The following is a 135,310-nucleotide window of genomic DNA, read 5'->3' as shown; positions in this document are numbered from 1 at the left end:
AAGTGACTCCCTTTGGGGAGTAGATTCAAGAGTGCCAGCAAGGCCCCTTCACTCCCAGCCCCCTCATTTGTAATTCCACCCTGATTCTCCCATTAGAACTACATGGCCCACTTTTAGGTAGAGATGGCAGGGATTGTTATCTCATGCCCATTTGCCAGATGAGAAGACTGAGGCTCAGAGAGGTTAAGGAATACGACACATCTTCATAGCCAGGTAGCTTTGGGAGAGAGGAGGACAGAAGCAGGCAAGGTCTCCTGAGACCTCAAGTCAGAACTGGCCCCTGAGGGGCCACTTCTGCTGCACTCTATTAGAAAAGGAAGCCCCAAGGCAACCTAGACTGAGAGTTTAGGAAAACAGACTCCAGCCATAGGTGTAAGAGGTGTGGACACATGGAAGGGGAGAGAACTAGTGCCATTTTGCAACCAACCTGCCACGCTGTTCTATCCCTGGTTTAGCTGAGAGGGGTCCCAGGCCATTCCTGACCATCTCCCATGCCACCCTGCACCCACAGATCTTGTGAGATCTTCCTGACTTTGCACAGAGGCCTCGGCGTTGGGAGCCGCTCTGCCTGGTTTCAGGAGTTGTGGCTGCCCGCCATGGCTAGGGCTGAGTGAGCGACCTCCGGAATGCGAGCCACTAAGGAGACAGAGCTTGTCCCCTGCCCTCAGTGCTTGGTCGGTTGGTCTGTGACAGGTACGACCCCTCGGAGGGGGGCAACCTAAGCCAGACACGATCACTTGGGAGGCCTTCATGGAAGGACTCGGGGAGGGGGCTGCAACAAAGAGGGAGCAATGGACCCTTGCCCCCCAGCTATTGTGACATAGCCCTGAGTCCCCATTTCTGTCTGGGAGAAGCACTTCCTGGCTCTAATCCACTTAAGCCTGAAAACCTATGTTGGGGAACGTGGTGCAGCCCTGTGCTGGAAGGGGCAGGTTCCCTGGGTGATCAGGCCTAAGAAAGAACGTGTAAAATCTTGTGAAATATGCTTTATTTAGAATACTCTCATTTAAATAATAAGGGTCCAAACAAGAAGTTTGTTTCTCAAAATTTTATGGCTCTTTAGCTATCTGACCCTGACTGAGAATAAGCCCTCATGGTTCTTTGAATGCTATCTGTTGTTTAATACTTACCTGTGTTCTTGTGCAAATACACCCAATAAAAGCCCCTTGAGGAAGGGGATCTTGGTCCTTCTTCTTTGAGGAATCAGCCACCTTCCCTCCCCAAGCAGATCATGTCTTGGTAGTTTCACTTTCATCTGTGGTGGATGGGGGGACTTTTCGGGCAAAGTTGCCCCCACACCTCAAGGGATATTTTGGTGAGAACCTGAATCCAGAAATGGTGCACAAGTTCTCTGTGCATATGCCACTCCAATACTACTCTGTGCGCAACACACACACTCAGACACGCTCACACACTCAAACATACCCACACATGCCCACATACACTCACATGTTCACATCACACACATAGACCCACATTCACATCCACAGCCACACATTCTCACATACTTGCAAATACCCACGCTCACACATGCGCTCATGTGTGTTCAGGCATGTTCACATGCACATACTCACACACATGTTTCACAAGCTCGTATTCCCTCACGCATGTTCACCTGCACATGCATATCCTCACCAACTCTCCCTCACACACATTCTCACACTGACTCACATGCATGCTCACACCCACACACCCTCACTCTGCCCCTGCCCGTGGAGAGCTGTGCACTGCCTGGCTCCTCTTATCCAATGCTGGACAAGTTCAAGGGAACAAAAGTCAGGCACCCTCCTGGTTACCCTCAGAATTTCAACCACAAGAAGGTGAGAGCTCATGTGGATCCCACTCCTGGTGCTGACACTAACAGTGGGACCCAGACAGACCACTTGCTTCCTTGGGCCTCAGTTTCCCCTTCTGCAGCTTGAAGGAAGGAACCAGACTGTCTCTCAGGAGGCCTTTGTGCCTGGAGGTCTGCAGTTCCACCAGCAGCGTCCTGCGCCCCCTCCACAGGGCCTGGTGCGTGAAGGACTCAGCCCCAGGAGGGACTGAACTTCCCAGAGGCAGCAGCTCCCGGCAGAGCGGACTCCCAAGCCCCACATGAACAGCGAACAGTGAGGCTTTCACAGGAAAATATGTGTGAATTCGGGAGAGGCAGCTGGGGCAGAGCAGAGGCAGCGCCGATCGAGCAGAGCGGCCGGTGCAGCGGAGGTGACGGCCCGGTGAGTACCCGCTGCCCCGGCAGGAGCTGAGGCCCAGGCCGGACGGTCCCTGGGTTGGAACAGGGGAAACTGGGCAAGGGCGTATCAGGTCTCCCATGAAGGGAAAGAAAGACACAGAGTCAGAGGAGGTTGTGACCCATGGGTCTTACCCCACTTGTCACTAAGAGGGGGCAGGACAGCTCCCAGGGTGGTCTGAACTGACTAGACTTCCACTGTCAGGGACTTGCCAGCTTAGGACCCCTGGGCCCCACCACACAGGTGGCATGGTCGGGGAGAGCATCTGTCTTCTGTCCTCAAAGCTGGCCACTGAGACAACTCAGGTATCCCCTAGAGACCCTAGGGGCCTAACCGTTCTGCCAGGGAAGTGGAGTCTTCCTCTCCACTCACCCCTGTCCCCCACCCCAGGTGGGGCAGAACGGTGGTTCCAACCCAGACGCAGGTGCTTCAAGGGAAAGAGAAGGACCTGGCTGGGATCCTGAGCCAGAAAGGGGCTTAGAGGCAGATACTGTCTCGGCCCTCATTTATAGACGGGGAAACGGAGGCCCGGAGAAGAGACGCAGCTGTCCCCTCCAGGCGCTCAGTGGGGGTTGGGCCGCAGAGTGCAGTGGATGGAGCCCGCCGAGCCCAGGAGGTGGATGTGGTCCAGTCCAGTGGGCGTGGCAGGGGAGGCCTGCCCGCCTCCATCCTGTGTCTGCATCGGTCGGCATCCTTCCCAGGCCAGTGGAGCAAGCTGGACCATCCTAGAAGGGCTGGGGTTGGAGCAGCCGATGCCACAGGGTCAGACTTAGACAGGCGGAGCAAATCCCTGCCTGGTCCACAATGTGACATGGCCGGGATACAGGGCTATAGCCTGGGAGGTAGACGGGCGTCCTCGGAGGCTCCACCAGCCTCACAGCCAGCCCTTTGATGGATGGGGAAACTGAGACCCAGAGGAGGTTCAGCAACTTGCCCGAGGTCATGCGGCTGATTAAGCTCTCGGATTGGTGGGGTAGATTCCTCCCAAGTTAGCCCAGGGCCATGGCCTCACCCACTAGACAAAGCTGCGTCCTCCCAGATGTGCAGATGTGCAGCTCTCCCTCCCCCTCCCCCCATGTGCTCCTGCACTTTCATCAGAGACGGAGCTTCTGTCCTCCAGCTGGCAGTGCCCCCTCACGCTGCTCCAACTGGGCATAAACCAAGCTGCTCCTGGGTCCTCGGGAATTAAGATGATGCCCAGAGACGCTCACGGGACCAGTCCTGGCTGCTCAGGGCTGGCTCAGCCTGTGACTCCAGGTGGCCCGTGATGTGGCTCAGCCCAACTAAAGGCAGTATGTTCATGGGTCAGTGCAGGACCAGGAAACGTCGAATTAAGTCCACGGAAGCCAGTGGGGTTCGTGTCCCAGGGCTCACAGAGGCCGTCTGGTGCAGCCCCCGGGTCCAACTGTGTGACCAAGAGATCGAAGGGGCTGCCGGGAGCTGGGGAAGAGCAGGGGTTGGAGTCAAAGGACCCAGGTGTGCTGGTCTTCAGAGTGACAGGTGCGCTGGCTGGTGTGGCTGGAGCATCATCCACGTATCAGAAGGTTGGGTTTCAATTCCCGGTCAGGGCAAAGTGACGAGCAATGAGCCCTCCCCTGCCTGCCCAGGAGAAGCTTCCAGAAAGAGCACAGTTCACCTCACCTCAAGTTCCAGAGGAGCCAGGAGCAGCTGGAGGAGATTTTAGGGACCCACCAGGACCGCCCCACCCCACCCCCTGCTCCATCTCACAGATAAGGAAACTGAGGCACATGGAAACTAAGTGACTGGCATGTGGAGAATAGGCGACTGGCCCGAGATCAGCCACCTTACTTAATGTCTCTCAGCTCAGTTTCCTCATCAACAAAATGGGAGGGATAATAGTGCCTCCCTCCTAAGGTTGTGAACTGCAGTAGAAGCTAAAAAGCACTGAATACCTCCTGCACACCAGGCTTGTGCTGGGCACTAGATGAGCATTCTGTCTTTTAAAACGCACAGCGGTTACGTCAGGGTGACATCCGGGCAGGCAGGTGCCTTTTCCGGCTGCCCTCGGGGGAGGACAACAGCCCAGCGTTGGCCATCGGAGTGTCCAACTTCCTGTCTTGTCACAACATGAACCAGGGCACCGGCTCCTCAGCCCAGTACAAGGCAGGTCCGAAGGGGCCCTGGTTGGCTCCCCCTCCCTTTCCCACCAGCTTCTCCTCCTGCCCCCCAACCCCAGCTGGCTAACTGTGTCTCTGCCCTCCACAGGGCTGGAGAATGGGAAGGAAGAGGGGAAGGTGACAGGGAAACGGGTCACCAGCCTCGAGACCGGCAGTATTTAAGCAGACTTCTCTGCAGAGGTGTTTCGATGGGGGGCTCTCTCCTGTGCACTTCCCCCAACAGGGCTTCCCCAAAACGCAGGGGACACGTGTCCAGTTCTCCAAATCCCCCTCAGAGCCAGCCCCTCGGTCTGGTCTGAGGGTGAACAGGATGCAGCCCCTCGCCAACACCCAACACCCTGCTCGATCTTTTCTAAAATCTCTGTCGGTCTCCACTCCCAACCCTGTGGGTGAGGGTGTCAAAGTCATGTAGCAGGTTCTCAGCCACCTGCCACCAGAGCCTGCCCCCGGATGCTGTTGTCTTCGCTGAAACTTCCGGTTTAACATTTCTGACAAATACGCCCAGCCAACCTCCAGGCTCACGGCCTACCCCACCCACCACGCTGCTGCTCCTGATCACCGGGTTCTGGTCCTCTAGGTGGGCTAGACGAGACCTGCCGCACGGGGTGGGGACCCAGGGTCTCATTCAGAGGACCGCTCTGCAGACTGCCGAGTGGGGCCGATGAGCCTCCCCCCGCCCATCCAGCTGTCAACAACACACCTACTGTGCGTGTCAGGGTGTTTCTGGTGCCTCTGCCACAGGGAACTGTCCCTCCTCCCTGTCTCTGGTGCGCAAGCATCAGTATTTAACTTCGTCCCTGGCTGGTTGGTTAGTGAGGAAAAGTTTTCTTCCTGGTGGCACATAGCCAGGGGCATGGGCCAGGTGGCTTCTTAGACAGACAGAGGGCTGGTCCCCGGACTGAGGGTGCAGCGATGACAGCGGTGGTGGCTGGCGAGGGGTGGGGTGGTAGAGAGAGGAGCCTGCAAGCCTCCTCTGTGCCCCTTTCTTGCTCAAGATTCGCCATTTACTGCCACTTAACCCACTTTATCAGCAGACGGCCTATTTTTGAAAGTGTTTTCTCCACTCCTAAGGAGGGCGAGGTCTCGGTTTTAACACGTTTCTCACCGCCTGCCAGGAGAGATGTCGTTAATGACGCACATGCTCCCCTGGGGCCTCTCGCCCCGTCAGAGAGCACGGGAGTGGCCTAGTCATGGTGCCCTCGGAGACCCCAGAAAATGTTCGTACACATGTCACAAGTCGCCACGGGTCTCCAGCAGTTCTTACCTGTCCCTGGTGAAATGACAAGTATTCAGGCAAAAAACAGGGAGGTTTTCACCAAGTTAAGTTGCTTCCACTTAAAGGTTTTGTCCTTTTTGAAACCAGAAAAGCCGGCATTAGGGCTGCTTGTCACCTACCAGACCCAAAAGCAGAGACAGGGATCGAATCTTTATGGGGGCTTTATTCAGATGACAGGCGCCCCCGAGTGGACAGGGGGTTCCCACCCTAACGGTCTGACGTTCCCTTTTAAGCCAGACTTTTTCCTACAGAGAACAAACTGCGGTGACCGGTTTTGAAATTCCGGGAAAATCAGATCTAAAACATGGCAGCAGCAGGCAGCCTGCCTCTCCCAGGAACACAGTGGCTGCTGCCCCGGGTTGTGGTCTTCAGCGGCGCCCCAGGAGGTCGGGCCAGGGTGGGCCGCATCTGCAGTTCCTGAAACAATTGCTTCAACAGGTGCCTTCCCCGCTAGGCTCATTAACTATCTACCTTAAGCTAAAATTGTCCAATTCTTGAGTCCCCTGTCACTTTCATCCTACAAGTGCGTTCTTTCTCCCTCTCTAGTGTTAAATGTCCCCTCTAGAGGGTGGTGAGAACATGGACGGTTTCCCTAAAAGAACTTGAGGAAGTGGGAAGGCGGCCGACTCACTCGGCCCCCACTGGTTTTGATTTACTGGTCTGTGACCTCTGGGGGCTTCAGATCTGTTACTCCAAGGAACGAAGCGCAAGTCTTGATCCCTGGCTCTGACAAAGGGGGGATTCAGACCCAGGAGTGAATGAGTTCCACAAAAGTCGGCAGTTCTTCTACTGGGAGATGGGTGTCCAGGGCCTACCCCGGTTCCTCCACTGAGGTGCTGTGTGCCCATAGAAGATACCATCGCCCTCTCTGAACCTCTGTTGTTAGGGCGGTGACACGGGCTGTGAAAGAGAGAAGGAAGTGCAGAGAGTAACGGTTTTACTTCACTTTCCCAGCGGAGGGACGGGGCGGGTGGGGGGCAGGACGTTTGGGCTGCGCTGCAGCTTGTCTCGATTTTCGAAACAGGACACTCGGGACCATGCAAGGCAGGACCCCGCACCCAAAGCCACCATCTGCTTTGCATGGTCCCGAATGTCCTGTTTCGAAAGTCCCAGGAGCCTCTGAGGCTTCAGGGCGCTCCTGGTAATTTTCTGGTCCCGAGGAGAAAGGCTCCTGAAACAATTCGGGTCACTCATGCTTCACTCAGGGGCCCAGCCCGCTCTGGGAAGAGGGCCTGAGAAAGGGGCTTTTCTCCTATTGCCCATTTCCTCGTCGCTAAGCACAACCAATAGCCCACGCCTGTCTCTCCCTTAGAAAGACTCCAGGGCCTAAACGTTCATTGTCCACACCTCAAGAAGCAAAGACCTGGGGGCAGGGGGGTCCTCCTCAGTGCAGACCCTCCATCTGCAGGCCCTCTCCCTCTCCACTCCCTCCCACTCCCTCGGGAGGTGCCTGTCAGCACCCGGCCAGAAAGCAGAGGCAGGGATTGGATGATAACTGGGCTAATATCAGAGGCCCGCAGCCTGAGGAGGTGGCGGGTAGAAACCCTCACATCCACCTCACTTTGAACTTTCAGAAGCAAATTTACGGGGGGGGGGGGGGGACTCGGGAATTCCGAGGGGAAATTCCTAGGGGGGAGGACGCAGTCTTGCTGTTTCTCTGGGAGGAGGAGCCGGCAGGGCAGTTGTGCAGCTCAGTCCGGAGCTGGCTCCCTTTGCTTCGCGTTGTCTCTCTGTCGGCATCAGCTTGCCCCGCCCCCTGCACACGTGTGGTTGATGGCCGGGGAGGCTGTGTGCTCTCTGCTTAGGGAGGAGGAGTTGAAACCATTTGCCCTCGAGTGTCCTCGATTGGGGCAGATAACATCTTGCGATTCACAGCTGGCTGTAAGGTGCTCAAACTGTTCGGCCTTGTTTCAATTTCTTGTCTCAGTTTCCCCATTCCACTTGCCCAGGAATTTTCCTAGCTTCTTACTATCCTGTCTCCCTGGGCAACTCTCTACGCATCCCCAGCATGCCTGGCAGGGAGGGAAACCAAGATGAAAAAGAGAGAAAAGGAAAAGCAAAGGAATGTGGGGTGAGGGAGGTGAGAGAGGAGCAGCTGGTGCAGGTCCGTGTGCTCCCTGGAGTCTCCTCAGTTCCACAGTCGGGGTGGCAGTGGCCGTCCCTCCCTCCACCGGCCCCTCCCCCGAGCAGTGACCCTAGGGGCTGTGGCCCTGGCTAGCCAGACCCTGTGAGAACAGGACATTCAGTCTTAATTCATCTTTTTCTCCTAGCCCTTAAGTTTAAATGCTCAATAATTATGTGTTCAGCTGGACTGCAGATTTCTCTTGTTCTTCCTCCTAAGCAATAGGCTTCCTGAGGGCTGGGATTCTGTATCTGACCTTGGTTTACATTCGCTCTCTTTAAAAAAATGGCTTTTTATAAGGTTTGTATGTGTTATTTCTATCTAACTCACAGCAAACCCTGTGAGATTCCTACCAGTGTTATTATCCCCACTTTACAGGGAAGGAAACTGAGGCAAGGGGAGGCAGCCATCTTTTCTTCTGTCTCATGGTAACCACAGGGCCCAGGGTTCAAATCCTGGCCTCTATTTCCAGAGACAAGTGCTGAACCACTTAATGCCATTGGAAAGAATGACTGTCTTTGGTTTTATTGCAGTCAGGCCGGGTCCTCACTCTGCTGTTTCCTGGAAAACTCATCTCCTGACAGCTGAGTGGTTTGCTCAGGCCAGACACACATACATGAAGCTTCCATAACCCATGATCTCTGCTACATTCATGGCGACGGCTCGGGCGGCCAAAGAGAACCCTTCCCATAGCAGGTGACTAGTTATACAAGCTCATTAGCCACGGCTGAGGGACGGGAACTGGCAGTTCCAGTCCCGGGTGAAGAAGCCCCTGCTGGCTGAGCTCTGCCTCGCAGGAGCTCTGTGTTCCTGAGCAAGTCTCGCATCCTCTCTGGGAAAACGAGGAGGTTTAAACACGCGCTCCCCCTAAAGGCCTTTCCAGGTAGTAGAGCAGACATTAAACAGGTGGCTTCTAGGGATGGAGAGACTGGAATTCAAGTCTCGGCCTTGCCTCACCCCTTGACCCAGGACACCCATTCACTTCCCCAAGTGAAGCCCCCACACCGACAATCAGAAAATGTGGCGCCCGCCACAGCGGGTTGCTGTGGACGGGGGTAGGTCGCACATTGTTTATAAAGTACAAAGGTCGATGCAGATGTGTAGCCATCATGTTCCCGTGAGCATCTCCCAAGCCTTTGTCTCCCAGGAGCTCTGAGCAAGATGTCCGCAGCACCCGCCAGCAATGGGGTGTTTGTCGTCATCCCGCCCAGCAACGCCAGCGGCCTCCGCCCACCACCAGCCATTCTGCCCGCCTCCACGTGCCAGCCTCCGGGGATCCTGCACTTGGAGGAGCCACCGCTGGGGGCACAGACTCCAAGAACCACCCAGCCTCCGGACTTGCGGCCCACGGAGACCTTCCTGACAGGAGAGCCCAAAGCTTTAGGGGTAAGATCGGCCTCTCCGGTAATGACCGGAGGCAATGACCTGAGGCGTAGACCCGGAGCAGGGAGGCGTAGGCGCCTAGCACAGGGGCGCACACCTTGGAGAGGGGGCAAGCAGTGGTAAGTACTTAGTGAGCGCTGGAGGTCTCAGCTATGCACTAGACCAACAAGGACCCCTCCTTGTGGAGCTCACAGAGAGTAGCAGTAAACTGATGATGAAGATAACTCCAAATAAGGCAATGAGGTCCAAAATGCAGGAGCGGGGAGGGCAACACTAGCTCGGGTGAACAGAAATGTCTCTCTGGAAAGACGACATTTAAGCTAAAACCCAGCTGCCAAGCTGAAGCCGACCAAGGGAAGAAGGTCTGGAGGCAGAGAGAACAGCAAGTGCAAAGGCCCTGAGGTGGGAAAGCGTGTGGCTTGTTCAAGGACAGAAGACAAGGCTGACATGACTGGGACGTAAGGAGCAAAGGAAGGAGGGGGAGGGAAGGAAGTGGTGGCTGAGGGCCAGCTCCTGCCGAGCTGACGGTCCATGAAAGGCAGTCCCTCTGGCCTTTCCCAGTCTCGGATGGCCTTGTGATACTGGTCCCTGGGAGGGAATAAAACATTAGATAGGAGGTAGGTGGATGGATGGATAGATAAATAGATACACATATTCATCTTTATATACACACACAGTGTCTTCAGTTTGTCCCTTGGCCTTTGTTTCTCCAAGTGGAAGATGAAAACATAGTTTAGTAATGGTGATGACGATGATGATGATCATAGCTCTTATTTATTGGGCACCCCCAAGAGGTGCACACACTATGCCAAGGAAGTTGCAGACACTGTCCCCTTCCGTTCTCATCACCACTTTGTGAGACAAGACGCATGGTCCCCACAGGACAGATCAGGAAATCGAGGCCCGCCAAGACAAGGTCACTGGCCCAAGGCCACACGGTTGTTAAGTGGCATCCTGTGCCCTGGGACGGCCCAGCTGTCAAGTTCTACTTTCAACCCCAATGCCCTATGACACCCAGAAACTCTGGCCTGAACACGCTGGGCCCCAAGACTGCGATTCCTGATGTTCACAGGCAGACCCGCCCATACGTGGGCCACGCTGGTTTGGGTGGTGGTGAGTGCCATGTCGTGAGGGGGTCCATCTGGAAGTCAGGAGCTGGAAAGGGCTCCTAGACCAGGCAGAGGTTGGATCCAAGCACCTCCAGTGTCCTTGCACTCAGTCCTAGAACTTAGTCATTAAAACATTTGGAAAGAAATGTGGCAGAAATTACAAGAAGCCCACATGTCCCCACCTTTGGGAAAACCATTCCACTCCTGGGAAGGGATCAGTGGGGTGCTGGTAAGCCACCTCTTTAAAATAAAAATAAACATTTAAAGACATTTCAGCTGGGTAGGGAGGGTCGGCTCCAAGCCACAGGCGAATGGAGTGATGATAGACACCGAAAGGGGCAAGATTCCCCAGAAGATACACGGTACGGGATGAGGAGGGAGGGGAAGGAAAGGGTGAGGCACTGTGTGCAGGAAATGAAATCAGGTCAAAGAAAACCAGGGAACCACACAGAGCGAAGCTGGAGAGCCAAGGGGTCACGGCGCAAAGCAGGATGCAGACCCGTAGAGACATGGAAACAAGCAGGTGGGTCCCGAAGGCTGTGGGGAACTGCCTTTCCTTCTTAAAACTGTCTTTTACGGTTGTTATAAACCGTAAGGAATCTCAAAAGCACGGAATGTGAGTTTATTTCCCAGTCCCTTGGGGAGCACGGGGCTCTGGCGCGCTGTCCTCCGCGGCCGGCAGGGGGCGGTGTGGAGCGCGGCCGCCCGCCAGGCTGAGCTGCCCACCGCTCCCCGCAGACGGTGCAGATCCTCATCGGCCTCATCCACCTGGGCTTCGGCAGCGTGCTGCTCATGGTGCGCCGTGGCCGCGTGGGGATGCTCTTCATCGAAGGCGGCGTCCCCTTCTGGGGAGGAGCTTGCGTAAGTGCGGAGTCATTTGGGGGCCATGCCCAGAGTCACCTCTGCCCCCCCGTGCACACCCCATCGCGTTCTCCTGAGCACAGCCTTGAGCCTCAGTCTAACTCCTAATCGCAAACCCAACCCTAAACCCGAGCCAGCGCCCACTCCTCTGCGTGCCAAGCCTCCAGCAAAGAGCCCGGCACGGAGAAGGCTCCCAGAAAGGATGGGGTGAAGGGGTGGCTGCAGAGGATAGGGATACCATCTGTGTTACCTGGATCCTCAGCCTCACCCCGCGTCCGAACCTGCCATCTGCCCTCCTGAGTCCCAGCCCCCCACGAGCTCCCTCGCCTGGGAGTCTGACCAGCTCTGAAGGCCCTGAGCCTATTCCTCCACCCACACCCGGCCAACCCGGCAGCGACCCCTGCTGGGCAACCTCCGACTTGCAGAGAGCACGTTTGCATTTGCCGTGCTCCCAGGCAGAGCACAAGCTTTGCAGTGAAGACACAGGAGTGAAGGCGTTGGTCTGAGTCACAGGCCTCAGCCTCCTCATCTAAAAGTCGGATCCATAGTTCTGGGCCTGCCTACCCCATAGTTGGGGGAAGTCAAGAGCTAATGCACGTGGGAGCCAATTACCAAGCATTGATTCTGCACCAAACGGGGATTGTCGTTTGCAACGCTCCCCCCTTTGCAGAGAGTCAGAGACTGACAGGAGAAGGACATCCCTCCAGTAAGTGGTGGTTCCCGAACCCGGGCACAGTAGCCCTTCAAATAGTCCATCGCTACCCAACGTTGAGGGAAACATCGCTAATGGGACTTCTTGATCGTTTATCTAATTGCCAGTCTTCCCCAGTTAGACTAGAAGCCCCGTGAGAGCAGGGGTCTTGTCCATATTACTCAACTTTGTTCTGTTCTCGGCACATACCTGCTGCTCGGTAAATGTCTGGAGGCATAATGCCTTCCCTACCAGGCTCTGGTGATAGGACATCAATGAAAATGTCTTGCAAGCTTCAGCTGGTTCACTGGACAGGGGCCCCTAGTAACCGGAGAGGTAGTAAGGTGCCTGGCCAGGAGGCAGAGGAGGTGGCAGCCGAGAGGTGCCCATGGCCTCGAAAGAGCCAAGCATATGTGTTCTGCTCAGAGTCCTGGCCAAAGCCCCACAGGAGTCCCCTCTCCCCCACACAGTTCGTCATCTCTGGGTCCCTTTCGGTGGCAGCTGAGAAGAGCCACACCAGCTGCCTGGTAAGTCTGGTCAGGGGACCCGGGACAAGGGTGGGGCCATGGTGGGACTCGGCTCCACTAGGACCCCAAATACACTCACCCACTCAGCTCCTTCCACAAGCACTTCCTGGGGGCTCGCTGAGGGCCAGGCCCAGGACGGCGCCCAGACAAGACAGACCCTGCCCTTCGAAATACACTGTGGGGCGGAAAGTGATGGGTGGTCCTCAGATAGAGCGCCTGTGGTTGTTCAGAGAAAAGGCAGGTGCAAGAAGCCCTCCTGGAGGAGGAGGCAGCTAAGCTGGGCCCTGGTGGGCAGACGGGACTGAGAAACACAAAGGGAAAGCATGAGGCTGCAGAAGGGGCCGTGGGCAGGGCTGCTGCAGAAACCGCGTGTGGTTCCATTCGAGATCAAGGAATGGAAGTGGGGAGAATTTAGATGCAGATGTCGAGGTCCAGATGGTCGTGGAAGGCTCGGTGTGGACAACGGGGAGGCGATCCTGGCTTTGGACCCGGGGACTGCTGAACAGAGCCATTCCCAGGGGGCCCTGGTGGGGGGGGGGGGACAGGAGGAAAGGAGAGGGGTCAACGAGAACTGGAGTCAGTGGCCACTGCCCCCAGGCCGTGGAGGGCTGGGCGTGGGAGGCTCGGGCTCTTCCTCCCCTCTCCTCCGCTCCCTCCGGTCTCTCTCATGCAGGTGAGGAGCAGCCTGGGGACAAACATTCTCAGTGCCATGGCGGCCTTTGCCGGGACAGCCATTCTGCTCATGGATTTTGGTGTCACTAACTGGGTGTGTTCCAAGATGCCTTCAGCAGCGGGGGGGGGGGGGGGGGGGGACATGGAGAGTGGTAGAGCCCTATGCAGGGGGTGGGGAAGGCAGGAGTGTTCAGCACCAGGGGGCCAGAGCCCTGGGCATTGGCTGGGCCTGCCAGTCCCACTAGACCCGTGAGTATATTGACCCCATGACCCTGCCCCAAGTATGGGCTTTGGGGGGGCGGAGAGACAGCCTGGTGGAGTGAGGAGAGGACACAGGACAGGCAGAAGCAGGACTGGCTGCAGCTACGGCTCTGCCACCAACTGGCTGTGCGGCCATGGACCAGTTATTCTCGCTCTGGACCTCTTTCCCTCCTCAATTCTACAACTCTCAGCTTGTCTTAACTATGGGTTTTTGGCCCCCAGGATGTGGGCAGGGGCTATCTGGCTGTGCTTACCATCTTCACCATCCTGGAGTTCTTCATCGCCATCATTGCCACCCACTTTGGGTGCCAAGCCTCCCGCGCCCAAGCCAATGCGGTGAGTATTTCCATCCCAACCTGGGCCCGAGGAAGGCTGTGCGCTGCAAAGGGTCTCTGCTTCCAGACCCTCCCTGCTTCCCTCTCAGGAGCAACCCGGAAGGACTGGGCTTCGATGAACTCCACTCCTAAATGAAGGAACCCCAAAAAAAGTCTTTGCCAGAAGATGGGACTATTATCTTTATGGCCACAGGAGGGCGCCAGCACCAATGGGCCCCACAGCTCTGTGAGCCACGACGCAGAGCAGAGTAATGGCCCTGGACGCAGGGGAGAGGTTGGAGGGCTGCACACCTTTGAGTAGAACTCTCTAGAAGTTCACTGGCCATGAGAGAGACAGGGGCCAACAGAAAGGCCAGCATGCCTCACTGGAAACTGAGCTTAGGTTCCCAAACCCTCTGAAGCCAGAAGAGGGGTGGAGGCGGGTGTTGGTGGCAGGCGAACCAGTTGGAGTGAAGGCTGCCTCGGGCAGGAAAATGCAGATCTCGGCGTGGGGGTGCAGCTGGGGAGGTGGCTACCTGCAAAATGGGAGGTGAGGCTATTGAAAGCCTTTGAGGAGACACGTATACCCCGAGCAGGGCTCGGGGAAATCAATCCAGAGGGTTTGTCTAATGCAGGGGGCGGAGAGAAAAGGCAGAGGCCAGCCAGCAACGAGGAGGCTGGTGCTATGTATGGCCAACTTGACCCAGTGCAGGGCCAACCAGAGAGATCTCTAGCTTCTAGAGAGATGAGACTCTTGTCTGTTTTGTTCACTGCTGTATTCCCATCGTTGGCTCTGGTAGATATTCTTTGAAGTATGACTTGAACGAAGGAGAGTTTCTGAGTTGACCTATTCAGGCTCCCCGAATTCGTTACGAGGGTGCTATTCTCAGAATTGCCACAAGGAGGCATTGTTGTAACACCTCCCTGCGGGGCTGGACCTCTCCTAACATTGTCATTGGGTTTTCTTTCTCTTTGCAGCCTGTGATTTTCCTGCCAAACGCTTTCAGCACAGACTTCAGCATCCCCAGCCCCGCAGCCTCTCCACCCCCTGCCTATGACAATGTGGCGTATGTGCCCAAGGATTTGTCGGAGTAGATGGTCACTCTGGCCTGTGGGTGTCCAGCCTTTCCCTTCCAAGCCCCGCCTTCCCCACCCCCACCTCGTTAATCTGAGGCAGACCCCCTCCCCACTCCTCACATTCTGTGGCCCTCGAGTGCAGTCTTCCCCGAGGACGTCTGTCCCACAGACACTTGTCCCACAGTGATTTCTTTCCGAGAAGTGCTGGTTGATGCCCAGGGCGTGTCCCTGGGCCCCGCCCCCTTTCTGTGCCGCTCTGTATTTCCCTCTGCTCATTGGGGAAACCCTGCCTCTTCGGAGACAGGTTCAGGGGCTGCCCCGGCCCTCAGACCTGGGGAAGGTTACTAAGCTCAGAGAGCCCCGAATCCTCCAGAGGGGAGTAATGTGCCCAGCTCCCGAGCCCACAGAGCCGGCAGTGGCCCGGCCTTGTGACTCGGGGCCCCAGGACCAGCTCTGTCCTTGTAATCTGCTGCCCCACCTCATCAGGCCTGTTTCCTAATGAAAAGAAACCACTGAACCAGATGGCACCTGCGGCCCCCCAGCTCCACCGGGCTCCCCAAAAGCTTGGTCTGAGCCAAGCGCTGTCACCCCACTGCTCCGAAACGCTCGTTTCCCGTCCCTGTAAAATGGAGTCGGTACTGACTCTGGCCACCCACCCCCAAGGGCCCGGGACTTTGCCGGGGAAGGTCGGAGCCAGCCCACCAGACCCCATCATCATCCCCGGGTGCACAGTGATGGTGAGGCTCAGGACCTCCCTGTGCCCCCCACCTCCCTCCGGCCCAAAGGGCACCACGAGCTGGGCTGCCCGGGGCTGAGGCGACCCCTCAAGCTGGTACAGAGGCCCTGGCGGTGGCTCATCCCACCCACATCACAGACGGAAATAAACAGTGCGGCTTACACTTTGCACTGGTCTCTTGCAATGGCTTTTTCTTTTTCACTCTTGGTGGCTTCAAAAGGCTGTCCTGTGTTTGTCAGAAGACCTGGGTCACTGTCCCACTGTCACAGCAAAAGGGTGTCTCTGGGGTGGGAGCTCCATGTGGTGTGATCCTCACACTTGTTCTGTCCGCCCCTGAGCCCAGAAAGGCAGGCATTCATATGCCCCCTCTGCAGCTGAGGGCGCGGAAGCTTAAAGGGGTTAAATCAGGTACCCAAGGCCACCAATCTGTTAAGGGGCAGAGCTGGGGTTTGAACCCAGCTCCATCTGATGCCATGGCTGGTGACCACAGGACTCCCTACAGTCCAGACCCAGTGCTTCCCATCAGCCCTTCCCGTCCGGCTCCAGTTTCTTCGTCCCGAAGACTGGGGTAGGGCTGTGTTCCTGAGCAAGCCCACTTTGTCACCTGACAAACTCCAGCTCCTCCCGAAGAACCTGATTTTAATGGTGCTCCTTCTGTGAGGTCTTCCCAAAGGAGGGGTAGCCAGCTAGGTGGCTAAGTGCTACCCAGCCACGGGGCTGGGACGAGTGGGACCATCGAGGACCCACTTAAGAAGGTGCTCGCTCCCAGGGCCACACAAGGGCAGAGCTGGAGCGGGGGTCACAGCAAGCTGTGGCTTTCAAAATCGAGAGAAGAGGCTTGAGGACTTGGAGCTGGAACTGAAGTCCACTTAGCAAAGTATACAGTTGGGGGGATGCGTTTGCCGGTTGAAGACCAGCTTTCCTCATACACATCAGATGTTTTTAAAGTGAGGGGAGGAGTTTGGAGAGAGGGAGGGAGGGAGGGGGGAAAAGGAGGAAGAGAGGACTTCCTCAGGCCGGGCTGGTCACATCCGTGCCCTGTCGAGATGTGGGAACCAAAACCACAGGAATTAAAGAGCTGATGCTTCTTCACATCCCAGGTTGTAACCTGAGGCGGCCGCAGGGCCTTTAGAGACGTCTGCCCACCCGTCTAGACAGCTCGGAGCCAGAGCTGGAGCCGGAAGAGGAGCGGAGGAGCTGCGGGCTGTGCCTGGGGACAGGACCCGGGCCCTGCCCTCCCCTGCGGATCTAAGTAAAACCCCAGAAAGCTTCCTGTGTCCCCAAGAGGGAGCCAAAGGGACTGAGGGCTGCCGTGCTTTGTGGATGGGAGGACATCGCACCATTCATAAAACTTAATTCAAGATGAGTCACAGACCTAAATTTAAAAGCTAAAATAATCTTCTTAAGGAATGGGAACATGTCTTACATACTTTGGGATAAGCAAAGATTCCTCAAACTGGACCCCAAAAAAGAGTACTAATCATAAAAGAAAAAAAGTGGTAAATGAAAGTTTATTAAAATTAAGGCTTTCTGTTCATAAAAATGAAAAAAAAAACCACCATAAGTGTGAAAATGCTTCACAGTCCGGGAGAGGGTTTTGAAACACATAATATATGACTGACAGCCACCTGAAAATATATAAATCACTCCTGAGCACAAATAAGGAAAAGTGAGAAAACACCACTGAAAATGAGCACAGGACTCAACAGGCACTTCACCAAAAAGGCTACCGAAATGGCTAATAAGCGTGCTCAACAGCATTAGTCACTAGCGAAATACAAATTAAAGCCACAGTGAGATACCACGCCACGCCAAAACGGCTAAAATTAAAAAGGCCGCCCGTACACGTGTTGACGCGTTTCGGGAGCTCATCTTCTTAAACGTTGCTGGAGGGAGTGTAGTTGTGATGCAGCCACCTCGGAAAAAAAGTTTGGCAGGACCGGCCGAAGCGTGCGGTGTAGCCAACCGTTCTATTCCTGGCACACGCCCAGCAGAAATGAGTGGCTCTGTCCAGAAGAGGACAGCTACGGGGTTTTAAACGGCATCTTCGTTCCTAATAGGCAACCACTTGAAGCACCTCCCGGTTCATCAATAACAGAAGAGGTCAACAAATTGTGGTGTATCCCTAAAACGCGAATAAGTAAAAAACAAACTCCTGACCAGCTAACGCGCAGATGCCGCCTCTGAGCGCAAGAGGAGTGAGCGTCCTGTGTCATTCTGCTCAGATGGACGTCAAGGACAGGCAACGTAGGTGGATGGTGGAGAAGCCCGCAGGGTGGGTTTGCCCCGAGCTGGGGTGTCCGACCCTGTGGCATCTCTGGGCCATATTGAAAGAAGGAGGGTTGGCTTGGGCCACACGTTCAATACATTGCAACACGTAATCACACACACGCGGGCGCGCACACACACATCTCCTAATGTTTTAAGTAAATTTGCGATTTTGTGTGGGGCCACATTCCCAGCCACCCCGGGCTGCACGCCCAGGCCGGACACCCAGCAGGAGTGGCAGTTCTGAGCCAGCAGGGCATGAGGCAGCTTTGGGGGCCCAGGAAACGCTCTATATCTTGATCCGGGTGACGGTTACACGGGTGCAGACACAGATAAAAATTCATCGGGCTGTATGTATTTGTTGTGTAATTAGTTTTTTTTTAAGTAGGAAAACAAGAACAGAAAAATGTTACTACATTTGTTATCTGTTTCTATGTAACAAATTATCACAAACTTAACGGTTCCACATGCTTCTTGTCTCACAGTCCTGTGCTGAGGACCAGGGGCAGCTTGGTCCTCTGCTCCTGGCCTCACAAGGCCACGGTCAAGGTGGCGGCCGGGCTGTTTGCTCATGGTGGGGGGGCTCAGCTGGCGAAGAACCCACTTCAAGCTCATGCGCGTTGATAGCAGAACGAATTTCCTTGCAGCTATGGGACTTCCCGGCTGCCGCGTGGGCCCCAGCACAGCCAGCGAGGGAGAATGGAGCGAGTCTGCTGGGAAGATGGAGTCTTGCATGGAACTCTAATCGTAGGAGTGGCCTCTCATTGCCTTTGCAGCATCTGCCTAGCAATCAGAAGCACATCAGGTCCAGAGGGGAAGGATTCTTCGGGGGGCCACCTTAGAATCTGCCCGCCACAGTTACACTTTCAACTATTTAAATTCAGCAAATGTGAAAATGCGACTTGCTTCGTCTCTGCCAGCTTAACCAGCCCTGTCTTGACCCCCTCACACCCTTCAGCCCTTGGTTTATTTTTTTTCTCCCCCTCAACACAGTCCGCTTTCTCACTCCCGTTCTCCCCACTGAAATGCATTCTCTGAGGCTGTTGTCATTCACCTCGTGGCCACCGAAATCAATGGGCTTTTTAAAACCCATATTGTGATCATAATAACTCCATTCATTACTTAAGCGTTGCCTACCCTGGTCTCTCCTCTGTGCACTCTATATGTCCCCCAGGGGACCTCATCTGCTGCTGTGGTTTCAATTAACGTTTTATTCAGCAGGTGCTTTGAATACATCCTCCACATCCAAGCTCTGGGGACACTGGACATTAGCCAAAGTCCCCTCTTCTCTTGGAGCTCACATGAGCTGTCTGTCCCCTCCTGACTGTCCCCAGTCTCCCACCCCATCTCTTCTTCAGTGTCTACTTTCAGGTGCCACTGAAAAGAAATACACATCTTCTGCTCCAGCTCCAGCCGGCCATCTGTCCATCAATGTCACTGCAGACCTGGCTGTTGCCCAGGCCAGAATCCAAGCACCATTCTTGGTCCCCCACCTCCCCCAGCCCTATGTACAGTCAGTCGCCTCCTTGCTGTCCTTTCTCAGCTCACTCCGCCCTCCCCATCCTCCTTTCCAGCCCCTGGGGACCACAGACATCTTTCCCCTGCACATGGAGCAGCTCCCAGGCCCCCTAATCTGTGTCCCCAGCTCCGAGCCAGCCCAACCCTTCTCTGGGCTTGAAAACAGCCAGAGGGAATTTCCTGAAGCACGAAAGCAAATGGTATCGCTCTTCCTAAAGTCACCTGGGGCTCTCCTTTGCCCTCAGGCTGAAGTCCAAATTGCCTGGCAAGTTTCCAAGGGCCTGGAGACGGCTCAGGCTCACACCTCTGCAGCCGTCTCTCCTTACACTGGAACTGGCGGCCGTGCTGAACCCCTGAGGCTCTTCTGCCTGGGATGCTGCCCCCTGCTTGCCCCAGCCCACGTACTTCACTATGTGTCCCTTTTCATTCCCAACCCTCCTTCAGAGCTTGGTGTAGATGCCACTTCCTCCAGGAAGCCTCCCCGGCTCATCTCTCACAGTAAGGCTGCCCAGCCCCAGGTCTGGGAGAAGGTGAGGGACGTCTCAGCAGGCTCTCTGCCTTTGTGCGACGTGTCTGACACAAAGCCTGCGTGACAGCTGAGCGTGAGCGGCTCCTGAGAGTGTGCGGTAACTACAGTGCTTATTACACACGGCACCCGATGCAGGCCAGGCCCTGCTTTTAGGCCTTCTGTGTATTCTAAGTCACTGAATGCGTCAGCAACCCGATAGGTATTCTTATCCCCATTTTGCAGAGAGGAAATCCGAGGCCCAGAGAGGTCAAATAAATTACCCTAGGTCTCACAGCTATGAAGCGGTAGAATGAAGGTTTGAACTCAGGCAGCCCAGAATGGGCTCTGACAGTCTCTGCTGGGTTCAGCCAGCTGAAGTCATGTTCGGGCTGGGGGGGGCCCCTGTGATGCGCCCCTCCTGCCATAGCAGTATGGAGGACAGAAAGGAGGCGCCCAGTGCGGGAGCCGAGGGTGGTCACAGCACACCCACGCCTCTCCCACCGGAACCACCGCGCCAGGCGCCATCCTCAGGGGCCGCGTGGGGACAGGGGACAGGGGCCAGGGCAGAACAAGACGGCTCGCGGATCAGCCAAGTGCAACTTGTGGGCGGGGCCCGGATCCCGATTCAAGCCCCTGGAAGGTCACAGGTGCTAAGAAGACAATGAGAGACACCTGATTACTGAGTAGATGTCTGAGCTCTAGCTTGTCACAGGAACTAGGCAGAAGAGGTTTTTCTGACTCCTGGAGCTGAGCCTGTCCCGGACCAGGCTGCGGGGCCGCAGGATGATGACGTCGCCCATCCGGGTGCCTCCGTGGGCACCAGAACTTAGCTCGCTTTAATTCTCAGTCATGACCTGCGGTCGTACTTACTGTTAAAGTCCTCATCTTTGAGACATGAATAGTAGACAGGATGTCTGAGTTTCGCTCACCAACAGAGGAGGAGAGTGGGGTTCAGGGAGCAAGATCGGCGCAGAGCTGAGGTCCGCTGAGCTGGGGGTGGTAGGTGGGGTTCGCTGGGCCATTCTCCCCACTTTTGTGAATGATTGAGGCTTTCCAAAAGTAGCAAGGCTTGACCTCTGGCTCCATGAAGATTGTACAGTCATCCACACTCCCTCTGTCCTGCTGTGCAAACGGGTTAACCCCGTCAACTTTGACTCGCCAAAGGAAATGTCCCACTCTGAAGGAGGGTGCTACCCCACCTGCTGGGTTTGGGGGTAACCGCAACATCGGCGGCTCCCCTGCAGCTGGGCAGGAGGCAGGAGGTGGGGCCAGCGGGAGAAGATCCAAAGTCTGATGTTTCAAAGAAGTTCTGATCTCCCCGCGCTCGCTCTCTCCGTGGCGCTGAGGTGAGTCCAGAGGGCAGAGCGCGGCTGGGAGCTCGGAGCGGAGGCCTGGGGCCAGGTGAGTGGTCCCCCACCCTCTCCAGCAGAATCGAGGTCGCCATCAGATTTCTAGAAGCAGAGCCTGAGACAAGGACTCCGCGCCACTGGTTGGCGAAGGAGCGCCCTCGGGAGGAGCGGACGGGGGGAGCAGGACAGGGCAGAGGCGATGAGCCAAGGACGGATGTGGCCTGAGCTGCCCAGTCACTTCAGCCTGATCCCACGTGGGGCGCAGCAGGTGGGGTAGGGGGGGGCTCAGAAGCACAGACTTGGTCCCACCCTGAGGCAAGGAGGCCGGGCTTTCCGGTGCAGCCTTGGGGGGAGGGCGCGACTCAAACTCCCAAAAGGGAGAGGCCGTGGGGCCTTAGCGGGTCAGTTACTGTGGCCGGAAATGGGTGTCCACCCCATGGAGAGGCTCTGGGAAGTGGGGGGACACCCACACATCTGCGCGACGGAGGAATTCACTCCCTGGAGCCCTGTTCTGCCTGCAGTCCCTGACCGGTACAGGTGAGGCAGGGAGGGGCTGTTTCCACTCCGATCCCGGAAACTCATACGCACAGAACGGCAGGTTCGAGGGGGCAGAGAGGGAACAGGGCTTTCCCAGGGCCACTCGGAGCCAGGTCTGGAGTCCAGGCCTCCTGACACCCCAGTGCGGAGGCCTCTCTTTCCCGCAGGCCTCACCCCTTTGTGCAGGTGAACCTCTCTCCACACTGGTACTGCGTCCTGAAGCGCAGGGGGGTGGGGGCTGGCTTTGGCACGTTTACAGCTATTTTCTAACCAGCATCTACCCAACCCCAACCCTCTACGTGGGTCCCTGGTGCCCCTCCAGTCTCTCTGTCATATGACGTGACTTGATACCTCTCAACTGCTGCATTTCTCTGCTTGACATGCATGCATACACACATGCACACATGTGTACACACACACCCCAGGAAGCCCTCGCTGTCCTCCAGACCTGTGCAGCAGGGTCTGACTAGGGTCGCAGGTTCCTCAGTCTGCAGAACTCCAGAGACAAACGCAGACCACTAATTCAATACACCCGGTGCTCTCCTTCCCTCCTTGCACCCTTCCCCAGAGCCCTCAGCCCCACCCCTGCCCCACAGCCACCCCTCCAGATGACTCAGACAGGACTCATCAGGTCTTAAATGAGAACCAGACGTGGGCCAGATGGAGCCGGGATGGCAGGATTCCAGGCACGTGGCGGGCTGCTGGCAGCAGTGGCGAACTCGCAGCACACGGAGCAAGCCCGAGACTGCCTCCGCCAGGCCCCCCAGGGCGCAGACCTCATCCTGCATAATCCCCACAGCCTCTCCCCAGCCCAGTTTAGCCACTAGCGCTTCCCAAGTGACAGGAGAGGAGACTCTCGGGCTGAGATGTAATCAGCCCGCCCAAGGTCAAAGTTCCAAAGAGCAAAGCCGGGTGTCTGGCCCAGGCTCATCCACCTCCAGTGCTCATGACCTAGTTCGCTCCTGGGGAACTGGAGGGTCCTAGCTCTTTCCCTGCCCAGAACCCGGGGAACACCCAGGCCCTGGCTGGTGTCCTTGGGGATGCAAGGCTAGCTGGCCCTGTGGGCCGTGAGCTGACTGCAGGAACTAGGGAGGGGTCAAGGCTAAAATAGTTTCCCCCCACTGTTCTCCAGGGTCTGCATCACAGGCAAAAGCCTTCTGAGGACTCAGAGTTCACGACCTTCTTCACAAACGAGCAGCCATTTTCCTCTGGCTACCCAAGCCCTGCCTTCTCCAACTCCATCCCTCTTAGTCGTACAAAAGTCCCTTGTAGCAGTTTTCTGTCGTGTGAGAGAATTATGTGGAACTGGCAGTGACCCTGTAGGTCACAGTCCAGTCCCTAACCTCGCTGTGATAGGCACACGAGAAAACCAAAAGGAGGGAAAAGAAACCACCCCCCCAAAAAAAAACCCACAACCACACATCTCTAAGTTTAAGGCCAAAAGCGTTCTCCACAGCCCACCCAGTGGGTAGAACTAGTGGACAGTGAGACCGAGTTCCCACGGCCGATGAAGTCCGGGCAGGGCCCTCGCCGTTGGAACAGAGCACTCCGTTGCAGGAGTTCTCGGTCTTTAATGCTCGGAGCACGGGAAGGTGATATCCAGGGTTCCCAGACTTGTTGGACCACGGAAGCCTTTTGCTGCTGATCTGTCAGGGCCTGCGTTCCATGAAACACGCTTTGAGGAAGGTTACTCTGGCTTCTTGAATCTAATTCCCTAACGGGTAATTGGACCATTCCCACTGCCACCACTCGGGAAGCAAAAGCCAGGCGGAGGCACCCCTCCCGGGACCAGGAACACACTACCCCCCCGGAAAGCCTCTCCCATCCAAGACCCCTTGGCCAAGAAGTCTTCCTTCCTTTGTGCTTCCCAGTGTTGGTGCTTCCTCTGTCTTCCCAAGCGCAGGGGACTCTCGTTGCAGCCCGGGCCTAATCGATATAGGTCTCTGCCACCAGCTACATGCCTCGGTCCAGCTGGCGACACCAGCAGAGCCTGGATGGCTGGGAATTGAGAGAGGGACAAGTTCCCAAGCATAGCTGAGTCACGTCACAGAAAAGAATCCTGTGTCTCTGGGTTCAGCTTCTGGAGCCCAGGAAGGAGAAAGGCCCAGCCTCCCCGCAGCCCTCCCGCTAATCAGGACCTGTTTACCACGGGCCACTGGAGACACAGATCAGGGGTCGCCGCTGTCTGGGATGAGAGCGCTGGCATCAGACCACACAGAGTCCCAGGCCCAGGCACCTCTTTGCTGTGTGACTTTGGCCAGGACACCTGACCTCCCTGAACCTCGGTTCTCTTTCTAGGGAATGGAGACAACTTCCCAGGAACTGACAGGGGTCAGCGGGCGCAGTGCCTAGCACAACTCTGGCGCTCGCCAGCCCTGTGGCCCCATGTGGCCCTTTGGCTCTCCCAACACTGTCCTTTCCTTTCCTCGCTGCTCAGGAGCCAGTCGTCCTGGCTGCTGTCCCTCCTGCCCCCTCCCAGGCCGCTCCCCCACCTCATCATCACCACCACGACAGCAAAACCGCAAAGTACGGATGCTCCCACAGGACCCGCTCCATTCACACCGTAGGAATCAAAACCTTGGAGGATGTGCCCCCCACTCTTTCTTTTTACTAGAAAGAGTACAAGAGTCCACTTCCTTTAAAGGTTTTCTCATGAGTCCCATGGAGAATCTCCTCCTACCAACAAACATCACTACAGCCAACCTCTCCCTTCCCCTCCCAGCCCCCAACCACTCCATTCTCCGGGCAAAGACTTCAGCTTTTCTTACCAAATCACCAGGCAGCCCCCAAGTTCTGATGTGCCATGCGGCATCAGCACACCACAGGCAGGTCTCAACAAGTGATGCTTCGAGTCTCCTGCAGAGTTTTCCCCCATTGAAACACCCAGAATGTGCGTTTGCATTCACTGAGGCAACTGTGCGTGGAGGATTTAAGCCCACAAGCTCTGGAGCCAGTCTGCCAGGCTTTAAGCCCCAGCCCAGCCATTGGCTAGCTGTGTGACCTCAGACAAGTGGCTTAGCCTCTCTGAGCATCAGATGCAAATGGGCACAGGGATGAGGATAAAATCAGACGATGAAGGTAAAATGCTTATGGTACTTCGAGAAACAGAGAAAGTGCTTCTAAATGTTGACTTACTGTCTTGGTTAAAAATTGACTTCCCAGCTCGGTGTTGGCTCATAGCAGGTCCTCAGCAGGAGTTCCCTTCCCTTCTGTCCCCCATCGCCCCAAACCCAGGAGGCACCCCCATAGCCACAGGTGGTGGGACAATTATTCGATCCCCACCCACCCTCATTTGCCTCATCTGGGGCCAGTAGGTTCACCATACCTGCCCAGCCCTGCAGCACCGGGGCTCTTGCCAAACTACACTTGCCAGAGTGGTGAGTTCTGGCTTTGGATAATTGAAAGTCTGTCCGCTCCTTGATTTTCTGCCCCAGAAGGAGCTGCGTCCTGCCAATTGCACAGAGGCTATGTATGAGTGGCAGCTCAGTTTCTCCCCATCCCTGGGGGCCAGTTTATTCCAGGTCAAATCAAGTTCAGGGGCTGCAGGGCAGAGCAGCCACTGTTCTGGAAGGCCCTGGTCCAAAGGGCGGAGGTGGCAGTCACAGAGCCTCACCCAGGCAGAAGCCCAGGAACAAGACTGGTTCTCACTCGGCCTGTCTCCTTGGCCGGCCTCCAGGATCCCTGTGCCAAATCATGGCAGCAGAAGCCACCGGAGCCGCCGCCATTGCCCCCAGATCTGGAGCTTGGGGGCTCCAGCCATGGCAGGCCCTCAGTCCACCCCAGCCCAGCCAGACAAGTCTCCCCCAGCCTCCGGTCTGGCATCAGGAGAGGACCCGCAAGAGGACCATCCTTCTCCAGGGCCTGGGCGTGAGTATCCACTTCCGGGGGGTCTAAGGGTGGAGAGGAGCAGACAGGGATACGTGGGGAGGGTGCTGGGGAGCCCTGAGGATGGAGGAGCACGAGAAAGCCTCCAGTTTCCCTACTTAATGCTCATCCTGACATTGAAAACGCCATGAGAGGCTGCCCGCACCCACACCAGCACTGGCTCCGTGCTGGCTCCTAGGAAGTCTTCAACAGAAGTTGCTCCTGCTCTGCCCTTCTCACCCCCCAAACCCCGGAGTGGGGGGCAGCGCTCTGGCTGGTCGTGGGTGGTAGGACAGCTACTTGATCCCCATCTGCCTTCCCGAGGTGTGACCCTGCCTTGCGGACCCACCAGGAACCCTGAGACGGTGGGAACCAGACTCGTTCCAGCCAGTTGGTCCAGGGCTCCAGGCACCTGTTTCAGGGCTGGGCCCCTCACCGTGGCCCCCTGTCCCCTGCCCAGGCCTTCCACGTTGTCATCGCCACGCTGCACATGGTCCTCGGGACTAGCCTGGTCTCTGCAGCCGACGGCCTTCACCTGGTGGTGCTGAAGTGTTGGTACCCATTCTGGGGAGCCGCCTCTGTGAGTAGGAGCCAAGCCTGGGCTGGGTGTGGGGCCGCGGCATCTGGGACCGGACGTGGGGTGGGACTGAGAGAGCTCGTAAAAGGGAGGCAGTGGCCAGTGCCTTCTCCGGTGTCCCTCTCCTCATCTGTCCTCTGGTCATGCTGGAAACAGCTCCTTCGCAGGAGACACTCCCGGCTTCCTGCATGCTCCCCTCATTTAACACTCGCCTCAGGCAGAGAAGGGGGTGAGCAACCACAGGGGGTGGCTGGAGCTCCATCGGGCCTCAAGGCGGCCAGGCTGCCTTTGGAGGCAGCAAACATCCCTCTGTCCTGGCCGCAGGCCTGGGTGTGAGCTGCGGCTCCTGTCCTCCCAAGACCAGAGGAGAGCGGTGCACGCACAGTTCCCTGAGGTCCCCCAGGGCGCCCTCCCGACTCTGGACCCTGGTGGAGTCCCGCTCACACAGTGCCCAGCTCCTCTCAGATGAGAGTCCCAGCGCCCCGCTGTCACTCAGGTCCACTGTGCTGGGTCTGAGCTTCCAGTGCACGGAGATGGGACTACGTCCATGCACAGCACCCACTCATCCATTTGCCCCCTTCCCCCCGTCCCGTGGGCAAGGAGAAGGAGCTCAACAAACTTGTGAAAGTATAATTGCAGGAATGCACCAGAGACCTTAGCACAGAGCTAATCTCCTCCCTGCAGCAGGATTCAGGAAGGACAAAGGATCCCCGTGGAGGGGATAGTTCAGCTGATCCAAGAGGAAGGGTTTGGGCTAATAAAATGGGGGAAGCGGGACAGACTGGGAGGGCATCGGGAGCTCAGGGCACAGCTGGACCCGGGTGCGGAGGTCTGTGAGCGGAGAGCAGCTGCTGTCTGGAGCGGGCCTGGGATGGGCCATGTGGCGGGCAGGCTGAGCTCCCTTGGTTGGAGAAATGGTGTTTTCAACCCCACTGGCCGCCACAGGTGGGTTTTCTTAGCAAGTACTGGGAAGGGAAGGGATTTGTGGGTTTCCAGGAACCCCAGCTTCTTTCTTATGACTGTTTCAAACCTGGCCCGCAGTTCCTCTTTACAGGGCTCTCCATGATAGCAATGGAAGTGGTTCTGAAAATCTCTCTGGTAAGTTGGAGCATTGAGATCATTTCCTTCCATTCCCAGCCCGGAGTCCCTTGTGCAGGGCGTCTCGGGGTGTGCAGCAGAGACTCGGGGGGCTGTGGGGAGCAGGCCCGAGTCTTCAAAACAGCAGGGCGCCGCGTCCTGGAGGTCTGCCCCCCACACACGTCCCTGACTCCACACGTTTCCTCCCACCCACCGCCCTTCCTGCACCCCAGTTCTGTCCACCATCCTGTCTGGGCTGGAGGCGCCGTCCAGCCTGTTCTCCACACAGCAGCCAAGCGACTGTTCTCACACGCTGGTCTGCCCACATCACCCCACGGCTGTCAGCCCTCCTCGGTTCCCCGGTGCCCTCGGCTTGCCTCCCACGTCAGCACGTCTGCAAGCCCCAGGCTGCAGCTGGGTTTCTATCTGTTCCCACCCCCGAGCAGCAGCCTGACGCAACTGTGGCCCTGCCCGGTGCTGGGCCGCCCCTGCCCGGCACCTCACCTGTCCCTGCGCACACTCTCTCCCAGCCGGACTTACTGCTGATCACACTTCACATGCAGCATCTTCCCTAACCTGCCATGGCTGGCTTCCGTGTCCGCCTGGCCCCTGGCCCGCTCCCATACTCTGGGTGTCTGAGCACCTTTCTAGCCCAGGCGAGGGGGTGGGGGGGGAATAGGGGGCAGGCACAGGGTAGACACTGACACAGGACTGGCTGATGGACATCAGTGACAGAAGGACTGGCCCTACCACCCCTACTTGTGGCCTCAGTCCACCCCCTGCCCCAGAAGCCCTGGGTGGTCCACCTTGTACCCTAGGCCAGGTCTGGGCTGTGGCTGCCCCCACCCTCCCAGAGGGCCTAGAGAACAGAAGGGCGTTATGCAGTTTAACTGGCGGAGGCAGGAGGTGCCTAGCAAAGACCCTCCTGTCCCTCCTGGGCGGGGGACTCCAGAGCCAGCAGCCTCCCCCTTCCCGCAGCGGAGCACAGGGCACTCTTCCTGCAGAGAAGTGCGTCCCAGCCCAAGAGGCTGGAAGTTCCCTGTGTTTATGTGCTTCCTCACTACAGGGCCTGGCACTTGGTAAAAGGCCCCTGGAATGATGCTTAACCCAAGATGATGAGGACCAGAGACATTACAGGGGCCGTGGAGGGTGGGGAGGGAGGCAGACCTGGGGTGTATGAGGGAGGGCAGGGCACCTTCAGGGCTCCTCCGGCCCTTTCCTGTGGGGCAGACGCTGGGGGAGTGGCCAACTGGGTGTCCAGCGGACACCAGGATGCTGGGGGCCGGCTTTGAGAGGAGATGCAGTGGAAGTATCTTTCTTTATTACAAAGCCCGGGGGCCACCCAATCCTGTCCCTGTCGGAGACGAGAGCCATGGGGGCCTCTCGGGGGCCAGCTACCTAAGGAAGTCATGTTTGGATAAGAGCCTTCAGCCCAGAGGTGGGCAGAGTCTTTCCTGAGGCCCCAGAGCAAGCTCTGGCAGGCCCGAACAAGGTCTGCCAGGGTCTCTCACCTTCGGACAACAGTTGTCCCTTTTATTTTTTGCTCGTAGAAGGTGTCGTGCCTGATAACACACTCCATCAGCATCCTCTGCGTGCCGGCCGGCCTCTATGTCATCACCAAGGACCTCTTTCTGGAGAACCCCTTTGAGTCCCTGGTCCGGAGACTGCTGGACCCCAACGTCACGGTGAGTGGCCAGGCCCCCAGGGTCCCCTGACTCCCAGGAAGGCGCTGCCGGGGGGGCTTGGCCAAGGGCAAGTTTCTGGCTCTCAGGACACTTCCATCGGGACCCAGGCACAGGTGGCGTCGCTCACAGCACTGAGTCCGGCCCCGCTGCTACCGATGGGGTCACTGGGGCCAGAGTGGGCAGGTCTGCGGTCGGGCAGCAAGCTGGCAGCAGACAGCCTGGGACTGTCGACTTCCTGTCCCAGGCTCCTTGAATAGCAGACGCCCAGGGGCCCTGATGTCAGTATCTGTGGGCCTCACAGCAGCCTCGCGGTGCTGCCGAGCCCACTTTGTCACCCCATTTCACCGGTGTGAACGCCGAGGTCCAGAGAGGCCAAATTAATGGGCTTCGGCCACACGGCAAGGCCGCGGTGCCGTGGGGACTCGGAGCTGGGTCTGCGACCCCGTGCCCAGTGAGTGCTCTTGCCACCACAGCTGCCTCTGAAGCAGGAGGTGGACCGGCCGCCCCACGTGTGTGGCCGAGGGCCTCTGGGTCAGGTGCCAGAGGTTCTGGCCGTGCGGGCTCCCTCTTCCTCATCACCTTCCACAAGCACACACGTGGGAGCACACCCATGCTCGCACACACACACTTCCCCCACCAAATGTTCTGGCCCCGTGAGATGTCCCAGCTGCATGGTGGCCCTCAGCCCATCTCCTCCCTCCCCAGCTGTAAGAGACACTCCTTCTCTCTGAGCCCAGACCTAGGCTCCCCATCCAAGTGGGGTTGAATGAACTAATGCCTAAGGCCGCCTGCAGTTCCAAGTTCCACCAGGGACCTGTGAGGTTCTCCAGCCCTCAAATGTTAGACAAATTGCACCGAGGACCCATGGGTGCCAGGCATTAGGCACAGAGCAGTGACGGAGCCAGACCCCCTCCCCGCCCCACACAGCACACCTGGGAGCTGAAGCGCCAGTGCCCTCTGCTGGCGGGGCCTGACCCCTGCGGTGTGGCGTGAGGGGCGCAGGCTCCCAGTGAGGCCTCACTCTGCCCCTGCCTCCCCCAGCTCCACATCCAGAGGCTGGAGCTGGCCCTGCTCTGCCTCACCTGCTTGGAGCTCTTCCTGCTGGGGGTCACGGCCGTCGTAGCCTGCAGGGAGTACCGCCTGTCTACGGAGGTGAGGCCCCCAAGGGACTGGGACAGGAGGAAACACAAGGCTCGGTCGGGCAGGGGACACTGCGGGGGTACACGAGGACTGTGTCTCTCCCTCATTGCCGAGCATTCAACAGCGAGGCCACAGAGGCAGCCCACAGCGCAGTGGGGGAGAGAGGGCACAGGGCACAGAACGCCAGCTGAGGTGGCAAATGCGGGGCCACCAAAGGGAAAAAGCCACGAGCTCTCCGTGCCATAGGCCACTGTGCTCCTAGCTCCGAAGGCTGGGAGACCTCGTCCGGAGGTGCGTGGAGGGCAGGATTCGGGCCGTGATGAGAGAAGCCACCTCGAGCATGGGGACAGCACGTAGGATGGCTTCACAACAGGACAGGGAGGGTCTGGGAGAGCTGGAGCGTGTGGCGGGGGGCAGGGCAGGGCAGGCAAGAGGGGTCCCCTGGCGGAGGGGTCCCCAGGCGGAGCCCTGCAGGCATGCTCGCTCTGGGAAGCCCTTCAGGTAAGCGCGACTTAGCTGAATCTTCCCAGCAGCCCTTTGAGGGAGGTTGCCAGGGTCCAGCCTCAGGGTCCCCGAAGGATGGACTGCGCAGGTGACGAATGAAGAGTCAGACACCTGGTTGGGTGCCAGAGAACAGCCAGCCTCTGTGGGTCTGACCGAACTCCCAGAGTTTGATTTAGGCTTTATTTTTATAGAGATTGTTACATAACATCAAAGGAACAGGTGCGTGGCGTGATCAGTTAAGCAGAAAAAAACAATACAGAGGTAACTAGGAAAAGTACAGGAAATTCCATAGATTCAGTTATGTTAAACAAAGGTTAGTTTGATCAGGAGAGCCATTAATCAGACAATTAGAAATAGCTGTATGTACAGAGTTTTAAATGTCTTATTGTTTATTAAAGTTCTTAGAATTTGGTATGGGTCAAAAAGATATGCTAGACTGAGCAGAGGTTATAGAAAATTTATTACAAGGCCCTTGTGTCTAACTTAGCCATCTATCTTTCTGTCTAAAATGTTTCTTTATGTACTTTGGACTCTAACTCCTTGGTAATTGTGTCTACGTGCTCAGTTTGTAATAGTTAACCAGCTTCTCCTGCTTCTTTATCTGTCTAATTCCATTAATATATATTCCTGTTCCAGGTATAGGAAGGGCTGTTACTGCATCAACTTTTAGATGTTCAGGGGCTACTTCATTAGGGGGGACTTTTGTTCTATCATTGGGATTCTGTGGATCACTGACCCTGAAATACAGGCGTCTAAAAATCCCACCACCTATTAATCACAAAAACAAACATGCAAGGAGAGATAGACAGGAAATCCAGCCACAGCTGCCTCTGCTGGGCGGATGCATCTCATCCGTCCCGACTGTGTCAGGGAATGGCTGCTGGTCAGCTCCCGACAGGAGGTGCTTACCTCCCCATTCCACAGGTAAGTGAGCAGAGGCTTAGAGAGGTCCCACGGCAGCTGGTAAGGAAATCCAGGCCTCAGCCCAAGGTCTGTGTAACCAGCGCCGAGCCCCGTCCACACGAGGGAGCTACAGGACAGAAGGCCAGGAAACAGAATCCTATCCTCGCCCCAGAGGTAGTTTCCCAGGCTCATTTCATTAAAGAAAAATGCATGAGCTCAACTTTAGCACACTATAAAAATGCATGCTGTAAATGCCCCCATAATCCTGCAAATTTCACACTCCGGTTGCCGTCCACCAACTGTTCACGGAACACAGATGTGAGGTGGGGGCCCCGAGTTTTATGTGACCGAGCAGACAAGCTGTCCTACTCACAGCCTGGCCACAGCAAGTCTTCTCGTCAGGACATCAGAGAGCTGGCCGGGGGCCTGAAGCCACTGAGGCCACCCCCACTCTCAGGGGCGGGGGGATGCCCCGAGGCCCCTCACCTGGCTGCGGGAATGAACAGTGACTGCTCCTGCTCGGGGCGCTCGTTGTGCCAGGCACTGCGCTAAGCGCTGCAGACAGCTGAGCCAGTCTCCCGTTGCCGCCCTGACCAAGAATCGCCAACACAGCTGTTGTGTCCTGCAGTCCTGGCAGCCGGCGATTTGCGATGGGTCTCCCTGGGCTGAAGACAAGGCGTCCCGGGGACGCCCCCTGCTGGAGGGCCTGCGGGAGAGCCTGTTTCCTTGCCTGCCCCGGCTTCTAGAGGCTGCCCCTCCGTCCAGCATCCTCAAACATCGCCCTTCTGTCCCCCCTTCCTCTGTGGAGAGCACTCGTGACTACACTGGGCCTGCCCGGGAAATTCGGGGTCACCTCCCCATCTCAAGGGGTCCTGATGAGCGGTGTTAACTCCCCTTCGCTGCGTAACCTAAGACGGTCACGGGTCCGGGGATGACAAGACGGTCACAGGTCCGGGGATGACGACGCGGTCGTCCTTGGCGGCCCTCCCTCTGCCAGCCACCGGGAGGCTCAGGCCTCCCCGAACCTCACAGCCACTCAGGGGGGCAGGCTCTGCTTTCTTATGTTCAGGGGGAGGAACGAGGCTCAGAAAGGTTGAGTGATTTCCCCAGGTCACAGAGCCTGCGGCCTCCCCCATCTGAGAGGACCGTGCCAGGGACAGGCTCTGCGGCACTGGGTGGTGCCACCCCCATCACAGATCAGGGACGAGGACGGTGCAGCAGTGGCTGGGGACACTGTGAGCATCAGACGTGCTCCCAGAATGCCCTGCAGCTAAGAGGAACTGGGGGGTGTCACCTGGCCCAGCCAACAGGGTGACCTGCACATAGACACCTGCGCCCTGGTGGACGGCCGGGAACGAGGCCCAGTTGGCTGCTCGCCCAGTGAGCCCCTCCCTGCTCCTTCTCAAGAACAAGGAGGCGGAGAGAGCCGTGCGCCCCCGGCAGGGAAGTCCCTTGGTCTCTCGGGCCCCCATTGCCCCACCTTCGCAGGGGCCTCTTGACGTCAACACGTGAGCCGGCGGGAAGGTGCTTTGTCAAAGGCCACTCCCCCACACACGTGAGCACTGTGGACAGTGGCTTCTTTTTTGCAGAAGGACAACTTGCCCCTTGTTCCTGACATGTCCCTGGGGTTCAGCGGGCCCCCGCCATCCTACGAGGACGTGATTCAGAACGACGCACAGGAGGAGCAGAGGCAGCCGTGAAGAGGCGCTGGCCCCGGTGTCCCTTCCCCAGGGGCCGTTACCTGATAGGGGCAAACGATGCTGTTTCGACAACTGTCTGACCTGTGCTGGTGGCCTAGGTGGGGCGGTCCCCATCTCCTCAGGCACAGAAGGGGCCTCCAGGCCCCCAGCCCCCATAAGGCCCCTGTGCCTGGTGGGCCAGAGCTGCCTCAGTTGGTCCACAGCACAACCAGCCCCCCCCACCCTGCCAGCCCAGCCACAGAGCCCGCTCCCACTCCCCACCTGCCCTGTCTGCTCTCCCAGCCCATGTGGGTGCCCGGGCGGCCTGGCCCTTCCCAGGCTCAGGCTCCTCAAGAGTCTCTGGGGGGACGGAGTCCCTGGGTTCAGGGTGAAGGCAGCAGGGGCGTTGAGTCAGGCAGAAACCACAACCAGCTCTTCCCCCCAAAGTGCAGGCGGGACTCTCGCCGCCCTGGACCTCAGGGTCTCCAAATGCACAGTGAGGGCCAGTGGACACAGTGACCAGCGCCCCCCACTGCACGGCTCTGATGCCAGGCGTCCGTGCCAGCTGAGGTTGCCCGTGAAACTTTGGCCTCAAAACCCCACACCTACTCGTGCTGAGAAAGCGGGGGGAGGGGGGAGATCCACCTCCCTCGGTCCCCAAACCTCAGGCATCGAGGACAGTCTTCGCAGTCTGTGTTTATTTGTGCACGGTATTATAGTCCCTCTCTGTTTCCTTACAAGGATTTTTTCCTCACATAATAAAGTTTTAGAGGGACACTTTGTATCAGGAACAAAGAAAGTCAATATCTTTCCATAAAAAGAAGCTAACAGCAAAAATAATGTAAACAGGATGAAAATAAAGTGACTTGCCACCCACCTCTGATCTCGCCTCTGATTCTCTGCCTCCTGGCTCCCTGCTGGCTTTTTTTTGGGGGGGGGCCACAGACTCCCCAGGCACGTGCCTGCCTCGGAGCCATCCTCCTGCCCTTCCCCTGCCCCGGCTCCTCCCCCAGTTTTCTGCAGAGCCCGCTCTTTGAATCTTTATGAAGCCACCAACTGGGGGCCAAGGCTGAAGTCTCTTCATCCCCCATCAACCCGTGAGGCAGGTCCTGTGAGTAAAACAGATAAAGGAGGCGGTCATTTGTTATAAATGTATCTCACGAGCTGAATTTCGTGGCATGCACCTGCTACGAAGCGAGTCCCTGCGAGCAACGAGGCAATCGCGACGAGCTCGAGGAGTATATCAGGCTGCGTCCACGTCATTTCTGACCTTGACTTGATTGCACAGAGTCGGGAAAGGCAGGAAGTGAACCAACCAGCTCTTGGAAATGATCACCCTGTGTAGCAACCGGCCTGATGACGCCAGGGTGCTGTTCAGTGAACCGGAGCAGGCGGCAACGAGTGCAAGTCAGAGTCCACACGGAGATGGGCCGGCTTCCAGGGACAGCAGCTGCATCCGCAACGGGCTCGTGACCACCAGCTGGGGCTCTGGAGGCCGGCAGAGGGCAGAGGGCTGGGGACACTGGCCTGACCGTCGTCCACCTGGGAGGACCTGAGGCTGGCAGGCAGTTGCCACACACACACTCATGAAAGGAAATTCACGGGCTACCACGGGGGCTGCAGCTACTTCTGCAGAGGGCAGGTGGGCACCTGGGAAGGGCGGCCATTTGGGACAGGTCACAGGGCCCGTGAGAGCCCTGCGCGCCAGGCCTGCAGGGTTTCCACCTGTCAGGTTAGAAGCTCACACGTATGCAGTCAGGAACCGTTAGGCCCTTCACCTGTAGCATCCCATCTAATCCCACAAGATCCCCTGGGACAGATGTTGCGCCTTGCCCCCCACCTCGGAGATGAGGAAACAGAGGCTCAGAAATGCCTGCTGACTTGGTCAGGCGTGGGAGTGGAGACGCTGGTGCAGTGTGGGGGGCTACAGTCAGGAGGAGACCTCATTCCTACAACAGAAGCACTGCGGGGCTACGGGGACAGGGGTGGGACGCGCCGGGCACTGCAAACCGGCCGGGGCAGAAGGGCCACCTGGGGTATGCCACGGCAGAGCTTCCCACAGACCTCTCCCGATGGCCACAGCCAGGAGAGAGGCCTCGCTGTCCATGCTTATCAAGCACCCAGATGATTCTTCTGATCAAGCAAGACCGGAGAACACCTGGCGAGGAAAGGGGTCAAGGGCGCAGCCTCCAGGCTGGAGGTGCGGCTTGTGAAGCTCGGCGGCAGGACCCAGTGGGGCTCATTAGGGGCAGCAGCACAGGGCAGGTTAAGGAAGAGAAGGAGCGACCAGGCTGCTGGGCAGAGGGCCCCACGGTCTGGTGGAGGGTCAAAAGCCACAGGTCTCGGACGCTGGGGCGTCCCTGCTCTCTGCTCGTGTGTTCACTTGTAATTTGAGATGGGGGGGTGGTTATAGATGTCTCCCGTTTTTGCTCAGGGAGACAGCGTAAGGCCGTGCACTGAACACTGGGTGTGGGGATCAGAAGGAGCCGTTCACAGGCAGGTCCACCTCCTCTTGCCTCACGGTGACCTGAGCAAACAGGGGCTGAGCCCCTGGCCCTGCCCGTCTCGGAGAGAGAGCACAGTAATCCGGCGGGGCAGCGAACCTGCAGACACAAGGTGAGTGGTTAGGAAGCTACGCAGACAGGTGTATGCTGGGCAGTTGGCGGTGTTACTAACTAGCCTGCAGGGCAGCAAGAGAAGGGGAGGCGTCCAAAGCAGGGAAAACCCAGGTGTGCAGCCAGCTGCCCTGGATCCAGGCCCCAGTCCCCTCCTGAACAACTGTGTGGTCCAGGCAAGTTTCATAACCTCTCTGAGTGAAATGAAAGTTGGGCCTCTCGAATCATGAATGCGTGAGGGTCAGCGCGAGCCTGGGGCGGCTGGGACCCCGTCCGAACCCCTTCCCCACCTGTCTCCCTGCACTCCCCAGACTCGCCCTCCCCGCCCAGGCGGCGACCGCTTTAGCGTGTGTGGCTTTGTTCTGAACGGTTCGGTGTGCGCGCGTTTAATTTACACGAAGGGTACTGTGCAGTCTAGTTCTGTTTCTCATCTTTCTGTCCCACCCAGACCCATGTTTAAGGTCCATCCATGTGGCCCTGGGGTCATCCTGTCCTTTGCTTTAACTGCTACAGATTACAGACACGTACACCATGTTTTACCATCTACCTCTCCTGCTGGTGAAGCTTTACTTTTCAGACAGGGAAATGGAGACCCAGGGATTGGGGACCCACCTGGGAACACTCCACCCCACCCTTGGATCACGTACCCTGACCCCTTATGACCTCGTCTTAACCCGTTACATGTGCCCAGAGCCTCCTTCCAAACGGGTCTCATTCACAGGCACCAGGGGTTAGGACTTCAACGTCTTTCAGGAGACTGGGGAGACACAGTTCAACCCCAACCGATGGCAGGGGGCATTGCTATCCGTGCCTCCTCTGGTGCATGGTGAGGACTGATTAATGCCGCCTGTCGCGGCCGCGGGCACAAGAGGAGGAAGTGGCCTTGCGAGCCCTGCCCATGCCACCAGCAACAGAACCGTCCGCGGCTGTTCGGACTGAGTCAGCTCCAGCGAGTCGAAGCCGAGGTGTCTTCCTAGTCTCCGGTAGCGGGTTCCTAGTGCCCCAGGGCAGGTCAGAGGTTCTTCCCGGATCCAGGCCCGTGAAAGACGCGGGTGACTCCTATGGCACAGGAGGCCAGCGCCCTCCCCTGCTGGCTGGGTAAGGACAGGCGCTCTGCTCTCCGCTGCAGGTGAAGGTCAGCACGGGGCTGAACCTGGTCAGCTCTCTGTGTGCTGGCCTCGCCTCGGGAAGGGCGCCTTTGTGGTGCAGCTGGCTGCCAGCAGCGGGGGTACCCAGGTGAGCACCTCGGGCCCCAAAGATGGGGAAGCATAAGGCACCGGAGCCCAGCACCTGCCTTGGAAAAAAGTCGCTCTCAGCAGAAAGCCCCAGGGACATACGATGAGAGGCCACCGGGTGGCGGTGTGGCATCAAGCGCAGAAGTTGGGTACCTGTTGAGGCCGCTGGTCCCAGTGGAGTCTGTTCAAGGCTGCACCCAGAAAGATATTATTTCCAGAATGCAGAACTGGTCAAGGAGGGAAGGGCCAGGAAAGCCACGGGACGGAGACCCCAAGCTGGGGGTTTCCGGGGCATTTCCACGGACACCCATCCCTCCAGGTGTGGTCGCCCTGATCAGCAGCATTTATCATGGCTTCTGGCGGTTTCTAAAATTATTCTGCACGTGTTATTCGTCTTCTCTCCCCAACAGAACCATGCGGCCCAGCAGAAATCGTCCTGCCTGCCGGGCGGGCCAGAAGCACTTGGACACCCAGAGAAGGCTGGAAGCCTGCCACCCTTGGAATGAATCATCTTCCCTTGTTTGTTTAATGTTAACCTATGAGGATGAGAAGTCATTTTCCCATTAATAAAAACCTCTTTCCTTACGTTCACTGTGGAGGAGAGCCTCGGGCATGGTTGACTCTGCTATTCTCTCTGTAGTTTTCCAAAACCCCGTTCAGGAAACATTCTAAAGGCTCCCAGACACATTCTTGGGAAACAACCCTTGCTGGGGATTATTTGTTTTCAGGATCTGGGCTGCCAGGGGGCCGGTCTCAGGGCCGCTGGCCAGTGGGCACAGCAACCAGCAGTGTGCATCACAAAAACACCCCATGAACGTTTTCTTTCTTCTTAAGGGTATAACCTGCTTCAGTATTTTGGCAAAAGAGCCACGAATTTCCTTCCCACCCACCGGCTGCGTGAGAAACACGCAACAGATTTCCGATGAACCCCTGTGAAGTTTCAGTGTGCTACTGGGTCAGTGCCTGCAGAAGCTGCCCACCTGGCCAGTCTCTCAATCACCTGGGCCTGCCTCCTCCAGGAAGTCCTCCTTGATATCCCCTCGCCCTCAGGAGCCTCAGCTGGTGAAACCCTCTCAGTTTTACCACTGGGCCTACCTTGTCTTAGTGGGCTGGCTTCTCACAGACTTCAGCCTTCTCTCTCCAGCTGGACTCAACACAGCTGAGGACAGTGTCCCCATCTTACACGTGTGTGGAACTCATGACACCCAGTACATGCCAGGCAACCAGGAAACCTTGCTCGAATCGATTCTTACTGTTGACTGACCTGAAGTCCTTTTCAGTGGTGTCCAGGAACAAGTTCCTTGAGCAAACGCCTTGATACAGACCTGAAATCCGCCTATCACTCGTCATATGTTTCATAATTTTTTTTCTCTATTTCAAGAAAAGGTTTGGACTCTTAATGTTTCTTAACTGTTAACTCCTAATTCTTTTAAATATTCGCTGGTGCTCTCTTTTCTATCCTATTCTCTACTGCGATTTTCAACAACCCCTGTTGTCCAGGGAATGATTGTACTTTGTCCCAACACCCAGGACAGGGTGATGTTAGCAAAAGCATCTTCAGAGAGCATTATCAACAGCTTTACTGGCTCAGTTTTTCATCTTCCTTCACTCATTCATGCAACAATTTTTTTACTGAGCAGCTACTAAGCACCATGTACTAGTTTGGACTTTGGGAACACAGTAACAAAACAGAAAAATTAATTCTGTTGGCAGGAAACTGATATTCCAGTGGACAGGAAACAAACAATAAACGAGTAAGCCAGCATCTGCTACCATGTTACCACAATGACTTAAAGAACGAGGAAGGGCCTGCCCAGAAATCTGCCTCTGATGAAGTAACAGTGGAGCATCACCTCTGCGCATCACAGCTGCCCCAGGACAGGGTGCAGAAAAGGCCACGAGACTTTCTCCCTGGAGACAGACACCTGAGTGTGAGCAAAGGGTCTGTTCCAGTTACCCCTGCCATGTAACAGCCCCAACCGTAGTGGTGTAAAACAACCATTTCACTGCACTCGCAGCTTGTGAGGCACAGAACTTGTGCGGGATGTGGCAGGGAGAGGCTGTCCCTGCCCCGTGACTTCTGGGACCTCGGCGAGGCAGACTCACAGTGGGGTGTGACCTGGCAGGTAGGGGCTAGAAGCATCCAGAAGCGTCTTCACTCCTGCCTGGCTGTCAGCTGGAACACCTCCCCGGTCTCTGTGTGGTCTCGCCACAATGGATGGGCTGGGCTTCCTCATAGCAGGGCGGGTGGCTGAGTTCCAAGAGTGAGCATCCTGTGGAAGCCAGGCAGAAGCACATGGCATTTTTATGATCTAGCTTCAGAAGTCACAGAGCAACAAGGCTGCCATACTGTTTCAGCCAAGGCAATCACAAAGGGCCACCCAGGTTCAGGGGTAAGGGGACCTAGGCCCCAAAACTTGAGGGAAATGGTGTCAAGGTCACATGGGAGAAAGGGCACGTGGCAAGAGATAGTGTCGAAGCCAAGTTTAGAGATCTACGCGTCCTGCATCTGATTTCCGAAAACAAGGATATCTACATCTACCCCGAGTCACCTCTCAGGCAAAGCCCAAACCACTCAAGTAGAGAGTGATAATATCTGAGTGTTGTGTAAATGTTTTACTTTGAACAGAAAAACGAAAGCAGAATAACACTTTGATTGATCAGCCCCTGCTCTGTATGGAAGTCACTCTTAACAACTCAAAACTTCCTCTCTGTGCCTTATTTTTAAATCATAGAAAGGCAGGCCCGGGCCTTATCCCTGACTTAGGTTAAACGCCTAAAATGCAGACGCGGAGAGGGGCGGGTGAAGGTGCTCCTTCTTTGGAGGCAGAGTCCTGGATTCGAACTCTCTCTTGGCCCCGATAAACTTCTTTGCTTCCAAAGCGCAGGGGACAGGATCAACTTCACCACAGAGCTGCCACGAGAATCGAATGAGACCATACCCACCAACACCCTCCACGCTGGGCAAAATCTCTTACATCTAAACTTCCAGAAACATGAGGATGTTTTCCTGCTTTTTTAAGCCACTGCAATAAAACGGCTTCTCATGAGCACTGCCATAATTTTTATGTCCTTAAAATTTACCAGAAACGATGTGCTTTTGGATTCATAAACATATGAAGAGTCCTGTGGGGGAAATGACCTGTTTGTTCCCACAAGTGTCCTTCCAGAGCGAGCCTGGGGGCACGAGGTTGCGAGAAGGGGCCTGGCTGACTCTGTGGACTCTGGGGACAGCCGCTCCATCCTGCACCGGGGGGAGCCTGCCGTTCCTGAGGCTGCACGAGAAGAATGGAAAAGCGAATGTGCTGAATGGGGGAAAACTTGTCTTGGCAGCTCGGCCAGACACGAGGCCAGGCCACTCTGGCGTGTGCAGAGGTGGAGAGAACAGAGCTCCCCTGACGCAGGGCCAACAGATTCTACCCCCATGCTGGGGACCTACTGGGTCCCTGCTTCACAAAAGGGGCCTCATAATTTGCTCCTTGGTGGCCAAAGGCAGGTTTCCAGGGGCGAGGCTCCCATGTTGGTTGGGGAATACAACCCTTTCCCTGGAAGGTCCAGAGCTGAAGAGAAACCAGATGTTAGAGGAAATGATGGGGCAGGAATATGTACACAGAGAGGAAGGGAGAGGGTGTGACTCACTGTGAAACTCCAGAAACCCTGATTTGTTAGGAACTGAGAGTTGGGCGTAGGGTGTGGTGGGTAGGGCGTGTGCAGGTTAACCTATCACATTCTCCTTCCGGACCTACGGAGGAAGCCCCCCTGCTGCCACCACTGACACAAGTCCAGGGTCTGCAGCTTCGCCACCCGAACCCAGCCCCAGGAAGCCGAGATGTCTCACAGTCAGGGCACAGCGGCCAGATTTCAAGGCGGGAAGTCCTGAGTTCAAGTTCTGGCACTTCGCATTTGTGTGAGTTTCAGCAGGTCATGAAACCGCTGCCTGGTTTCCTCACCTGTGAGATCAGGGAAAATCGTTCCTGCTCAGCCCAGCCTTCCTCAGAGGATGGTCCTGAGATTCGAGCATCACAAGACAATGTTGGTGCCATCCAGGTGGGGGCCCCAACGGCCCGGTTCCCAGCCATGCTCTCAGTGCCTCTCAGAGAGTGAACGTTCAGTAAACCTCTGGTGGGTACATACATGATAGAGCTTCTCTGCCTCACTGTGCATGGCCAGATGAGGCAGGGAAGCTCTTCATGCACCCCTCAGTCTGCTTGCTACAGGACACCGTGTCTGTGGGGGTGGTCCGCAGACCGACTGCAGCATCACCCAGGAGCAGGTTGGAAGTGCAGAATCTCAGCCCCCCGCCACACTGACTGAATCATGATTTCTGGGGTCGGGACCCAGGACTCCATGTCCAAATAGGCCCGCCATAAGATTCGGACGCTTGCCAAAGCTTGAAAAACATTGTTACTAGGTTGAAGGAGAGAGAGGGTATGTGCCGCCATGTCCCTCTTCTTGGCCCACCTGACCCGGCACACCCCGACCCCATCCCTGGCCTGCCTGGGGCCGGGGAATATGCTGTGAGATGGGGTGGGCCCAAGGAGGGGGCAGAGGTCTTGTCGTGGGGAGGAAGGAGCAGGTAGCTGGTCTGCCCCTTCCTGTGTCAGCAAAGCCTGCGGATGTTGTGAGGGGATCTGGAGATAAGCTTCACAGGTGCACAAGAGCTGGGCAGAGAGGTCTCCTCCCAACCTGGGCAGCTTCTCTGCACCCTGGCCACGCCCTGTGGAGACGGCAGGGAGGCTTCCCAGCAGGGGGCCCAGCTTCCACTCACATCCATCCCCTCTGCTGAGATCTCGGTCGGCCCCTCCTCTGGAGAATCTGAGACTCACCCTGAGTGGCTGGAACACAAGAGATGAACCTTAGAGATACAGTGCTCGTGATAAGAGCTGCCGTGATAAGCCTGGTCCTGCTGCCTGTTCTCAGCAGGGCCTGATGCAAGGTACCTAGAAGCAGCTGTTCACACACGCAAAGGTGGGGGGGGGGGTACTGCACGTATTGAAGGAGAGAGCTGGGGACTCCAAAGAGCTCCAAACGAGGTGCAGCAAGGCCAAGTGACAAAGCCTGCGCCTGTCCAGGTAAACCGACCACTCAGGACCAGGATCCAGGGAATGTGGGCTGGAACCAGACTGAGGCATTCCATTGGCTCACGGTGGGGACCTGGCCAAAGCGACAGGAGAGGTGAAGTAGGGAAGTGACAACCCGCTGGGTCCCCAGTGGGGCCTGGGCACCACATTTGGAAGGGTCGTAGAGAACTGGGGTCTTTCCCCCAAAGTTACCATGTTGTCATGGAATGCACACCTGGAGGACCAGATCTTTGGTCTGGAAAAAAGACAGTTGTGGGGAAGCGACAGGAAAACCGCCTGCAAATGCCCAAGAGAACTGTGAGGGGAGGAGAGGGCAGCCACGCTCAGCCCAGGGACGCCTCCACCTCCCCAGGGTCCTGCCCCGCTCGGGCCACACTCAGCAACATGGCAGCGGCCAAGTCCTTACACAGCCTCAGTCCAACCCCAGTCCTGGATGTGAGAGTAAGGGCCAGGCTGTGCAGTCAGGAAGCCCTGAGTTTCAGTCCTGTCCTTGCACCAGGCACGCTCTCCTTGAGTCACCTGACACCAAACCCCAGCCTCCCCCAGCCTCGGGTTTCCTTGTGGGTAGAATCTGGATGTTCATCCCTGTGGGGGGAGGGGGGTGGGGCCCTAACGAGCATGCATTCACACATTCAGCATTCACACGTTCAGCAAACGCTCAGTTTGTGAGCACCAAGCAGCACAGAGCACTGTCCTAATGCAGACCATCACCCCCCAGTGCTGCTCCAGGGAAGTAAATGAGCACCCAGGAATAATCCAGGGGAAAACACTCCAGGGAGGAGAGGTGCAAGGGGAAAGACCTCGGAGTGCATGCAGCGGTAAGAGTCCGTCTTACTTCCAGTGGATTTCCGGGGGGGGGAGAATTGAGGGAAAATAAAGTCAGAGTTCAAGCAGGGCCAGGGAGTGTAGCATATTTGAAGCCCCTCTAAATATATTTTCAACTCGTTCATTTGCTATCTACCTCTGTCTCTCAAAAAAAGTTTGCATAAGCCATTTCCTGATTTTTGTTTTTTAAGGCATATAAATAACTCCCTCACAATGGACAAGAAAGATATACATTCTTTCACCCCCCCAAACCCTGCTAACATGTCCTCCCCATAAAATTTTTGCTGAAATAATTGCTCTTCTTTTAAAAAAAATTTCATGTTGAATAAAAGCAACAAATAAACAAACCAACCAAGCGGCACCCAGGAGGGGGCCGGCATGTAGTAAGTGCTCAGTTAGTGTGCGGGGTGACTCTCACTATCCTTTCTCTGCTTGTCTCTGATGCTGGTCCCGAGCAGAGGGCCATGGGGACTGTCACTGCCTCTCCACAGCAGCACCCTCGTCTGGGTGGAGTGGCAATGGCTCACAGAACACCTGATCCATATCTTCGGTAACACGGTTTCCTTCAGTCAGCAGATCCCACGTTACAGAAATAAGCCCGTGTTGCCAGCTCAGCACTCCTCCCGGTGTGCACGCACACACAGCTGCCCACGGGGCAACGGGCCACATGGCACCTCTCGGTGCACAGAGCCGGGTCAGTGTGAGGAAGGGGCGAGCGGCGCCCACGTGTGGGGCACAAGGCAGCCAGGCGTGCCAGCTCTGGACCTGCCCCCTGGCTCTCTGCTGTGTAGATGTGCGACTTTGGGCAGGTGCCTCAGCCTTTCTGCTTTGCTTACCTGCGGGGAAACTGTGGGAGATGCCTTATAAAAGGGTGGTGTCTCTGCAGTCAGGCAGCCCGCGTGGGGAACCCACCTCTGCCACCTCTTTACTGTTTATTTCTTCTATTTACAAGGCCTCTCTGTGCCTCAGTCTCTTTATGTGCAAAGTGGGAGTAACAACAATAGCGCCTGTGTCCCCGGATCGTTGTGAGGATTGCACGGGTTGGTGTACCTGGAGCGTTTCAAAGAGTGCCTGGCCCAGTAATTGCTCACCCCCGTGTTTCAGGTGGATTCCTCCAGGGCTGACTCGGAGACAAGGACTTAAGTGCAAATTGTCTGTTCACAAAAGGACCCCAATAAGGACCTACAAGTGAGAAACTGAGGCAGGGACAGGAAAGAAGCCAGAAGAGGGTGCGTGAATGACCAGGTTACCTTAGCAGACATGTGGGGCTCAGTCTTTCTGGGTCCTGTGGGGGACCGCAGAGAACCCCCTCCGTATCCTTTCACCAGAAGGCAACAGGTTTGGGGTGTTTGCAGTAGAAAGCAAAGAAGTCTAAGAGAACAGGGTCCCAACTCCAAATGCCACACCAGGCTTTTCTGGAAAAATTCAGGGGTCTCCCTGGGACCCTGCACACTGACAATGACAAACAGCTCAGGTGGGAGTGGAGGGCTCTGGGCCAGAGTTCACTTGATGCCTATGTCGACCATGTGTCTCCACACAAGATTCGAGGGACACCCAAAGGGCCCCTGTCCGTAAAACATCTCCTCTCACACCACCCTGGCAGATTACCCTCTGAAGTACTTTAAGCGGGGCTGGGATATGATCCCATGGGCATCTGAGAGCCACCCCTCTGGCTGAGGACAGGAGCTCAGGAAGCAGGGAGCTGAGGGGACCGGGGCCAGGGGCAGTGCGGTGCCCTCCAGAGCACATGGTGGGTGTGGTTCTCAGCAGCTGGCCTTTCAGGTCTCCAAGCAAGTGCAGGAATTTAAGGAACTGAGAGTCAGGGGCTGCAAGAGCTGGGCAAGAATGGGTTGAGCTGCTTCTGCAGTGGGGAACTGCACCGCCGGGCAGGGCACAGAGGCAACGCCTCCCTGCAGGGCCTTCCTTGGCCCAGGACCATGAGGAGGCTGAGGCAGGGACTAACACACGATAACAGCACAGGGCACTTGGAAGGACGTTGGAGAAACCCTGCTGTCACCCTGCCCTCAGGGAGGCCTTTCAGCAGGCGGAACTCATCAAGACGCACTGTAGATGCCCTGTGACGCCAGCCAAGGAGTAAGAGGTGTTAAGGGGTTCTCCATCTACTTTTCATTCCCCCAGAACCTTTGTCTGAAACCTCCTCCTTGATCAGCGGTCAAGACAGGCTGGGCTCCATCTGACGCTGCTTAGTGACTCGGCAGGTGGAAGCTGTGCTCAGCTCTGGAGCCCCAGGCATCTGTCCTGACCATCCTCCTCTGGCCCCTGAGCACCCTTGGACGACTTCCCAGGCCCTCTCAAAATCCCTCCGCTGGAGAAACAATGGTTTCTTAAAGAAGCCACTGGGACAGCGAGTCAGGAGTCCTGGGGTCCCAGAGGTCCATTCCTGGGCCGTTCCAAGAACAACACTGGAGAACTGGATATAGTTGGGCAACTTCCAAGATGCTTTTCCTAAGACTCATGAATGACTCAAAACTCTTCCTGGGTCTCACGAAAAAGAGGGGAGGAGGCAGGTTCACACACTGGGGCAAAGACCGCTGAAAGGAAGCTCAGACACCACCCGACCTGTTTATAGGGCAGGGCAAAAGGGACAGCTGAGAGGGTAGGCAGGATGGCTGGGACCTGGGTATGCCAGGACAAGGTGGTGCATCTTACCGGTACCTCAGCTTCACGCATAAATGTTGAAAAGAGGGAGCCACAAATTTGATACTTAAGCACAGGGTGGGGTAAGAGAAGACAAGGATGAACATATAACTCAAGACAAGAGATTTCCCACCCCGGGACCTGCCAGGGTAATGGTCACTCTGGCAGTCAGAAGTGAAGGTCATTTACATACACTGGCCTAGTGCAAAATCACCAACATTACACATGAAAAAACTGAGGTCCGCGGAGGTGGACACTCAATTGCACAGGAGTGAGTTAGCACAAAGTTTTCATCCAGCCTTGCCTACGGGATTCCTAGATCTTTTTTTCAAGTCTCTTCTCTCCAAGAAATGGGTCTCCCTTCCCCTCTCTGCCTGCACAAGCTCCACCCGCCTCCCCACCCCCCACCCCACCCCAAGACAGTGTTTGCAGGAAAGGCAAATGCAGATCTCAAGCTACAACTCAATCACAGGTAAATGGACCTCCAGGCTTTGCGCATGCGCCCAGTGAAGCCCCTCGGGCGATCAATCCCGCTTTTTCCGCCTGAAACTAACATGGCCGTGCTGGCAACAGCCTCTCCTGACAGAAACAAACGTGGCGTCGGATGACGTCATAGGACGGCGCCGGTAGTCCCAGAGACTCCACGTGGGCTCGGATTTGGGATGTTTTCCGGCTGGGCCATGGATACACCGCTGAGGCGCAGCCGGCGGCTGGGAGACCTAAAGCGTGAGTCTCCCGAGAGCCCCACCTCGGTTTTGCAGGCAAGACCGGCCCTTGTGGAATTCGAATCGAATCTAGAAACCAGGGAGCCCGCCTCTCCTCGGCATGAGAGGCAACCCGGCCTGGAGTTCCCGCAAAGTCAGCCGGAGACGTGTCCAGGTTCACCTCGTCTACGACCAGGGGTAGGCTCGGGGTCTCCCCGAAGGGATTCGAGCCCAAGATCCCCCCTGGATCCCCCCAGGTCCAGGCCTGCATCTGGCCTGGAGTCTCCCCGAAGACAACCAGAGTCGAGCCTTGAGTCCCCCCGACGTCAGCCAAAGCCAAGTGGGGAGTCACCAAAGTTCTTCCAGAACCAAGAGGAACCGGACGCGGAATTGGCCCACAGTAGGGAAGAGCTGGCCGGGGAGTCCCACCGACGTCAGCTGCAGCCGGGCCCAGGATCGCCAGAGCCTAACCCCGGTCAACAAGCGCCAGGTCCCGAGCCCTCGTCCCCGCTGCAGGACCTGACACCTCAGTCAGCTGACTCCACGCGGGGTCAGCGCCAGCCACCTCCAGCCGGGACTGGGGAGCCGGAGAAAGACGGCCAGTGGCCAAAGAAGCGAAAAGGATCTCCCGCCCAGGCCCCAGCGCCCAAGAAGTTGAAGGAGGAGGTGGAGATTCCTGTAATCCCGAAGGGAAAGCCCAAGTCGGGGCGCGTGTGGAAGGACCGCTCCAAGAAGAGGTGAAGTTGGGGGGCGGCGCAGCTGGGCAGGGTGGGGTTCTCTGTGGTACTGGAGCATCGGTGCAGCCTGGAGTCGGCTGCTGAGTTGTGGAGAACTCACACAAACTTGTCATTATCATCAGAATGTGTAAGATGCCCTGGCACCCCAGGGAGGGTGACAGCGTGGTTATTTTTGAGCTGCCTTCCTCCTCAGGGTCCCTCTGGAACTCTCCTGTGGCACCTCGTTGTGTTTTCATTCAGCAGGCACTTTGTCCGCCCCTTCTCGAGAGGGAGGCAGAAGCAAGTAAACCAGCCGTGACTTGATAAAATGCAATGAGGCCTGTCTTTGCCCACTATTATCTGTTAGGGTTGTTTGCCTTTGCGATTGATAACCTTAACAGATAATACAGGGCAAAGACACTGGGTATCTAGGGCAGTGCTAACCACTTTAGGAAGCTTCAGCCAGGGACCGGCCTTTCAAACAGAGGGACCAGCATGCATCATGGCATTTAATCTGCACATCAACCCTGTGAAGCAGCAGGTTTGTCCTCATCTTACATGTGAGAATTATCTTCATGTTACATATGAGGAAACCGAGGCTCTGCCGAGAAACCCGGTGTGAACAGACCACAGGAGGTCTGGGGTGAAAGCAGAGAAACCGGTAAGGAGGCAGTTGCAGAAGAATTAAAACACCTTCAGAAGCTGGAGTCAGGTCTTGTGGACGAGGGTCAATAAGTCATTGAATTGATGTTTGGGATCTTTGAGGAAGCAGCTTCGGTGGGTGGCACAGGAGCCCAGAGACAGCCCCAGCTCCAGGAGGTGGCCCAGGACATCTTGCGGTGCACCTTCTCACAGAGGTCATCTCCTTCCTCCTCTGACTGTCAAACTGCAGAAAATCAACCCTTCCCCTGATAACCTCTGGTGCTCGCTCCATTTTCACATTCCCCAACCGAGGAGAAAGATGCTGAACTGCGCCCGTGTGTGCCGCCCCAGTAGGCAGGGAGCCCTATCTGCAGAGGTGTTCGTGCACTTAGGGACAGTAGAAGGGCTTACTGGCAGGGGCCGAGTGGCCTGGATTCTGTGGTCACAAATGGGGATCCAGGAACAGGGTGACCTTGGGCAGTTATTTAACCTCTCTGAGCCTTGGTTTGCTACTCAGTAAAATGGAGAGAACAGAAGTCCCCTTCTCAGAGGCCCATAACCGGGGCTTAAGAAATGGCAACCAGCGTGATCAGAGCCATTTCTTAACCTGAGTCTGGGCAGACCTGGAGGGTCGCCTGCCCAGCGTGCAGCAGGTGGGGAGGTGATTCTGACTGGGTTCAGGGGAAGAGCCTGGAACTGAGGGGGGAAAGTACGGTGCCTCCCATGGACTCCAGGAGTGCCCTCTCTCCCCCATCCAGATTCTCCCAGATGGTTCAGGACAAGCCCCTGCGCACATCCTGGCAGCGGAAGATGAAGGAACGGCAAGAGAGGAGGCTGGCCAGGGATTTTGCACGGCACCTGGAGGAGGAGAAAGAGAGGCGTCGGCAGGTGAGGGGCCAGCTGGCCAGGCTGAGGCCGGAGCTCAAGGGCTGAGCTCTGCTATAACAGGCCTGGGGGAGGGGAAAGCTGGAACAGGTGGGGCGAGGGGAGACTGGCTGGGCCTTTCCAGAGCCTGAGGGCACAGTGGGGCAGGAAGCCTGGCAGGAAGCAGCAGCACAGTCTGGGGCCACAAGGGACCAGATGGACTGGCCAGTTTAGCCTGGGGCTCTACATGCGGCTCTAGGATGGGGAAGAGGTCCCGGAAGAAGCCCCGGAGTGGCCCACTGGTGATTGGAATTTCTCCTGAGGTAGGGTTGGGGGGTCCCTGCTCAAGTGGGCAATGCTTACAGGTCAGAAAACCTTACCCTGGTATTGTGACCGTCATTCTTTAAGAGGTGGCTGCCACACATCAGCAAAGTGGTCACCCACGCTTTCCTCGTTTTCTCCCTGATACTCATCCCAGGGCCAGATGCCCCAGAGAGGCTCACACCCAACCTCTTCAGTCCCCAGGAAGCCCCAGCAGGCCACACACAGAGAAAGTGAAGCATTGGCATTGGCTAGTGCCTGCTCCCCTAGAACCAGGGTTCTCGGCGGGACATCACTCACCCGGTGATCCCAGGGGCACAGGAGGAAGCAAATACTTTGCTCCAGCCTGTGGTTGCAGCCTGGCCACTGAGGGGAGGAAGCCAGTTACTCGGTCACCTGTCCCGCTTTGAGTCGCCCTGCGTCAGCCTATGGCCGAGGTCCTCTAGAAGGTGTGGCTGCCCCCTGCTGCCCAGGCCTTATCTTACTTCCTGTGTGGCCCTGGCCCCCTCTTGAGCAAGACGGCCTTTCTCACTGTTGTCTTCAGAGCTCTGCCTGCCCAGCCCCCAGCCCCGGCCACTCCTGACTGCAGGCCCAAGTCTTCCTTCTCGTTCTCTCCAGGGGCCTAGGCCACCCCTGCTCCCCTGAGTTACCAAAGCCAAGAGATGCCCCAGCTCATGCAGTGGCCTCAACACCCACATCCTACCCTGGCCCCATGGGGGACAGCAGCCAGCAAAGCTAACAAATCATGGGGCATCCTGTTCCCAGGGCCATCTCTGTCTAGGTTCCCCTTCTCAGTGGTCGTAGTGGGCCAGGCGACATTCCAAGTCCACTACGTGTGTTCATTCATTCCTCAGAACAGGCTTATGTGGTCATTCTCACTTTAAAGGCGGGGTCCGTTGAAGCACAGAGAGATTAAACGACTTGGCCAAGGTCACCTGTCTAGGAAGTAGCAGAGTCAGGATTCAAACCAGAGCCTCTGGCTCTGCAGCCCCCGCGTTTCCCAACCCTCGACCTGGGCATAGGGACTTCAGGGGCGGAGAAGGTGGGGATGAGGGAAGAGCCCGCCCCTTCTCCCTGGCAGCAGAGGAGGGAGTGGTTCCACCGGCCACTGTCTACATGTGCCTTGAGTTCCCAGGTGTCCAGCCACCCATGTCTGAGTCCCCGGGCCGCATCAAAGCCCCTGTCCTCAGCTGTGGTCCAGACACCCGCCTTCTCAGGTGGGGTCAGTACCTTCCCACCGTGGAGGGCTTTGGTCCCAGGGGACAGGAATTGTTCCTCCCCCGCACCCACCCACATACCACCAGGGCCCTGGGAGTAGAGGGCCCTTCCCCTCCTCCCTGGGAATTCTGCTGGCTCTCACTCCTTGGACGCCTCAGAGACCAGAGCTGCCTCGGCTCCCGGACCCAGATCCCCTTCCCCTGTGCGTTGCAGGAGAAGAAACAGCGCAGGGCCGAGAACCTGAAACGCCGCCTGGAGAACGAGCGCAAGGCAGAGATAGTCCAAGTGGTGAGTGTTGCCTCCTAGGGGTCTGGGTGTTGTGTTCCTGCCCCCGCACCCCTGCCTCTTGTCCCCGCTCTGTGCCGAGATCCCAGGCCTCCCCTTCCCTGAGGAACAGGGCGGGGACTCCAGTCACAGTGATGCCCTCCCCTCACACACCTGCAGATCCGAAATCCCGCCAAGCTCAAGAGGGCCAAGAAGAAGCAGCTGCGCTCCGTCGAGAAGCGGGATACTCTGGCCCTGCTGCAGAAGCAGCCGCCTCAGCGGCCAGTGGCCAAGGCCTGAGCTCGGGACTGCCCGGAGGCCTCCTGCAGCCAACCATCATGTCAGACCGTGGCACCATGGTCGCACAACTCCGCCGGACCCAGCACCCCAACTCTAGCTCCAGCACAGGGGCCCCACTCCAGATTGGGCTCCGGCTCGGAGCCTTTGAGGGCTCTTAGTCAGGTCTTTGTGAGACAGGGGCCCAGAGGGAGCCTGGGACCTGGCAGAGATGAGGGGCTGGGGCAGGGGAAGAGGTTCGGCGCCCTCCTGTCTGCTTCTCTCCTTCTCCAAGTGCCTTCAGACCAAGGAGAATAAATTCTTCCGGTTTCTTAGGGAGCTAGTGACTGAGGAGTGACTCCCCTGAATGCACAAGTTCTGTGTCAAGGTCCTGGGTCCACCCAGGCCAGGAGGCCCTCAGTCGGGATCCAGCTCCGCCATACCTTCCCAAAGCCTACTTTGGGTACCTCTGCACTGTACTGACCCCTCCCCATGCTGAATCCAGCTCCACCCTCTTTTTTGCAACAGTGAAAGGTGAAAGTGCAAGGTTGCAGGGAGTGGCATTTCTCTCCAGCCCGCTCTTTCCTGTACCAGCCCCTGCAGGAGCCCCACAGGTCTGACTGTCTGGCGCCAGTCCTGCCTGCGACAGACATATTGACTGACCACCTGCTGTGTGCAGGCCCAGGTCTAGGTTCCCAGGAATACAGGCAGAAGTCCCTGCCCTTGAGCTTTCATTCTTACAGAGAAAACATAATAAACTAGTAAAATTTATTGCATGTCAGGCAGTGAAAATGCTATGAGTAAAGCAGGGGAGGGGTTGGAGGGAACCAGGGCAGGGTGCTATGATGGGATGTTTGTTCTGCCGGCTGGACAGCTGCTGTCCAGTGCGCTGGGCCCTTGCAGTGGGTCGGCCCTGCCCAGGACTGGGAGTGAACCTTAAGCCAGCGTGCCCAGCCTGAGGTTGGCTCAAGGAGCACCGGACCAAGGTCCCAAGAAAGTCTCTCATCCTGGCTCTTCAGTCCTGTTTCATCCACCAAACATTTCCCAGCGCCAGCTCCGTGCCAGGTGCTGGGATACGGATCCGAGAACACCAGTCTGACCTCGAGTCCACGGCAGGCGGAGGAGATGGACGTGGTGCTTCGGACCTTCTGTGACAGGCATACCAGTGGCCCCTCACAGCTGCAAGCAGGAGCAGTTGCCAACCCCTGTGTGGTCAGGAGGTGGGTGCTGCAAAGATCTCAGGGTGGTCTGCCCTGCCCACAGAGCGTGCCACAGAACACGGGCACCCAGAGGCGTCACGTGCTGTGATCTCGGCAGCCGCTGTGCATGTTAGAATGCTCATGACTGAGAAGACAGGGTGCCCACCACAGTGTGGTTAGCCCTGGTTTCCCAAGCCCTTGACCATGGCATGGCATGGCTTTGCTCTTCCCGCCCTGTAAACACTGAACAAGGCTGGGCCAGAGGGAAGTGGTGGAGTCTCCCACACAGTTGCTCTCTTGCTCCCTTGGGTGTGTCAGGGTGTTTTGCCATTAAACAGTCAATGAACAAGTAATGCTGAGCGGTCAGCATGCCAACCCTGCACCTTGATGTGCCAGTCCGTGAGAACTGGGGCTAACAACCTACCCCTCGAGAATGTGGCATGAAACATCCAGCCTGACAGATGCTGGGTAGACGGCTCACAGGAGGAGGCCAGACCGGAACAGGGTTCCCCAAACCCTTCTCACTTGCCTATCCCCAAAAGGCATCCCTGGTGTCGTGTACAAGTGTCCTCTTCCCCACAGTCACTGGTGAAGCTGAGCTCCAGGGAGGTGCATCCCGTGTGCCTGTGGGGGCAGCCCGCAGCCCTGGTGGGGGAGTCTCAGGTGGCCTTAACCCAGCGTTCCCCCAGGTGTGGCCCCCCCAGGTGTGGCCCGTGGCCCAGCAGCGCTGATGTCAACTCCTGGGAGCCTGTTAGAAATGCAGCATCTCTGCACCCCATCTGCCCACTGTATCCTCAGGGGGCCTGTGCGCAGTGAAGTTTGCAAAGGCTGCTTTAACCCCATTTGTGAAAAGGCTTCACCGAGTCACACTGGACACTGCAAAATGCAGACTCCCGGGGCCCGCCCTTCGGACTGAGCTCTGGGGCCGGACCTGGACTATCTACGTTCTAACGGTGGTGCCTGCAGGATGCTTTGGTGCTGGACCGCGGCCTTGCCTTTGCCTTTGTCTTCCAGTGAGAATGGCAAGGCGGCCCCGAGCCTCTAAGCAGAGGTGGTGCTCGGCGCCCGGCTCAGGGGGCCCTTCTCCTCCTGGGACCCGGCCCGGGCCTTCGCCGACGACGGTGCGGCGCGGCCGCCAAGCAGCCAGTCCAGCAGGCGCTGGGGCCTGCGCGGGCGGGGGACGATGGCGGTGGTGGAGGAGGCGCGGCGCCGGCGGCTGCTGCCCGTGGTGAGGTCGCTGTCGTCCACCAGCACGCTCTCCAGCACGCTGCGCAGCGAGCGCCGCAGCTTGCGCAGCAGGTCGGGGCAGGTGAACACGTAGAGCAGCGGGTTGATCACACTGTTGATGAAGGCCAGGCTGGTGACGAAGGGCAGCCCGCGCCACACGAGCGGCCGCAGCGCCTTGTCGCTGTGCGCGCGCGCCTCCAGCAGGCTGAAGACGTGGTAGGGCCCCCAGCAGAGCGCGAAGGCCGCCACCACGGCTGCCACCAGGCGCACGAAGCGGCCCGACCGCCGGCGACCGCGTTGGCGCAGCTGGGCGCTCACGGCCGCGTGGCTGGAGGCGATGATGACCAGCGGCACCAAGAAAGCCAGCAAGAACTTGCTGACGGCCAGGGCCACCTGACGCGAGTTGCATGTGGCCTCGGGGTCCGGCCCGGGCTTGAGGAGCAGCAGGTTGTAGTAGCACATGATGCGCCCGTCGACCCGCGGGATGGTGTCCCGGAACACGAAGTAGGGCACGGTGTTGATCACGGCCAGGGCCCAGAGCACCAGGCAGACCCTGTGGGCCGCTCCCACCGTGCGGTGGTTCTGCGCCCACACGGGCCGCACCACCTGCAGGCAGCGGTCCAGGCTGATGGCGCTGAGCAGGAAGCCGCTAGCGAACATGTTGAGGAAGAAGATGGAGGAATGCAGCTTGCAGAAGGTGGTGCCCAGCTCCCACGAGTGGCCCACGGCCAGGAAGTAGGTGAAGAAGGGGAGCGTGGCGGTGGCCAGCAGGTCGGACAGCGCCAGGTGCAGCACCCAGGTGGTGATCACCGTCTGGCGCATGCGGCAGCCCACCAGGAAGAGGATGAGCCCGTTCTCCACCAGGCCCAGCAGGGAGGCCAGCCCGTGCAGCACCACCGACACGTGGTCGATGTAGCGGATGCTGGAGTTGCTGTGCTTCTGGAGGCGAGTCATGTCCTCTAGGATCGGGCAGAGCAGCTGCGCCGTGGCGTTGGTCGACATGGCGCGGGCTGCCATGGAGAGAAGGAGGCGCTGAGGTGGGCGGGGCAGCAGGGACCCTGGCCAGGAGCCGGCAGTCTGGCTCATGGGTGTTATTGATGAGCCCCCCTTCAACCCGGGACCGTGAAGGCCAGCCAAGGCAACAAGGTGGGGGGGCGTGCCTCTCAGCTGCCCCATCTGCTAACGGTGCCACCTTGAGCAAGCCATTGACCCTTCAGGAGTCAGCATCCCTCTCTGCCCACGGACCTCAGTCGCGACAGGACCTACCTCAGAGGGGTGCTGGGAGAATTAATTGGACAAACCTGTGTAAGTATTTAGAACAGAACCTGGCACACAGTGACCCTACATCAATGTCCTTGTCACTGTTGTGAAGCAGGTAGCCTAAGATCACATGGAGAAATAGGAACAGGGTCAGGCCAGGAAGGACTGACTCCTTTGCACAGTCCCTGGGGCCCTGAGGCAAGACTGAGGCCTCACCTCAAGGGCAGGCGGGTTCAGCTGGCCTGGCAGACGGAAGGAGCGGGTGCCTGTCCTCCCCCCACCCACGGCACTCCCCACCCAGACCTTGGCTCTCTGCAGATTCTCCTTGGAGCCCTTTGCTCCCACAGTGGTGGCTGATTGGGTGTGTTGGCTGCAAACAATGGAGCCAGCCCCTTCTCTGATAATCAAAGAGGAACTAAGATAAGACTGGGGAGAGCTGAGCTGGAGGAACCACCAGATTGGGCCTAAGGACACCCAGTAAAAAGACCTCTGCCCCGCCCGGATGAAAGCTGCGGCTGCCCCGCCTGCCCCAGGAAACCCAGCCTGTCCATTCATTTATTCTGTCACCCATGCACCCATAAAACAGACATTCATTGAGCAACTGCTCAGGGAATCGTGGCAGAAGCCAGCCTCTGGCAGGCAGGCAGACCCCCCAGATGTGCATGCCCACAGGCTCATCAAAAGCACAAAAACATCTGATGTGAAGCTGGTTGAGACTGGTGAGGGCTGAGGAGGTAGGAGACAGGTAGCAAGGGTGGGGAATTCGGATGGTCTCAGTCCCTCCCAGCACGCCAGGACTGTGGTAGGTCTCTCGTATGGGTGCTCTCTCTTGCTCACAGCTCTACAGGGAAGATGCCAGTATGTCTCTCCATCCCATTTTGCAGATGAGGAAACTGAGACTCGAGTGTTTAAATAACTTGCCCAAAGCTACCCGGACAATACAGACATGTAGATGAGGAACAGTCTAGCACTTGGCCCACTTTCTTTTCTCTCTGCTCTAAGTAAGAGATGGTGGAAGAAGATGGGAAGGAAAGAGGATGGAGGGTGCTCTTCAGGATTTGTCTCTCCAAGTGAAACACTTTTGTCCATGACTAGAGAATCTCCAGGGACTATGTTCTTTTGTAAAGTGAGGTCCCAGGGTATCACTCTAGAATCTTCCTGGCAGATGAGCCCCTCGGAGCCAGGGATCTGCAGGCAGGTGGGTGGGGAGCAGCAGTTGGGCCATTGCTCCCTGAGAATGCTCCTAATTCCTTAAGTTTAGAGCTTGTGGAGCAATTGCACCAACGATGACCCTATGAGACCCCATTTTTCAGAAAAGGAAACTGAGTTTTGGAGAAGCAACTGGCCCGACGTCCTTAGCGGCGGTGGCGGAGCTGGGACAACACGGCCAGCAGACAGACCAGTGCCATCCCCTCTCTGCAAGTCCAGCAGCTGCTTGTCCAAGTCCCATGGGGACACTCAAAGAGCACAGTCCTGCTGCACCCTGGGAACCCACCCTGATCAGTTCTCTGGCTGCACACAGCCCTGAGCCTGCCAGGATTCTGAGGGAGCCCAGCAGCGAGGGTCTTGTTCGGGGAGGGGGCTGTGGGCAGAGATGCAAGCTTTTGGAGTCAGAGACTTGGGTCTGAATCCCGGCTCCTCGACTGCCCAGCCGGGTGAACTCGGGTCAGTTCCCCTGAGACCCTTGCATAATCCTAGTTAACGCCGAAGAAAATGCAGCCCCCTCTGAGCAGCAGGTCCCCCCAAGTCTTTGGTAAGCCCAGCCCTCTGCCATCCTAGCTGTTAACAGCTCTCTTCTCTGGTAAAACTGCACCTTCTCTCATGGGTCCAGAGGGGGCACTTGGGCTGCCCAGTCCCCGACCACTTCCTCCTTACCTGGGCACAGCGGGAGGGAGCACAGGATTCCAGCCCTGGAGGCAGTCCGCTTCTGGTGGCAGCTGGGCAGGAGGCGCTGGGCAGGAGGAGGCTGAGGGAGGAAATCGCTCTCAGACCCAGACTGTATGCATGTGTATTTAAGGGCGGGGGGGGGGGGGGGGGGGGGGGCGGGGACAGCCGGAGAGTGAGCTGCCACACTGGTGTTCAAGCAGCATTAATCTCCATTGATGGGGAAGGAACACGACCTCTGGCGGCCCCTGCTCACCCCTCTCCCTGTACAGCAGCCAGTGCAAGTACACGTGGGGAGAAAGGTGTGCGCCCAGAAGTGTGAGCCCCGGTGTGCAGAGGGCCGTGCTTTTAAGGGAGGCTGGCGTGTAGGGGAAGGGCAGGGGGAAGGGACAGAGCACTCTGTGGCAGCCCTAGGATGCTGATATGCCGTTGCTGCTTCTGTGAGGACTAACTGGTGTATTAGTTAATAACAACAGAAAGTTGCCCTGGCCGGTGTGGCTCCGTGGACTGAGCTCTCTCTGGTCTGTGAACTGAAAGGTCGCCGGTTCAATTCCCAGTCAGGTTCAAATCTGCACTTGCCTGGGTTGTGGGCCAGGTCCCCAGGTGGGGGGTGTGAGAAGCAAATGACCACGTTCCTCTTACATGCTGATGTTCCTCTTCCCCTCTTTCTCCCTCCCTCTCCCCTCTCTAAAGTAAATAAATAAAATCTTTAAAAAAAAAAAAAAAGAACAGTGAAACAGGCAGTGAGAATGGCCACCACTGGTAACGATGGACCCAGAGGGCCCCTCTGTGGGCTGAGTGTCCAGCACCGGACACTCATTCAGTTCAGCAAACACACGGTGGAGCCCTCCCAGATGTCCGACCCTCTGCTTGGTTTGGTGATGAAGAGATAAAGTAGAGGAACGGTCTCTGTCCCCAGGCTGCTATCATCCAGGTGGGGAGCACGTGTGTAAAAGAGTTACCATGGAGGACAAAGGCAGCCGGATCTCCGGTGAGGCAGCGAGAGAGAGGAGTGGTGGGTAGGTAGAGTCTGTTAGGGAGGATCACTGAAGGCTTCCCGGAGGAGGCAACCTCTGGCGAGGGCTTTGAAGGGTGAGCAGGAGTCCACCACGAGGCCAAGAGAAAGAATGGGGTTCTAGAGCAGGGAGCACACTGCATGAACAAGGGCACAGAAACAGCCCGGTAGGGACAGGCTGTGGGGAGGTGGTGACGAATACTGACTGATGGTAGCGTGTGATCAGGGGCAGCAGAAATGAAGACGGTGGCGTGGGCAGGGCCAGGTCCCTGAGGGGCTTTCTGGCCATGCGGGGGGGCCCTGGGCCTCCCAGTGTCCTGTCACGCTGCCCCTCTGCCGCGTGCTGGGGACTCTGGGGTGTCCTGCGAAAGGGGCCGGAGGATTCCTGGGAAGGCCTCACCTGCTTCCTGCCCCGCAATGTCCTTCCTGTGTGGTCGACTCCCCTCTTCCTCCTCCTCCTTCTGCTACTTCTTCTTCTTCCTTTAAATAGGAGACAGTTTATTTAGAAAGTCACGGAGCTGGAAGAGGTGAGCCATAGAAGAAATGAGCTCAGGAAACAAGTTACAGCGAAAGAAGGGCCCCTGGAGCCTAGGGGGGAACACACACCTTGAGAGACTGAAGAGGGAGGAGAGGTTCGGTGTGGCCCAGAGGAGGGGGCACCTGGGGAAACGAGGGGGTGGGGACAGGTGCAGGTGTGCTCCATGGAGAGAACTGCCTGCCTGACTTCTAGAGAGGCCAGGAAGGAACATGAAAACCCACTTCCTAAGGCGGGGTGGAGGGAGACACCTGGAATTGGTCGAGACACTGGCCCATTCCCTTGACTGTCTGTTAAACACACTTGATGCCATGAGCATCCTCTTCGGAGCCCAGAGACCCTGCTGATCCCAGAAAGGCATCCTGCAGGGCGGGGTTCGGGTGGGAAGAAACACACTCCAGGCAGTGGTCACAGCACATGCAAAGGCACTGAGGTGGTGCGTGGAGGGAATAGCTGGGGGCGAGGGGAAGGGTGCAGGGACCGGCGGGCGGTGTGCTGGGTACGAGAGGCTCTGGGGGTCTGGACAGGTCCCAAAGGCAGCAGAGAGCCCTCGGAGGCCTGTTAGGCTCAGATATGTCTCCCCAGCTGCTGCAGGTGAGGTGGATGCAGAGATGGACCGGGCTTTGGGTCTTCTGGTGGACATCGAGTTCCAAGCTCTGGAGAAGGCTGCACTTCAGGGACCAGGGCCTGTGCCCTGAGGGTAGCTATGTCTCTTTCTAGACCCTGGAGGTCCCCGGACAGGGCTGGGTGGGGCTGGGGCTGAAGACCCTCCTCTCATCTCCCTGCCAGCCACTCATCCCAGTGCTCAGAGAAGCCAGGCGGGGACGCCAGCTTCCCCGGGCCCCTGTCTCTCCCGTTAGTCTATGACCCCTCCGGGTAGGCCCCAGCTGCCCTGGCAGCTCCAACAAGGCACATGTCCCTTCCCTCTCCTCCCCCAGGCCCACGGAGGCCCCCACATCATGGCAGACAACGGCAAGACACCAAAACGGTGGTATCTGGCTCTTCACTGCAGCAGCTTCTGAGCGGAGCCCTTCACTCCTCATGTCCCCCCATCCTCCCAACAGCAGTGGGGGGCCCTGCCCTGTCAGCTCCTGCTCCCCACCAGGACCTGCTCCCGGCTCTACCCGAGCACCTCAGACCCACGGACGCAGAGTCCTCCACCCCAGTGAACCCCGCAGCATCGCCACCCCCTCCCCCAAACTTGACACAAACGCAAGTGGCCAGGCAGCATCTCCTGGATCATCAGACACATTGGGGTTTGGGCCCAGCAGTCTGGGTTTAACAAGCCCTCCAGACGGTTCTGATGATGCACACTGAAGCTGAGAACTTTAGGCCTTTGCCAAAGGCCCCCGCTGGCTTTCCTCTGGACTCTGAGCTCTGTGAGGGCCCGTCCACCTGGCAGTCATGACGTCCTGCCTGCAGCAGCAGCCTCCACAGAGGTTCTCTGCCCAGACGTTCTCCTTCCTAGACTCAGCCTGGGCTGGGGTCAGACTCAGTCCCCGGGTTGCTGGAGACTCCTATCCTCTGCTTCCAACCAGCAAGCCCCACCTAGACCTCTGCTGCTCAGGGTCTGCAGTGCCGCTCTGGGTCCCGACACCCAGGGAGGAGGCCTGACCTGCCGGTTCCCACGGTTCCCACGGTTCCCACGGCGGGAGCACAGCTGAGGTTCCCCCACAAGAACAAACATCTCACTGCCTTTTTCTCTAGAAAATGCCTTAGGGACCTGCACCCTGGAGGCCCCAGGGGGATCCCGTTGGCCCTAATATGGAGTTGCTGAGTTCCCAACATGCTGACTGAATGTCTCCAAGGTGCTGGGACATTGCAGGAATGCTCCTTGACCCCCAGAAGCCTCGTCAGCAAAAGGGAGCAAAGACTGGGGGAACAATTAGATGCAAACTTACACAGTTCAGCCATTGCCATCTTGTCCTAGGGCTTGGAACACACTTTAAATAAAAGCTATATTGCCCTTGTCCTATGCCTATGCCCATTGCTCCTCCAGAGGGAAAACAGGTTTTTATGAGCACCTACTGTGTGCCAGGTGCTTCATGAATAAGGGCACCTCTTGGCACAGCCCATGAGGCCGATGTTGCTGCTTCCTTCACAGAAGGCAAAGAGGGTCTGAGCCAGGGGAGTGGCTTGCCTCCTGCCAGGGCTGCAGAGACAGGAAGGGTAGCTGGGGCCCCAGCCCCTCCCACTGCCCCACCCTGCCTTCCTGGCCAAGGAGCTCTCAGGGGTCCCTTCCAAACAGGCGCCCACACTGCCCAGCTGCCTCAAAGGGACGGAGGGGTTGCTTCTCTGAGGATCACAGGGTCAGAAACGTATTCCCTCGCAGTTCTGGAGGCCGGGAGTCGGGAATCTTGGCCCCAGCAGGGCCGCCTCCCTCTGAGGTCTCCAGGGCAGGACCCTCCCGTTCCCTGCTGGGCGCCGCATCCCTCCAGCCCCGGCCTCCCCTTCACACAGACACCTTCCTCTCCCTCCACATCTCACCTAAGGACGTTTGTCATTAGTCACTGGATTTAGGGCCCATCAGCTAACCCAGGGTGATCCCTCCGGAGACCTCTAATTACACTTGCAAAGGTGTTACCTTTCTCTAAGTGAGGTAACATTCACTGTTTCCAGGAGTTAAGATGTGGAGCTTTGGGAGGGCACCACTCCACCCGCTTTGGTTTATGGAATGAAGCCCAACCCACTGAGACACACCAAATGGGGAAATTATTTATTTATTATTTATCTATTTATTTATTATTTTAAAGATTAAAAATTTTTTTATTTATATTTAGAGAGAGAGAGAGGAAGGGAAGGAGAGAATCATCAATGTGTGGTTGCCTCTCGTGTGCCCCCAAGTGGGGACTCGGCCCGCAGCCCAGGCGTGTGCCCTGCCCAGGAATCAAACTGGTGACCTCGCGGCCTGCAGGCCGCTGCTCAATCCACTGAGCCACATCAGCCAGGGCAAATAACTAAAAAAAAAATAATAAGTTGATCATTGTCGTGTTCTCACGATTACGACCAGCAGACCGTTCTCCGCGCTTTGTGTGGCTTTACTCAGTCCTCACACCACCCTAACAGCCGGGCTTGTCATCAGCCCCATTGCACAGTGAGGAGGTCGAGCCGCCAGCCAGGTAACTGGTTTCTCCGGGGTCACTGCTGCCTGAGTGGAGGAGCGGGGTTCGTTCCCGGGTTAACAAGCTCTGGATCGTAACCAAGGGCTCAGGGATCCCTCTCTGCGGGACGGTTTGGCTGGACTTTTCTCAAAGGTCCTTCTGCCCTTGGCCATGAGAAAGCCCCTTTGCTCTTTCTCTGCCTGTCCAAGGGCCTTGGAAGAGACACTGTGCTCATGGGTAAGGTTTATGGCCAGTTAGGAGACACCTTGCTGTGTATTTGCCTAATTCCATCCCCTGCAGGGTTGTCCCCGCCCCTATTTTACATAGATGGGGAAAGGTCCCATCGCTCCTGAGCAGTGAACACAGGGTGGAATCCCAGACCTCTCAGCCCCTCCGGCTACCACTCACCCCCGCCCCCTGCACCCCCTCCCTGCCCCAGGGAAAGCTCTGGGTTAGAGGAGGAAGCAAATAAATACAGAAGGAGTGGTAGAGCCACTGAGAAGCGGGCTAATTGCATAGCCTCAAAGTCTCTCCCCAACAGATACTTTCTATTTACGAAGAGAAACACTGAAACCTGGCAAACCGAATCCTACCCACGTGACCGTGGAATCGCCATCAGCAGTGCTAGGACCAACCGTATGAAGAGCCTTCTGCCGAGCAGAACATCACACCACTTCTGGGGTGGCCCTGACTGTTCAGGGCTGCACTGTGCCGCCCCCCCCATGCCCGCCCCCCGCTTCCCCTTACCCATATGTTGCAACCCTAACCCCTAGGACTTTGGAGGTAGGACATTTATGAGGTGATCATGTTAAAATGAGGCCCTTAGGGTGGGCCCCCTTTCAGTCTGACAGGTGGCCTCGTGAGAAGAGGAAGTCTGAAAACACAGAGACGTAGACTTCCAACTTCCAGAACGATGAGACAATAAGAGTCTGTTTAAGCCTCCCAGTCTCTGGGAGTGTGTTAGGGCAGCCCACACAAACTAATAAACTGCCCCAAATGCCCAACCCGAATCTAAGCAGGTGGAAACAGCAGATAAACACAGATGAGGGCCGTTCTGCAAAGCAACAGGCCTGCGTGCCTCAAAAATGCCAAGGGTCTGAAGAACAGTCACAGAGGGAGCGTCCTGCATTGGAGGAGGCTAAGGAAACCCGATCCTGACCTTGAACTGGGTCCCGCTGAAGGAAAAGCAGAAAACAAAACACTTTCTCTTTGGCTTCAAAAGTCATCACTATGGCCATTGATGAGTGAGTTAAGGTTGGGAGATTACACAATTGTGTTATAGCATTGCTGATTTCCTGATTTTTATCTTTTTACTGTGGTTACTTGTTTTTAAGAAATATACACTACAGGCCTTATAGGGTAAAGGAGGATTTAGTTGTGTCTGCAACTAGCTCTCCAATGGTATGGAAGAGTGTGTGTGTGTGTGTGTGTGTGTGTGCACAGAGAGAGAAAGGAAAAGCCAGCACGAATGTAAAAAGACGTGATTAGCTAACGTCAGAGGACTTGGGACGAAGGGCACACAAGTTCGCTGCAGTGAGCCTGCAATCACTTCAAAACCAGAATTCGTAAACCTCTGCTGTCCCTCAGGGAGAATTCGCCTCACCATCCCCTCCGCCCTGCAACCGCGTCTCAGACCCGGGCTTGCTCTTCCCTCTCCCAGAACACCGGCCTGCTGGAAGCCCCGGTTTCCAGACTCTCTATGTCCTCCTGTCCCCAAATTCCCCGCACCTCGACACGGCACCCCCCCATGCCCCCCCCCCCCCCCGCTGCTCATCACCCTGTTGGTGCAGAAACATTCCACCCCCACCGCCCACGGCCTCCGCTGGCTCTGCTCCCACAGCCAACCCACCGAGCTTCCCCCCTGAGCGGTAAGTCATCAATCACCACAGAGATTTTCAGCCGGTGTGGCCAGAGAGGCTCACCAGGGTGCTGCGCAAACCTTCAAACGTGCGGTACTTGGCTGTTTCGTCAGGGACACTGACCCCCTTTCCCTGAGACTGTCAGATTAAAAAGATGACAGCAGTCAACACAACAAGAGCCATCTATCGGGTGTGAACGAATCAAAATAATGCCTTTTTGCCCTGGCTGGCGTAGCTCAGTGGATTGAGTGTGGGCCTGCGAACCAGACAATCGTGCTTCGATTCCCCGTCAGGGCACATGCCTGGGTTGCAGGCCAGTTCCCAGCAAGGGATGCACCAGAAGCAACCATACACTGATATTTCTCTCATTCTCTCCTTCCCTTCCCTTCTAAAGATAAATAAATTTAAAAAAAATTTTTTAAACAAAATTATGCCTTTTTGTTTTTGTCAGATTGGCAAAAAAAAAAGGTATTTGTTGGTGTGCCGTAGAACTTTAGTAATCAGTTTGTGTGTGCAGGAGACGAGAGAGGTTTCTGCGAGGTAAAAGCATTATCAGCCTCCGTGTGCAAACGGGGGTCCCAGAGCTCGGGGAAATGAAGGGTCTTCCTCCCGGCTCCAAGGCGACTGGGACTCCGGCCGGACCTGCACTCCAAGCCCTGCCACCACCTCAGAGCTTCCCAGCCCCACGTGCTAGCACTTGCTGCGGGACTCTGCCAGGCCCGGGGCCCAGGGAACCGGGGGGGGGGGGGGGAGGAAGGCAATGCCAGTAAGGACACGAGCAAGCCCTGTGACTGTGCCGGGCGTGCGAAAGCCAGCCAGTCGTCTTGTTGTTCTGAGTGGACTGTACTTCCTAGAACTGTTGTAGATTCACAGAACACCCAAGGGGACAGCACAGAGAGTCCGCCCGTACCTGCAGCCAGTGTCCCCTGTGGTGACCATCTGACGCGACGTCGATGTGTCGGTATTAACGGAAGTCCACTTCCTTAGCTTTTACCTGATGTCCCTTTTCTGTCCCAGGATCCCGTCTGGAAGGCCAGGTTACATCTAGTTGTCCGGTCCTGTTGGTTTTTATTAGTAATGACCTTGGTCACATCAGCCGCCCTAACTCTCAGGAGAGCTCTACCGGGTGCTACTCACTCACCTGTCACCCTGCCTCCTGTCCCCGCCACACACACTGCCTCCGGCTGCAAGCTTTCGGGGCCGGGCCCTGTCTCTGGGGTCTGTTCTGCCGGCCGCGAGGAACGAGGAACCTGCTGCCCACCGCAGGCCGCTCTCTGGGCCGGGTGTAGGCACTGGGCCCGAGGTCTGCAGCCACGCAACCCAGCCATGGGCCCGGCCCCCGGCCCCTCAGCTGAACCAGCATCAGTCCCAGCTGCGGGCCGAAAACCAGGGTGAGAGGCAGCTTTCGGAGCAACCCCTGAGGGCCTCGGGCTGGGAGGGCACCTTCCCCTACCTTCCGGGCAGGAGTTTCACCAGAGCCCCTGGTAACCAGGCAAGCGCCCCTCCAGGTGGACCCCCTTTGCCCTTAGAAGTTCACACCTGCCACCTTCCCTATATAAGTCCCGGCCCTCAGTGGGCATGACTGGGAGGGGTATCAGGGGTTCACGATGTTTCTGAGGGCAAGAGGCTTGGCCAGGGCTTGGGGTCCCTGCGTGGCCCCGCTGCTGCTGCTGGCCACTCTGGGGCTGAGTCAGCGGCCACAGCCCGAGCCTGGCATCCCGGGCCTGCGGCACAACTACGACTGTGGACTCAGAGGCATGCAGCTGCTGGTGTTCCCGCGGCAAGGCCAGACCATCCACTTCAAGGTGGTGGGTGAGTGCCAGCTGAATCCCGGGCCCCAGCAACCTGGGCTGCGGTGGGGAGCCAGCTCCTTTCCCGGCCGCAGGGACAGGAGGAGTAGGAGCCTCTCCGCAGCCTGAGGGTGCCCACCCCCACCACACTGGGAGGCGGCGGGAGGAAGGCTGGTTCCCAGCCTCAGTTTCCCTGCTGTGCCCAGGCAGTGTGCACATGGACCCACCTGGCCATTGCGCTGAGCTGTAGGCCCAGGTTCTGCATTTGTGACCACACCCAGCTGATGCCCGGGCGGCTGGTTCGCAAACCGCTTCTCGGCGGCAGGGCATGGCCTGCCCCAGAGAAAAGGGAGAAAAGTTTCGAATCAGGATTTGCATCTGCAGCTTCTAAGCTGTGTGATCTTGAACAACCCACCTGGCCTCTCTGAGCCCCCATCCCTCGTTCGTAAGATGGGAAAGATGGCCCCAAACTTGCCATGTGGGGCCGAACAGGTGAGCAGGGGATGCGAACACACCCAGAGGGTGCCCTGGCTGTTCTGGGCTGACCAGGTGGGAGAACACCTGGCAGGCACCCCCCAAGGGAAGTGGCAGCAACAGCCAGTCGACGTGGCAAACAGACTCTCAGCTCTTTCTGTAAAACCCCAGGTTCACATACTCATTTTGCTGCTCATTGCGTGTACCTGGAAAAACTCACTCTCACCGTCCTCGGCTGCCTCATCCCCAGGCTGCGATGGCTAAGTTTGAACGAACTGATACCAAATACTCAGCCCAGTGCCCGAGACCTACTTATTTCTCCACCATCGGTTCATTCCTGCTGCTGCTGAGTGCTGTCATCAGGGAAGCCGGGCTAGAAAGAGCCTGAGACCAGCTGGGGCCACCCAATCCCTCACAGAGGTGGCAGCTGAGACCAGAGAGGGGAAGGGGCTGGCCTGGGACCACAGAGCGAGCTGAGGGCGAAGCTAAGGCTGGAGCCTTGGTCTCCTGCTCCTGACTCGGGAGTCTCCTCAGCAGACTCCAACGGCCTCTGGCTTCACACTTCAGCCTCTCTGACCCCGTCCCTCCACCCCTCTCTTCCCTCCCTGACCCCAGATGAATTTGGGAATGAATTCGAGGTGAACAACTGCTCCATCTGCTACCACTGGGTTACGGCCAAGCCCCGGGGGCCTGCAGTCTTCTCTGCTGATTACAAAGGCTGCCATGTGCTGCAGCAGGTAGGGACCGCTGGCTGCTGCGGGGAAGAGACGACAGCTGGGAGCCAGCTCGGCCTAACCCAGGGTGGGGCTGGGGAGGCCCCTCACGTACCAGGGACACATCGGCACCCAAGATCACTTCATGAGCTGGTGGATGGGGGGGACTAAGTCCTGGGTACCCGCCCCCAAATCCAGCCCCCTGTCCGACACCCCGCTGGGCCCTCCATGGCCCGGATGCTGAGTGGCCTCACCTAGCTGCTCTCCCGTTTGCCTTCTCACCTGCAGGACGGCCGCTCCCACCTGAGAGTGCTCGTAGAAGCTGTGCTGCCCGACGGTCATGTGGACACAGCACAGAATGTCACTCTGGTCTGTCCCAAACCTGAACACACCTGGATGACTCCGGGCGGCCAGCTGGTGCCGCCCACCACATTCTCACTTTCCACCCCGCACGCCGGTTCCCTGGGCCCCAGCGCAGAGCGCCGCTTCGTGCCTCCGGCCCCTGCCTCACCGTCCCTTGGGCCGGGACCCTCACACCCGACCTGGGCCCGCCCGCATGGAGGCGTCTCGGAGCGATGGGAGGTTGTCAAGCCAGATTACGTAGGTACGTAGGACCCCTCTGTACACATGCCCCTGTGTCCCGGGCCTTCTGGAGTATCCCGTGGCCCGAGAGCCCTCTGCTGGTTCAAGAAGCCACCTCCCTGCATTTCCCCTGGAAGTCTTGGCTGTTTCTCATGTCCTCACCACTCTGTCACCAACCCTAGGGACCAACCTGACCCCAGAGCAGTGTCAGGGGGACACTGGACACATTCCCTGCATAGTGGAAAGAAGTTCGAAGGAAGCCTGTCAGCAGGCTGGCTGCTGCTATGACAACACCAGAGAGGTTCCCTGTTACTACGGCAACACAGGTGCAACTTTTGCTTCCAAGCTGGGTCTCATCCTCTGAATCCCGAAGGGCTAGGAGCCCCCCCCCCCCCGCCCTCTTCCTAGAAAAGCCTGACCCCAGAGTAGACGGCAGAAGGGCTCTGGGTGGGTGTCCAGGGAACTGTTACTAGTTCCGCTTTTACACGTGTCCCCTGCCTTTGGATTACAACATCCCAGCTCAGACGAGAAATCTGACGGTGATCTTACTTTTAGATGATGGTTCAACTGTTGGTCCCAGAACGAGAAAACCTGGGTCTGTGAAGGGTCTTCTCAAGCCGACACAGCCTGAGCAGGGAGCGGGACAGAACCCACGTGTCCTGGCTTCTAGGCTGACCCCCCCCCCCACTGACTGTCACCAGTCCCCCTCCCATGTCTGCTGGATGGACACTGACCCCCCAAGCTCTGATCAGCCTCTTTGGTCTGCCTTTTCCCAGAGACCGTCCAGTGCCTCAGAAACGGCTACTTCATCCTGGTGGTGTCCCAAAAAACAGCCTTGGCCCACAGGGTCACGCTGGCCAATATGTACCTGGCCTACGCCCCTGCCGGCTGCCCCCCGACCCAGGAGACCGAGTCCTTTGTGGTCTTCCACTTCCCTCTCACCCGCTGCGGCACCACAGTCCAGGTAGGCGCGGGGGCCATGGCCGGCCCCCAGGACTGCTGCCCCCGGGAGAGCCTCACCCAGCCGTCCCCTCCCACAGGTGGTCGGCAATCAGCTCATCTATGAGAACCAGCTGGCGTCTCTCATCGATGTCCAAAGGGGACCCCAGGGCTCCATCACCCGGGATGGCACTTTCCGGTAAGGGGCAGCTGTCCTCAGGAAGGCTGGGCGGTGAGCTGGGGAGTGAGGGCAGATGGGTGAGCTTAGAACAGGCTAGAGAGCCACTGGGGTTCACGTTCAGATTCTATCAGTCATTCGTGGGACCTCGTCCCAGCCTCGACTGTGACATGAAACGGGCTCTGCCCACACCTGGCCAGGCAGGAGCCACGGCGGTGCCTGAAGGGCCAAAGTCCTCCAAAGCCCCCCCTTCATCCCTCTGAGAACTAAGCTCAGAAACGAAGCAACCACAAAAGAGGCGGCAAGTGTCCCCCACCCCCAGGGCCCCAGGAAGAAGGTGAGGCCATGGCCAGGGCTGCCTCTGCCTCCTGATCTCAGAAGTCAAAGTCACAGAGGAGCAGAGGAAGACCCTCGGTGACAGGGGCCACCAGGGCCTGCCCACTCAGGTAGCATGACCACGCGGGTGCTCAGGATGCCCATCGGGGCGCCCATGAGGGCGTCCGTGTTCGTCACACCTGCCTCTGTACCCAGGGGCCAGGTGCCACTGTCACCTTGTCCGCCCTGCTGGAGGTGACACATCGACCATGGGTTGGAGGCATGGAGCAGATGCCACCCTACCTGCCGTGGGGGCTGGGGCGAGGGGCCAGCATCAGTCAGGTACCTTTGCTTTAAAAACAAAAGGTACCTAAGGGAGAAGGCAGTTGGGAGTGAGGGGACAAAGCTGCCATGCGCTAGACTCCTGGATTTAAGTGCGAGGGGAGCTAGCCGGCGTTCCCCCCGGGCCAGGGCTTCCAGAGGGAGGCAGCCAAAGGGAGCAGCTGCAGCCCAGCGGGAGCACGAGGGAGGCGGCAGGAGGACGGGCCTGCAGCTCAGGGCCCCAACCCTGGGGCCTGTAAGCAGCTGCTCAGCCCCAGTCCCGTCTCCGTCTGCAGGATGTCTCCTCCACGGGCCCCAGGCCAGGCTGGAACCGGGGCCCTGTCTCAAGTAGTGGGGAAAGCAGAGCACTCAGGAGCCTGGGGTGAGGTGGGTGGGGTCAGGCGGGGTCAACCACTCTTGTGGACACCTCAGGGTATCTGTGCAAAGAATGCACAGGGGCACTTTAGGCTGGGGAGGGACATGGACCCGGGGAGAAACCAGCTACAACTACAGGGACAGTGATGACACTGGGGTATAATCTTGTGACCCTAGTGATCTTGTTGCAGCCCGGAGAGGGAGAGGGGGTTATTGCCATTTTACAAATCAGGAAACTAAGGCTTAGGTTAAACTGTTTGCTTGTGGTCCCATGGCCAGTAAACACGAAAAACATTCGAACCCAGGCCTGCCCGTTAGGCTTGACTGGCAGGTTCCGAGGGAGCCTCACATGTCAGAACAAGGGGAGCATCTGCCAGCCCCATGCGCCCCCGCCGCTGCCCCCACGCCCCCATCCCGCTGTGCCCCAGCGGAGGGCCTGCCAGGGCAGGCTGGTGCTGTACCGGGAAGCCGAGGCGGGCAGAGGAGAGGGGCAGGGCTGCACATCACCCGGGGTGATATCCGTCCGCCGAGCTGGGGCCTGTTTGTGTTACCCACATCTGGGTACCTGATCTACTGTGCAAGCAGGAGGCGCTGATTCTGTCTTCTCCCCCCATTCTCTCTTCTCCCCCCATTCTCTCTTCTCCCCCCATTCTCTCGCACTTGAACTTCAGGATCCATGTTCGCTGTATCTTCAATGCTAGTGACTTCCTGCCCATCCAGGCGTCTGTCTTCCCACTCCTTCCGCCAACCTCTGTGACCCAGCCTGGGCCCCTGCGGCTCCAGCTTCGGATCGCCAAGGGTACCGGTTCTCCTCGCCTCCTCTCTGTGCCCCCACGTGGCAGACATGGCCCCAGGCTCACGACCCCTCTTCCCGTAGACGTGAATTTCCACTCCTACTACGAGGAAGGGGACTACCCCATCGTGAAGCTGCTCCAGGAGCCTGTCCCCGTGGAGGTCCGGCTCCTGCAGAGGACGGACCCCCGTCTGGTGCTGATGCTGCACCGGTGCTGGGCCACCCCCAGCGCCAACCCCTTCCAGCAGCCCCAGTGGCCCCTCCTGTCAGACGGGTGAGTGGTGGCAGGTGCTCCAGCTGCCCCAGGGGTCCCTCTCCCTCAGTGGGCGACTTCCTCGACCTCTCTCCTTCCCAGGTGTCCTTTTGAAAGTGACAGCTACAGGACCCAGGTGATAGCCTTGGACAGGGTCCGGCTGCCTTTCCCAACTCACTACCAGCGCTTCACCGTGGCCGCCTTTGTGTTCCTGGACTCTGGCTCCAAGAGGGCCCTCAGGGGACCGGTAAGGAGCGCCGCGTTCTGCCCCGTGTCCCTCACGCCTGCTGTCACCAGGCTCCTCAGCACCCGTCAGGCTGAAGCAGACAGAGGCTCTCAGGTGGGCTTGGTTTGGGTAAGCATGGTGGAGGGCAGTGAGCCCAGGGCCCTGGCCTCGGGGAAGCCCAGGAAGCAAGTCAAGTGAGAGGCTGGAAAATGCCACGGACCCTGCGCACTGGTCACAGTGTGGAGAACGGCCTCACTCTGACTCTAGAAACAATGCATTCGCCATAATTCTGCTTTGAGTTTTTATAACCTAGTAACCTCTCCAGAAGGTAACAGGGATAAACGGGTAGGTTTAGGTTTTCTACACACATACGAATGGCACCGAGGCCACGCAGTGTCGTAACTTCTATTCTGCTGAACAGCATGTGTCTTTCACGTTAGCACACACAGGTCTCTGCATTGTAAACAACTGCATCCTTGTTGTACTGGGTGTACACAGACTCCACAGGTTGGCACCCGGGGACAGTTTAGCCCTCATCTCACCTGTGAGCCTCTTCCTGAGCCTGCCCCCGACCTGCTAGATGAGGGGGCCCCCCCACCAGCTGGGGCCAGAGCTCATCAGCTCCTCCCTCTTCTCCTCCGAGAGCTGCCCCTCAGCTTTGTGTTTCTGGAATCAGGGCTCACCTGTCCATCCCTTTGTCTTCTGCGAGGAGTCACTGGGGGCCGGGCCTGGTCGAGCCCCACCTTCTCGCAATTCCCTCTGTCAGTCACTAGCACAGGGAGCAAGCTGGCCCTCCTGCAAGGCTCTGCAGGGGGGGCGGAGTTGGCAGGACGAGGGCTGGGGCTCCACCGCCGAGGGCAGTGGTTCCGCCCATGAGGACCCAGGCCCTCCGGAAGGAGAACAGCTTGTATTCCAAACTGGGATGCAGCCGGGTGCCTCTGCAGCTCACGGGGCAGGGGCTGCGTCCCAGCTCCGGTCCATGTGCCCGGGTGCTGCCCTGCCTGCCTGGGTCCCCGGTCCTCCATCCCTGCCTTGGTGCTTCCTCCCTGGCGCTGCACCAGCCCCAGGTCCCAACCTCCCTCTCCCCCAGGTTTACTTCTTCTGCAGTGCCTCTGCCTGCTCCCCCACGGGGCTGGAGACCTGTTCCACCACCTGTGGCTCCAAGACCACCAGTGAGTCTGGGGCGGGGGGCAGGGAGGTGTTCTGTATTCTTTCGTGTATCTGGTCCCGGCCTCTGGGCCATCAGGGGCCTGGACACCATCCCAAGATGTGGCTCCTCCCCTGGGCAGGACAGCGGCGGTCCTCAAGCCCCCAGGGGGACATGGCCGAGCCGCAGGACATCGTGAGCTCTCCAGGACCAGTGGGCTTTGTGGATTCTTACAGGAAGGAGACTACGCCGGGGCCCTCAGGTACCAGGGCCTGTGGGTGGGCGCCTCCTGCCTGGGCCACCCAGGGTGTGTTGACAAAACAGAAGCTCAGGCAATAGTAAGGGCAGGAGATGGTGTAACGTCATTCCCAGGGCCATCAGCGTCAGCACCACCCTGAGGTTACAGAGGTCTGGCGTGGAGGAAGGTTTGCCCACCCAGCCCTGACCTCCTTCAAATCCTCCTCCTGGCAGGCTCCACCCAGAACTCCGACCCGAGGCTTCTCCTCTGGGTGGTCATTTTGCTGGCGGCTGCTGCCCTGGTCCTAGGGATTGGTGTGTCCGTGGGCCTGCGTCAGGCCCAGGCCCAGAGGCTCCGGGAGATGACAGAGGGTGAACGGGCTCAATAAACCATCGTTTCAAGTCTACTGAAATCTGGTGTGGAACGCTTTGTAAAGACTAGAGCAGAAACCTTTCTGGTCTCAGACCGTGTTCTCTGGGGTCAGCTGTGGGGTCGGCTCTGTCCCTTCACAGTTGCCCCATTCACCAATACTGGGGAGAGCCCCGTGTCTCCCAGGCCTGACTTTGGAGGACTTTGCGTGTCAGTGAGGAGAGTTGGCACTCCAGGCAGAGGGACAGGACAGGTCAAGGTGGAGGAAGGTAAAACTGTAGCCGAGTCATGAGTCACAGGAGCTGGGAATCGGCACCTGGCAGGGCTCGTGGCCTGGGAGGACCTGCCACCTCCACACAGACACAGAAGTTCTCACTGGGCACCCTCAAAGCACACTGCTTGGCTGCCATTGCAGATAAGGGGGACCTAGGGTTCCTGGAGCCAAAAGAACTGAACCTGGGTTGAAGGAGCCCCTCCGAGTCCTGCACGGAGCCCCCCACATCCCACCAAGGGTTGAGGGGCAATGTTTCTGAGCAGCAGCCTCTGTCCCCCTCCCTCAGCCCCCCAGGACTAGCCACACAGGAATGGTCAGCCCAGCGTAAATAGCACAGCCCCTGGACCGGTCAGGGCTTCGCTGGCTGGGCTGCCGACCTTTGCTTGCCCGTGTATAGCATGGCCTTCTTCTCTGACTTAACAGCAAAGACCTTTCTGGACTGATGTGGGGACCTAGGCTGGAGGGTGGGGGTGGGGAGGGTGAAGGGCTCAGCCTCTGGCGGGCAGAGAATACTTGGTGGGGAAGTCAGACACCCTCCCGGGCCTTTGGTGGGGCGTGAGCTGAGAGCACCCACACAAAGGACCCTGCAGTGCTCAAGCCAGGCCAGTGGCCTGGCTCCAGTGCAAGGCTCCCGGGCTCTGGCCTCTTCCCTCTCCTCTGTCTTCAGGGTACTGACCAAATGCAGGGGCTCCGGAACCAGGGTGCTCCAGTTACAGACCTGGCCCTGTCCCCTAGCAGCTGTGTGACATCGACTCACTGAATCTCCCTGGGCCTGTTTCCTTATCTGCAAATGGCAATGATACCTTTCCCCAGAAGGGTGTGAGAGAAAAGGGGTTAGTAGGCAAGGATCCCTAGGGCACTACAGAACCACTAACCAACATTTACTGGCTGCTATTAACTGCTAGAATGTCCTCCTCTTCCTACCCCAAACTCGATGCTTCCCATCTTTTTCCTTCCTTCCTTTCTTGACAAGTCTACAGCCCAAGATGAGGAAGGGCTCAGGAAACTGCTGCCTGCAGGCTTTTGCAGCTGGAGGCAGCAGAACAGGGCAGGGAGACCCGGGGCCCTTGCTATGGAAGCCAGTTGAGCAACATTTTATCTGGAGCTATTGTCCCCAACTGCGGCTCGGGATGGATGACAGCTCTGTCCAGCCGCTGGCCTGGCAGGGACTGTAGGGTACTCTCTTCAGGATTAGTGTGAAGTGAGTGAGAGTTCTCGGCCTGCTCGTGGCTTGGAGGAACCGGGCCGTCTTGCTCTTACATGTCAGGATTCTGGTGCCACCAGCACCGTCGCCGCCTCCTTACCACGCCCTTCCATGTACAACACACAAGGTGCTTCTATAAATGGTCTCCGCGCTGTGTTTACACAAAGAGTGGTTCTATAAATACCAGTTAGAATCACACAACCGACTTCTGCTTTTCAGACAAATATCTTGTGTCTTTTCCCTTTTTAAAATATATTTTGTTGACTATGCTATTACAGTTGTCCCACTTTTTGCCCTTTGCCCTCTCTGCTGGGTACGCCCCTTCCTTCCAGAATTCCACTCCTCAGTTCATGCCCGGGGGTCGTGCATATAAGTTCCTCGGCTTCTCCATTTCCCATACTGTTCTTAACCTCCCCTGTCTATTTGGCACCTACCGTTTATGCTTCTTAATCCCTGTACCTTTCCCCCATTCCCTTTCCCTTCCCGGCTGATAACCCTCCAAATGATCTTCATAGCTATGATTCTGTTTCTGTTCCGATTACTTTTTTTTTAGATTCAGTTGCTAGTAGTTGTGAATTTGTTGCCCTTTTAATATTCATAGTTTTTTTTTTCTTAAATTAGTCCCTTTAACATTTCATGTAATAATGGCTTAGTGATGATGAACTCCTTTAGTTTTACCTTGTCTGGGAAGCACTTTGTCTGCCCTTCCATTCTAAATGATAGCTTTGCTGGATAGAGCAATCTTGGATGTAAGTCCTTGCCTTTCATGACTTGGAATACTTCTTTCCAGCCCCTTCTTGCCTGTAAGGTCTCTTTTGAGAAATCAGCTGATACTCTTATGGGACCCACTTTGTAAGCAACTGTTTCTCTGGCTGTTTTTAAGATTCTCGTTATCTTTAACCTTTGGCATTTCAATTATGATGTATCTTGGTGTGTTCCTACTTGGGTCCAATTTCTTTGGGACTTTCTGAGCTTCTTGTACTTGTATGTCTATTTCCTTTGCCAAATGGGGGAAGTTTTCTCTCATTTTCAAGTAAGTTTTCAATTTCTTGCTCTTTCTCTTCCCCTTTTGGCATCCCTATGATTCTGATGATGGTATGTTTAGTTGTCCCAGAGATTCCTAGGCCTTTCCTAATTTTTTAATTCTTTTGTTTTCATGCTGTTCTGACTGAATGCCTTTTCCTTCCTTGTGTTCCAAATGGTTGATTTGATCCTCAGCTTCAGCCCCTCCACTGCTGGTTCCCTGGAGATTTTTGTTTCACTCAGTGTAGCCTTCATTTCTTCCCTTAGGTTTTTACCATATTCAATTTCCTTGAGCATCCTGATCACTAGTGTTTTGAACTCTGCATCTGCTAGGTTGGCTACCTCTGTTTCGTTTAGTTCTTTTTCTGGGGTTCTGTTTTTTCTTTTGGGCCATGTTTGTCTCCTCAATTCGACAGCCTCCCTGTGTTTGTTTCTGTGTATGAGGTAGAGCTGCTGTGACCCCCTTAGAAAAGGCAGCTGTAAGTTGTGTGGGGCGGAGCCTTAGGTGATCGCCAGGGCGGGGCAGCCTGCTTCACTGCTTTGTGGCTGGGGGGGGGGGTTCTGAGAGGGGACAGTGCTGGTGCCTGGCTTCTGGAGGTTTGCCTACCACCGGCCCTGTTTCCAGTCACTTCACCCACTTCCTGTGTGTGACCGGCGCCCTTCTGGCTGTTTCCCTGGTGGTGAATCGCAGACTGGGTGGGCCCTTTAAATGGACTCTCCTGAAAATCGGGCAGTTTCTTCCACTGCCCCAATCCCCACTGGTTTTTACAGCCAGAAGTTATGGGGATCTGTCTTCCCAGTGGGCTGGGTGGTCTGGTCTGGGGCTGGGATCTCTCACACCAAAGGTATCCCTCCCAACTTTTATCCACCTCGTTTGAGTGTGGGGCCACCTGACCGCCCACTGCCAAGGCCTCTGTACCACGGGACATCACTGCCCTTCTCTGCTCCTCTCTGTGACTCTGCCCCTCCTGCCTGTCTGAATGTGGCTTCTTTAAGTCCCCAGTGGTCAGACTGCCACACAGATTCATTTTCTGAAAGTTCTAGTTGTTGTTTTGAGGTCTAGTCGTAAATCTAGTTGCATGAGGAGGCAAGGCATGTTTACCTACCCTAAAAAAAGAAAATTCATTTCCTATTTTTAATACATTTTCCTCCGTAATGTGGTTAAATTATATATTTAATGGACACCAAGTCTGTTAAGAATGACAAGTATTGAACACAATTATGTCAACGTGTAATTCTTCATATACCATCTTCTTGGAATAAAGTCTTAGAACTGCTGGGCCAAAAACTGCATCCCCCCCTCCCGGATTATCTGGCTCCAGGACAGTGTGGGCCTGTGTCCCCCACGGCCTGGCCACCGCGGACTGTGTCATCCTAAATCTTTGCCTGTCTGACTACCACAGGGCAAACAGCATTGCTGATTTATAATGGGCCTCTTTGCCCCGCCCGGCGTGGCTCAGCTGGTTGGACATCATCCCACAAAGCGAAGAGTCACTGGTTGGATTCCCAGTAAGGGCACGTGCCTACATTGTTGGTTCGGTCCCCAGTGGGGGGTGCACGTGAGAGGCAATAGATGGATATTTCTCCTTTCCTTCCCCTCTAAAAATAAAATCTAAAATAGACCTTCAATTAGGAGCCAAGCATCTTTACAGCCGCTTGTGTCTTGTAAGTTGTCTCTCCTTGTCTGTCAAGAGCTTTCGCCAGTCACGGGCTCAGCACCCTCATCTTACACATTCCCCATGGAGCTGGGCGCTCTGTGTGGCTGCCTCCATCCTGCTGTTTGAGTAACAGTGAATATTTACCTCTCCCTCATTAGTTTTATCTCTGAATGTGGCAAAGACCTTCCCTTACTCTATGTAACCTTTAAAGTATCCATTTACTTCTCGTCACGACACCCGTGACAGTGCTCGTGTTTCCCGCCTGTCGAGGTTACACAGGTGCAAGAGTTCCGAAAGGTAACTTCGGTAACTGACAAACTGCACTAACTTTTCCTCTACGTTTCCATGTCAAAGCGTCTGCGTGCAAAATACATGAACAGCGAGGGGCCCTGCAGCCCCTGCTGCCCTCCGATTTCCCTACAGGGAGCAGGATAAGCTCTGACTTTGCTGAATATCAAAACCTAGCTCAAATTTTGTCCAACTTAAAACTTCCTCCCTCCCCTAAAACCACCTGCTGACACAAACAGGCACCTGAGGAGCCCTGAGAACATGTGAGTCAGACATGATGGGGTGATAACAACCCACGTTCGCTGACCTGTGGCAGGAAGCAGAGCTGCTCGGGGGCCTGCCAGGCTTTCTCTTCCTGCCTGTTGGAGAGGGGGCAGGGGCAGTGGCCACGGCTAGGTAAGACCCACAGGACTCCCCACCTCTCCACCAAACCCCAGGCTCCTTCCTACCCACACTGTCACTGAGATCAAACTGATGCCATGGTGCTTTGCCTTAAACAGGGAGGCCACTTCAGTGTAAGTGAAATTGAGCTCCTTAAACTGTGGCTGCACGCCCGACGTTTGGTGAGCGTGTTTCCCGTAAAGGCGCCACTTCTGCCCCCGTGGTAGGAAGACAGGAGACCCGGATTGACCTTCTGGTGTGAATCCCATGGCAGATTATATAGATACATTTTAAAAACATGCAGAAATCTTCGCTGAGCTACCGTGGAAAAGAAAGAAAAAAAAAAGATGTTCATGTAGGACGAAAATAAAGTAACAGCAAAAACTCGAGGGAGTGAAACCAGCTTCTATTCCGGGCCTTCCACAGAACCCTGCGGACCTTGACGCTCCGCTTCGATGAGTACAGGGGACGGCAGGTCAAGTGCAGAGCAAGTGCAGAGCGGGCCAACGATGGGGAGTCTAGGTGCAGGGCTGTTCAAAGCTGGGGCCCCGGAGGGCGTGGGACTCAGTTCAGGACTGAAGGGGGGATACACCCACTGCACAGAAGTGGTGGCCAGGGAGCCTGTCTATCTTGATCTTGGTGCTGGATACATTAAAAAAAAAACTTCCCTGAGAATTAAAAGTGTAAGTCCCTCTTCACTGGTGAGTGCAGTCCAAATTCTTAGGACTCTCAAAGGTTCAGTTTGGAAAAAACTGAAGGGCTGACTTTAATTTAAAGTGATCCCAGGGTGATAATTAAAGTGATCCCTTGGCTTCAGATAGAAGCCATTGCAAATTCTGTCTGAAAAGATGTGATTTCAAAGTCTCCAAGAATTCTCATGAAATCACAAATAATGCAAACACTCCCCAAACCAGAATCACAAGACACTATAGTAAAAAGACAAGGCACATGCTGGGAAGATACTTGCAACACTTTGACAAAGGATTGTTATCAAAAGAAAAAAGTATATACATGTAAAACCTACTACAGATCAGTAAGAAACAATAAGACAATCAAAATAGAAAAGGACACAAGGAAACACGTTGTAAAAGATAAACTCACATGGCCTGCGAGTGGATGAGATGCTCGCCTCGTTAGTAGTCGTGGCTGTGAAGAGCAAACTTCAAGGTACTATTATTACACACCCACCAGACCGGTGGAAGTTAAAACACTAAGGATTGGCGAGGGTATAAAGACGGGGGCACTCAACCACTGTTGGGTCAGTGTAAACCGATCCCACCATGTGAAAATATTTGTCATCGTCTATCCTATCTACATAATAAGTCCTCTCCTAGGAAAAACTCGTGCACCAGCATATTCACGGAAATAGTTTATAATAGCAAAAAAATACCGAAACACTTTCTTGTCCATTATCAATAGGACATATACATAAAAGCATTGTGGAACACTCCCATGACAGAATTCCACCATGAACGAGAGGCTAACCCGTCCGAGGTTTATCCTTTGCAGGCCGGCCTCCCAGGAAAGGAGTTGGCCTCTTACAAGGCTCCATGGCCTCCAGCCACTGCCAAGTGTCCAGGGCTCGGGACACTTAGAGAGCTTGGACCCCCAGCCCCTAACAATGTCCGAGTTGGGGCTGGCACCTGCCCAGTCATGGGTGCAACTCAGTGACTCCGGCTGCTGGCCAGTCACATAAGCAGCTGCCACTGCAGTCTGGACCCAAGACCCTCGATCATGTTGGAGGAAGATCCCCAAACACAGCACGGTGCTGGCAGACAGGGGCTGGGACCACTGTGCTGCCACGTCCCACTGTTGCTGTGCCCCTTCCCCGATGACAACAGAGAACGTGCTGTGCTTTCTGCCCACACGGCTTGAGAGCACCACGGCCCAGTAAGCCGAGGCACGCTAAGCTCTCCCAGCACGCACTGCCCCGACGGAGGGCAGGACCGCACCTCTGGGTGACTGCCGTCTCCAGTGCGTGCTGGTCCCGCCACCTGGAGGGAATAGCTCGGGCACTTGCTTTCGCTTGCACAGTCGTGAGTGAACTGCAGTTGTGTGTGTCAATACAGGTAGATTTCAGAACGATGTTGAGCAAACGAAGTCAGAGAGCAGGTTTAATGGTTTCATTTCCATAAACTTGAAAAATAAACACCCCCCCACTCCCAATATAGCAGTGAAATTATAAAGCGAAAGAACGATCAACCCCGATTCCGGACAGCGGTGTCCTCTGCAGGGGGCGGGGCTCACTCCTGGGAGCACGGAGGCCCCGACACTGTCTTTCTTCAGCTGGGTGCTGCATACAAGGGTGCTTACTATTCTTTAAATGAAAAGGCGTATTATAGACACTTTTAAATAAGTATTTCACAATTAAAAAAAAAAACTCTTACGATGTTGAAGACCTGTTTCACATTTTGAACATCTTCAGGTGGGATTTTAGACTTCACGCTGCTGGCTGAGACCAGCGACCTCACAGCCTTATTATAAAACCTGTTGGACATTTCTCCAACATTCTCGCCCCCACCTGGCCCACTATCTCTGTTCTCCTCCTGGCTTTGGCCTTGAATGTGCTCTCAAGCCTCCTTACTTCAGCAAGGCCTCTCCTTACACCAGCCACCCCTCCTCTGTTCCTCTGCTCTGTCCACCTGGTGAATTTTTACTTCTTCAAAATGAGCCCATGTCGCCTCTCCCCCAGCTTCCGACTTTCGAAACGGCTGCAGGCCCCGCCCGTGGTGGCACCCCCATTGAACTCCAGCTCCAGCGTGTTCATCTGTGCGGCCCCGCCTCCTGCCTGGACCAGGTTCCGGCCACTTGGTACCATCAGAGCTTTAATGAGTGAAGAAGGCGGGGGCCGACCAAATCTTAATGACATAGGTGTTGGGAGTAACGGGTCACATGCCCCTGGCAGTGTCCGGGATGCCAGCGCTGGCAGGAGCAGGGGCCAGTGACCAGCCACAGAGGGCTCCCTGTGCTGTCCTCACGCGCTGTCCACTGGTCGGATCAGCTCTGTGGGGCGCCTGCAGAGGTAGACACTTGGAGGCAGACACGGCACAGAGTCACCGGCCATGGAGCGCTGCAGGGCTGGGATTCAAGCGGGGGCTTCGACTCCCCGAGCCCACGTGTAAGCGCAACACTGTGCTCCTAGGAAACTCAAGTGGGCTGCCAGCCATCCGCTTCTGTCTTAGCTGCTCATGGGGTAGTCGGCTTGGTCTCTGAGGCCAGATGGCTTAAAATCTCAGCTCCAGCACTTGCTGGGTGGCCGTAAGCCAAAGCACTCTGGGCTGGTCTCATCTGCAGAAGGGGGAGAAAAACAGCGCCTGCGCAGCAGGGTTCTCCTGTTGTTGCCCAGAGCTCTGCCCTGGGGCCAAGGTTATGGGCCGGGCTGGCGTGGCTGCAGTGCCCCCGGGTGGCTGCCTTGGGTAGTGCACCGAGTCTGACAATGCTGCCATGCCCTCACCTTCAACACATGGCTCCTCCAAGGGCTCAAGTTCATGTGGGATGCAGCAAGCACTGGTCTCACCTCCTACCGATCTCCCTTCAGACACCTGGGACTATGGACTGTGCCTGGACCCTAAATACAAGCCTGACAATAGAGATCCAGAAAAGGCGAGCCCTTTAGAATCTGAGACCAACTTCCAAAAGGTCCACCTACGAGGCAGCTGAGCCCAAACCTGGAGCTGTGACGGGCAGGAGCTGGCAGCTCTGCGGTCCATTTTGGTTGAAATGATGAACCGTCATCATCCCCCTCCTCTTACGTACCAAGGAGAGACAGAGAGAGCCCCAAGGCTGAATCTCTGAAGGAGCATGACAGCATCGAGGACGCAGCCTCACCCCTGAGATAAAAGTCCGGTTGAGACAAATGCACAAGCACCTCCAAGGCAGCGCGGTGCCGCTACGCCAGAGCCATGGACCGCAGGCTGGGCGCGGTCACTCACCTGCCAAGACAGAGGCGGGCGCCGGAGGCTTCCTGGGGCAGCCCACCTGGGGGAGGAGCCTCCGGGGAGAGCAGAGTAGCAGAGGCAGCAGTGGTGGTATCGGCAGAAGTGTCAGCCGGGGTCAGATCGAGCGGTAACAGAAGCAGCGGTGGCGCCGGTGGCAGCAGTGGTGTAACAGAAATGGCAGCAGCAATGAAAACACAGGCAGCATGTACCACCGGCAGTCACTGCTGAAAGCACTTCTCGTACACCAACCAATGCCCTCAATCAATACACTAAAGACAGCATCCCCCAACCCTCCCATCCCTCTCGAAGACACTGGAACAGAGAGAAGTTAAGTCATCTGCCCAAGGTCCCAGACCAAGTGCCACAGCCAGAGTGGAAGCCCAGAGCCCGTGCCTGGGGTCCGTGCTCCCACCCTCCACCCTGACGGCAGAAGAGGCAGCAGGAGGCCCCACAGGGGAGCAGTGAAAATACTCGGACCTGCTGGATGGCGAGGCTATTTCAAGAACTGAGACAATGTATGCACAGTGTCTCGCACACAATTTTCTGTTGACGTGAGGGGACAGGTGGCAGGACAGAGACGAAAGCATTTCAGAGCCTTGTGACCCAACCTGGGCTCCCAGAGGCCAGGACACAGGCCACACACATTCTTCTAGGACCATGGCTCCAGGCCCCTTGACACGCATTCCATTTCCTTCCCATCCCCGCAGAAACACACACACAGTCGTGGACACACCATGTGCCCTACCCACTCCTGGGTCCCCCCAAGAACCTCTTTAGTTTCCTGGAAAATGAGACCTTCACGAGCACATGTTAAGACCTGGCCAGAAGCCACCAGACTGGGTCCCACTCAGCCTCAGGGCACACCCGCCACAGCCACAGCCCTGTGAGTCCTCCCTTCGACACTCGGCAGTTCCCTCCCTCCCCCTCAAGTCTGCCCCAGCTTGGGAGAACAGCAGGAGGCTCTTTTCTTCACGAAAGATCACAGTACTTCCCAAATCCTAAGAAGTAAATACCCCAAAGCAGCTGAGGACATATGACTAACACCCACGTGGCTGACAAATGTCAGGAACCCAGTGTTCCCGACACCGCTCATTGCCCGCTCTCAGAGTCAGCCGGGAACCCGAGCCTGCGGGCTGCGGCAGGCTCAGCACTGGCCCACCTGCGGACCACGGAGCTCTGGCCTATGTCCCAAAAGGCCAGTTCAATGGACAGTTTACAGGGGTTGCAGATACACACATGGGCTTTCCGGGTCAAATATTTGAAAGCTGGGTTAAATAACGAAGTGGTTTCTTTCCTGCAGGAGTTTTCAAAGGTTTTACTGCCTACTAAGCGTGCCCAGACTGACACTCGACACTTGACTACCGACACAGCAAAAACACAGACGCAGGCAATCTGTTGCGTCAACACGGACCCTGCTTTGACCCACAGCCCTTTCCAGGTACCACCGGTGCCTCTGCTCCCCTCCCCAGCTCATCTCCCCATCTGCAGTCACTGCCACACCCTCTGCCCACATTCTTGTAACCCATCCCTGTCAGGGTTCCGCCCCACACACCACCACCGAGCTGGGATTGCTCGTCAGGTCCACGGACCTACCTGGTGGTCGCCACGCTGGCCTCCCTCCCATCCTCCACACCACCTGGACCGCTCCGACCTCCCTCCATGCTGCATTGTTTTATGATTTACTGGCTGTCTCCCCTCGAACCAGGCCTCCTTCAGATTTCCAAACGCCAGTTACAAAGCCTCCGTCTGATTTTGGCCGGTGCAGGCTTCCCACCACTTCCAACCGAGGAGTCCTTGCTCACACGCTCACAGCCCCGCACCAGCATGAAGAGGCCATCTCGCCTGCGCTCCTCCCTCCCTGCCAGGCTTGTGGCAAGTGGCAGCACAAGTGACATGTCAAGGGACATGAAGATACGTTCTGGCAAATGGCTTGTCAGATTTGTTTTCATTTTCTTTGCTTTCTGTTGTTGTTTTTAAAAAGGGGCGGGAGGTGAGAGTGACTGCCAGGCTTCCCGATGTCCGTGCCCCACAGGGTGCCCCCCCACCTGCCCTGGAGCTCCTGCTACAGACACACACAGGGAGGGGCTACGTTTACTGTTTTCTTTTTTTAATGAAACTAGATCACTGCTTACAAAACCCCGCATGGGCCCTCGTGCCCGTCCCTGCACAGTTCCCTTGGCTCCGCCGGTCCCCGCCTCCCAGGAACAAACCAGGTAGGTGTGGAATGGCCACCACCATCAGTGACCCACGTGAGGGGAGAGGCCCGGGTGCCGACCGAGCCTTCAGAGGGCGGCGGTGCTGCCTCCCACGGCGACTCTCGTCAGGCCTGGAGGCTGCACAGAGGGGGGGTGGCCCAGGCCGCCCCGGCTCTTGGGCCGCCACCCAGACCAGAGTGAAATGATGTGAACACCCCACCCCGTGGACCCCTCCCCCCCAGTAGTCTCTCCCCGTCCTCCCCCCACCCCAACCCTAACTCTACCCCATCACTGAGATGAGGCCCAGCTCCTGCCGGAAGGGACAGGGCCTACAGGCTGTAGAACTTGAGGCTCCTGTCCATGCCTGTGGAAGCGATGAACTTGGCGTGGTGCCCAAAGGCCACCCCCGTGGTCAGGCCACTGTGCTCTGCAGAGAGAAACCAGAGGCACCGGTGAGAGGCTCCTCCCCTTCCCGTCCAGTCCCGCCCCCAGCGCTCACCACAATGTACACGACTGCTCGTCTTTTCCCCTCCCGCTGCACACTACGAGGGCAGGGCTCTAGCCTACTGCACATTTACCTGCAGGGCCCCACGCAGAGCCTGGCATGTGCACAGGGCAGGCACTGGAGTTTAGCTGGTGGGCTGAGTGCATGGAGGACCATCCGCTCACCTGAGCTTCGGGTGGCCCAGCCCGGAGCTGCTCAAGCGCTGCAGCTGACCGTGCGCTGGGCAGAGAGCACTGACCCACGAAGCGTGCGGAGTCCCGTTCATCACATCACACAACTTGCTGTTTTTAAAACTTAGCTGAGTTTTCAGCTGGGTTTAAACTTCAGTAATCAGGCTGTTGGGATCTATCTAGTTCTAACTCTTCGCGTGTAACTGGAACAGCCCATCAGCTTGTTCTAGCTCCTGGGGTTCCGGCTCCATGGAACCTGGGCCCCGAATGCAGGGCAGGGCTGGGGTCGGGGCAGAAGAGGCTGGGCAACGCTGCCCATGGCGCTCAGACAGTTCAGGAACGTCAGCGCAACTTTCTCCAGACAAGTGTAGGGTCACCCCTGGAGCTGGCCAGCTCCCCACTACAGTCCCCTGGCTTCCAGCCTGCCACTCCACCTCACTCGGCTTCACACTGAAACACCAGGTCCAGGGAGGGCGCGCACCCAGGGGCCAGACGGTTAGGCCTGGGCGCCTCCGAAACACCACACACTGGGCAGGGTGGTGAAGTGCCTTGTGTCCTGCCCACAACCTGCTAATGGGGGCAAGAATCCTATCAACAAAGACGGCAGCCGCTGCCAGCCACTCAGCCCCCAAGTGTGCAGCAGACGCCCTGTCGCCACGCATGCCGCCCCGAGTCACCAGCTGGCACAATCTGCAAACCAGTGCCGACATACCCGTTCTAAAGATGGAGAAGCTGCAAAACTGAAAGGGAAAGCCACACGCCCAGGGCCATACAGCTGTTCGGAGGCTGTCTCAGCATTTGTGCCTTTCTTCCCTCGGACTTACCATCGTAATTAAGTAACCGTTTGTGAAGGCTCACATATGCCTTCCTAGCCTGACTAGAAATTCCGTTAGTGTGAAGACCCGACCTCTCGTACTCCCTGCTCTAATCCCACAAAGGACTACAACGCGATACTGAATGGTGACAATGACAGGTCCTTTCTGTGTGCCAGACGCTGTTCTAACACACTCATACACACACTCATCTAAACCTCACATCGACCCTAATGGGTACGTACAATTATCATGCCCCAGAGGGATTAAGTAACTTGCCCTATGTCACACAGCCTGAAAAACGAAAAGGTGGAGCCAGCATGCAAAGCCAAGCTCTCTGACTCTCGAGGCCATTTTCTTAGTCACTAAACGCTACTGCCTCAGGGAGTGGTTAAAGCTGCGGAGGCGTGTCCACGCCTACCCCTAGAAATTCCTCACCCAGCGAGACTGCCCCGCTTCCCTCTGGGCCAGAGCACCCGGAGACCCCGGGATCCCAGGGCCAGCCTCTACCTGTGAAGTGAAGAATCTCTGTCCACTGTTTGCAGATGTAGATCTGGACGTCTGTGCCCCCCAGGGCCAGGTAGGTTCCACTCTGGTCAAAGATCAGTGACTTCACCTGCCAGAACCAGAACGGAAGTCGCACGAGGGAAACAGAAACCAGGGGGCCATTGGGAGCGAAGACAAGTTCAGGTTAATTCAGTGAATCATCGACAAGCGAGGGTGAAACGGAGAGGTGGGGGAGGGGACACACCTCAAAGTTGTTATCCAGCTGCAATGTCTTAAAGTTCTTGAGCTTACGCAGATCCCAGAGCTTGACGGAGGAGTCGTCGGCCGCAGTGGCCAGGTAGTAGCCATTCTCAGAGAAGGCAATGCTGGTAATGGGGCCCGAGTGGCCGGGGAAGTTGGCCACGTTGGTGCGCTCCTACAGCCAGAGGGCGGTGGTAGGTGTCACCCAGGGGCCGGGAGAGGGAGGAGATGGAGCTCAGCAAACTCCCACCTCTGAGAAGCCCCCCTGCCCGTCTTTGAGAGAAGGGTGGCCAGCAGGAATAGCAGGGGTAGGTGGCCCGGCCCAGTCGCCAGACTACCCTGACCACATCACACACACAAAGCCATTGTTTCTCCACCCCTGGGAGAGCCCCCACATCCTACCTTTAAGTCCCAGATCTTTATCTGAGAGTCCATGGTCCCCGTTCCAAAAATGAGTCCATCGGGATGGAACTGCGCACAGGTGAGAGCTGTGCAGAGGGCAGAGGGACGCAGTCAGGGCCCCCGGAGGAGACGAGGCCCTGCAGAAGGGGCTTCCTCTTCCTCCCCTTCCCCACTGTGCAGAGCCACGTCTGGCACTCAGCAGGAACCGGTGCTAAGTGCACTTCCACAAGAACAAGTGAGCAGATACAACATAAACACAAATAACAGCCAACGAGGAGAGACAGCTTACAGCAGCCGGAGGTCTCGTCCGTCACCTTGGTGAGCACACGCCCTGTCTGGATGTCAGAGAAGGCCCAGTACTAGAAACACAGAGACAGCGCAACCCGTGAGAAGGCGGGGCCCTTCAGGGAGCAGAGAGCCTACTCGGCAAGGGGCCACACCCCCCGGGGTCCCGGCTAGGGCTGGCGAGCTGTTGTTCTCTCCTCCCACCATGTCCGAGGCCCCTGCAGGACCCTGGCTGGGACCACACCTGGTCATCAGAGGAGCTCAGGAGATAGTCACCAGTGGCGTGAAGGCTGAGGCCTGTCACCGCGCTCTCATGGGCCCGAACAACCTGTACACAAGAGGTGTTCGGGACCGACCAAATCCTGATGGTGGCATCCGGGGAGGCAGAAAACACCAGCTCCTAGAGGAAAGCAGAGGCTGACTGTGAGAGAGAAGAGACAGACCGTAACGTTCTCATGAAAGGGGCTGGGGGCAGCTACAACCCCAGCAACTGCTTCTCCTTTCTGCCCTGCCCTGCCTGGAACTATCCACCAATGACGCCGGGAGGGCCACTGATAAATGACATTCAAATGGTAAATCCAACAGGACTGGGCCTTGGAGAGGAGGCCTCGCCATCTAGTGGTAAAAAGCGTAACTGCAGCAGAGTGCAGCAGCCTACACGTTCAGGGAAACGGGGCTACTCCAATCGGGGAACAGAATTACTTATTCTTCGTAAACAAGCACATGCAGCCAATGCCCACTGTCTCAGACGGCGCAGGTCTGACCCGTGCTGGGTCTGCAGGGGCTGCAAGGGCATGTTCACTGTCTCCCACACTTAAGGATTCTTAGCAAAATTTGCGACAGGGAGAGAACTTACAGTATCACCAACTAATAACCTGTCAGGACATTAAAAACTGTAAGATAAAGCCAACCACCATCTTTTGTGAATGTGACATCATAAGAGAAACATCAACACCCAGTAGTTAATAAAGGGGTGCTTTCATTTGAATAAATTTGCTTTTATGAAAAATTGCCCATTACTCTTCCATTTCTAATTTCCTGAAGGTACTGGGAAAGGCCGACTGTGAGAAGCAAGAACCCAGCAAGACCCAAGCCCACACTGCCCTGCAGCTAAAAATTTAAACGCCACCATGCCCCAAGTCTGGTCTCCAGAGCTGCCCTGACCCTCTGAACCGGCAGCCCCCCACCTATCTGGCACGCCCCACTTTCCACAGCCAACGCCAGGTCTCCAGCCCCTGGAGGACCTCAGGAACATCACTTCAAACGTGGGTCGGCATCTGGCAGAGCTGTTTTCCGTGGTTTGTATTAAAACACAGTAGGGTTCTGTCCTGTTCCTAACAGACGGTTTCGATGAAGATGCTTTTGGAAGTTACACATTCCCTCTCTCCGTTTTAGTGGGTCCTGTAAAGGGAACCCCACGACTCCAAACAGAGGCCCCTAAATGTCTACTCTGGAGAGTCAGAGCTTTCTCTGGCCTACTTCACTTTGCCAAGGAGAGAGCAGGGGGAGGGGGCAGGTTCTGGGACCCTAAGCTACTGAAACAGGACTCAGGAATGTGGGACCCAGAGTGGCCAGGAGAACCCCTTACCTGGGAAGGGTGAAACACCACACTGGTGACTTTCTTGGTATGGCCTTTGAGGGTGGCCAGGATTTGCTCAGAACTCTTGTCGAAGACAACAACATTTTTATCCGCCCCACCTAGAAAAGACCCACATGAGATCCAAAAACGAGTCAAGCCCTTCCAGGTCACTCTACTGAAGGAGGTACATCTGTCCCCAGGCCCCTGCACAGGACAGGAGCATGAACCTCCCCTGCCGCCCCAACCTCAGCTTGCTGGGCCAGGCCAGCTCTCACCAGTGAGGATCTTGTTGGTGTCGGAAGGGCAGAGGTCCAGGGCGAGGATCCCAGGAATGCTGGCACTGTGCAACCCCTGTGCACACCAAACCCAGTCATGGCCGAATCAAGGCAGACCACAAAGCCACGCAACTCCCCCATGGCCAGCCCAAGCCCAGGGAACAAACGTGACCTGTGTTCCTTACCCACAGCACTTGGCCTTCTGCCCAGACACAGTGCCTCTCTCACTGCATTACTGGGAAAGCCAGAGCTGGGCAGGAAGAGGAGCCCTGACAACTCAGCAGCTAAGGCGAGAAATGAGGCCAGAGGCCCTGGATAGCTCTCTGCGCAATGTGCTCCGGGCTGGCCTGCCCACCCACAAACAGCACCGAGGGCCCTATGTGTGAGGTCGAGGGGACCCAGCTACTTACCACATGGGATGCCACCTGCCGGTATTTGCTGAGCTCTTCCGGCTTCACGAGCTCTTCAGGCACAGTCTTCCCTCTCTGAGAAAAAGCAAGAGCCCCCCCAAGGAAAGTGGCAGTGAGTGCAGGGCTCAGCCAGCCGCCTTTCCAAAGGGGTCAGCTACCTTCACCTGGCCAACTCTCTCCTGGCTCTGGGAGAAAACTCACCTTCTTACGCTCCGTGGTTAGCACAGTGGCCTTGTCTTGAAGCTGGGGAGAGAGAGGAGAATATACTTAATATGAGACAAGTTATTTTGCCAAGATATCGGTATGATGGATGCTGGTAACATCGGCAAAAACTTGTTATCTGCTGAGGTCTGTGCTAAAGGCTCACGAGCACTATCTCTTTCTACTCTCACTCCAAGCTTATGAGGTGGGTGTTGATGGCCTTGTTTCACAGAGGAGAAAACTGAGCCTTAGAGAAGTGAAGTGACTTGCCCAAGGCCACAGAGGTGACAATGGCTAGGCGAGGAGAGAGCCAGTTCTGCAGAGCTCCCAGACCAGGCCTATGCCACTAAGAGGAGAGCTGAGGCAAGGCAAAGATCTGAACTGTCTGGCAAAGACAGAAACTACGGGCCCTGCACAGGGGGCTCTGTGAGTGTAACAGCGCGCTGGACCGGATGCCAGGCCAGCTCTGCATCTTGTGAGCTGCGCCTTTGAACTGAGGGTCAGAGTCTCCATCTACAAAATAAAAGTGCTAATTCCTGTCCTGTCTCCCTCAGGGGGAAAAAACATGGAAACATGTTTTCATGTCTGCAAAGAACCTCAATAACAAGAAGGGCTACAAGCTGCATTTATCAGTAATTAGCCTGTTAAATTCCCCTAAGTCTACGCAGCAGGTACTATCATTCTCATTTTAGAAGTAAGGGAAATGAACACAGAGGGGTTGGTTACCTCAGCCCAAGGTCATAAAGGTCTATAAATGGTGACATCAAAATACCAACCCGCGCGGTCCGGTCCGAGTCTGTGCTCTGCACGACCCTCCCTTTTCCCCACGTGGATGGGGTTCTGTTCATTGGGCACTCAGGGGGAACAGTGAGGGCACACAGCATTCCTACCAAGTGAGAGCATGACCTACCTTCTGGATAATCTCAGGGGTCATTCCCACCAGCTCGCCCAAATCCATCGGCTCACCTGCACCCTGGATGGAGGAAAGGTGAGGATGAGGGAGGCATGGAATGCCAAAGACACTTACAGAAGAGCCACATGAGCCACTGCACACAAAATGGCAGCTGGCGAAGGGGGTGCAGGGGACAACACTCACCACAACACTTGGCTGTGAGCTTGGCACAGCCTGGGGCACAATGAGACCGGCCTGTGGTTTCAGGGTAGCCAGAGCTGAGAGAGAAAACAGTGTTAGCAATGGGATATGATGACGCAGGACCAGCCCGGGGCCCGGGGGCCGGGGGGGAGAGGCAGCACCTTCTCGGGCAGCAGTGACTTCCTTGGTGAGACGGGCGATGACTCGGCAGGCAGCGTCATGCTGGTAGAGAGCGTGAGACAGCTCCTGGCGCGTCGTCTGCAGCTGCTGGCGCAGGGTGAAGCTGTGTAGCATGACTGCGTCCTGGGAGGAGGAAACACCACTGTGAGGGGTGGGGAGGAGCCCGGAGCACCCAGCACTTGACCCTAGCAAAGAGGACACTGTCTCCATCCCGCAGCCCAGACCGGTATCCATGACCCAAAGGGCACACGGACAGGAGTGGGAGCCAGCTCTTTCCCACGCCCACCTTCACTAGCTCACCAGCAAACCTCAGATGTCACGGCATCACCTCACCAAGAGGGAATGATAGTGCTGCTGCTGTTTGCTGACTGCCCCTACTGTGTCAGGCACTGTGCCAGGCAGTTCCTCAAGATGCATTCGCTCATTCATCCCAATTTTAGTGCTCTTGGTGCCGAGGACACACCCACAGACGAAACAAGCCTCTAATGTCATGAAATTTACACTTTAATTCTTCCCACACCCCAAGAGATACTAATCCATGCTGTACCGTCAGGATAACTACAATGTGCCTGTGAGCGACTTGCCTAAGGTCGCATGGCAGTACAGCTAAGCACGGAACCCAGATCTGTGTGACTGCAGCAACCAGCTCCTCCCCCACGAGCACCCTGCCTCTCCAAATAATGCCCCACCATTCCCACCCCCAAGTCCTAGTCCAGTGATGTCTTCAAGCAAGGAAGACATCGATTCTTTCCCAGGCACTCACCCACTCATCCTGTAAGGCTTTCAGAATGGCAGGGATGCTGGTGGCCGAGGGAGGCTTGGGCCGGATCGGGTGAGCAACTGCCAAGAGAGGGAAATCGGGCATGAAGAACCTAACCCAGGCTCCTCCGCCACTCTTCTCCTGGTTTGCTTTCACGAACAGGCCATCTTCTCTTCCTCCCGGGCACTGGCACCACCGCCTGCCCTCTCCGGCTCGGAGCCAGGAAGGCCCTGGCCGGAGGCCAGCCTCTAGGCACCTTTGATGTCGATGAGCTGCTCCTCGGACAGAGGCTGGTTGTTGATGGGGTCTGTGCCGTTCTCTGCGATGTACTTCTCGATGAGCCGCCGCTCGTAGACATGATTAGAGACAGGGGACACACACGGGTGCTCTGGCACTTCATTGGAGACTGCGGAGAACAGGGAGGCCAGTGAACGTGGGGTGCGGAAAGGGACCTTGGGCCAAGGGGATGCCTTCTTTGCTGCTGGCCTCAACAAGATCATGTGTCCCCACACTCAACAAACAGGAATCAAGACATGACACAAAGCCAGTTTTGAACTGACCCCAGAATAATTTCCGGCTACATAACTAGCTTCTCCATCAGTCTCTGACAGTCAGACAGCCAACAGATAATTACTGCACAACTACTATGAGCCAGGCACCTAGAGAGCCATCAATCAATGATCCCTGCCCTTCACTTTTGAACAAAGATGCTTGTGCACCATTACACTCCAGGACACGGAGCAACACACGAAGCCACTCAAATCTCAGGACGGAGCAGTGACTTTCAACCTTTTCCATCTCATGGCACACTTAAACTAACCACTAAAATTCTCTGGCACAACCAAAACTGTATTATATTTTTTGCCAATCTGACAAAAAATAGGTATAATTTCGATTCATTCACACCAGACAGCTATTGCTGTGTTGGCTATTGTTATATTTTTATTTGAAAACCTAAGGGCAAAGAGGTCAGTGTCCCTGACGAAATAGTCAGGTATCACATGTTTTCAAAATTCTTGCAGCACGCCTGCTGAAACTGTCTGGTCTACAGCCTTGGATGGGTCACCAAAGAAATTACAAAGTGATGCGGTAAGCGCTATAACACAAATTACTTGCATGCTGTATGCTAGTCGCCCAACAAGCACAGGTGTACACACTTTCCATAGATGAACACATCCTCACAGCCCCCTGCAGCAGAGTTCTCGCTTACATGCCATCTCAGCAGTCTGTGCACCTCGGTAGACAGAGGTCGCAGCTGCCCTCGGAAGGTCCACATGCCCCGCAGGCACTGGGGCAACACCTGCCAGCTGAGCCAATGAGAGGAAGGATGGTGCTGGGGATGTGGGAAGACGCTTCCTCAAGATCAAAAGGAAGCAATAAATGTGAAAATACTCTGCAAACTGTGACTTCTTCAATGTGAAGTGTCCCTTTTCCTAGTCATCACAACCCTTCTTTCTTCCTTCCTCCCTGTTTTTGCATTTAGAGAGAGATTCTAAGAGTAAAGGGCTTGAGGGTAAGGAAGCAAATGGAGAAAGGGAAGAGAAACTAGTAACCTGATGAAACAATGAGAACGGAAAACATCATCTTCAGGCCACAATAAAATACAAGGGAAGGAGGCACGAACCTGAAAAAAGCACAGATTCGGGATCAGAGAACATAGCTCCAGCCCTCAGCTCTGCCACCTAACTGTGCAGCATCGGATAAACCACACTCTCCCTGAACCTTACATCCTCATCTGAAAAAAACGGCCCTTTACTTCAGCTTTGGAGGATTCTCATGAAGATAAAATGAGACCACAGACTTGGAAGCGCACTGTAAACTACTAAAGGCTTTATAAATGCACGCTGTTTTCACTAGTCGTACAGGGGGAGTCTGGGAGATCGAGACCTGGCTTCCAGCCCTGTCGCTGACTCTCACTCACTCACTCCGCAAATTGCAGTTCTGCTACCCGAGCGGGAGCTCAAACAACACCCAGTGCAATGCTCTCGTTTTGCAGGGGAAACTGGGGCCCAGAGGCCTGCACCAGGTCACAAAGCCTATCGGAGGCGGATTCTGCACCAGCCTTGGGTATCCTGACTGCTACACGAGAGCTGGCTTCCCTGTACCAGCTCCCTCTGTCCAGGCCTCAATTTCCACTGCGTAAACGAGGTGGCTGGCCTCGGTGATACCCATTTCAGTGATGTCACGAGAATAAACTTGAGGCGTTACGTAAACCCTAAAGCGCTGCGCAAATGCATCCCTCGCTGAAGAGGTCGACCCCCGTCCTGACAAGCCGCTGCCCTGCTTCCCGAGAGCCCCGTTTTCACCTCCAGCCCTGCCCCGGCGCCGCAGCAGCCTGTAGATCCTCCCGCTCGGCTCTCCGGCCTCCTGCGACCTGCGATCGGCCGCAGCCGATACTCACTAGAGCAGATTAGGGACATGGCGCCGTCGTCGCTGTGCTCCGAGGCGCCACACACCGGGCTCCGGGATTAGCTTCGGAGCTGCCGCGGGCCAGTTCTTGTCCCCCGCTGCTTCCGGGACGCTCCGCGGCGAGCGGGGAGAAGCCCCGCCGAGCGAAGATCGCGTAGCCCTTCACGTGGGACTGCGGCGGGACGCGCGCTTCAGACTCTTGCACCCAACGGAAACTGCCCTTTCCCAGAATGCAACCGGGCAGGAAAGGGCCCGCCAGAGAACGCTCGGCTCTTTCCGGACCAACGCGGCTCTTTCCGTAAGATGCCCCTCAAGGCCGGTGAAAAGGAGACCCGGAACTACATTTCCCATGATGCAGTGGGAATTGAAAGCCAGAGCCGTTCAGCAACATTTTTGAGACTTGTACGCTGGGCTGTGGGACCGTAGTCTTTGCAAACTCTGATGTACGCGAGAATTTCCTAACGAACTTGGTAAAATGCATACTCCTAAGATCAGTCTTAGCAAGCCTGCATTTTCGGTGGCACGTGATTCCGAGGTGTTTCTCGGACTACCCTTTGAGAGGCACTGATAGGTGAGCCGGTGAAGAAAGCAGAGATGCAGGTGGATTGGGAGACTATCATTGGCCCAGAAACTGTTCGGGTCCTGCCTCTACTACCAATTTGCTCTGCAATCTTGGGCAAGTCTTGAGCTTCTCTGCCTCTTTCCTTCGTGACGTGTCGGTCCCTTCCAACTCAGATCGTGTAGAATTCTTTGTGGATAACTATAAAATAAGATACTCCCAGAAGTCATCTATCGAACAAGCGGTGTGGGCTATAAGAGATCCATACCCGGCAGCAGGAGAGACAGGTGTGTTCAGTGAAGTCTTCTTCCCTGAAGAGTTGTGATCCTGACTTTGACACATAGCCCAATTCAGATAGAAGAGAACAGAGGGCATCCCAAGAGGAGGAGCAGCACAAGCAAAGGCTTGGAGAGAAGAATAAAAGATGCAGGTACGGCAGAGTTGCCAAGTGCATGGACTCGGCAGTCAGATTGTGTGTGCTCTAATCCCAGCTCCACCCTGCTAGTAAACTGTGGGAACTTCTCTGCCTACTTCCCTCATCTGTGAAAGAGGGCAGTGATAATACAGGTTGAGCTAACTCATAGGGTTGAGGTGAGGACTTAATAATTAAAAAGTGCTTCGAACTAAACTCGATGCATAGTTAAATACAATGTAAATATTCGTATTTGTCATCATTATCCTGAAAGCCAAACAAGATTGTCCAGACTAATATCAACTCTCCCTGAACCAATAAAATTGCATCCTAATTGGTCTTGCATGCTAATTGGATCCACTTCCCACCGAACAGCCAGTCATCTACCTTAAATGAAAAATCATTTTCACTGTTTTCCAGGCTTTTCATTCATTCAAATATTGATTGGGCGCCTCCTTTGTGATAACCGGAGGTACAAACGGTGAACAAGAAGGACAAGGTTTCTGCTTCCTTGGAGCTTACATTCTGGGGGGGTGCAGGGCAGGGGAACGCATAGACACCTAGACAATCAACACATGAGAAAAATCCCAGGGTGGTAAATCCTAAGAATAAAACAAAACAGAGTAAAGGGGATTGGAGATGCCGTGGATCAGAGGGATGGGCTACTTTAAGCAGGGAGGGCATCTCTGAGGAGGTGACATTTTTTGTTGAGACCCGAATGAGGGTGTTTCTGGTAGAGGAAGCTCTTTCCCTAAGTACTGCACCATCTAGTTCACACTGACCTCCACAGTCTCACCTTATCTCTCTCCAGCCACACTGGCCTTTCAAGTTCTCAAACTTACCCACCCGCTCTGGCTGGTTTCAGTACTTTTGCCTGGAACATTTTCCTCAACCCGCTCCTTCTCTTCTCCTCTCGTACCTTCCAAAGTAAACCTCAATCTCACCTTAACTGGTGCTTCCTCTGGGGCCTTTTCCTTGACCCCTAACTGAAGTTTAGTCCCCACCACACCCTGTAATTCTCGTCTGAGCCACTCTGGATAACTATGACCATTGAACTGTTAACAAGTATCTGTTTGATGTCCGGGTTCTCCCCTAGCATGTAAGCTGCAATGGCGAGAACCTCTAGTTGTCCTGGTCACCATTGTTTCTCAGTCTGACACAGTGCCTGACACGGCAGGAGCTTCCGAACTTGTTGGATGAATGACAGGCTGCCTGACGGGCCAGGTATCAAGTGCCTGAATGTGGCAGAAACTAAAATGGATCCATCTGGTTTGGGCCTTGAACCAGAGGTGGTTAGGCTTTTTGGGGGTTGGCAGCAGAACAGCAGTTGAGCTATGGAGTAATAACCACACTTCCAGAAGATTCCTCTGGGAGATACTAACTGGGTGGGTTGGAGAGAAACAGAGTAATGGGAGAGAGACCTAGTAACCCATTTATTGGACAAATCTTTATTGAAGACCCACTGTGTGCCAGTTCAGTCACTGTACCAAGCATTAGAGATGCCACTGTGAGTGAAACCAGAGGTGTTCCTCTACTGAGGAGTTTATGGCTGTGACTGAAGAATGGAGGAAAAGGGGAATCCTTTCAAGGCTTTTGAGTTTGAAAAGCCAACTCCTGAGAGCACAGAAAGGATTCAGGGCATTTGACTTTGCAGGAAATATTACAGGTAAGAACTTGATCTCAGAGTCCTCCCTACTCCCCCCAGTCTCAGCTTCTCCGCAGAGGAAGTACAGAATACTAGGCTGGGAAGGGACACATGGCAGGAAGGGGACACATGCATAGTTGTTGGTGGGTCTCTGAGAAAGGAACGCTATGCCCTGCTCTGTTGGCTGGTAATACAGAAGAAGCTCCATTTCCTGGGTAGATGTAGTGGCCAACTGTGTGGACAAGTGACCGCAGAAAGAATGAAGATAGGGGCTATATAAAATAGAGTCACTTTAACTGCTAAAATCATTACCATTGTGAAGGTCGAGGCATGAGAAAAGGCTCAATTCTTGTTAACTAGCCTGGGAACTTAAACTTTTTGAACCTTGCAGTTCTGAGTCAATACTAGGGTGTACATCTGGAAATATACAAGAACTCCAGATAATCCTCTGAGTGCACCTTGAAGGACACACATAGCCAGACTGTTGATGTGACCAGACCGCCTGGCACTCATCTTCTAGACCACCTGGCATCCATGGTCCAGACTGCATGACATCTGGACCAATCATAAGGCTAAGAATGTAGGACTGATAATTCTCAAGCATGTACATTTTACTGTGAGAACTATTAACTATTCTTGATACAGGGTGAAGCCAAGAGGGGGGCCCCAAAAAAAGATTTGGAATGGTGTCCAGAACTCAAAGTGTATAGGAATATTGGAGAGACATATAAGATGTCCTCACCCTTTCCCCCCACAGGTGTGAGTTGGGGGAAGGGACACGTGGAGCAGGAACATGCAGGGCTGTTTTGTACAACCACAGCCTTGCAGCTAATCCATGGCCTGGTCGTTTAACATATCTATAGCCTTTGGCGGGTCACTTGGATACGTTAAATGGCTGTGACTAGGCTTGGAGCTAGGGGGATGAAGTCACTCCCCCCCAAGATGTAACTGGGGGGCAGGTCCCCCGAGTTACAGCGCCTGCGTGGGAGCTTGGAGAAGATTGGCTCTAGAACATGGGACCATACCTGCCCAGACTCACGATGGCAGCCCAGTAAACTTGTAATAATACAGAAATACTGGCAGGTATAACTGATTGTGGGAGGAGTCAGAAATAGGGGTACAGAGGAAGATTGGCATGGGGATTTAAACCCACACACGGCAGCCATTGGAGAGAGAGCCATGCGGTTTTGGGCAGAGTTAGGACCCCTCTTGCCCAGGTGAAACGGAGAAGCACGTGGTTTCAGCAGAGTAAGGATCCCCTTTTGGCGAGGTGAAGGAGAGCCACGCAGTTTTGGCGGAGTGCGGACCCCTGCAGCTCTGGTAGAAGAGGCCCACGCAGCTCTGGGGTGCTCCCCTTGGAAAGCTCCCCTTGTGTGGCCTGGGAAGCAGGAGAGATTTTGCCTGGAAGACAGGTGAAAGAACTCTTTGCCGGTAGACCATGAGAAGGTGCCATATGGCTTTGGAGTAATTAGAGATCCTGCTTGGACGGTGACACAGCTGACGGTGCCAGTGGCCTGGAAACACGGTTGTGTGCTTCTTTTCCTGAGATACGGTACCCAGAATTAGGGCAGGGGGAGAAGGAAGCACTGTGGGCATCTGTGGTTACCCTAAAGGACTTTGATATTTTTATGGGGACATCAGGTCACTGCTTTAAGTCTGTATAGGACTTAAAGTTTTGAATAAACCTTTCCTTTCCTTTTCACAAATCTCTGGCATTGAGAGATGTCTTTCCTCTGGCGGCGGACAGAGGAGCCCAGTAGGTATTAGTATACCTTCCTTGGGAGGGGCCCCTGTTGTTCTGTAGCAGTTTTTGGCATTCCTGGGTAGGCCAAATATTGCCCCTCCCCCCACCTCTGTTCTGTAACATTCTTTCTTCTTTGGCACACTTCTGGGGGTTTTGCTTAGCTATGTTCCCAGTTTGCAAACTCTAAGACCCTTTAATTAATCTTTATCATTTATTTCTAGCAAAGCCTCCAGACTCTTTGAGTTCATTCCACATGACAGAGGATCAGGCTGGATAGTGCAGCTCAAACAACTGACACTGAGGATTAGATGAATCCTTCCCCTCCCCCCAATGTGGCCCTATGCTAATTTTCTGAAAGGTGTGTAAGTCATGAATCAAGGGTGGTAAACACCCTGAACTGTCTGAGATCGTTTCTATTACTGCGGTAGAAAAGAGAGTTGAAAAGAAATTAACCAGTCATATGGGGGGAAAGTTACATTTCTTGCACAGGATTGGTAGTCCTACAAATCAGAAACAATCTCACAAGCAAGGGCAAAGTTGCAAATGTTAGGCTGGAAGGTGGGATCCGGGATGCTACCAGAGCCTGTTCGGGAAGAACTGTTAGCTGAGGCAGGAAGTGATGAGGGTCCAGAGCAAGATAGAAGTGCTGACAAATATCTGAAGGAAAAAAACAACTGCAAGAGGTGACAGACTAATTGTTACTCCTGTGAATAGAATCTGGGAAGTACACAGAATTAGAAGGCTGATTCGGGTGGGAGGGTGGGGGTGGAAAAGGGTTTAGAGGTTGAGTTTCAGGAACTGCTTTAATATCAAAGGGGAGCAGCCAATGTGATTAAGGTAGCAACTTGGATCAAAAAAAAAAAGTACAGTTACTTCATTGAATCCCCACACCTATTAAATTTTTTTAAAGATTTTCTTTATTTATGTTTAGAGAGAAAGGGAAAGGAAGGAGAAAGAGGGAGAGAAACATCAGTGTGTGGTTGCCTCTCATGCACTCCTCCACCCCTGCCCCCGCACTGAGTATCCGGCCCACAACCCAGGCCTGTGCCCCGACTGGGAATTGAACCAGTGATCTTCCAGATCACAGTCTGGCACTCAACCCACTGAGCCACACCAGCCAGAGCTACTATCAAGAATTTTTATAGTAGAAACAACTGAGACTCAGAGAGATGAGCCAACGTGCCTAGAATTGCAAAGCAGTGAAGGAATCACCTCATTCCACATTCCTGCCACGCCCCACGCCCCACGCCCCACCAAAGCCGCCCGATTTTTGTAGAAGTTGGGTATGGGAGGGTTTTTTTCCTTCTCCACAATCCAATGAACATTTGGGAGCCAACTGCAGAGTTCAGATGTGGAACTGCTCTCAGAGAAAGCGGATGCCCTTCCCCAGCGTTGTGTGGCTCTAACTGCTTCAACACCTCTTCCCTTTGTGACTTTTTTAGCGCGAAAAGTTTCTCAAAATACCAAGGGCTCTTGAGCGCCCCTCCGTTAGAACAATGCCCAGGAGGCACTACGGAGGTGGTCTTAAGACTACATCGCCCGAAATGCCTAGGGGCTGGAGAGGCGGATAGGCTTGGACCCCGAATTCCAACTCTACAGGCCAGATATGGTCACATCTTTCTCTCTTCCCGCCACAGACTTCCGTTCCCAGCTTGAGCTTTCAATCCCACTATTCTCTCGGTGGGAAAGCGTGCGGGGGTAATCGGAAGTAGGGCGCATGCGCAATAGCAAACCCAGTTTGGGAGGGAGGGCAGCGGCCTGCCCTACAGCACATCCCCTTGCGCGTGCGCAGAGGCTAAAACACCGCCCGGGGACTGAGGCGCGGGTTTGGTGGCGCGTTTTAGCGAAGTCGCACGTGAAGAGTAGCAGTGGCCGAAGACTGGTGAGTGCGAGCCGAAACCGGAGCTCCGGGGCAGGCGGGTGAAGGAGGCGTCAGCCACTGCAGGCGGGGCCGGGGTGGAGCCGCGAGGCAAGAAGAGCACAACTGGGGAGGGGTCGGACTTTGCGCGGCGGGAAAGGCAGCTGGGGTACCCGGATCCTCGTTGCTATGCAACAGGGGGCGTCGTTACTAGGTAACAGGAGGCACTTTTTTCCCTGGAGCAAAGGGTTCGTAGCTATGCTTAGAAGTCTTGAGGAGGTGCTGCGGCGCGGCGGTGCAGCGGCGGTCAGGGTGGGGAAAGAGGCCAGCGCTGGCATCTCGCCCCCGACCCCCAGTCCATGGCCCAGCCTCCTGCGACCTCGCTCCGAGCCCTTTAGGGTGCCCCGAACCTATGGGCCGCACCGGGTCCCTTGCCAGAGTCGCCACCCAGCGAGGGCTTGGCAGGGGACACGCTGTTCGAAATAGCGCATGCCACTGACACCCTGTCTCCGAGAGGCCGGGTCTTAGGGAGGGTTCATACGTCTGGGAAGCTGCCCCTTTGCCTGTCGCCCTGCCCCCAAACAGTTGGCTGGGAAGCAGCTGTTAGAGGGTTAGCGGGGGCTGCCCCCACCTGCCAGGACGCTGACTTCATTCCCTGCAGTAGCAACTTCGCCCAGTCTAAGAGCTTCCTTACAACACAGCTGCCCTTCTTGGGTGGCCGCTGCAAATTTGGGTCAACTTTAACATGAGACCATCTCCCCTCCTCTCCAGAGCTCTCCGTTGCTACCCTCTTGGCTTCTTGGGGGGGCTTCTAATATTCATTTAACAAGCATGAATTCATCATCATTGTATGCTAGGCGCTGGGGATTCCAAAAAAAGTTAGCTGTCAAGTTTGATCCGGAGGTGCTCAGAGTCTAAAGTGGGAGGCAGGCATATAAACTGCTAAATTCTGCTACAATGTAATCAGTGGTGTATTGGCAATTTGTTTACTGCAACATTTCTATAGATGTTCACAGCGTACAAAGTTCTTGCAGAAACATGTTAACTCGCAATAACTCTTAACCCTGCTTAACCCCATTTCACACTGGAGGAGACTGAAACTCAGATAAAGTAATGGGTGTAAGGTCGTGGCTTCTAATTTGTGGTAGGTCGAGCCCGGGACCAAAATTAAGGGTCCTTTGTACACTGCTACACTTCCAGGGCTTTACCTAGAGTATACTTCTCCCTGTACTACTGATTATGGTTATATGCCTCAGAAATCCCTGAAAGTTCTGAAAACGAAAGTCTAACCCTTCTCTGGGAGAATCTGACATAACTGGCCCTGGTGGGGCAGACATCCTGGTGGTGGAGCAGAGTTGAGAATTGCTGCTCCGTAGGGGCGGCTCTGAACAATGATGGGGGAAATCGGGGCCAGCAGAGGGCACTAAGTCAGCTGCCCCTCCTGCCGCGTCGTGATTCATGTAGTGAAAGGAAACTAAGCAGAGGAAGGAGCTTTGGCATGGGGTGTGTGGACCGCCCCACCCTGCCCTCTTAGCAAACCACACCTAAACATATAGTGCCTTCTCACTGCCACAGTTAAAGGAAGCAGTTTTCCACACTCAGCCGGGTTTTCCTGGCCCTGCCTGAGCCATATTGCAGCTGCCTGAGCCACAGGTGGAAGGTCTAGTCCCAGTTTTTTGCTGTCCTCATACCTCTTGATACAAAACCATGACCTGTAAACCCAGCAGGTGGGTCATCTCCTGGTGCATAGTCTCATGCTGAGAGTCTGGATGTCCTCTCACTTTGGATTTGTTGATATTGGGGAGGACTATAATTGCCTTGAGAGCAGGGACTAGGTCTTATGGAGCCAGTGTAGGGGTGTGAAATGAACAAAAGGGCAAGATTTAGATCTTGGGTTCTGCAGTCAAGTCCCAGTTCTGTGTGAACTGGAACAAGTCACTTGACCTCTTTAAGCCATAGTTTTCTGAGTAAAATATGGAGAGTAGCAATGCCTTATAAGATTGTTCTAAGTGTTAAATGAAGTGGTGAAATAACAAGCACTTTGCAAATTACAAAGCGGTATACACAATGTTTATTTGTATATACACACAGTTTGTTATCATTGAGTGTGTGCTATTTGAGGTTAGGCATTGCAGGAGGTGAAGACACTTAAGACATACTTTCTCTCACAGCTTGAGACTGCTTCTGCTCTTGACCATGGCTTCTTTTTAGTAAAAGCCTTTGATTGGGCTGAAGTGAGGAGGCGTAATGGTGATGGGTCAGATTCTTGCTGTCTAGGATTAATGTGGAAGAAGAGAGAAAGGCTCCTGTTAAAGAAAACAATTCGAAGAAACAGACCAGCCAGTAAGCTACACTCTTTTCTGCAAAGGGCACACGCCACAATTCTGTTAGATTAGGTTTCCAGTGCACTTCAGAAGGTCAGCTGGCAGGGCAATACCGGCCTCACTGGGGAGGGCTTATTTCAAGGTCCCCCAGCTCTCCTCAACTGGGTCTAGTGGCTGCTTGACAGTGCAGGCTAGAGCAGAACTCAGCAGGCTGCCCTGGCTGGGGGTGCTGGGGGGAGCTCATGTCACCCTGACCTTCTAGAATGGAGGAGGTGGCATCCGATTCCTGCTGGTGGAGGTCCTTGGATCTAGAATCCAACCCAATATAGCAACACTGCTCTTTAAGTCTCCGGTGTGGTTATGACCCAGATAGCCCAGAACCTGACCTGTGCTTTCTTCATCTCCAACCACGGGTAGGCAGGAGCCATCTGGTTCTTCATTTGTGCCAAAAGAGTAGGCGGCTTCCCAGCCTGGGGTCGTTCCACATGAATTGCATGTTTTCTAGCCCTGCTTGGTCTTCCAGGTCTCGGGGGAGACTTAGAGCAGCTGTTTCAGGGCCAGAAAGTGCCCAATGCAATATTTTTATAAATAACCCTTTCTCAAACACCCCCCCCCTTCCCTCTCCTCCATTCTGCTGGCTCTGATTTCTGGCCAGCTCTCTGAGTGCCCTGGTAGCTGCAGAAACTTCAAGCACTGGCTGCTCCCACCTCAGAGGTAGGACTTACCCTCCGATCACCAGGTCTGAATCATGGAAGCTCCCTGGAGCTACAGGTTCATGTCTGAGCCCGGAAGAGAAGAGGGTATTTGCTGGGGCCAGTTGACATTTTTCAGGCATGGTCACAGAGAGAATTTGGGATTGAAAACCCTTCTCTGCTCATCCTCAGCTGCTTCAAGTTGGAACGTGCTAGGCCTTAGCTCGTCCGTGGCAAAGCATCATGCAGTAGACGACACCAGAGCACAAGGCACAGAGTGGCTGACTGAATTGTCGCCAGTAACTCACAGAGATGATTGGGAGATGCCAAATTCCTTTTACTCAAAGAGAATCTGTGGTGTGACTTTCTAAATCACTTCTGAGACTGACATTGGAGACTGTCCGGCAGGGTAGTGTACGCAAGGGGTCTGATTTGAGGCACACCTGGGTTCAAATCCTAGCCTTTCCACTTGTGTCTTATCCTGCCTCGGTTTCTTCATCAGTCAAATAGGGGGTAATAACAATACCTACCTGACGGGTTGTTATGAGGATTAAATGAGATAAGTGGTGCACGGTTAGCTTTTTATGAATAATAATGTCCTTCTGTAAAGGTTGTGCTTTGCAACCCTTTGCCTACATTGTGGGCCGGAGAGCTGAGTCCCTGCTGAGTCTGCAGGTCTCGGCTTGCACAGTGGAATCACCTGCGGGGCTTCTGCAGGCCTGAGCCTCGGCTGCCTACAGACAGTGACCTCGGAACTTCTGGGCGAGGGGCAGCGGAAAGGGTCCTGTGTGAAGCTCCCACATGATTCCAGTGAGCGGCCACCGTGCAGACCTGCTCCCTTACCTTCACTCCAGCGAGTGTGCAGTTTGGGAGCAGGAGCTTGGGTTCACATCCTGGCCTTTCTCCTTCGCCCAGTGACCTAAATCCTGTCTCAGTTTCTGCCCATCTGTCCCAGTAAAGGGTGAGGAGGATGACACCCATCTCGCAGACTTGGTCCTGCCGAGCAGGTGGCACACGTGCACTTACCTTCTTCTTGTTGAGCACAGAGCTGAGCACTTTTCTTTGTATCGTTGTACAGTGGTAATCCTATTTGTGTGCTATTTTTAAAATTTTTTTTGTATTAGCTTTATTGAAAGTAGATTATACACTTATTGGGGACAAAGCCTTGTGTATATATATTTTTTATTTTTAGAGAGAGGGGAAGGGAGGGGGAAAGAGAGGGAGAGAAACATCAGTGTGTGGTTGCCTCTCACGTGGCTCCCACTGGGGACCTGGCCCACAACCCAGGCATGTGCCCTGACTGGGACTTGAACCGGTGACCCTTTGGTTCACAGCCCACGCTCAATCCACTGAGCCACACCAGCCAGGGCATTTTTTTAAAAATGCCCAAAGCACCTAAGACACAGAGACAGGCCTTCAGACTTTTGTCAGCCTTTAAAAAAAAATTCTTTTTAATTTATTGATTTGAGAGAGAGACGGGGGGGGAGGGAGAGAAAAACATCAATTTCTTGTTCCACTTATTTATGCATTCATTGATTGCTTATGTGCCCTGACTAGAGATTGAACTGGCAACCTTGGCATGCCAGGATGACGTTCTAACTAAGCTACCTGGCCTTCAGATTTTTAGAACTGGAGTAAACGTTAGAGATCTTCTCATCCACCCCAGGTCACTGAGTGAGCCTCACTGGTTAATTAGTGTGCAAGTGGTAAAGAATGTAAAAGAGGAATCCTTGAATCAGGTGGTTGTGCCCAGCTTAAGTTGGGAAGTTTCAGTTCTGCCTTTCTCAACTAACAGGGCTGGGGTGCAGGGGGTGCCGGGCAGGTCATGGCTGGGACGGAGGGGTTCTATGCCATTCTGGCTCTCTGCTCACCCTCTGCTTCTCTCCCTACAGACCCAGCATGGCAGGCTCAAGTAGCACTTGGTCATCCGGCAAGCATCTGTTTAAAGTCATCCTGATGGTCCTAGTGGCCCTTGTCCTCCTCCACTCAGCGTTGTCTGAGTCCGCTCAGGACTTTGTGCTACCCGGCCAACAGAAGAGGGAGGTCCCACTCGATCTCTTGAGCCAGACAGGACGGTCCGTGCGGAGAACCCTGGATGCCTGGGTTGGGCCGGAGACCATGCACCTGGTTTCTGAGGTGAGGAAGGCGGTCCCAGCTGTGACCACGTGCACGACAAAGCTGAAGGAGGAGACCTTGTTGGCGGCCACCCCATCTTGGCTCTGTATCTTCTGTGTGTCATGATCCCCAGGGCAGAGGGCCCCAAATTCTACAGCAGTTTGCACTCCCATTGTTCAAATTCTACCCTGAGGCCCTTGGCTCCACCCCATCTCTCCTGTCCCTGTTCCACCCCATCTCCCTTGTTCCTGTCCCTTCTTGCCAGAAAGGCTGAGAAATGAGTCATTTTTACAAACCCATGTCAATGGGTGACTGTAGAGCCTGACTTTAGTCTACATTTGACCTAAAGTGTTAAACTGGCAAAATATCCTTTCCTCACCGGTAGAGGCCGGGGCAGGGCTGTCTCTGCTGCCCAGCGGCGCCCCAAACGCAGCTGATAGATCGCACCACGTGGCCCAGAGGATCGTTGATGACATCCATGATATGGGAGAGCTCACTGACTCCTTTTTCACTGAACATTCCAGCCCTCGACCGCTGTTACTCCACGCACCCTCATGATTCCCTGGGAGGCTAGGAGGACCCCAGTTTCACAGGGCGGCTACAACAGGGATTTGACAATTCCTCCGCCCACCTACACCTACTGCCACCAGCAAAGCTTTTAAGCAAGTCAGTTGACTGAGGGCCCCAGATGTCCTGGGTCCTGGTTCAGGAAGGAGAAGTGGCCTGCTGTCCCTCCCCGTGCACTGCGGAAGGGGCCCCTCAGCCAGGCCCGGGCAGGCCAGCCTCTGGCTGAGCAGCAGCGGGAGACGCTCCTGCCGGGCCTCGCCTGTGCAGTGGTGGGAGGCCTGCAGGGGAGGAGCCTCATTCGTTACCGGTCCATCTCGGCACTGCTCTTTCCCCAGACCGTGTCCCAGGTGATGGGCGTCGTCTCCTCAGCCATCTCTGTGGGCTTCTTCGCTCTGTCTGGGATCTCCGCACAGCTGCTGAATGCCCTGGGACTCGACGGTGAGTGGCAGATAGCTGGCTAGGTCAGCTGAGCTTAGTGCATCACTTCCCGTTTGTGGGGTTTGTCTTTTCTGAGTTAGTCCCCAGCCTCCCAGTACCTCCCAGGTTTCCCCAGAGGCCAGCATAAGAGTAGGCCCAAAACTACCACCACCTACCGGGTGGTAGCTTCACATCAGGAGATGCATCGTGCTAAGCCATAGTATCTCATTTAACTTGCCCACAGCCCAGAGAATGACTTCCATGTTGTAGACAAACAGGTTCAATCAAGGGAAGCAATCTACCCACGGCTGGCAGGAACCACAGCGAGAGATTCAGGCTCCCATCTCTGTGACCCTGTGGGAAAAGATTTTTATTTCCTTTGAGGGCAGTGGGGGGGTTTAACTCCTCCCTTTCTTTGGGTTCTAACTTTCCCCTCCCCCACTGGCCCTTCACCACTCCAGGTTGGCTAATTCTGTGATTCTTCTTTCAGGAGATCACCTCACCCAGGGCCTGAAGCTCAGCCCCAGCCAGGTCCAGACCTTTCTGCTGTGGGGAGGGGCGGCCCTGGTCATCTATTGGCTTCTGTCTCTCATCCTCGGCTTGCTCTTGGCCTTGTTGGGGCGGATCCTGTGGGGCCTGAAGCTTGTCCTCTTCCTGGTCGGCTTTGTGGCCCTGGTGAGGTCGGTGCCCGACCCTTCCACCAGGGCCTTGCTCCTCCTGGCCTTGCTGACCCTTTACGCTTTGCTGAGCCGGCTCACTGGGAGCCGAGCCTCGGGGGCCCAGCTGGAGGCCAAGATTCGGGCGCTGGAGCGCCAGGTGGAGGAGATGCGCTGGCGGCAGAGGCGAGCAGCCAAGGGGACCCGGGGCGTGGAAGAGGAGTGAGAAGGACGCCTGGCAATGCCACCTTCGTCATACCAAAGAGCTGAGCTGCTTCTGGGCCGCTGGACCTCCTTCCAGCCCCACGCCCCTCTCTTGCCCTGTCTCTGAACCCTCAGAACTTTGATCTCTGCACCAGACCCCCTAGCTGAGAGGGAGGACGACCATTCCCCCTGCTGGTCTTCTCTCTGGGGTTGGTTTGTTCTCTTACCCCTTTCTTGGCCCACCCCCACCCACCCGCCACCTGTCTCAGCCAGGGTAGCTTGGAGAGCAGCCTTCCCGCTCCCCCCAGCTTTTGCATCTGCCCTCAGCAGACGTCACTACCCCTGGCTGCCTGTGATTCTGCCACCATCTTGCCTTCTTGCTGTTGCTGTTGCTCTCTGTCCTTCTCTTGCCTGTCTTTTGCCGAGTCCCAACTCCCTTCCTGTTTGTCTCCTTCCAGCCCTGTGCTCCAACCAAACCACTGTCCCTCAAAGCCTGCTCCTGTCCCCTTCATTGCCCAGTGTGGGAAAGAGGCAGGGTATATGGGACTTGAGGGGAAGAGAAATGGGGATGTTCCCCCATGGGGCTGGGGGTGAGATGTACATTGAGTCTGTTACAAGTGCCTTAATCCGAGCCGGTGGGCCCTCCGCCTGCCTGCTGCCCCGCTGCATATAAGAAAGCATGCTGTGGTCACTCCGAGTCAAGGAAGAGAGTGGTTCCTCTCAGGACCTTGATTCCCCCTGCAGCCAAAGCAAAAGGTGACTACTTTGTAGGCTGTGCCTGCACATAGGACTGTGTGGTGGCTGTCAGATCCCCTGTGGGAATTCCAGGGACCTGAGGAGGAAGGAGGACTCCTCTGTCTGCAAAGCTCCAGGCGGGTCTCCATCTCTGTCTCCACTCACTGCCACCAAGGAGTCGCTGACCAGGGCCCACTCCAGTGGCCTGGGAGAATCATGGAGCAGATACACCAGAAATGGCACCACAGCCCTTTCCCCTCACGCTCTGCAGGGAGCAGGGGGAGCCCACAGACCCCACTCCACTCCACCAGGGCTCTCCGACGTCCTTAGAGGCTCTCCCAGCGGTGCGCACCTGACCCACGTGACGGGAAGAGGGAATAAATGCCCAGTTCTCACTGTTGAGGCCCAGCGTGGAATCACAGCTGCAGCGATATATATTTTTATCAGTGCTTGGTTGGTTCTAAATAAAGTGCTCGCCATTTTATTATCTTGTTCTGTATAACACGGATGACTCAAAGTCTGGACTGCTTCAATTTCACCCTCTACAGCTAGACCCATTTCTGCAGAGCCCCACAGCTTTCTCAGCTTCTCTCGGTGGGGGCAATGCCAAGCTGGTAGGAAGGGAAGGAGGGGTGGGGGCAGGAAGCAGGGCTCCTACCAGGTGCCTTTCCCTCCAGGACCAGGAGGAATGGAGGAGGCATGCCCCATTACAAAACCTTCAGGAACTGGCAGCACCTCCACCCCTTTGTGCAGGAGTGTCAACACCTGGCCAGCAGCCAGGAGACCCGCCTGCCCTCCCTCCTTCCCCCACTAGACCGGAGTTTCCTGCACTGTGGTTCTCAACCCGGCCCATAGATTGAATCAGTTGTGGAGGGGTCTGGACATGTTTTCTTTGGTTTGTGCGTGTGTGTGTTTATTTTTATTTTTTAGCTGCCTTGGAGATGCTAATGTTCAGCCAGGTGCCCCCTGCTCTGGAACCTCCCTGACATTTGCTGGCTGGCAAGCCTGGCCCAGGAGGTCAGGACCTGGGAGGCAGAGACAGGCTCTCACACTTCCTAGGGTCACAGGCCTCCCTCGGGATGGGCTGGGCATGTAATTCTAGCTGCCCACACTCAGAGCTCTCTTCCTCCCCAGGAGAGGCCCTCTGCCTGCTCAGGCCAAATGTTTGTCACCCGGCCCTATTGGCCCCCTTTCACCCCTTCTCTAGCCCTGTAGCACAGTCCCCCTTGTCCTTGAATCCAGGTTCTGATTCAGGTGTCAGATGCCTTTACAGGTGAGCTGCGTGTCGGGTGGGGCAGAGGCAGGGCAAGTGGCTTTTGCCTCCTTAGGAGCTTCTGAGAGGGAGCGAACGGGACGCGTCCTATCCCTCTTGGTCAGTCCCCCGCTTTTCAGTGTCCAGGGAAGTGGCCTTCTCGCCGACTTGGAGCGTGGGGGCACCCGGGGTGGTGGGGGGGGGGGGGGGGGGGTAGGGGGATCCGTCGGGCACTAGGACCCGGCGGGCCGGAGGGACAGCCCCTCCGCTGCGTGCGCTCCCTCCCTCCCGCCTCCGGCTCAGGCTCGGGCTCCCGCTCCATTGTCTGGAACAGCAGCCGCGGGCGTGCGGCCGGGCGGGCGGCGGCGGCCAGCACCTAGCCGGCTGAATCGGGCCGGCACCGAGCGGGCACGGGAGATGTCCGGCGGCCCGCGACCACCTGAGCCGCCCGCCTAGTCCCCGCCTTCCGTGGGAAGGATGTGCGCCCGGATGGAGGGGCGCGCGGCCACGGTTCCCCGGGCGCCCGGCGGCCCCTGGCTCTGCCTCTTGGTGGCCCTCGCCCTGGACGTCGGGAGAGGTCAGCAGGAGGGGTGGGGCAGGGCGGGCGAGAAGCGACCGGGCCCCCGCCAAAGCCGAGCGGGAGGGACAGACCGGAGCCGAGAACCTGTGGCTGCTCCGACTAAACCCCCCGCGGGCTCGCCCGCAGCGTGCCCCGAGGGCTGGCGCGATCCCACCCCGGGACCCTGCCCCGCTGCTTCCTTCACCTTGCACAGCCCCGCAACTCCTTCCTGACCCAGGAGAGCCGGGTCCCTGGCTCTCCCCGCCACCCCCGCACCCCTGCCGGGTCCCGGACCTCCCACGAGCCTCCGCTCCAGGCAGGGCATCCAAACCAGCAGCCCCCTGACCCGGGCGCACCAGCTCCCTCATCCGCCCTCCACAGAGCTGCACCCCCGTGGCTCCTAGCCTCCTCTCCCCACCACCAACCCGCCCCCGCGAACGGGAAGCAGCCTCTTTGCCTGGGACCTGCAAGATATGTAGTCACCTTCTTCCTGCCCCAAGGAGTTGTCTGACCTTGGAGTCCCAAGAGATCGCCCCATCCGTGCCTTCCTGAGCCCCGTGGGCATCCCCGTCATTGGAGGAAGGGGCAGGGACTCCCTTGTTCTCTGGGGCGGACTGCCCTTGTCCGGGGCCGGGGCTGCGAGGTGGATGGTGCCACGGAAGAGTAGGGGAGAGGGAGACGTTCTCTACACCGCTCACCCCCATGGAGAGAGTTGAGGTCTGGATGGCGGGAGTCCGTGGGAGTCTGGCTTCCCAGCATCTTGTAATTATCCAGGCAATGGAGCAGTAAGGGAGGCCAGTGGCTGTCCCCCGGGAGCCATAGTCACTCACCTGTTACACTTTGTGGGGGCTGGGGGGAGTGTCTCAGGCACTTGCTCATTGATGGGGAGGGTCTTGAAGGACGTTGAAACCATCACGTCCCCCAGCCCAGCAATGGAGCTGAGAGGGAGCTGGCTTGGGGCTGCTTTCAGCCACCTGCTCCCCTCCCCAGGGGACCCCGTGGGAGCCCTAATAACCCCTCACACAGACAGATGAGGAAAGCCTTGTCACATCCATTATGCGGCAGCAGCGATCCCTCCTCCATGCCACACTCCACCGTTTAGAAAGCCCTCTCCTGTCCACAGTGTCACTCTGTGCTGGTTCTACAGGTGAGGAAACGGAGGCTCCAAGATGTGCCTTGAGGGAGTTAGGATGCAGATGCAGGTCTCCCGGGGAGAGCCGCCCAGTTTGTGATCCAGGACGAAGACGAGGTCCCAGCTGATAGACAGGAAGATAATGTTCAGAGAAGGCAGCCAGAGGGGCATTTAATGGAGGGGACGGGTGAGAGGGCAAGCAGTTGAGGAGGGCTTCCTTAAGGAGGTAACATTCACTCTTGGCCCTGAAGGAGGAGGGAGAGACCCATAGTCTAGGGGAGCGAACACTGTTGCAAGCAACATAGGGTGGAGAGGGAGGTGGAGGGTGGGGGCAGAGTGGTCTGGTGGTCAGTGCCTGGCCTGTGACTCCCAGCTCCTTCATGCACCGGCCGTGGGGCCGCAGGCAAGGACCTTAACCTCTCAGCCTCATTTTCTGCATCCATAAAATGGGATTAAGTCATAGTACCTAATTCTCACAGTTATACCCAAAACTGAGTTAATACATTTATGTAAAATGTTTTAAATGGTAGCTTGCACATAGTTAGTGTTCTAAAATTGTTAATTACTGTTATTGGGGCTAACTACTAGTCAGCTGGGTACAAACCAACTGTGGTCCTAGTGGTCCTTTGTCCTGGTTACTGAATATGAGACGCCCTTCCAGGCTCATGGTTCCCACCCATACCACCTCCTCCCACCCTTACACTCTGGTACCCAGTGGGATAGGGAGGAAGGGAGCAAGTTTGGGGAACTGATGTGCGGTTGCCGTGATGATGATGAAGGAGGGAGGGTGGGTACCCAGCTAAGTCTGGCCAAGGACCTAAGGACAGAGAAATGGTCTGTACCTCTACAAAGCTTACCCAGTCACCGTCTTTCACCTCATAGGCTCCGTCTGGAGAGAACCGTACCCCACAAATGCCTTGGTGTCAGAGGCAATGATAGGGGGTGGGAATGGGGGAGGCGGCGGCATTGAGAAGCTTCTGCTGGAGGGAGGGAGGTCGAGGAGGGAATGGCCCGGGACTGGCCTCCAGTCCTGGACTCTGAGTCACATCCCAGCCCTGGCACATGCTCCCTGTGGGACCCTCTTTGGGCCTCAGTTTCCTCATCTGTGAGATTCCCCCTACATCCCAGGGGTGGGACGTTTATAACCCTTTTCTTCCTCCACTGCTCACCCCCACTGCGCCCCTGCCTGCTCTGGGCTGTCACCATCTCTGTCCCTTCCCCCTCTGCAGTGGACTGTGAGCAGGAGCCCCTGGACCCCGTCTACCTGCCGGCAGCCCTGGAGCTCCTGGATGCCCCTGAGCACTTCCGTGTGCAGCAGGTGGGCCGCTACCCACCTGCCAACTCCTCTCTGGGCTCCCGATCTGAGACCTTTCTGCTCCTGCAGCCCTGGCCCAGGGCCCAGCCACTTCTCCGGGCCTCCTACCCGCCTTTTGCCACGCAGCAGGTAAGGAGGGGCACCTGGGGTTCCCTCCGGGCTGACAGGACTCAGAGCCAAGGTGTGCTGTGTGTGGCTCAGGGGCCCGCCCCAGCCCCAGCTGTGCTTATCTAAGTCTTCTAGAGAGGGAAGCTGAGGCCCATAAAGGTTCTCTCCTGCCAGGTTGGAGCTAGAAGCCTGGCATCCCATCTTCCCACATCCCACTTCCCACAGCCCCCTGCTTTCTGAGCAACCCCATTCTCCCTGCAGGTTGTCCCTCCTCGGGTCACTGAGCCCCACCAGCGGCCGGTCCCTTGGGATGTGCGGGCTGTGTCAGTGGAAGCGGGTGTGACTCCAGCAGAACCCCACGCCCGAGTCCTCTTCCACCTCAAAGGGCAGGACTGGCCCCCGGGACCCGGCAGTCTGCCTTGTGCCCGGCTCCACGCCACACACCCCGCAGGCACTGTTCACCGAGCCTGCCGCTTCCAGGTGAGTGGGCGGGACCCACCCAGGCTGGCCCTGCTGGGCGAGAGCCAGAGGGTGGTCCCAGAGTAGGAAAGAGAGGGCTCGCCACTCATGGGAGGTTTGGGCATCGTGGACCACCTGACTCCACTCCATCTCTGCTAGCTTTAGGGCTCTTTGTGGACATCAGTCCATGGTATATGATTTGGGGCAAGAGACTTAATCTGAGGCTCAATTTCCTCATCTGTAAAATGGGGTAATAACAATTGCTACCTCATACAGAGTTGGAGTAAAGAATAAACAAGATGTAAAGAATAAACAGGCATGTGGTGCCTGGCTCAGAGCAGTCCTTCATGGAGGGTCTGCATTATTGTCGGGATTCCTTTTGTAACTGCGATTCCCACTATTCTGGAGTCTCACGTAGGAATCCAGTAGAGAGGGCTGCTTCATGGACTGTGGGGTTCTGAGAACCCCGAGCTGCTGTTGGGGAGGTTCTGGAGCATGGTTAGGGGAGGACTTAAGGGAATGAGACTGTTTGCAAAGGTAGAAGAGTGGCCCATAGGCACATTCTGAGACCTCAGCCCAGCCCTGTCCCTCGCTGGCTGTGTCACCTGGGATTCATCTCTGGCCCGTGTTGGCCCTGCCTGTCGGGGACCCTCACAGCTCTGGGTTTCCTGCCTTGCCAACCAGGGCCATCGTGTATTTGCAGACATCCCTGGGCGCCTGCGTGGTGGAGCTGGAGTTCCCCTCCCACTGGTTCGCCCAGGACTCCCCCTCGAGGGCGGAGCTGGCCTACACACTGGAGCCCGCCGCCAAAGGCCCTGGGGGCTGTGGCCCCGGAGGGGAGGAGGACCCTGGGGGACAGGCCCTCCCAGTGGGCAGTGTGGAGCTGCGCCCAGCAGACCCCCCACAGTACCAGGAGGTGCCTTTGGATGAGGCAGTGACCCTGCGGGTGCCCGATGCGCCCGTGCGTCCCGGCCAGCTCTTCAGTGCCACCCTCCTGCTTCGCCACAACTTCACAGCCAGCGTCCTGACCCTTCGGTGAGCACTGGGCCCCAAGGGGTGGGTTGCAGGCGGGAACCTCTGCAGGAAGACTGGGCAGGTACCTACTCCTGTTGGGGTCCTCACTGACCCCTCCAGGCCTGTGACTGCCCCAGCAGCAGGCAAGACCCAGCAATGGGCCCTGCCCTGAATTTGAAGTCACAGGTAGAAAGCTCCCCTCTCTGGGCACCTTCCCTAATTTGCTGCTTCACAAGGCAGCTGGGAGGCCCCTGGGAGGGAAAGCAGGAAAGGGCTTGGAGACCGGCAAGTGTGGTGCCTGGGGGCTGTTAATGCTCTAGTGCCTCAGGAGGAGGGTTTGCTCCTGTCTCATCGATTTGCACGTTCTCCTGCTTGCCGCCCTCACCATGGGCCTCATCTTTGGACAGAGTCCGTGTCTCTTCACGAGAAGGGCCTCCTCTTCGTGTCCCTTTCTGCCGCAAGTTCCCCCAAAGCAGCCTCCCAACCCCATCCCAGTGACAAGGACTTGCGAAGTGTGACTTGCCTCTTCCATATTTGGGTTTGTGTGTGTCCCTTCCCTATGTGTCTCTCAGGTGCCTGTCCCATCTCCCTGTCTCTCAATGCCCTCCTGTGGTCACTCATATACTCATAAGATCTTTCCTGGACCTTAAAGTATACCAGCCTATCTCTCCACTCTGGAGAGAGGAGCAAGGCCCAGTCCCCTCTTGGCACTAAGGGGCCCCCAGTGGTAGGGAAGGGAGGCGGATGGGCATGAACTGGATTATATGCTCTTATGAAGGTACAAAGTGCTGTGAGAGCTTGGGGTAGGGGTCGGGAAGGGGAAAGTCATCCTGCCACAGGAAGAGCTTTCTAAAGGACATGGTATTTGAGTTGCTGGAGGCTTGAAGAATCAGCAGACGAAGAAAGGAAGGGCCGGCTGGGCAGAAGGCACAGCCTGAGCAGAGGCTTAGAGGCATGAATGGGCCTGTGTGGGGGGGGAAGGACTTGGGGTGTAGCTAAAGCAGAGTGATGGAGAGATGTCACAGCTGAAGCTAAAACTGGACCAGACCCTGGAAGGCCTCGAATACCAGGCTTAGACTTGACCTTGCAGCCAAGTGGGGCATTGTAAGTGGTCTAGGAGTAGGGGAGAGCTATGTGACATGACCCTCATTGAGATTGGGTCCTTCTGGGTCAGAGGACATCTGAGTGGACATTCAGGCCTGAACTAGGGGAGGCTGGTGCCTTCAGCCCCTGGCCTTCCCCCTCGGATCCTGTCCACAGCTTAGCACCCACCTTGACAAGCTGAACCTGTGTCCTCCCCGCAGGATCAAGGTGAAGAAGGGGCTGCATGTGGCAGCTGCCCGCCCAGCTCAGCCCGCCCTCTGGACTGCCAAGCTCGACCGCTTCAAGGGCTCCAAGCACCACACCACTCTCATCACCTGCCACCGCGCTGTACCCGCTGGGCCAGACTCCAGGTGGGCAGTTCCCCCTGCTGGAGGTGGGGGCAGAGGAGGGAGGGTTGGCGGGCAGATTTGGGGGCCCCGTGGAAGAGCGCGGCACACTGTATCCATCTTCCCACGGAGCAGGCACAAGAACAGACTCCTCAGGGAAGCAGCCCAGAGCAGATACAGCATTCATTCACTCAGCTACCATTTATCCAGTCGCATGCCAGGCACAGTGAGTGTCTGTGAGTCTCATCCCAGGTGATGCCAACCTATCCTGGCCGCCTGACTACATCCCTCACAGCCACCGCCCCTCCTCCCACCATCTGCTGATGGGTCCAGTTTGGGGGGCCGTTAATATTCCCAAAAGCCCAGCTGCAGTTCTTAACATTTTCAAACTCTTCTTATGCATGCCCTGAAGGCCATAGGCTTTGAAGCTCCTGTTTGAATCCTGGTTCCCACGCTTTTTGGATGCATAACCTTGGGCAAACCAGTTAACGTCCCTGCATAACCACCCCTACCCCATGAAGCCTCAGTTTCCTCACTAATAAAGTAGGGATCACAACGCATCCCTTAGGGTTTGTGAAAATGAAGCAAGACATCACAGGCCAACATCCAGCCAGTCCCTGGCACACAGCAGGTGCTCGATCAAAGGGTGCGGTTGTCTATTCAGCGGTCGTGTGCCAGCCCTGGGGCTTGGAAGCGACACTTCCTCCTTGACAGAAGTCGAATCAGGCTTTGTGCCACTCTGGTGACTCTGAAAGGCAGAGATCCGAGGGGAGGAGGCCCAAGAAGGCAGGAGAGCCAGCCGAGTTTTGGGGGGGGGGTTAGGAAACTACACGGATCCTGCAGGGATAAGAGTGGGTAAGAGCTTGGGCTCTGGAGCCAGGAAGCTGGGGTGTAACCCCCCTGCTGCTTTTCACTGTGTGACCTTGGGTGAGTTATATGACCTCTGTGCCTCAGTTTCCCCGTCTGTAAAATGGGGATAAGCGTAGAACCCACCACATCGGTCCAGGCGTGCCGGACTCCCGGCAATCACTCAGTCTCTGTCTCTTCTGGCCAGCAGCCCCCTTGAACTGTCGAAGTTCCTGTGGGTGGACTTTTTGGTGGACAATGGCACTAGTGGGGGCGTGGCAGTCACTCGCCCTGTCACCTGGCAGCTGGAGTACCCAGGCCAGGCCCCCGAAGCAGAGAAGGACAAAATGGTGTGGGAGATCCTGGTGTCAGAGCGGGACATAAGAGCCCTCGTCCCACTGGCCAAGGTAAGGGGCGGCCGCTCTGCCCAACCAGGTGGGGAGCCTAGTGAAGTGATGAGCTTGGAGCTGAGTGCCTTTTGCATCTGCAGGCCGAGGAGCTGGTGAATACGGCACCACTGACTGGAGTGCCGCGGCGAGTCCCCGTGCGCCTTGTCACCGTGGACAGTGGGGGGGCCCTGGTGGAGGTGACAGAGCACGTTGGCTGCGAGTCGGCCAATGCACAGGTCCTGCAGGTGAGTGGCTCTTGCCAGTCCCTCGAGATTGTGCATCTGTGCACAGTCATGCACACACAGCTTTCCTCCTCCTCCGCTGAGGTCCCCGAGAGGACAGCTTCTTCCTGACATCAGAAATCTCTTGGGGGAGCCATAGCTTTAATTTCCTTTGCTCTCCTACCTCTGTCCAGAGTCAAGTGGGAGCCGTGTAACCGCAACAGCCCCCAGCTCAGGCACTTCCACATTCATTATCGCACTGGCACGTGAACTGCCGGGGAGAGTTAGGAGCAGGCACTTTGGGATGGGGAAGTTTCTGTTTCTGAACCCCTTGTTGTCAGCCAGCTGTGTGATGGTGGACAGGTCTCTTAACCCCTCTGAGCCTCAGTTTCCTAAGCTTTAAGATGGGAACATACTTCAGGGATGCTGCAAGCATTAAAAGCAGCCTAAGACAGTATCCAGCAGAGAGACGGAGCTGAAACAACAGCAGCTACTGTTGTTATAATAATAATTATATAATGTTAAAAACAATGGTAATTTTTTTTTTTTGCATCCTCATTGTGACCCATGAGGTAAAAAAAAAAAAATGGTGGGGCTGGGCAACTTTCCCCATTTGAAGCTCTAGGAGGGGAAGTTTGGAGCCTGCACTTCTAATCCCAGCTGCCTGCGTGGAGAACGGTGTCTGTGCCACTTTGGTGGCACTGTGCCCCCATGTGACTTGTTCCTGCCCGATGGCTCGGGTGAACGGGTCTGCCTTGCCCCTCTACCCCTGCCCACCTACCTGGGGCTGGTTGCCAGGTAGTTCCGGCACCAAAGTCAGAGGCCAGCACTAAGGAGGCAACTTTTGGGGTTCAGCCCCTTCCCTGTCAGAAAAGATTCTGTTGTAAGCAAATAGCCAGTTTCCTCAGCTGAGCCCCAGTGAACCTGGAGGAACTGCTTCCTCCAGGCTGAATGGACCTTGGATTATCTGAGGACATGCATCATAGTCAAATACAGACCTGCATTTCAGCTGAACCCCTTCTTAGGGCGTGGGGTCAGCTCTGTTCTCTGGTTCACTCCTGTATTCTCTGGTTTAGCCCACCCCCTGCCCTCTGCCCTCCCACAGGTGGCTGAGGCCTGTGACGCCGTGTTTGTTTCTGGCAAGGAGAGCCGGGGTGCTCGAGGCGTGCGGGTGGACTTCTGGTGGCGCCAGCTGCGGGCCTCGCTGCGGCTGACCGTGTGGGCCCCGCTGCTGCCCCTGCGCATCGAGCTGACCGACACCACCCTGGAGCAGGTCCGAGGCTGGAGGGTACCTGGCCCGGCTGAAGGGTGAGTAGGGGCCTGAAGAAGCTGGCCGACCTTGGCGAGGTGGCTCTGGGACTGAGAGGGGGCCTGACATGGTCACAGGCTCCAGCTGGGGTCTGAAAAATTGCCCAGTGGCTGTGGTTCCTTCCACCCATCCCAGTCCCCCGCCCTCTCTCTCCTTCCCCCGCCGCAGTTCTGTGGTACCCTCTGATTCATCTTGTCCGTGGAGGCTCTGCCCCCTCCCCTTCCCTCCCCTGGAATGTTAACCCTTGAAGGAAGGAGTTTCTGCTCACTGCTGTGTCCTCTAAGCCTGAGATGGCACCTAGCTCAGTAATTGAGGGGGTCCCACCAGAGCCCAAGGGTGCAGGGGCCTCAAAAAACCTGAGCTCCCAGGCCCTTCAGAGAGTAAGTACCCCTGTCTCCCAAAAGAGGGGGCTCTCCTGCCTCCACCAGGTTCCACTTAGGGGCAAGAGAAAGGTCTGAGCGACTTGATGGACAGGAACAGGCACCAATCAGGAATGGAGGAGCCTGACCCAACAGGGGCAACATGGGTGCAGTTTAAAGAATGGAGCCCACTGTGGACTGGGATGGTCTCCCAAGGAAGAGTCCTTGTGGCCAGGGGCGGAGGCCATGCCAAGAGGGTTGCTCACCCCGGCTGCCCTTTCTCTGCAGGGCACAGGAGCCCCAGGCAGTGGCTGCTGGGGAGGAGGCGGAGCCGCGGGCCCGGGGCTGCCGCCTGCAGTACCAGCGAGCTGGCGTGCGCTTCCTTGTCCCCTTTGCGGCCCACCCGCTGGACGGCGGCCGCCGCCTCACCCACCTGCTCGGCCCGGACTGGCTGCTGGACGTGTCCCACCTCGTGGTGCCACACGCCCGTGTGCAGGACCCCCGCATAGCCTCGCTGGAGGACGGCCGTGTCTTGGTGGGCCGGGAGCCCGGGGTCACCTCCATCGAGGTGAGCAGACCCTCTGAGGAAAGCGTGGGTGGCCCCCAGAATGTTCATGGGCAGCTGTGAAGGGTGTCAGAGGGGCTCAGGTGTGCCCGGGGAGATGTGAGCCCAGTGGGATTGGGGACTGGGTGAGCATAGGGTGGCCCGTGTAATGGGGGAGGCCTCTAGATATTGGGGGCTGGGGTTGGATGTGTGGGGACCTGGTCTTGAGAGAGGAGGGAACTGCTCCCCGTGGGTAGGACTGCGGTCCAGGTATGTATTTAGGGTGTGGTGTCGGAGTGCAGAGGGCAGGGAGAGCGGCCTTTGTGGAGGCTGGGCGTAGAAACCCCATCCCTTCGTGGGGCCGTGGGGGTCTCAGAGGGGAAAAGCTGCCTGTGTACAAGGACCCCCACCACCAGCTCCTTCTCACCCTCAGGTGCGTTCCCCACTGTCTGACTCCATCCTGGGGGAGCAGGCACTGGCCGTGACGGACGACAAGGTCTCAGTGCTGGAGCTTCGGGTGCAGCCAGTGACGGGCATATCACTGGCCCTGAGCCGGGGCACTGCCCACCCCGGGGAGGTCACAGCCACATGTTGGGCACAGCCAGCCCTTCCTGCCCCAAAGCAGGTGACAGCTGGGGGTCCGGGGGATGTGAGGGCAGCAACTCTGGGTGGGGGTTGATGACAGGGGGATGGGAGGTACTTTGACCCTTCACCTTAGGGTTTTCAGAATAAGGACTGACTGCCCTGTAAGGTAGTGAGCTCCCTGCGGCTGAAGGTGACCAAGCAGTGGCTGTCTGGAGTGTGTCAGTGGGAGGTCGATTAGAAACTGACGACCCTCCTGATGACTCGGGCCCCAGGGCTGAGTGGCCAACAGGTGACTGACGCATGTCCCCTCTCTCCCTGTGTCTTGTCCATCGTGTCTGTTTCCTCTCTGGTCTCCCCCCGCCCCGTGTGGCCTGTCTCTGTGGGAGTGGTCTCCGTGTGCATGCGTGCGTGCCCTCGTGTCTCTGTCCGTGTCCGCGTGCCCCACAGGAGGTGGCCCTCTCCCTGTGGCTGTCCTTTTCCGACCACACCCTGGCCCCCGCTGAGCTCTACGACCGCCGGGACCTGGGACTCTCCGTCTCTGCCGAGGAGCCCAGCGCCGTCCTGCCAGCGGAGGAGCGGGGTGCCCAGCTCAGGGTGGTGGTGAGTGGGGCGGGCACCGAGGGGCTGCCTCTGCATGTGTCTCTGCACCCGCCGGAGCCCTGCCGCCGGGGCCGCCACCGTGTGCCCCTGGCCTCTGGCACCAGCTGGCTCGGGCTGCCTCCTGCTCCCACCCCGGCTTCCGCTGTCCCCTCCAGCCATGCCCGGGGTTCACCAGCCACGGAGGCCAGTCTGGGAGGCGAAGGGCAGGCAGCAGGCAGCGTGGGGGACAGTGGAGGTGTGAGGGGTAAGTTTGAGCGGGCAGAAGAAGAGGCTGGGAAGGAGGAGGAAGCAGAGGACGGGGAAGAGGAGGAGATGGTGCCCGCCCCTCAGCGGGTCACTGACCTACAGCTGGGCATGTACGCCCTGCTGGGCATCTTCTGTCTGGCCATCCTCATCTTCCTGGTCAACGGTGTGGTCTTCGTGCTGCGTTACCAGCGCAAGGAGCCGCCCGACGGCGCCACCGACCCTGCCTCCCCCCAGCCCCACAACTGGGTCTGGCTGGGCACCGACCAGGAGGAACTGAGCCGCCAGCTGGACCGGCAGTCCCCCGGCCCACTCAAGGGGGAGAGGGGCTGCCCCTGTGAGAGCGGGGGAGGGGAGGCGCCGACCCTGGCCCAGGCACCTGCCGGGGGCACCTCCAGCTCCTCCGGTACCCTGGCCCGGAAGGAAGCTGGGGGGCGGCGGAAGCGCGTGGAGTTTGTGACGTTTGCGCCAGCCCCCGCAGACCAGCTGCCCGAGGAGCCCGTGGGGGCCCCTGCCGTGCAGTCCATCCTGGTGGCAGGTGAGGAGGACATCCGCTGGGTGTGTGAGGACATGGGGCTGAAGGACCCTGAGGAGCTTCGCAGCTACATGGAGCGGATCCGGGGCAGCTCCTGACCCCTCCCCAGCCTGCCTGGCCCAGCCTCGTCAGACTGGGCAGCCTCCTGCTCGTCCTCTGGTGCTTACTGACCCACGCCCCCTGCCTGGTCTCTCACAAGGACTCCCACTCAGGCCCCCTCTGCTCTGCTCCTTGTCGTGGACCATGGTCATGAGGAGAGGCTCATGCCCCTTATTTATGGGAACCCTTTCATCCTAATGTTGGGTACAAAATACATGGAGAAGGAAGCCCCAGCAGGACGGCTGTTGTCTTTTTTCCCCACGGAAAGAATCAAGGTGGTGAAGTGCGGGGCGTGTCAGCCCCTGTCCCTGCTGGCACAGCTTTGGGAGGCTGGGCCACGAGCTACCCTCTCGTAGCGACCAGCGATCCACATGAACAGGAGGGCAGCGGCAGCCTGGATGCCGGCCAGCAGGAAGAAGTACCGGTCCATCTGGCAGTTGTTGATGTTCCCTGGGGAGAGGGAGGATGATGGCACTGGGGCCGGGCGGGCTCCTCTGGGGCTGGCAGCCAACGCAGTGCGGCCAGCCGGTGGGGTCGGAAGACCCCAAGCAGAGAGCATCTGGCCGCCCTGGGCCCAGCTATTCTTTCCAGGGCTTCAACCACAAATAGCCCAGGAAAAGGTGGCCCCGCGGCCAGGATGGCAGAGTGCCGGGCCCAGGAAGGAAGCCCGGAGGACCACCGAGACTCCTGCTTCCTCACTGACAGCTGAGGAAACTGAGGCCCGGGGGGGGGGGGGCACACTGTGGGCGTGGCCCAGCTTCAGCGAGAACCCCGTTCTCTGAGTCCAGCTTGCTCCTTCATTCTGCTGGGGTCAAAGCACTTGGCAACTGCCACCTCCCTCCACCTGTGTCCCACTCCCAGGGAGGCCCCCACTCACCATGGTCCTTGGGGCAGTATAACCAGCCCCCTGGTAGTGACAGCAGAGCCTCCAGGCTGGAGCCCAACAGCGAGCCCACCCCCGACAGGAAGAAGAAGATGCCCATGATGGCACCCTGCATGGACCGTGGGGCCTCGGAGTAGGCGAACTCCAGCCCTGTGGAGAGAAGGGAGGGATGACCGAAGGGGCCCCGCCCCCAGCCAGCCTCCAGCCTGGCTTTCCCTGACCTGTCGCCTGTGTTCCGCTCGTCCACCCCACGGACTTCCACCTGGACAACCCCCATGTTGTCCCGAGAGCCTCGGCTGGTTCCCCTCGTCCCCCACCTCCCTGCCATTTTCGCCTTCCCCGTCCCCCGCCCTTCCTGCCACCTTCAGTGTCGTCACCAAATCATTTTGATTCAGCCTCAGAAATGTCCTCTCAGTGTCGGCCCTCTGTATTCCCTCTGTCCTGGGCCAAACCCAAGCCCCAGTGTCTCTCTGCCAGGCCTCTGCATGTGCCTTTTACACTTCTGTCTCCCATCCTCCTCCTCCCGTAGCCAGTTGTCTAAAATAGAGAATGGGATCCTTCTCCTGCCCAAATCCCCTTGGGGAGTGGCCGCTGCCCTGGGGAGCAGTCTCAACATCGGGCTCAACCCACAAGGACCTCGCGCCTCCAGCCTCCCCCCACCCCCGACTCTCCCCACAAGGCCCAGCGTTCTGCTTTCGCTGTTCGATCCGCCTGTGGGAGGCTGGCTGCCACCGCTGAGTTCTGTCCCCTCCCCACCCTGCCCCAGGGCCTCCCCAGCACAGGGAGGCAAACAGGTAAACACGTTATTACAACACAGCGACCTGTGTGCTGTGATAGAGACAGAAGACAAGGGAGGGACAGGGAGGTCGCACTTGCCCCAGGGGCGCCTAGGAGAGGGCCTCACGGGCTCTGAACCAAATGGGAGACAGGAGCTCTCCTTCAATCTGAGGCAGAGGGAAGAGCGAGGGCAGAGACATAGAGCGTGGGAACCTGGCAGCCGGTGAAGTCGGCGTGGGAAGTGTTGTAGTCACCTCCAGGTCTCCAGTGCCTATCGCAGTGGCCTGGCACAAACCAGGTGCTAATCAATGCCCGTCGGGTACACGCAGCCCCACTGGGAAAATCCTGCCTCCTCTGTACAGATGGGCTCTGGAGGCTGTGCCTCTGAGACCTCCGACTTTGAGGCTTCCCCAGGCAGAACCCATCACTGGTGCAGGAATAGGGGAGGGGCTCAGCGTACCTGGGATGCTGGCGAAAATCTCACTGATCCCGATGAGCAGGTACTGCGGGATCTGCCACCAGATGGACAGTGGTGCTGCGTAGTACACATTGTCCCCGATCTGCTGGGACACCGTCTGGTTGTGATGAATGTATTCTAAACGCTTCATCTCCAGGAATCCTGGTGGGGGAGAGGGTGCCTACAGCCAGGTCCACTCCGGGCAGCTTAGCCCGTGGCAGAGCTTGGCATGTGAAGGGCGTTCACTAAGTAGCCACGGACTGACTGGGCCACAGGAAGGGAAAAGAATACTGGGCTAGGGTGTGTGTGTCAAGATTTGGGTTCTAACTCTTCCCTTTTTGCCTTGCCTGCTGGGAAGCTCAGAGCTAGGTTTTGCACTCAATAACAGGAACAACTTTAATTGAGAGCCTGTTGCATGCTAGGCATTCTCACAAATGAAGAAAGAGAAATTAAGCAAGCAGCTGGTGAGTAATGGGGGCAGGATTTGAGCCCCCATGATTGGTTTCATAGCTGGCCCGTGTCCCATGGTATCACATGACTCCTCTGCCGCAGCACCAAGTATTGCAGTTGGGTTTCTAACCTGGCTTTCAGGTTCCTTTTATCTCCTTCCCTTTCACTGCTTGGGAGACAGCTGTGCTCAGGTGGAGTAAAGACAGGGTGGTGAGTTAGGTGACTAGGGTTCCAAGCCCGGCCCTGCCACCGACTAGCTGTGTCACCGCGGGCAAATCACTACACCTCCGTGAGACCCAGTGGGCATCAAAACCCCAGTATTACTGTGAGGATGAAATAGGACAAAATGCATTAAAGCACATAGCTTACAAAGAGCCTAGGTGGGTTTTCCTCCTTGCAATACAATAGCGTTTGTCCATTCCCCCGGTTCCGACTTGTGATCCAGGCTTGGCGCTGGGTGCTTTTACAGGATTGTCTTGCTTAATCTGCCCAGCACTCCTGCTAGACCACATTCCGTGTGGGCAGAGCCTGGGCCCTGCACTGGGCCTAAATGAACCACTATCTGTGTTTTAAAGAGGAGGCTCAGAGGTTCCCAGAAACTTCGGGATCATTAATGACACAGTGAAAAAGCCTGAGGTGGGTGCAACAGCGTGAAAAGCAGCTTAAACTGAGCTCCTTTGTCCACAAGTGGCTCCAAATTCTTTTGACATGGAAGAAGAAAAAGCATAAATACTTTTTAAAAGACAAGCTCCCATGTGCTACTAAGAAGCTGCATGTCTTTGGAAAATTCACTCAGCACGTTTGTATAATGCCCACGTGCATTATTCGTAGCAGGGAAGGAACAAATCCCTGCCCTCGGGGAGCTTCCATCCCACCGGGGAAAAGATGCTTTCCTCTCTCGGTCCGGGTTTCCTCATCTGTCAGATGTGGGGGGACTGGACTCAGTGCGGAAAGCCTGCTTCAGCTCACACCTCCTGGGGGGGCAAGACTGGCACCCGTGGGTGGAGGGTATACGGGGCCCAGGGCCCCAGTGGAGCTGGTGTCCCCCCACCCCCAGACAAGGCCAGCTGCCCCCCACTCCCCTCCATTCAGGCCTGCACACCTGCCACAATGACGGAGGCAAAACCAAAGGACATCCCCAGGGCCATCTTCTGCAGAGCTGAGGGAAGCAGTTTGCACCTCAGCAGCAAAGGGTCAAGCAAGTGGTCCTTCACCGGCACCAGGATCAGCACCACCACGACGTTGGCCAGGAGGAGCCAGGCTTCTGGGATCTGGGTGGGCGAGAGGGAGCCGAGAGAGGCAGGCGCTATAGCAGCCCCAAAGGGCTCTGCGCTGGCGCCAGAAGGCACACTCCTTGGCTGTGTGACTGGGGGGGGGGGGGGGGGGGGGAATGGGATCACAAATGGTAAATAGGTTCCTCTAGCTTCCGCGGTGGCTGCCTGGAACCCTTGTGGGCTCAGCATAAAGAATGTCATGATTGATAGTGATGTCGGCCGTGGGGCCACAAAGGGAGGTAGAGTGGCCGATATGCCATTCATCTCCCAGCTCTAAGGATCTTTGATTTTATGAGTCTCTGAAATGCCAAGGAACTGCTTTGGAAAGTCCTGGTGAAAGGCACAGGTGTGAGAGAAGGACAGGACAAGGCAGAGTTGGGGAGGGTGCACCTGACCCGAAGGCCCGGGGCAAACTGGGCAGCAGGAGCAGCAGCGGGTGGGAGGGAAGCTGGCCTGAATTCCTCTGAGCAGCGGAGCATCTCAGCAGGGTGGCTGGGCTGAGGCACAGGTCCGCCCACCCGCCCCTCCAGGTGCCTTTCCTATGCCCCGGGGACTCCCTGCATCGGGCGAGGAGAATGCAGAGGAAGCCCCCAGCCTGGCTTGAACTGGGGGCTGAACACACCAGCTATCTCTCACCTTGTAGCCACTGTTCTGGGCTCCCAGAGCCACGGAGCTGTTGCCAGGATAGTCTGGGAAAATGTTCGGGATGTGGAGGTGAAGACCTTGTAGGACATACGTGGACTGCATCTGCCGGGAGAGATGGAGGTGAAGCTGGAACAGAGCTGGCTGCCTCGCCTCCAGCCCCAGGATGCTCCAGCTGCCAGGCAGGCATTCCTCAGCAGTAGCCCAGGGCAGCTGGGCAGCTGTCCCCTCCCCAGTCTCAGGGGGAAAGTGACTGCCATGCCCTCCTTGTTCCTGGGAAGCTGACTTGCCTGGGCAGCTTCCTTCACTCTGCTCCCTGGCCCCTGAGCTGTGCGGGCGACTTTATTCCAGAGCTAGGCACAGCTGGTGGGACTCATACTGTGTCCCCAGGGCCTGGTCCAGAGCAGGCGTGGATAAATGCTTGTTGACGCGGGGAAAATAATGGCATGGCTGTCCCCACGGGGAGTGCTCATCTGACATCGAGGCCAGGCTGAGTCCCACAGGTTGCCACAGCCGGAAACGTGTAGGCACTGACCAGCTGAAAGGCTCTGGACCTGGCAACAGGTGCAGACACTGTTGCCGCAATGGAAGGGCGTCCAGGAGAGTCCCGCAGGAGGGGCTGGGGCGGGGGGGCAGGCACTGGGGCTGCACCAGGCCGCAGCTATTTATCAACTGGTGTGGAAGGATCTCAATATTCTTTTTTTTTATTGTATTTTTTTCCCATTACAGTTTATCCTTCACCCCCATACCCTCTTCCACCCCCACCCACGAGGATGCCAACATTCTGACAAGTAGGAATCAGCCATGGACACATGCACACGCCGAGTCCCTGTCCCATCAGGGAGGACACCTTCTACCTCTGTGCTGCTACCGCCAAGTAGCAGGCTGGCCCTACAGGACTCCCATCTCCTGCAGCTGGAAATAAGCTTCCCGTGCAGGGTGTAGGGGAGGCAATGACCTGTGGTCTGGGGATTAGGGGCTGGGGTTAGGCTGCTACCCAGTCTGCACACGCACGCACACACACACACACACACACACACAGGCTCACGCTCACACGCAGACACCTGCTCATCTGGGAGGAGGGGTGGTTCGCAAACCCAGCTGAGCATTGGCATCATCTAAGAAGCTGATCACACCAGACCCTGCCCCCAGCAGTTCTCTGTCAGCCGTCTGGGGTGAGCCTTAGGAATCTTTATTTTTTAAAAGCTCCGCAGGTGCTTCCCAGGCACAGCCAGGTGGGGAACCACAGTTACACAGCACTCAGTGCTCTGAGCTGGCCCTAATTTGCTGCTGTGGGGTCTTGGTCCACCAGCAGACCTCCTCTGGAACCCTGTTGCCACGTGTGGAAACCCTGCAGGCTGCAGAGTGGTGAGGGCCTTCGTCCGAGCCTCTTGTCTTCCACATGGGGAACCGAGGCCCGGAGAGGCGGGCCTTGAGTCACGGGGCCTCGGCCCTGTGTCCAGAGCGCCTCATGTTCTACCACCCAAGGGTGTTTAATTACAGGGGTGGCCCGTGCCCGGCCCACGCCAGCTGGGAACCCCTTTCCCTTTCCACATGCCCTGGGCTTCTGTGGTCAGAGATGAAAACGGGGAGGGGACTAGGGAGCCAGTCGCCCCAGAGCGAGAGGGCAGGGGTGCTCACCTGGAAGTACACCATCCAGTAGGGCACCAGGGTCACCAGGACGGGCAAGATCTTCACCAGCACCCGGAAGTTGGCGATGTCCTCCTGGGGGGAAGGGCCAGGCCAGGGAGACCGCTGGTCGGGTAGCAGTGGGGCATCTTGAGGGTCCCTGTGGGGTGGCAGATAAAATGGCCGCTATTGCCCTGGCTGGTATAGTAGGGGCTAATTGATTTTTCTCTCAGATAAATTTTTCGCTTTTCACCACCACCGTGGCCACTGGTTTCCCTCCACCGTTCTCTGACTTAATCCCCCAGCCCCAGTAGTCAGTCATCACAGCCGTCATCTCCGACACCAGTCCCACCTGCAGTCCCCCATCAGGACCACCTTCACTGTCCTCTCCGTCACCACCACTGCCCGCGTCCTCCCCATCCTTGCTGTTAGGAATGAGGTCACGGTCACATCGTCATTTTTTTCAGCGTTGGCACTGCCATTGTCAGTACAATCACCTCCTTCGTAGCAAAGGTGGCTAATCAAGACCCATTCTGCCCTACAGCTGTGGCCCCTGGGGTCCTGAAGGAAGTTAAGACTAGATTGTGGCGAGCGGTCTTGGGGGACTTTCTGTCTCGTAGCACTGATCTGCCAGGGGAACCAAGGAAGTCTGCCCACAGCTGACTTGGAGAGAGGGGCTGTCGCAGGTCTGATATGCCAAAACTCCCACCCCCTTGCTGTCTTCAAGCTCATCCATCCCCTCAGCTTGACAGCCCTCTCCCTCCATGACAAAGAGGCAGGTGGCGAAGGGAACATTACTACCAGGAGGCAGGAGAGATCGACCACTCTGCAACCTTCGCCATTCATCCTTCGTTGTGAGAGGTCTCTGCCCGAGTGCCTTGCCTCATTGAGATTCTTAAAAAGGGGGCAATAGCACTGTGGTCACTTCCAAGGACGGCTACCGTTGGCTCCTCCCCTCCCAGTGTGCGATGCCACTCTGCCAATGGGTGGGGTTTTTTCCCCTTGCCCTTGAGTCTGGGCCAGCTTTGTGTCTGCGCTGACCTTTACCAACACCCCCCTCGGAATGTTCACTCTCTCCTCTCGCAACCCAGACACTTTGCTGTGAGACGCTCCTGCCACACTGTGAGGCCACAGGAAGAGGAACCCAGGTGCTCACTGGCACCAACATCAACTGCCAGCCACATAAGTGAGCCACCTCGAATGCTGCAGCCCTTTCAAGTCCCCAGATGACTGCAGCCTCCGGTGACATCACAAGAAGCAGCAGTGCCTGGCTGACCCCAGTCACTCACAGCATTGTGAGAGGTCACAGGAGGTGGCTGTTCAAGCCACTGAGTCCCGGGGTGGTTGGTTCGGTAGCGAGGGATCATTGGAAAGCACCCCACGCCTTTCCCTTCCAGACCCACTGACGGGAGCGTAACTGCGTCAGGGTCTGGAGCCGGCTCTGCTGAACAGAAGGCGCTGCTGAACGGAGGGAGGGAGGAGAGAGGCAGAAGGGAGAGCTGTTGTGCAAGTGCCAAGTGCAATAGCATTCAGACCTTCCTCCCTTGCTTGCCAGCTGATGGGGAGGGGCCAGTTTGGCTGACTTATTAGACTTTCTTATACTTCACATCAGGGAAGTGTAGAATTACTTGCATTGCAACCCAACAGCCTTTGTGGGTGCCATCATCTCCATCATCGCCACCTCTACTGCCATTGTCATCAACACTGACAGGGGTTATCTTCACGGTCGCCACTAACACCCTTGTCCCTACCTTTATCACCTCCATCGCTGTCAAGACCATTGACGTGCTCATAGTTCCTACAGTCGGCCCATCCCTAGTCCAGTACCGTGACCTCCACTGCCATCCTCAGTCAGAGTGGGCAGCTCTGGCCCACCTGAGGTCACGTCACCCTAAAGGGCTGCCAGCGTGCCTTCCAGCTGGGCTGTGACTTCCCAGGAGAAGCAGGCGCCTGTCCAGGCTCGGCGGCCCCCCTCACCCAGAGCCCTCTCCTTACCTGGCAGAGTGCCGGCACCTCAGCCGGGGACAGAAGTTTTGGAGAGCAAGTTTCAGCATGGAGGACACCTGGCTGCCCGTGGGGGGCTTGGTGATGAAGACGGGGGTGGAGAAGAGGAAGACGAAGAAGGCCAGGCCCGCGCAGCCCATGGGGATGCTGTAGCCCACCAGGAAGCTGATGTTCTGCTGGATGAAGGCCACCACCAGCAGCGAAAGCACCGCACCCACGTTGATGCTCCAGTAAAACCAGTTGAAGAAGCGGCGGCTGGCATGGCGGCCGAGACCCATCACCTGGCAGACGGGGGTGGGAGTGAGGGCCAGGGGGGCCGGGGGCACCCTGCCACGGCACATTCTCTGTACCTGCACCCCTCTCCCACAGGGACACTTCTCCGGTCCATGGGAGGGCATTCCGGCACTTTCCTAACCCATGGTCACTAAATGGATGCTCAATAAATATTTGCCGAATAAACGAATAAACCCTCTTCTTGGGAGTCACTTGTTAATGATCAGGATGTTAGGCACAGCTGTTTTTCATGTCCCGGGACACATGTTGCTTTTTTATTGCCACCGAGTAGCGTGCAGAACAGATGTGCCTGATGCCCCTGTGTTCATTTCTGGTCGGTTTATCCCTTTGTCTCTGACGGAGCAACCTGCAATCTGCGTCACCTTTACAATCACGAAGAGGCCTGTAAAGATCTCAGGCCTGTTCCACATGACTGAATGTGATGTATGCTTATTACTGAAAGACAGTCGGATGCCTAAATGAGAATTTCCCCCAAGGTTTTCCATTGTGGCTCTTCCCTTCACCCTGCCTGGCCTCCCTCTGACACACGCCCACTCCACCAAGGTTGGCATAATCGGGGAAAGCAGAGGTGGCCCCAGACACAGCCCCGGGGGGCAGGGAGGAAAACAAAACTCGGGCCTGCAGCAAGGGCAGAATGGCTGAGCATCTCTATGCAGGATTTGAATCGATCTGCATCAGTCAGGCCCCAGGGCCCCTTCCAGTCTGCTGGCTCTGTCTGCTGTCCTGGCTGCCCTGCCCTCCCAGGCCTTGGTCCCAGATTCTGACTCGGCAGGTCTGGGGTAGGGCCTGGGCATCAGCATTCCTCAAAAGATTAAAAACACAGTGAGGACTAGAGGTCACTTCTCTGGATGATGCTGTCACTGTGACAGCCCCGTCAATGACCCTCCCATCTCAGACACCATCGCTCTCCTTCTGTCCAGGGACACACATGTCCAGCAGCTAAGCTCCCATCAGGCTTTGCTTTCAGCAGTTGCACTGGGGGAAAAGGCATGTACTTTTTTCCTTTCCCAAAGGTAAAACAATAGCCCATGGGGATGCATTTACAGCTGTGCTCCCTTGGAGACTTCAAGGGGTCTTCTTGGCTATGGAGAGAAACAGGTATGTCCCAGCATTGAGAATCTGTGCTGTAGACATTCAAGCAGAAAATTGAATAAGTCCCATTAAGAGCAGCCACTTCCGTTCCTTAATTGGATGTAAATGGATATGACAATTGCGACTCTAAGGGGAAGACCAGGCAGCCGACTCAGGGTAGAAATGAGTACTTTGTCGAGAATGATGGATGGCCCTTTCTGAAACCAGCAGTGTGTTCAACATGCAGATCTGGGGACAGACGTCTGCCAGATGGTGCCGAGCCCCCCCACCTGCCCCCATTTGACGGCCCCCCTGAATTCGCAGCAGCCCTTCACCGCTCCACTGTGCCCATGCTTGGGACTCCCACCCACGGGAGCCAGAGCCATTTTAAAGAACGCAAATCCAGTCCGCCAAGATGGAGGCATAGGTGGAGAGGCCGTGCCTTCTCACACAACCAAGTTTAGAGACAACTAAATATTAGCAACAGAAAACACAGCCAGAACACAGAAAATTGAACTTTTCGGAATTCTGTTAACAACAAATTCTTCAGCCTGACCGGTAAGGGGCGAAACCAGCAGCTGGTGGAGCGGGGTTGCACAGGAAAACTCGGTCAGACGGACTCAGGCGTGCAGAATCCAGGCGCAGGGTTGGACCTAGTGAGAGACACAGCGAGCGACCTCGGGGAAACAGCGAGGGAGCAGGTCTGCGGGTTGACAGTGGTCGCGCATTTGTGCACGGATAGACAAGCGAGGGAGTGGGCAATTGGACCGGGACCCAGCGGGTCCCCGCGGCAAGCGGCTGGGAGGGCGCCGCCATTTCCCCGCTCTGACCCCATCACCTGCTTGTGGGCTCTGCTCTACCCAGTGGCTGAAGCAGAGGGGCTGCCATTTCCCCGCTCTGACCATGCCCCCACATATAGCGTCACAACCCAGCGACCTGGGAGTCCAAGGCGCCGCTCCTCACACTTAAAGGGCACGAACAGACCAAAAATGGCTCAAGAAGATGTCAAAGCCCCAGAGCCTATAAATCTAAGCAATGAAGAAATAGCAAAACTCTCAGACGCACAGTTTAAAACACTGGTGATCAGGATCCTCACAGAACTGATTGATTATAGCCACAAATTAGACAAACATATGAAGGCGAAACTAATTGAAATGAAAGGAATTGCACAGGAAACCAATAGCGATGAAAAGGAAACTGGGACTCAAATCAATGGAGTGGACCAGAAGAAAGCAAATAATGGCCAAATAGAAAAGAGTCAAGAAGCAAGAATTCAAAGAAATGAGGAGAGTCTTAGGAACCTCCAGGACATCTTTAAACGCTCCAACATCCGAATTATAGGGGTACCAGAAGGGGGAAAGGCACAGCCACCAGTGGAAAACTTATTTGAACAAATAATAAAGGAGAATTTCCCCAATCTGGCAAAGGCAATAGACTTCCAGGAAATCCAGGAAGCTCAGAGAGTCCCAAAGAAGTTGGACCCAAGAAGGAACACACCAAGGCACATCATAATTACATTAGCCAAAATTAAAATGAAGGAGAGAATCCTAGAAGCAGCAAGAGATAAGGGGACAGTCACCTACAAAGGAGTCCCCATCAGACTGTCAGCGGATTTCTCAAAAGAGACCTTATAGGCAAGAAGGGGCTGGAAAGAGGTATTCCAAGTCATGAAATCCAAAGACCTACAACCAAGATTGCTCTATCCAGCAAAACTTTCATTTAGAATGGAAGGACAGATAAAGTGCTTCTCAGATAAGGTCAAATTCAAGGAGTTCATCATCACCAAGCCCTTATTATATGAAATGTTAAAGGGACTTATCTAAGAAAACAAAGTTAAAGAAACATGAACAGTGAAAGGACAACAAACTCACTTATTAACAACCACACCTAAAACAAAAGCAAACTAAAAGGACAGCTAGATCAGGAGTGGAAACATAGAAATGAAGATCTCAAGGAGGGTTAGCAACAGGGGAGTGGGAGGAGGAGAAGGGGGGAGAAGGTACAGAAAATAAGTAGCATAGACAGTAGGTAGAAAATAGAAGGGGGGCAAGAATAGCATGGGAAATATAGAATCTAAAGAACTTGAGACACATGGTCATAAACTAAAGGGGGGGTAATGGTGGGGACAGGGGGTAGGGTGGAGGGGAATGAAGGGGCTGAATAGAACAACTGTAAAAGCATAATCAATAAAAAATATTTTTTAAATGGCCACACACACACACAAAGAACACAAATCCAATGATGTCCATCCCGCCTCAAATCACTTCAGTTTTCCCAAACTGTCCAAGGGGTCAGGACTCTTGTGCTGCCCAAAGTCCATGCCCAGTAAGTGGGAGGATGCGCAGGAGCTGTCATCAGTCTTGATGCCCCTGAAGACCCTGCCCAGTAGCCTGGAGTCCCGGAGACCAGTTCTGCCACCAGGAGGGAGGAGGGAGAGTCAGGAGGCCCTCTGGAGGTCAGTGAGGTCAAGAGCACAGGTTAAGAATAGCTGAGGGTGGAGTGGGGTAAGGGTCCTGGCTGGTGTGGCTCAGTGGATTGAGCACCAGTCTGCAAATCAAAGGGCCAGTGGTTCGATTCCCAGTCTCCAGCCCACGCCTGGGTTGCAGGCCAGGTGCCCAGTAGGGAGTGTATGAGAGGCAACCACACACTGATGTTTCTCTCCCTCTCTTTCTCCTTCCCACTCTGTAAATTCTTTTAAAATTAAAAAAAAAGGAAAGAGTAGAGGTAAGGGAAGACAAGAGATCCCTACTGGCAGAGGGTGGTCTCCTGGCCTGAAGGAAGGCCAGCGGTGGCTCACAGACGGTCAGGATTGCGCTGGGGGCGCCGAGTCCCCCACCGTCAAAGGAAGAATCCACACAGGCTCATGAGTGAGTCCTCGGCAACGACATGAAACTGTTGGGTGCTGGGTTGTGGATGCCAGCTGGATGCAATGATTCCTTTTTTTAAAAGTCCCTTTTATGATCGTAAAACATGCAACTAAAGAGCATTTGTAGAACAGGGACAATGAGGAAAAATGTACAGCCAGTTCAGTGACTCTACATACTGCTGTTAGCTTCCTTTGCCAGGCTGTCCCCTTTAGTTGACACTGATTCTTCTTACCTGGTTGTAACCACATTCTTTTTTTTTTACACATTTTACTTATTTATTTTTAAAGAGGGGAAGGCAGGGAGAGAAACATCAATGTATGGTTGCCTCTTGTGGGCCCCTTACCGGGACCTGGCCCGCAGCCTGGGCCTGTGCCCTGACTGGCAATCGGACCAGCGGCCCTTTGGTGCTCAGGCCGGCACTCAATCTACTGAGCCACACGGCTGGGGCTGTAATCATATTCTGCACACAGTTCTGCATCTGCTTTTGCTCAGTGACACCGTGCGTGGTTGTTTTAATCATGACAGATCGTTTAAAATTATTGTCTAATGTCCCACTGACTAGTGCTATTAACACATAACCATGTCATTTGCCACCTACTCATTCACTTAGCAAATAATTATTGGATGTCTCCTACGTGCCACGCTCTGTCCAGAGGGTCCAGAGAAAGGCTCAGAGGTTAAGATATTCATCCAGGTGCCCCTGGCTAGTGAGTGGCCGAGCTGGGATCTGAACAAGTGGCCTGACTCAGTCTCTGGCACAGGTGGTGGGAGGCGCCTTGCTCCTGCCCCCATACCCCCATAACACATTAAGGTGGGGCTCATGGTGAGGCCTGGCTCCCTGACTTGCCCTCTGGGTGATCTTGGGCAGGGTGATTCATGTCCTGAAACCTCACTGTCTGGGTCTGTAAAATGGACGTAATAGTACTGCCTACCTCCTGGGTAGTTAAGAGGATCACATGAGTTAAAACATTTGAAGTGGCTCAGCGTGAAAGGTGGAACATGCCGGTTTAATTACCGTTGTTGTTGCCTTATGGCTGTTGGAGTGAGCATCCCCTTGTTCTTTCAAGTAAGGAAACTAGGCCGGAGAGGGAAGTGGTTTGCCCGAGGTCACCCCAGGCGGAGCCGGCGCCTCCCGACTCCTGGGTCTCGGCCTATGTCCCTCATTTTCCAGCTGCACTCCCGCACCTCCCGAGGGGTCGGCCCACCTGCCACTCACCTGGTCGGCCCCGAAGGAGGTGAGATTGCTCCTGACGGAGCTGGCGGCCAGGGCGAGCAGCAGCAGGCCGACGTAGAGGGTGGGCGCGCAGTAGGGAGGGTGCCAGGGGCGCGGGCAGCCGTGCGACGGGCAGGCGGGCGACAGCGGCGACTCGGGCAGCTCGCCGCAGAAGGAGCGGCGGCCGTTGGGGACGGCGGTGGCGGGCAGCAGGCTGGAGGCGAGCAGGTAGAGCAGCAGGCTGAGGGCGATGGCGCGGAAGCGGCCCAGGTACACGTCGGCCAGCCAGCCGCCGACGGGCGCCAGCAGGTAGGAGGCGCCCAGGAAGACCAGCGCGGCGCTGGACGCCTGCCCGCCGTCCCACTGGAAGTTCGCGCTGTTGAGGTACAGCACGAGGTTGCCCGCGACGCCGAAGAAGGCGGCGCGCTCCAGCATCTGCACCAGCAGCACCGCGGCCGCCGCAGCCCGCCGCCACCGTCCGAGGCCCCGCGGCCTGCGCTCCAGCAGCGGCCGGCGCTCCTCGGGCCCGGGGGGCGCCCCCGGGGCGCGCGGCCGGGGCATCCTAGGGGCTCCCGAGCCTCCGCCCCTTCGTTGCCCGCGGCTCCACTCTTTGCCTGCCTCCCAACTGGCCGCTCCCCTTTCTCACCCCCTGTGGCTCGCTCTGTGCCCCTCTTACCCCCTCTGCGTCCCTGTCCCGTCTCCCTGTCTTTCTCTCTCCCTCCGTCCCTCTGCTGCTGCCCAGGGTCTCCCTCCCCTCCCCAGTTCTCAACTCTGTCCCCTCCCCCCGCCCCCCAGCTTTTCCTCCTCCTCCACCGGGACTTTTTCTTCCCTTCCTCCCTTCACTTCTCCGCCCCTCCCCTTCCTTTACAGTTGGTCTCCTCGCTTGGTTGCTCTTTCTTAACTGGTGTCCCTTCCCCTTATGACACCTGGTCGTGCCCTGAGGAGAGGCCCTCTTACAGGGACTCCCTCAGGTGACTCCTCCACTGCCTCTCTGTCCCCTGACTCCCCTCCAGGTCCCCTCTGGTCCTTGCTCCTGGCTCAGGCTTTGTCCAACCCTCAACTTCTTGAGAAACCCCGGGAGTCCCTTGCTTCCCCTTTCACTGCTTCTGTCACCCGGCTGTGTCACATGGTGCCATGGGGTGTTTAGGAGAAATGAAAGCCTGGGTCACAGGGTCCCTGCCTGCCCAGCTTTCTAAAAACCTCTCCCTTCTTCTCTGCCTACCACTCCACCCCCACCCCCACCAGCCTTCCTGGAACCTGGAGGAAAATTTTCCCTCTTTCACTTTCATTTCTCCCCTTCCAGTCACCATCCAAAATTGGAATGATAGGATTAGAAAGGCCATATGGCACGTGGCCCCACCCACCATCCACTCTGCAGATGCAGCAATTGAGGCCCAGTGGAGCCGGGAGGAAGGAAGGCGGGATGATTGCTGGTTCATGGTAACTGAACCACTGCCCCGGCCCCTGAGTGACAGGGAAGCTCTCAAAATGCAATTCAGATTGTGCAAATGCCACCGTGAGGAAGGAAGTAGGCATCATCAAGAAGCATGTGACGCCACACAGCACCCCACAGATGAGTCGAGATTGAGGGGGACGTGGACCTCAGACTAGATCAAAATCAGGCCTCAGCACTCCACTCTCCGGAGCTGTGCAGTGTCCTTGGGTTAAGAGCCAGACCTCCCTGGGGCCTAAAAGCCCAGGGAGATGTGACCTCTGCCATCCCCCAACCTCACGGCAGCCCCACGTCCACCCATGCCCAGCCACGCGGACCTTCCTCCTGCTCCCCTCACGCGCCGAGCTCCTTTCTGCCCCAGGGCCTTTGTCTCCGCCATTTCCTCTACCAGAACTGCTCTTCCTCCAGGGCTTTGCCCAGCTGGCTTCCTCTCTTTATTTATTGTTAATTTTTTAAAATATATTTTATTGATTATGCTATTACAGTTGTCTCATTTCCCCCCTTTATTCCCATCCACCCTGCACACCCCCTCCCACCCACATTTCCCCGCCTTAGTTCATGTCCATGGGTCATACATAGAAGTTCTTTGGCTTCTCCATTTCCTATACTGTTCTTACCCTCCTCTCTTTATGTCTCAGTTGCAATGTGTCCTCCCCACAGAGACCTTCCCTGGTCATCCTCACACAGGAGCTGCCTGCTGGGTTACACTGTCCGGTCATAACCTCTCTGAGCAAGCAGTGCCCCTTTATGTCTTTGCAGTAGTTTCAGATTTACAACAAAACTGAGGGGAAGATGCAGAGCTTTCCCGTGTGCCCCCTGCCCCCACACATGCCAAGTCCCCCCATTACCGTCACTCGCCAGAGCGGCACAGTGTCTGGTATCAAGGATGAACCTACGTTGACGCATCGCAGCCACCCGAGAGTTCGCTGCTGATGTTTGGACGACTGGATGGGGACACGTATCCACTATTCCAGTATCAGACGGAGGATTGTCACTGTCCTACTAGCCCTCTGTGCTCTGCCTGTTCTCTCCCCGGCCACCACCGCAGCCCCTGATCTTTTCACTGCCTTCGTAGTCCCGCCTTGTCCGGAGTGTCGCAGAGTTGGAATCGTCCCACAGGCAGCCCGGCCAGATTGGCTTCTTTCACTTAGTCATGTGCACGGAACTTTCCTCCACGTCTTTTCACGGCTCGATAGCTCGTTCCTTTTTAGTGTCGAATGATAGTTGTCTGGATGGACCACCGTGCGCCCATTCATCTGCCGAAGGACATCCTGGTTGCTTCCAAGTTTGGACGGGTGTGAACAAAGCTGCTCCAGGCACTGTGTGCAGGCGTTTGGGTGGATGTAAGTTTTCAGTGAACA

The 135,310-nt window shown here is 56.4% G+C and overlaps 9 protein-coding genes across 16 annotated transcripts; 6 read left to right on the top strand and 3 right to left on the bottom strand.

Annotated features, from left to right (window-relative positions):
• Nucleotides 1–8,913: 8,913 nt before the first annotated feature.
• Nucleotides 8,914–15,549, top strand: LOC119043670 (membrane-spanning 4-domains subfamily A member 15). 2 transcript variants are annotated; one of them, XM_037137704.2, is made up of 6 exons: nt 8,914–9,153; nt 10,998–11,120; nt 12,282–12,338; nt 13,012–13,104; nt 13,494–13,607; nt 14,564–15,549. In XM_037137704.2, the coding sequence occupies exons 1-6, from the start codon at nt 8,929–8,931 to the stop codon at nt 14,678–14,680; spliced, it is 729 nt and encodes a 242-aa protein (XP_036993599.1). In that variant the 5' UTR covers nt 8,914–8,928; the 3' UTR covers nt 14,681–15,549. The 2 variants fall into 2 exon arrangements, with proteins under 2 accessions (XP_036993599.1, XP_036993598.1); XM_037137703.2 differs by lacking the exon at nt 10,998–11,120 and having other exon boundaries at nt 8,929–9,153.
• A 5,448-nt stretch (nt 15,550–20,997) lies between these two features.
• MS4A10 (membrane spanning 4-domains A10) lies at nt 20,998–33,877 on the top strand. Of its 3 annotated transcripts, none has more exons than XM_037137796.2 (7): nt 20,998–21,093; nt 25,255–25,445; nt 25,903–26,022; nt 27,061–27,117; nt 28,647–28,781; nt 29,823–29,933; nt 32,918–33,877. In XM_037137796.2, exons 2-7 carry the CDS (start codon nt 25,272–25,274, stop codon nt 33,026–33,028), a joined length of 708 nt encoding a protein of 235 aa, XP_036993691.2. In that variant the 5' UTR covers nt 20,998–21,093; nt 25,255–25,271; the 3' UTR covers nt 33,029–33,877. The 3 variants fall into 3 exon arrangements, with proteins under 3 accessions (XP_036993691.2, XP_053515038.1, XP_053515037.1); XM_053659062.1 differs by lacking the exon at nt 20,998–21,093 and adding an exon at nt 21,438–21,578; XM_053659063.1 differs by lacking the exon at nt 29,823–29,933.
• Nucleotides 33,878–46,043: 12,166 nt separating this feature from the next.
• Nucleotides 46,044–51,197, top strand: CCDC86 (coiled-coil domain containing 86). Its single transcript, XM_037137795.2, has 4 exons — nt 46,044–46,862; nt 48,242–48,371; nt 50,100–50,174; nt 50,331–51,197. Exons 1-4 carry the CDS (start codon nt 46,084–46,086, stop codon nt 50,448–50,450), a joined length of 1,104 nt encoding a protein of 367 aa, XP_036993690.2. The 5' UTR covers nt 46,044–46,083; the 3' UTR covers nt 50,451–51,197.
• A 14-nt stretch (nt 51,198–51,211) lies between these two features.
• On the bottom strand, nt 51,212–80,094 carry PTGDR2 (prostaglandin D2 receptor 2). Its single transcript, XM_037137794.2, has 4 exons — nt 79,980–80,094; nt 57,412–57,491; nt 55,988–56,078; nt 51,212–53,862 (listed from the first exon to the last, which is right to left on the bottom strand). The coding sequence occupies exon 4, from the start codon at nt 53,852–53,854 to the stop codon at nt 52,667–52,669; it is 1,188 nt and encodes a 395-aa protein (XP_036993689.2). The 5' UTR covers nt 53,855–53,862; nt 55,988–56,078; nt 57,412–57,491; nt 79,980–80,094; the 3' UTR covers nt 51,212–52,666.
• On the top strand, nt 64,114–79,707 carry ZP1 (zona pellucida glycoprotein 1). Its single transcript, XM_053659045.1, is given in 15 exon segments — nt 64,114–64,318; nt 65,386–65,507; nt 65,772–66,087; nt 66,248–66,391; nt 66,842–67,029; nt 67,106–67,203; nt 68,865–68,992; nt 69,071–69,260; nt 69,342–69,486; nt 70,556–70,637; nt 70,755–70,874; nt 71,084–71,209; nt 71,212–71,266; nt 78,740–78,858; nt 79,586–79,707. Coding segments are annotated over 15 exon segments (2,160 nt in total).
• Nucleotides 80,095–82,075: 1,981 nt separating the features above from the next.
• PRPF19 (pre-mRNA processing factor 19) lies at nt 82,076–92,229 on the bottom strand. Of its 2 annotated transcripts, none has more exons than XM_037137792.2 (17): nt 92,001–92,229; nt 89,856–90,005; nt 89,603–89,679; nt 88,821–88,962; nt 88,663–88,736; nt 88,477–88,539; nt 87,567–87,608; nt 87,366–87,440; nt 86,956–87,031; nt 86,690–86,799; nt 85,346–85,501; nt 85,106–85,175; nt 84,817–84,902; nt 84,419–84,589; nt 84,178–84,283; nt 82,465–82,607; nt 82,076–82,354 (listed from the first exon to the last, which is right to left on the bottom strand). In XM_037137792.2, exons 1-16 carry the CDS (start codon nt 92,017–92,019, stop codon nt 82,510–82,512), a joined length of 1,515 nt encoding a protein of 504 aa, XP_036993687.1. In that variant the 5' UTR covers nt 92,020–92,229; the 3' UTR covers nt 82,076–82,354; nt 82,465–82,509. The 2 variants fall into 2 exon arrangements, with proteins under 2 accessions (XP_036993687.1, XP_036993686.1); XM_037137791.2 differs by lacking the exon at nt 92,001–92,229 and adding an exon at nt 91,153–91,198.
• Nucleotides 92,230–98,107: 5,878 nt separating this feature from the next.
• TMEM109 (transmembrane protein 109) lies at nt 98,108–106,440 on the top strand. 2 transcript variants are annotated; one of them, XM_037137790.2, is made up of 4 exons: nt 98,108–98,250; nt 103,135–103,378; nt 104,260–104,362; nt 104,832–106,440. In XM_037137790.2, exons 2-4 carry the CDS (start codon nt 103,142–103,144, stop codon nt 105,221–105,223), a joined length of 732 nt encoding a protein of 243 aa, XP_036993685.2. In that variant the 5' UTR covers nt 98,108–98,250; nt 103,135–103,141; the 3' UTR covers nt 105,224–106,440. The 2 variants fall into 2 exon arrangements, with proteins under 2 accessions (XP_036993685.2, XP_053515239.1); XM_053659264.1 differs by lacking the exon at nt 98,108–98,250 and adding an exon at nt 101,878–102,095.
• A 1,048-nt stretch (nt 106,441–107,488) lies between these two features.
• TMEM132A (transmembrane protein 132A) lies at nt 107,489–119,174 on the top strand. 3 transcript variants are annotated; one of them, XM_037137788.2, is made up of 11 exons: nt 107,489–107,765; nt 110,109–110,323; nt 110,564–110,782; nt 111,465–111,796; nt 113,080–113,229; nt 114,263–114,458; nt 114,542–114,685; nt 115,767–115,969; nt 116,618–116,897; nt 117,307–117,498; nt 117,906–119,174. In XM_037137788.2, the coding sequence occupies exons 1-11, from the start codon at nt 107,666–107,668 to the stop codon at nt 118,932–118,934; spliced, it is 3,060 nt and encodes a 1,019-aa protein (XP_036993683.2). In that variant the 5' UTR covers nt 107,489–107,665; the 3' UTR covers nt 118,935–119,174. The 3 variants fall into 3 exon arrangements, with proteins under 3 accessions (XP_036993683.2, XP_036993682.2, XP_053515128.1); XM_037137787.2 differs by having other exon boundaries at nt 114,260–114,458; XM_053659153.1 differs by lacking the exon at nt 107,489–107,765 and adding an exon at nt 108,709–108,894 and having other exon boundaries at nt 114,260–114,458.
• Nucleotides 119,084–133,221, bottom strand: SLC15A3 (solute carrier family 15 member 3). Its single transcript, XM_037137789.2, has 8 exons — nt 132,500–133,221; nt 127,043–127,332; nt 125,060–125,207; nt 123,413–123,523; nt 122,605–122,773; nt 121,056–121,214; nt 119,813–119,968; nt 119,084–119,385 (listed from the first exon to the last, which is right to left on the bottom strand). Exons 1-8 carry the CDS (start codon nt 133,055–133,057, stop codon nt 119,231–119,233), a joined length of 1,746 nt encoding a protein of 581 aa, XP_036993684.2. The 5' UTR covers nt 133,058–133,221; the 3' UTR covers nt 119,084–119,230.
• Nucleotides 133,222–135,310: the final 2,089 nt, after the last annotated feature.

Source organism: Artibeus jamaicensis, unplaced genomic scaffold (assembly GCF_021234435.1).
Source record: "Artibeus jamaicensis isolate MK-2021 breed Jamaican fruit bat unplaced genomic scaffold, CSHL_Jam_final scaffold_614, whole genome shotgun sequence".
Classification (NCBI taxonomy): Eukaryota; Metazoa; Chordata; class Mammalia; order Chiroptera; family Phyllostomidae; genus Artibeus; species Artibeus jamaicensis.
The sequence above is the reverse complement of the archived record's forward strand: the minus strand, read 5'-3'. Positions and strand labels throughout refer to the sequence as shown.

What these genes read in the sequence shown, in the direction of transcription:
- PTGDR2 (XM_037137794.2), bottom strand. Translation starts at nt 53,854, where the DNA reads ATGTCGACCAACGCCACGGCGCAGCTGCTCTGCCCGATCCTAGAGGAC.
- TMEM109 (XM_037137790.2), top strand. Translation starts at nt 103,142, where the DNA reads ATGGCAGGCTCAAGTAGCACTTGGTCATCCGGCAAGCATCTGTTTAAA. An exon ending in CCATGCACCTGGTTTCTGAG is followed by an intron (nt 103,379 to 104,259) that starts GTGAGGAAGGCG and finishes CTCTTTCCCCAG; the next exon opens with ACCGTGTCCCAGGTGATGGG. An exon ending in GAATGCCCTGGGACTCGACG is followed by an intron (nt 104,363 to 104,831) that starts GTGAGTGGCAGA and finishes TTCTTCTTTCAG; the next exon opens with GAGATCACCTCACCCAGGGC.
- LOC119043670 (XM_037137704.2), top strand. Translation starts at nt 8,929, where the DNA reads ATGTCCGCAGCACCCGCCAGCAATGGGGTGTTTGTCGTCATCCCGCCC. An exon ending in CCTTCTGGGGAGGAGCTTGC is followed by an intron (nt 11,121 to 12,281) that starts GTAAGTGCGGAG and finishes TCCCCCACACAG; the next exon opens with TTCGTCATCTCTGGGTCCCT. An exon ending in CCCGCGCCCAAGCCAATGCG is followed by an intron (nt 13,608 to 14,563) that starts GTGAGTATTTCC and finishes TTCTCTTTGCAG; the next exon opens with CCTGTGATTTTCCTGCCAAA.
- PRPF19 (XM_037137791.2), bottom strand. Translation starts at nt 91,183, where the DNA reads ATGATGTTTTCCGTTCTCATTGTTTCATCAG. An exon ending in AAGCCTTACAGGATGAGTGG is followed by an intron (nt 88,963 to 89,602) that starts GTGAGTGCCTGG and finishes TCCTCCTCCCAG; the next exon opens with GACGCAGTCATGCTACACAG. An exon ending in AGCTGGATAACAACTTTGAG is followed by an intron (nt 84,284 to 84,418) that starts GTGTGTCCCCTC and finishes TGGTTCTGGCAG; the next exon opens with GTGAAGTCACTGATCTTTGA.
- TMEM132A (XM_037137787.2), top strand. Translation starts at nt 107,666, where the DNA reads ATGTGCGCCCGGATGGAGGGGCGCGCGGCCACGGTTCCCCGGGCGCCC. An exon ending in CCCGCTGGGCCAGACTCCAG is followed by an intron (nt 113,230 to 114,259) that starts GTGGGCAGTTCC and finishes TCTTCTGGCCAG; the next exon opens with CAGCCCCCTTGAACTGTCGA. An exon ending in CCCTTCCTGCCCCAAAGCAG is followed by an intron (nt 117,499 to 117,905) that starts GTGACAGCTGGG and finishes CGTGCCCCACAG; the next exon opens with GAGGTGGCCCTCTCCCTGTG.
- SLC15A3 (XM_037137789.2), bottom strand. Translation starts at nt 133,057, where the DNA reads ATGCCCCGGCCGCGCGCCCCGGGGGCGCCCCCCGGGCCCGAGGAGCGC. An exon ending in ACTGGATGGTGTACTTCCAG is followed by an intron (nt 123,524 to 125,059) that starts GTGAGCACCCCT and finishes CTCTCCCGGCAG; the next exon opens with ATGCAGTCCACGTATGTCCT. An exon ending in CCCAGAACAGTGGCTACAAG is followed by an intron (nt 122,774 to 123,412) that starts GTGAGAGATAGC and finishes TCGCCCACCCAG; the next exon opens with ATCCCAGAAGCCTGGCTCCT.
- MS4A10 (XM_037137796.2), top strand. Translation starts at nt 25,272, where the DNA reads ATGGCAGCAGAAGCCACCGGAGCCGCCGCCATTGCCCCCAGATCTGGA. An exon ending in TGGTTCTGAAAATCTCTCTG is followed by an intron (nt 27,118 to 28,646) that starts GTAAGTTGGAGC and finishes TTTTGCTCGTAG; the next exon opens with AAGGTGTCGTGCCTGATAAC. An exon ending in TGCTGGACCCCAACGTCACG is followed by an intron (nt 28,782 to 29,822) that starts GTGAGTGGCCAG and finishes TGCCTCCCCCAG; the next exon opens with CTCCACATCCAGAGGCTGGA.
- CCDC86 (XM_037137795.2), top strand. Translation starts at nt 46,084, where the DNA reads ATGTTTTCCGGCTGGGCCATGGATACACCGCTGAGGCGCAGCCGGCGG. An exon ending in AAGGACCGCTCCAAGAAGAG is followed by an intron (nt 46,863 to 48,241) that starts GTGAAGTTGGGG and finishes TCCCCCATCCAG; the next exon opens with ATTCTCCCAGATGGTTCAGG. An exon ending in AGGCAGAGATAGTCCAAGTG is followed by an intron (nt 50,175 to 50,330) that starts GTGAGTGTTGCC and finishes ACACACCTGCAG; the next exon opens with ATCCGAAATCCCGCCAAGCT.